The 144,179-nt window shown below is 40.7% G+C and overlaps 7 protein-coding genes across 9 annotated transcripts in view; 4 read left to right on the forward strand and 3 right to left on the reverse strand.

The window, feature by feature from the left end:
* Positions 1-11,850: 11,850 nt before the first annotated feature.
* On the reverse strand, positions 11,851-12,606 carry LOC124259438 (collagen alpha-3(IV) chain-like; the record flags this gene model as incomplete). The annotated part of the gene is made up of 1 exon (XM_046693579.1): positions 11,851-12,606. A coding segment is annotated over exon 1 (756 nt), but the record flags the coding sequence as incomplete, so codon positions are not given.
* A 1,974-nt stretch (positions 12,607-14,580) lies between these two features.
* Positions 14,581-15,473, reverse strand: LOC124259365 (collagen alpha-3(IV) chain-like). Its single transcript, XM_046693491.1, has 2 exons — positions 14,987-15,473; positions 14,581-14,750 (listed from the first exon to the last, which is right to left on the reverse strand). The coding sequence occupies exons 1-2, from the start codon at positions 15,471-15,473 to the stop codon at positions 14,581-14,583; spliced, it is 657 nt and encodes a 218-aa protein (XP_046549447.1).
* Positions 15,474-24,174: 8,701 nt separating this feature from the next.
* LOC124259423 (ras-related protein Rab-22A-like) lies at positions 24,175-46,668 on the forward strand. The gene is made up of 7 exons (XM_046693566.1): positions 24,175-24,338; positions 29,457-29,536; positions 32,513-32,594; positions 39,601-39,675; positions 41,680-41,803; positions 42,155-42,247; positions 46,255-46,668. Exons 1-7 carry the CDS (start codon positions 24,303-24,305, stop codon positions 46,413-46,415), a joined length of 651 nt encoding a protein of 216 aa, XP_046549522.1. The 5' UTR covers positions 24,175-24,302; the 3' UTR covers positions 46,416-46,668.
* Positions 46,669-51,181: 4,513 nt separating this feature from the next.
* LOC124259366 (protein RNA-directed DNA methylation 3-like) lies at positions 51,182-54,589 on the forward strand. The gene is made up of 3 exons (XM_046693492.1): positions 51,182-51,357; positions 51,423-51,632; positions 51,698-54,589. The coding sequence occupies exons 1-3, from the start codon at positions 51,182-51,184 to the stop codon at positions 51,870-51,872; spliced, it is 561 nt and encodes a 186-aa protein (XP_046549448.1). The 3' UTR covers positions 51,873-54,589.
* A 5,429-nt stretch (positions 54,590-60,018) lies between these two features.
* On the reverse strand, positions 60,019-73,375 carry LOC124259346. The gene is made up of 4 exons (XM_046693468.1): positions 73,181-73,375; positions 63,828-64,134; positions 62,752-62,965; positions 60,019-62,417 (listed from the first exon to the last, which is right to left on the reverse strand). Exons 1-4 carry the CDS (start codon positions 73,265-73,267, stop codon positions 60,824-60,826), a joined length of 2,202 nt encoding a protein of 733 aa, XP_046549424.1. The 5' UTR covers positions 73,268-73,375; the 3' UTR covers positions 60,019-60,823.
* Positions 73,376-82,412: 9,037 nt separating this feature from the next.
* LOC124259406 lies at positions 82,413-92,226 on the forward strand. The gene is made up of 5 exons (XM_046693545.1): positions 82,413-82,576; positions 88,119-88,262; positions 89,242-89,421; positions 91,045-91,137; positions 91,597-92,226. The coding sequence occupies exons 1-5, from the start codon at positions 82,544-82,546 to the stop codon at positions 91,756-91,758; spliced, it is 612 nt and encodes a 203-aa protein (XP_046549501.1). The 5' UTR covers positions 82,413-82,543; the 3' UTR covers positions 91,759-92,226.
* Positions 92,227-130,996: 38,770 nt separating this feature from the next.
* LOC124259416 (CKLF-like MARVEL transmembrane domain-containing protein 4) overlaps positions 130,997-144,179 on the forward strand; it is a 16,160-nt gene continuing 2,977 nt past the window's right edge. The window contains exons 1-5 of one of the 3 annotated variants that reach the window (XM_046693558.1): positions 130,999-131,305; positions 137,338-137,453; positions 139,228-139,368; positions 140,724-140,921; positions 141,972-142,070. In XM_046693558.1, coding sequence (XP_046549514.1) covers positions 139,237-139,368; positions 140,724-140,921; positions 141,972-142,070 — 429 coding nt within the window. In that variant the 5' untranslated portion in view covers positions 130,999-131,305; positions 137,338-137,453; positions 139,228-139,236. Of the gene's footprint in view, positions 131,306-137,337; positions 137,454-139,227; positions 139,369-139,933; positions 139,982-140,723; positions 140,922-141,971; positions 142,071-144,179 lie in introns of those variants that run through there. The other 2 variants (XM_046693559.1, XM_046693560.1) reach the window with 2 other exon arrangements.

Here is a 144,179-nt window from a genome sequence, read left to right on the forward strand (position 1 = left end):
GCATACAAGATGGAACTTTATAAAAGGCTAACTGGTCCGAATTTCAAAATATGTGTAAATCGAAACTACGACCTGAATGCTTCAGTGACGTAACTGATCCCATTCAGATATTTGCTGACGTTTTAAAGGAAATAGCTGATGAGTGTATACCAAAGTCCTCTACAACTCCTCATGTACATGAAACCATGGTTTAATACAGATTGTAGACAAGCCAGAAAAGCGAGGAAAAAGGCAGAACATTATTTCCGTCATCATCCAACTGTCCATAACTTCAATAAATTTAAAATACTCAATGCGAAGGCCCGTCGTACCTTCAAACAAAACAAACGACAATCTTGGAGGAACTATGTCTCCAATATAAATTCACGCACGCTTATGTCTAAGGTGTGGAACATGGTTCAGAGAATAAAAGGCATCTGCTGTTCACCATCTTAAAGATGGTGATAATTTAATAACTGACAAATCTAAACTTGCAAATAAAATTGGCGAAACTCTTGCCAAACATTCATCATCGGCAAATTATGTCCCTGAGTTTCAGAGACAACAAGAAAAGACAAAACCTATTTTCGAATCAAATAACGGTGAAGATTATAATGAAGTGTTTTCATTACATGAGCTACATACTGCTCTTGAGCAAGCTCATGACACTGCAGCGGGTGATGATAATATAAATTACCAGCTACTGAAACACTTACCTGAACCATGTCTGATGACACTTTTAGATATATTTGACCAAATATGGACGTCTGGAGAATTTCCTCCTTCATGGCGTAATGCCATTGTAGTCCCAATACCAAAACCTGGCAGGGAACATACAGATCCGTCGAATTACAGACCGATATCTCTAACTAGCTGTGTCTGTAAAACCATGGAACGTATGGTGAATAATAGATTAACTTGGTATGTTGAAACCAATAATCCTATAACAAATATTCAATGTGGTTTCAGGAAAATTCGTAGTACCATTGATCATTTGGTACGTTTAGAATCCTTTGTTAAAAATGCTATAGTAAATAAACAACATGCTGTATCAATTTTCTTTGATCTTGAGAAAGCTTATGATACGACCTGGAAGAGAAGCATGGCATTTTGAAGGATTTACATGATTTTGGTTTGAGAGGCCGTTTGCCTCTTTTTATATCACAGTTCTTAAAAGACAGGCAATTTCAAGTCCGAGTGGGTTCAACCCTGTCTGATCATTACAATCAGGATCAGGATGTCCCACAAGGCAGTATTTTGTCTGTCACTTTATTTAGTATCAAGATCAACAGTTTATCCAAGGTTTTAAATGATTCAATTGATGGATCACTTTTTGTGGATGATTTTAATATTTCTTGTCGTGGTAAAAATATGCATACTATTGAACGGCAATTGCAGTTGTGTTTAAATAAAATAAATAAATGGTGTCTTGAAAACGGCTTTAAATTTTCCAAGTCCAAAACTAATTGTCTACACTTTTGTAGAAAATATAAGCCGCATAAAGACCCAGAACTATCTTTAAATGGCACTCGGATCAAAGTTGTCAAGGAGGCCAAGTTCTTGGGTCTAATTTTCGACTCCCATTTAACTTTGTTGTCACATATTAAATCACTTAAAGCAAAATGCCTGAAGGCCCTTGATTTGTTGAAAGTTGTATCCAACTCAAAGTAGGGAGGGGATCAAGCTACCCTCCTCCTCCTATATCGATCATTGGTCCGCTCAAAACTTGATTATGGCTCCATCGTATATGGTGGAACCTGCAAAGGCAACCTAAAACTACTTGATTCTGTCCACCACCAAGGCCTAAGAGTTTGTCTTGGGTCCTTTAGAACGTCTCCTATTGATAGTCTCTATGTTGAGGCTGATGAGCCATCCCTTAACCAATGTCGTATAAAAGTATCCTTGCAGTATATAACAAAATTATATTCTAATGAGTCAATTCCTGCATTTAACTGTGTTTTCAATCCTCTAAATGAGTATTTATACAACAAAACATCTTCTCTTATTCCGCCTCTGGGACTAAACCTTGCCTTTCTGCTGCTGGTATTGAGCTAGAAAATATATCTCCTTCCCGTTTGCTTTCTTCTGCTCCTTGGCAATTGGTTAGGCCACACGTTGACCTAACATTAACCACATTTAAAAGGCCAGAAACTAATGAATTACAGTATAAACAAGAATTTAGTCAATTAAGAAATAAATATAATACATACAAATCCTTATTTACAGATGGGTCCAAGGATGGTGGTGCAGTGGCATGTGCCACTGTCATTGGATCCAGATCAATATCTTCTCGACTACCAAATAACAGCTCTATTTTCACAGCAGAAGCTAACTCCATATTAACAGCTCTTAAATATATTAATAAACACCGTAAATATAAACAATATATCATCTTTTCCGATTCTTTTTCGTGTCTTCAGGCTATTAAAAATCTTTCTTGTAAACATCCACTTTTATCAGAAATTATTGATGATTGTATACCAAAGTCCTCTACAACTCCTCATGTACATGAAAACCATGGTTTAATACAGATTGTAGACAAGCTCAGAAAAGCGAGGAAAACAGAACATTATTTCCGTCATCATCCAACTGTCTATAACTTCAATAAATTTAAAATATTTAATGGAAGGCACGTCGTACCTTCAAACAAAACAAACGACAATCTTGGGGGAAGTATGTCTCCAATATAAATTCACGCACGCTTACGTCTAAGGTGTGGAACATGATTCAGAGAATAAAGGCAAAGGTTCAAATTCCGCTGTTCACCATCTTAAAGATGGTGATGTCACTCTTTTTAGAAGGACCAAAACCTGGCAGGGATCATACAGATCCGTCAAATTACAGACCGATATCTCTAACTAGCTGTGTCTGTAAAACCATGGAACGTATGGTGAATAATAGATTAACTTGGTATCTTGAAACCAATAACCTCATAATAGATATTCAATGTGGTTTCACGAAAAATCGTAGTACCATTGATCATTTGGTACGTTTAGAATCCTTTGTTTAAAATGCTATAGTAAATAAACAACATGCTGTATCAATTTTCTTTGATCTTGAGAAACCTTATGACACGACCATGGAAGCATGGCATTTTGAAGGATTTACATGATTTTGGTTTGAGAGGCCGTTTGCCTCTTTTAATATCACAGTTTTTAAAAGACAGGCAATTTCAAGTCCGTGTGGGTTCAACCCTGTCTGGTCATTACAATCAGGATCAGGGTGTCCCTCAAGGCAGTATTTTGTCTGTCACTTTATTTAGTATCAAGATCAACAGTTTATCCAAGGTTTTAAACGATTCAATTGATGGATCACTTTTGTGGATGATTTTAATATTTCTTGTCGTGGTAAAAAGTATGCATACTATTGAACGGCAATTGCAGTTGTGTTTGAACAAAATAAATAAATGGTGTCTTGAAAACGGCTTTACATTTTCCAAGTTTCACAACTAATTGTCTACACTTTTGTAGAAAATATAAGCCGCATAAAGACCCAGAACTATCTTTAAATGGCACTCCGATCAAAGTTGTCAAGGAGGCCAAGTTCTTGGGTCTAATTTTCGACTCCCATTTAACTCTTTTGCCGCATATTAAATCCCTTAAAGCTAAATGCCTGAAGGCCCTTGATTTGTTGAAAGTTGTATCCAACTCAAAGTGGGAAGGGGATCAAGCTACCCTCCTACGCCTATATCGATCATTGGTACGCTCATAACCTGATTATGGCTCCATCGTATATGGTGGAGCCTGCAAAAGCAACCTAAAACTACTTGATTCTGTCCACCACCAAGGCCTAAGACTTTGCCTTGGGTCCTTTAGAACCTCTCCTATTGATAGTCTCTATGTTGAGGCTGATGAGCCATCCCTTAACCAACGTCGTATCAAATTATCATTACAGTATATAACAAAACTCTATTCTAACGAGTCTAATCCTGCATTTAACTGTGTTTTCAATCCTCTAAATGAGGATTTATCCGCCACTTGGGCTAAGAATTAAACCATTCATTTCTGCTGCCAGCATTGAGCTGGAAAATATATCTCCTTCCCGTCTTCTTTCTTCTCCTCCTTGGCAATTGGTGAGGCCTGAAGTTGACCTAACTCTGACAAAGTATAAGAAGTCTGAAACTAATGAATTACAATATAAACAAGAATATAATCAATTAAAAATAAATATAATACATACAAATCCTTATTTACAGATGGGTCCAAGGATGGTGGCGCGGTGGCATGTGCCACTGTCATTGGATCCCGAACAATATCTTCTCGACTACCAAATAACAGCTCTATTTTCACAGCAGAAGCTAACGCCATATTAACAGCTCTTAAATATATTAATAAACACCGTAAATATAAACAATACATAATCTTTTCCGATTCTCTTTCGTGTCTTCAGGCTATTAAAAATCTTTCTTGTAAACATCCACTTTTATTAGAAATTATTGAATTGTATAATGAGCTTGCTACTGGCCAATGCGACATCGTCTTTTGTTGGTTACCCAGCCACGTTGGCATTTCTGGGAACACAATGGCCGATCTTGCTGCCAAGGCAGCACTCAACAAATCTGTGACACCACTTCTGATCCCATACTCTGATTACAAAGCTGCTATTAGATCTTATATCCGTGATCTGATGCAAAAGAAGTGGGACACCCAAGTGGGTAATAATAAATTACATGAAATAAAACCCTATATTGGTTACACCTACTTGGGTTGTCAGTCCAGATTTGAAGAGGTCATCATGCGACGATGTCGTATTAGCCACACCAGATATACACATGAATACCTATTGAAAGGTGAGGATCCTCCGTTCTGCATCCCTTGTGATGAGAGAATCACGGTCAAGCATGTCTTGCTTGACTGCATTGAATATTCCATCACAAGGGATAACTATTTTAAATCACGAACTATGAAGGATCTTTTAATAATATCAGTTCTCATTTAGTTATTGCATTTTTAAAATAATTAGATTTGTTAAATGATTTGTAAATAGGTAAGTATTTTATGATTGGAAGTTTGAATTAATAACTCAGATTGTTAGTGGCTGTATCCTTGAGGGGAGTTAAAGTACTGTAAAATTATTGTCCTCCTGAGAGGGTACGTAAGTCCCAAAACATTCCCAGTAAATTAAAACTCCACTTTTTTAATCGTAGAATTTTTGTAATTTTAATATATGGCTAGATGTGTCTCAATTGCTAACAGCTGAAGGGATGATGTAAATCCAGCTAGGGCCCATGCAGGTAGCAAAAGTAATGTAAGTCCCCATGGGCCCTAGTATGGTGATCTACCTTCAGTTGTTGGCGATCAATAGCCCATTTTTATTGTATTGTCCAAATATAATTTTCTACTTTTAAAGATATATGCTAGCTAGTTTTACCTCATTTGTGATAACCTAGTAATTTTACTGTCCTTCGTTGACAGGGTTGTGACATTTGATTTGCAGCTGCAGGCAATACTAGGCATAACCAACTCCTTACGCTATAATATCCATTATGCAATCATACTTATGACATTGTGTATAAGTGTAAAGTTCCTCAGTATTCCTTTACTTTCTAGTTATTGCGTTTTTCATTTAATTATGCTATGTCTCCAGCTTATGCAAAGTATGTATACTGGAGCGGCGTTAATATGAGCCTTAATGGGCTTGTTCGCAAATCCAGATGTCTATTTCTGGGAAATGAAAATTTGTTTAAACCATGTGTGAATATGTGTGATATTTATTTTTCATAGAAGACTCATAGTGTTTCTTTTCAGAGTGAGAGCTAACTTTGAACTGACTTTCAGGTTCATAACTTTGAAAAGTGAATGTTTATTGCATTATGATGATTACTAGTATTATAGAAATTGGAGTTATCATAATGGGGATAGATAGATAATTGAAAGTTTAATAGGTGTTCGGGCAACAGGGCCCACTTATACCTTGTCCATCACAAAGGTTTGCTAAGATTCTCATAATGGAGAGAATGGACAGGCGGTTCGAACAACCCAAAAACATTTGAAAACATTCGTACGAACGCATCACTTGAAAACGGTGGATAGCCCTGCGTGAATCACGTGCAGCATGCAAAAAGCTTGCGTCAGTGTACTTGGTCACTGGACTGGTCAGATTTAGGTATGTTTCGATAGAGAGTAGCCACACTGTCGGTGGCGGCCTCTGATAGAGCCGATTGGGCACAATTGTAACAAGTCAAATGGACTGAAATGAGACTTCATGATGGTTTCGATGGTCTGATAAGGGCCGGGATATGGCATGCTATGGGGCCATGGCGTTGTAGATATTATTTCTGGTTCATGTTTCTATCAGTAGAAATACATGAACTTTCATCTTTGTTGAGTTATTTTTAATCTTCCACTGCTGTTTAACAATTATTTTGTACCAAGCTTTATCAAACGCTTTGCTAACATCGCAAAATGCCGCTCTTCCTTCTTTTCCATCGTCTAGAGCATTAGCTATGAAATCATACAGATAGGTTAGCTGATTAGTTGTCGAGTCACCAAGAGTAAATCTGGATTTGTAGTAGGTTACTATGTCTCAGAAATTTATATACATATTAGAGATACATTTTTCAATTACTTTAACAACTTGTTAATGCATCTGCTCTATAATTAGGATAATCTGATATATTACCTGATTTATGAATAGGGATTACGTACGCTTCCTTCCAGAAGGTGATGATTATCGCCGGTGGTTTGGGGGGCGGTGGGGTAGCCTAGTGGTTAAAGCGTTGGCTCGTCACGCCGAAGACCCGGGTTCGTTTCCCACATGGGCACAATGTGTGAAACCAATTTCTTGTGTCCCCCGCCTTGATACTGCTTGAATATTGCTAAAAGCGGCGTAAAACTAAAGTCAGTCAGTCAGTTTGGGGGCCAGTTGGCGGGATGGGGATGAGTTGTTTTGTTTTGGTTGTTTTTAGATTGATTGTTAGTATAAGGGTTGGCAGAGGTGGTTGTGGTGTGTGTTTTGTTTGGTTTAGTGGGGGTGGGGAGAGAGAATTGGTGGGAGGTGTCACAGGTGCTGAAGAGGAGCTTTGGGAGACGAGTGTGTGATAGTTCAGGTGGTGATTGAGTGCTGATTTAGGGAGGTCGGACTGTTTTAGATTTTTATTTAATTTGAGAATATGGGGCTGTTTAGTGGGGTAGATGTTCTTATTAGCAACGTGGCCGTGTGAACCACTACATTGAAGAATGCTCCTTCCCCTCCTACTGCATAAACTCTATATTAAATCTTAAACAGAGTAGGCCTACTACTCAGATTATAAGTAGAACTACTTAGCGGATTTAGAATCACTTTTAAACACAGGTCCCTTAATCTGAAGTTGATTACTGCTCGGAACATGTTGACAATGGAGGTCACCCATATCGATTTACACACATTAAAGATATAAAATTTATCAGCAAAGTGTTTTGCTAATCAGCAACCGCATAACGTCATTAACCGCATAACGTCATCAACCGCATAACGTCATAACGTCATCAACCGCAATGCGTTATCAACACATTACAAGGTCTATAAAGAATCCAACTGACGCACTTTTACTGTCCTTTGTCGACAGATATGTTAAAATAATTACCTTGTTTTCATCGCTATATGGCTGTAATATTGCCGATGCGATGTAAAATTGTATCTCACTCACCAAACTGACGCAGCAAGTGAAAACATAAAAAAAATGTGCTCTGTTTATTCATTTGTAAGTCGTGCCATAACTTAGCCATGTTCAAATAATGAAACATGTTGTCACCCACACACCAACGTTGAGGTGTGGCACGGCCGATTTCAGTGTGGGGAAGATATGTTGTTTTTGTCCTCGAAACACTTGATCAGTCTATCACGGAGATGTATTGGTTAATTTTTCCATCCATATGGGTGGGTTTCCACTGACAACCCATAGTCGTTGTACAGCACGCATCTCTTTGTGTAGACCATCCTGTATCGTTTGGTAGTGCTGACAGACAGTTGGTGCCCTCATGGAAACCCCGGTGTACGATATGATTAGGGTAAAGAATGATGATGCTTTTTATGGATATACAACTTCTTTATTGTGAGAGGCGACGTTTCGACATAAATTCTAATGTCGTTATCAACCAAATGATGACTTGCTTGGCAACATTAGAATCTGTCGAAACGTCGCCTTTCACAATAAAGTAGCTGTATATCCATAAAAAGCATCATCACTCGTCATCACCCCAACTTCTAAAATGTCCAAGGAAATACTGAAAGGGCTGGCTTGGAGACGTCGCCGAATAGTAGGTCACTGACTGGTCGCTGGTAGTTTCCTATATGGTCACCAAAGCTGTTTCTCTGGCCCTTGCGAATAGGTCTTTGCACGTGTTGATGGACGATATGACGGTCCTGGCGACGTGTTGTTACGGGTTGACCACTACGTGGACGGTCATCAGTGCTGCTGGTGCCGTTGTATCGCACTCTAAGACGTTCTATCGTTCGTACGCTGCAACTGAAGTCGTTAGCAATGACTCGAGCATGTTGACCAGCGTGCAGGGCGATCAATAGCTTGTTGTGATTGATCTCTCGTTAACCTAGTCATAGCTGCTGTGTTCAGAAAACAAGTGAACGATTGCCATTCAAGCCGGCAATTTATGCCTGAATGCATTTACGATGCGTGCATCTCGATTTCAATGTTGTGTTTATAGGAACTTTCCTCTCCAAAAACAAAACATTTCTTCAATCTCAAACAATACTTTATTGGGCAATGCAGGCTGTACATAGTTAAGTAGTCCACACTTATTGATTCGCCCTGTCTGCCGTATATGAGTGTTTTCACACTGTTAAATTTGGCTTGCACGGTAGTTGAGCGTGAACCCCCTAACCTTACACACTGTCCTTGTTCCGTCTTTCGCAGATCGGAATAATTTGTAGGCATAGTTGTTTTGGACCACCTGACACGAAATTCATCTGTCGGTTTTCCCAAAGTGTCTCCTAAAGACGGATTGCAAACATCAGGCTTGTGGACGTAAATGATGCTGTCCATGCCATGCCAAAGGTACAGCACACACACACACACACACCTTTTCAAGCGACGTGAAGTATAAAGATAAAGATAGCATGTAAATACACTTATGACTCATATAATGTTTCAAATATTCCAGATTGAAGTTGAATTACAGTTTAGTTTACTTTGTATTTTTAATGCAATTTCTTACTTTTATAATAAGAGGCATGCTTGTGCTGTAACCCAGACGGTGATGACGTTATTAGTGGCAGGATGCGAAGAGTGGAAATCCTTCCGTGGTTCAGTGGAGACGAACAGCATGTTTCTGCGATGAGGACATCTTTGTCTTCATGCCCCTCGTCTCTCAACATGGCGAAGAATACGGAAGGTTCTGTGAACATGGCGAAGAATACGGAAGGTTCTGTACATAATTGGCGTGTTACAACACCTACTTTGCTTTATCAGACTAATGCCCACTTTATGGCATTGTTCAAAGGCATCCTTTCGGCTTCGTCGGCAATCCCTTATTTGTTTTCTGTGAACTTTCCCATATCAAGGAGACTTGGCCCCATCTTTGTGATTTTTTTGCCCCCCTTTGTACAGATCAGAACAGCCCATTTACTGAGATGTTGGTCTTGATGCATTAACTATCGGAGAAATAGCGTATACATGGCAATGGTTTCAAGGAGACTGGCCCTCTCTTTCTGACCGTGCTACACATAATTTTAGACCTCTTCATTTGCACAAGGAGAAATATATACATGGCGGGTATCACCGTACATCAACCTCTTCTATTGTTTAAACACAATACCCGTCATGTATATATTTCTCCTTGTGCAAATGTTGAGTATCATTTCCTTGATAACGGTGTAAGGATCTACACCGAAACGTTACTCCTGGGAATAGATCCACATTGTTTGGGCTCATAAATATCGCCATTCCTTAGCTGTATTACAGTATGTCCTCAGACATGGCGAATATGGCATTTGCAGAAACTTTCTCTTCGTACCATTTGATGAAAGTGAGGACATACTGTGAGGACTATAGATGTCCATGGGAGGCTAGTGTCTTACGTACTTCTTGTTGACTTTTGTGTTGAAGAAATGAGGGAAGCATCCTTTCAGACAGACCAAATGTCTTTGGAAATGATTTCAGCGGCATCCACGAAAATTGTGAGCTATGACCAACACTTCTTTGTCATCCTCACCATCTTCAAAGACATTTTCGTCTTCCTCCACAGCCGAGCCAGGAGCATCCCCCTTTCTCTTCTTGTTTGTTTTACCCTATATTGGTTACACCTACTTGGGTTGTCAGTCCAGATTTGAAGAGGTCATTATGCGACGATGTCGTTTTGGCCATGCTATATATACTCATGAATACCTGTTACGTAAAACCCAATTTCACCTCACCTCATGAATACCTGTTAAAGGACGAGGATCCTCCGTTTTGCATCCCTTGTGATGAGAGAATCACGGTCACGCCTGTCCTGACTCTATTGATTTCTCCATCACAAGGGATAATATTTCAATGTGAAAACAATTAAGGATCTTCTTGTGATGTTAATTTTCATTTAATAGAATAGGAAATAGAATTACTAGGTAAATTTTGAATAATATGTTTTGTAAATAGATAAGTGGTATTTTATTAATAGTGGTTTAGATTATCAACTGAGATTGTTAGTGGCTGTATCCTCAAAGTATCGTAAGATTATTGTCCTCCTGAGAGGATACGTAAGTTCCAAAGCTTTCACTTTTCACTCACTAACTCTTGTTTGTTTTCTTGCCAACAAGGGATACATGCCACACACCCATTTCCTCCAAAGTGCTATCTCCTCGAAAGACCACTGATCTAGAAGGTCCTACATCTTCCTTTCTCCAAGGACACCCTCGGTTGATGTGTCCCCGATAAGCCTGCCACATCCAAGGTGTACTGCACACCTCTATGTTGACATTCTTTTTAGTTTGTCATATGTTGAGACGAGACCTGTAGTGTTCGGTATAGTGCCTTGGTCCTCCATGGGCGTAACCTAATACAGTTGTTTGGGTGGAAGGGATTCCTTACAGGTCCTGCAAACATGTTGTTCTGAACAGGTATGTTTGTTGGCATTGTCCTCCTGATTGCAGTTTGAACAACGATGTAAAGATTGGCATGTGCTAGTAGTGATACCAGCTTTGTTGGGCTACGTCTCTTTGTGCCGTTGGAAACAATAAGAAGCGGGAATCCACCACATGCAGTCCAGGCATGGATTGCCTTCATTCTCAACTTTGAAACAATAGTCAGGACGCCAACATTTATTCCCTGGTACAGCGATGGTCTTCATTTTTGTTACTTCACGGCACAATCTTCATTGTACACGCTAAATCTGCCATGGATGTAATCACGTCATAGTGATTGTTGTGGTGGTAAAGATGAATGACTTTGGAGGGGTTTGCTACTTAGCTCTTGTACAAAAGCTTGTTGTGAGTATACCTTCAGCTGATATTCCGGTGCTTTGTTGGTATACGTCTCTTTTTGCCGTTGGAAACAACAAGAAGTGGGAAACCTTCCCCCTGCAGTCCAGTGATAGGTGTCATGAGGATCCAAAGTGACGTAGGTGTCATGAGGATCCAAAGTGACGTAGGTGTCACAGGTTAACGATTACGATGAAACCAACGAGGACGACTTTGGGGCAGACAAATCCAGAAAGACAATCGGGAGGAAACGGGATTCGAACCCATGATCATAGGCCTCTGATGTGACCAAGGGACGCGACTCTGCACTGGAAATGTCGGCGCTTCTGAGTGCGACGCTACTTGTGTTTCGGACAACAGTAAAGATGTATAATGTACTGTTTCAATATATTGATGACAAAAGCAAATTCCAGTCTATTGCAGAAATCTTTCATAATGTGAAAATTTAATCACCAACAGATGATGAATATAAAATCTCACTAAAGTCCTCAAATAACTGTGGCTGAGGGTGCGGTCGACATTGGGGTGGCAAATGGTGTCGATGACGACGAAGCCCGGTCCATGCCATGTGATGTTGATGTAGCCTGGGATCCCTGGGTTTGCTGGGGTCCCTGGGCAGGCTGAAGTTCCTGGATCGCCTAAGCTCCCTGGGTTGGATGAGGTCCCTGGATCGCCTAAGCTCCCTGGGTTGGCTGAGGTCCCTAGATCGCCTGAGGTCCCTGGATCGCCTAAGCTCCCTGGGTTGGCTGAGGTCCCTGGATCGCCTAAGCTCCCTGGGTTGGCTGAGGTCCCTGGATCGCCTAAGCTCCCTGGGTTGGCTGAGGTCCCTGGATCGCCTAAGCTCCCTGGGTTGGCTGAGGTCCCTGGATCGCCTAAGCTCCCTGGGTTGGCTGAGGTCCCTAGATCGCCTAAGCTCCCTGGGTTGGCTGAGGTCCCTGGATCGCCTCGCCTAAGCTCCCTGCTCCCTGGATCGCCTAAGCTCCCTGGGTTGGATGAGGTCCCTGATCGCCTAAGCTCCCTGGGTTGGCTGAGGTCCCTGAATCGCCTAAGCTCCCTGGGTTGGCTGAGGTCCCTGGATCGCCTAAGCTCCCTGGGTAGGCTGAGGTCCCTGAGCAAGCTGGGCTCCCTGGGTAGGCTGAGGTGCCTGAGCAGGCTGGGCTCCTTGGGCAGGCTGAGAGGTCCCTGAGCAGGCGGAGCCTGCTGCATCAGACCTAAAGATCGTGAAAAAGGAAACATGGCTGATAGTACTAGTAAAGCGAATAGTGAATAGCGAATAATAATTGCGATGCGATAAACGACATGCGAGACAGATCTGTGAAAGTATCTGTGTTATATAGTGCCCCATAAGGGAGCAACCATTTCAAGGAAAGGGGAGCTTGATTGTGGTTTGAGATCAGCATTTTCTAAGAGCCTAAGCTCCCTGGGTTGGCTGAGGTCCCTGGATCGCCTGAGCTCCCTGGGTTGGCTGAGGTCCCTGGATCGCCTAAGGTCCCTGGATCGCCTGAGGGTCCCTAGCTTCCTGGCTGAGGTCCCTGGATCGCCTAAGCTCCCTGGGTTGGATGAGGTCCCTGGATCGCCTAAGCTCCCTGGGTTGGCTGAGGTCCCTGGATCGCCTAAGCTCCCTGGGTTGGCTGAGGTCCCTGGATCGCCTAAGCTCCCTGGGTTGGCTGAGGTCCCTAGATCGCCTAAGCTCCCTGGGTTGGCTGAGGTCCCTAGATCGCCTAAGCTCCCTGGATCGCCTAAGCTCCCTGGGTTGGATGAGGTCCCTGGATCGCCTAAGCTCCCTGGGTAGGCTGAGGTCCCTGTGCAAGCTGAGGTCCCTGAGCAAGCTGAGGTCCCTGAGCAGGCTGGGCTCCCTGGGTAGGCTGAGGTGCCTGAGCAGGCTGGGCTCCTTGGGCAGGCTGAGAGGTCCCTGAGCAGGCGGAGCCTGCTGCATCAGACCTAAAGATCGTGAAAAGGAAACATGGCTGATAGTACTAGTAAAGCGAATAGTGAATAGCGAATAATAATTGCGATGCGATAAACGACATGCGAGACAGATCTGTGAAAGTATCTGTGTTATATAGTGCCCCATAAGGGAGCAACCATTTCAAGGAAAGGGGAGCTTGATTGTGGTTTGAGATCAGCATTTTCTAAGAGCCTAAGCTCCCTGGGTTGGCTGAGGTCCCTGGATCGCCTAAGCTCCCTGGGTTGGCTGAGGTCCCTGGATCGCCTAAGCTCCCTGGGTTGGCTGAGGTCCCTGGATCGCCTAAGCTCCCTGGGTTGGGTGAGGGTCCCTGGATCACCTAAGCTCCCTGGGTTGGATGGGTTGGTCCCTGGACACCCTAAGCTCCCTGGGTTGGCTGAGGTCCCTAGATCGCCTAAGCTCCCTGGGTTGGCTGAGGTCCCTGGATCGCCTAAGCTCCCTGGGTTGGATGAGGTCCCTAGATCGCCCTATAAGCTCTAAGCTCCCTGGGTTGGATGAGGTCCCTGGATCGCCTAAGCTCCCTGGGTTGGATGAGGTCCCTGGATCGCCTAAGCTCCCTGGGTAGGCTGAGGTCCCTGGAGCAAGCTGGGCTCCCCTAGTGGGCTGGCTGCCTGAGTGGCTGAAGCAGAGCTGGGCTCCTTGGGCAGGCTGAGGAGGAGGTCCCTGAGCAGGGGAAGCCTGCCACTGCATCAGACCTAAAGATCGTGATAAAGGAAACATGGCTGATAGTACTAGTAAAGCGAATAGTGAATAGCGAATAATAGTGCGATGCGATAAACGACATGCGAGACAGATCTGTGAAAGTATCTGTGTTATATAGTGCCCCCCATAAGGGAACAACCATTTCAAGGAAAGGGGAGCTTGATTGTGGTTTGAGATCAGCATTTTCTAAAGAGCCTATAGCTCCCTGGGTTGGCTGAGGTCCTGGATCGCCTGGAGCTCCCTGGGTTGGCTGAGGGTCCCTAAGATCGCCTGAGCTCCCTGGGTTGCTGAGGGTCCCTGGATCGCCCTAAGCTCCCTGGGTTGGCTGAGGTCCCTGGATCGCCTAGCTCCCTAGGTTGGCTGAGGTCCCTGGATCGCCTAAGCTCCCCTGGGTTGGCTGAGGGTCCCTGGATCGCCTAAGCTCCCTGGGTTGGCTGAGGTCCCTGGATCGCCTAAGCTCCCTGGGTTGGCTGAGGTCCCTGGATCGCCTAAGCTCCCTGGGTTGGCTGAGGTCCCTGGATCGCCTAAGCTCCCTGGATCGCCTAAGCTCCCTGGGTTGGCTGAGGTCCCTGAGCAAGCTCCCTGAGGGTCCCTGAGCAGGCTGGGCCCCTGGGCAGGCTGGGCTCCCTGGGTAGGCTGAGGTGCCTGAGCAGGCTGGGCTCCTTGGGCAGGCTGAGAGGTCCCTGAGCAGGCGGAGCCTGCTGCATCAGACCTAAAGATCGTGAAAAAGGAAACATGGCTGATAGTACTAGTAAAGCGAATAGTGAATAGCGAATAATAATTGCGATGCGATAAACGACATGCGAGACAGATCTGTGAAAGTATCTGTGTTATATAGTGCCCCATAAGGGAGCAACCATTTCAAGGAAAGGGGAGCTTGATTGTGGTTTGAGATCAGCATTTTCTAAGAGCCTAAGCTCCCTGGGTTGGCTGAGGTCCCTGGATCGCCTAAGCTCCCTGGGTTGGCTGAGGTCCCTAGATCGCCTGAGGTCCCTGGATCGCCTAAGCTCCCTGGGTTGGCTGAGGTCCCTGGATCGCCTAAGCTCCCTGGGTTGGATGAGGTCCCTGGATCGCCTAAGCTCCCTGGGTTGGCTGAGGTCCCTGGATCGCCTAAGCTCCCTGGGTTGGCTGAGGTCCCTGGATCGCCTAAGCTCCCTGGGTTGGATGAGGTGGTGAGGTCCCTGGATCGCCTAAGCTCCCTGGGTTGGCTGAGGTCCCTGGATCGCCTAAGCTCCCTGGGTTGGCTGAGGTCCCTGGATCGCCTAAGCTCCCTGGGTAGGCTGAGGTCCCTGAGCAAGCTGAGGTCCCTGAGTAGGCTGGGCTCCCTGGGTAGGCTGAGGTGCCTGAGCAGGCTGGGCTCCTTGGGCAGGCTGAGAGGTCCCTGAGCAGGCGGAGCCTGCTGCATCAGACCTAAAGATCGTGAAAAAGGAAACATGGCTGATAGTACTAGTAAAGCGAATAGTGAATAGCGAATAATAATTGCGATGCGATAAACGACATGCGAGACAGATCTGTGAAAGTATCTGTGTTATATAGTGCCCCATTAGGGAGCAACCATTTCAAGGAAAGGGGAGCTTGATTGTGGTTTGAGATCAGCATTTTCTACATGTTCAGAAGCTTAATTATTTTCTCCAACATAATACAAAAATGGAAAGCTTGATGATTCGATGCCCATCGCCAGAAAGAAAAAGGGGCACTAATATTTCAGTAAAACAGAGACTTTACTTTTTAAGAAAGTACCACCTCCCCACCTCGAAAATCAAATTGTTGCATCCATAAAACCACGAAGCAGCACATGCAAAGCAGCAGAAAGTACGTGCTGTCATTCGGCCTCGTGAAGTTCAAGCCTTGTGTCAAATCACAGGATCATTGGCTTGCCAGTGTAAAACGTTTCACTGTAAAAGAATTATGAAGTCACAAAACTAACACTTATCTGTTTACTTTCTGCCTTTCCATACATCCAACATCTTTGAAGGCTGGGTATTGCAACTTGAGGGTGGATACTTTTATCCCTAATCCTTGAGATGCTATACCTGCCAAAATATATGGCCACGGTTCCAAATCGTGCCGTAATCAAGCAGCTTGTCATCGATGTGTGCAGGATCATGTGAGAATTCAAACGTTTGTGACAAACCTCCCGTATGTATGTGTTAATTGTTCTGGTTGTCATCCCTCCTCCTCCAAGGAATGCCCTACTTGGAAACTTCAGTCTAAGATATCACGCGTGAAGCACGAAAGCAACATTTCATTTGTAGAAGCAAAGAAGATTGTAATTGCACAGGCACCATCTGGCCCTACTTACTCTGCTACTGTTTCTTCATCTCTTCCGGTCACCAAACCTAAACGTGTTTCATGCAACTCAGTAGGATGTCAGACCGACTACACATGGGCGATGACATCCGCTCCTACATTGCTATCAGTTGAGATTCAGTTGAAGCCAACCCAAACGACCTCCAGTTCACAAACCACATGTCAATCACAAACAATCATACAATCAAAGATATCTTCTGAGAAGGATTCATCTAAATCTCAGAAACAATCATCTCAACCAGAAACACGTATCAAACCACCAGCAAGGAACAAATCCAGAAACAAACAGTGAAAACATTACAAAAAAGACTCAAAGTAACCAGAACCCTAAAGGGACGAATAATCAGGTCCAGCTTTTAATAAGTTTGGATCTCTCGAGGAGATGGATGTGTCAGACCATAGCCATGGTAGGGCACTTAGCTTGTCACCCTCAAGGAAGGTGAGAGGGTAGATCTCCGTTCATCCTCCGAAGAAATGATACCTTCACCTATAATACAATGGAATTGCAGAGGACTTCGGTCTAATATAACCGATTTACAGTTATTAGTCCAAGATTTTTTACCCGTCAGCGTTTTAGCATACAAGAGAAACTTATCTGAAACAAACAGATAATTTTGATCTACGTCAGTTTAATGGGTATCATTATTTTTCTCCTCCTGGTGATTAAGCTTCTGGTGGAGCATCAATTCTGGTGAGGAACAATGTTATCCATAGCCCTGTTCCACTTAAAACAAATTACAGGTTGCTTTTACCTTGTGTTCTTTGTACATCCCGCCTTCATCAACTGTTCACCTTACAGATCTGCAAGCTCTCTATGATCAACTACCTAAACCCTGTTTAATCATGGGTGATTTAAATGGCCACAACCCACTCTGGGGTGGATCTACTACAAACGCCAAGGGTAAATTACTGGAGGATTTCATTTCAAATAATGACTTATGCATTTATAATGACGGTGACAATACTTATTTACATCCTGGCACAGGAACATATTCAGCTCTTGATTTATCTATTACTGACTCCAACCTATTGAGTGAATTCGAATGGTCAGTCCACGACGACCTTTGTGGAAGTGACCATTTCCCAACAATACTAAAACCTGTGAATCCATCTGACGTTCCTCCATCATCAAGATGGAATTTTTTAAAAGGCTAACTGGCCTTTATATGAAATTCTCTGTGCTGATAGCTCTAAAGCCTGAACTTTTTATTGATATTCCTGATGCCATACAATGTTTTCAGATGAACTAAATACCATTGCTGACGAGTGTATCCCAAAAGTCCTCTGCATTTCCACACGTACGAAACCATGGTTTAACGACGAATGCAAACAGGTAAGGAAGGCAAGGAAGAAAGCTAAGCATTATTTCCGTCCACAATTTAGACAAATTTAGAATTTTAAACGCTAAAGCACGACGTACTTTCAAGCAAAATAAACGCCACTCTTGGCGAAACTATGTCTCAAAAATTAGGCACCCATGAAGGGCCACCTCCTCGTGGTGGGTGCTGGGTAACGCCAAGCGCCCTTCACCCCGTTGTGGACCCGGGGGGGATATATGGTCCACCAACCCGTTTGCCGTGGGTTTGCGCCCCTGTGTCGGTGGAGGACGGTAGCCTGGTGGTTGAGGGCAGTAGGATCCTGGAACCGTGTTCCTAACACACACTTCTGGCCCAACTTCACCTAGACTTAGAATCGGCCCTTCTATCAATCGGCTGGTCACGCTAGGACAACATACTTATTGCAATTATTGTGTTTGTACATTTGTGAGAATGAATGCTTGTATTTCAAATTATATACTATGCCCTGAGAGTCTTATGCCAGATCGGTGGCTCATGGGCCAATCTGGTGATGTTGACCGCTGAATTCTGTATGTTTCTGAGTTATTGTTTAGGGCAGAACCACCCTGACAGTAAATTTAGTAAACGAATATAGCCAAGGTGTGACTTCGGTGAAACGTTTTCACCAGAAGAAGGCTGATTCAACCATCGAGGCAAACTAACACGTACTTGGTCGCTTTGCACGTTCTACAATACCGCAATCGATCAAAGCTGGTTATGTCAACATCAGGGTGGAGGTGTATGTCCCCAATCCACTCCGATGTTTTGTATAGGACTGGACATGGCTCCCAAGGCTGTACTCGTTCTGTGGCTTGCCAGCGCTGTGATAGCCACGATAATCCTGATTGTGAAGAAGCATTGCAATGTGTAAATTGTCATACCATAGGCACCCTCAAAACTTTGTCCTGTTTGGCAACAGAATCTAAAATTACTTCTAAAATACGAGAAAAACATCACATTTGGAGGCTAGAAGACTCTACAATTCTCAGTCAGCCTGTGACTTATTCCAGCTGCTGTCTTAAGGCCAGCCAGACTTCATCGGTATCATCAGGCCAGTTTATGGATCAAATCTGTTCGACCCGTGTCGACTGTACTACCACGTTGAGCAGTCCCACTAATAATAGTCAAACGTCTACACAACCCTCGACATCTCAGGCAGAGAGCCAGACTCCACACAGCCAATCTCAGAGCAATCACAACCTACCAACCTTACAAAACGTAGAAGGAAAAAGTTACATAGAAACAATCACTTGGGACTTCCCTCTCAAGCAGAGTGCACTATCCGACCTGGAGCCTTCTGGACATGGACGTTACTCCGTCATCACAGAGTGCTGTGAGGGTATCCACCGTCCCCGTGAGAGATCACCCATTGAACCACCATGAGTAATTCATCTAATATAATCCAGTGGATTGCAGGATGGGGAATTTAAATGAGATACAGTTATTGGTACGGGTACAACCATCAGCACTGTGTCTCCAAGGACTTATCTTAACCGACTGATCAATTTGATTTTGAGACGAGGTTACAACTGTTATCATTCGTTTTCCACCTGGAGATAAAGACTCCAGGCGGATCTTCTATTTTCATACGACAAGGAGTTATTTCCAGCCCCGTTACCCTTAATACCAATCTGAAGTTGTTGCTGTCCGCATAACTTTACACATTGTATTTACTCTGCTGTGTTCATTGTACATGCATCCATCGCACCTCCAACAATCAGGCTTCCAGCAGCTATATGATCAGCATATATATTTTATTATTGGTAGTTTAAATTAGTAACTGAGATTGTTAGTGGCTGTACCCTCAAAGGGGTTGAAGTAGCAGTAAAAATTATTGTCCTCCTGAGAGGGTACGTAGGTCCGAAAAAACTTCTGATAAGAAAGTCAATTTAAACTTACCAGGATTTTTAAACGTAGCATATTTGTCATTTTAATTGTAGCTAACATTTCTTACAATCGCCAGCAGGCTGAAGGGATGGAACGTGTAAAATCCAACTAGGGGTCCCTTTATCATGCAGGTAGCCAAAGGTACTGTAAGTCCCATGGTCCCTAGTATGGTGATCGTGCTTCAGTTGTTGGCGATCTATAGCCTGTTTTTATCTTGTATTGTCCTAATAGTGCTATTAGTTTTAACCTTCCACACTAGTTTTAAAATCTAATTGTGATATTCTGAGTTGTTTTAAAACTTCGATGGTGTAAATCCAACTAGGGTCCATGCAGGTAGCCAAGGTACTGTAAGTCCCCATGGTCCCTAGTATGGTCATCATGCGACGATGGTATGGCACACTGATCGACCTTCAGTTGTTGGCGATCTATAGCCTGTTTTTATCTTGTATTGTCTGCCCTTCGTCGGCAGGTGTTTTATATTATACACATATTACATTTCAATGACAAATGTTCTCGTCACGATATGGCTGAAATATTGCCGATGTGACGTTAAATAATCACTCACTCACTCACTCTCAAAATTAATTCGCGCACACCTATCTCAAAGGTGTGGAATATGATCCAGAAAATCAAGGGTAAGGGCTCTAAATCTAGCATTCACCATCTCAAAGATGGGAATCAGTTATTGACTGATAAATCAGATATTGCAAATAAACTTGGTGAGACGTTGGCCAAACATTCTTCCTCATCTAATTATGTACCTGAATTCCAAAAATATCAAAAACAGCAGGAAAAGAAATCTCTTAATTTCAATTCAGATAATGGGGAAGACTACAATGAAACCTTTTCGATACATGAGCTTCATACTGCTATTGATCAGGCTCATGATACTGCTTCAGGGGCTGATAACATACATTATCAACTCCTGAAGCACTTACCTGAATCATGTTTAGAGACGCTCTTACATATTTTTGATGACATTTGGACATCTGGAAATTTTCCTTCGTGGTGGCGGGATGCTATTATTGTTCCCATACCTAAACCTGGACGTGATCATACTGATCCCTCTAATTATAGACCAATTTCACTGACTAGCTGCGTTTGCAAAACCATGGAACGTATGATCAACAATCGACTTGTTTGGTACTTGGAAACCAATAACCTATTAACTGATATACAATGTGGTTTCCGTAAAAACCGTAGTACCATCGATCATTTAGTACGTTTAGAGTCTTTTGTTAAAAATGCCATAATTAATAAACAACATGCAGTGTCGATCTTTTTCGATTTAGAAAAAGCATACGACACGACATGGAAACATGGGATTTTAAAAGATTTACATGATTTTGGATTACGAGGCCGTTTGCCTCACTTTATATCCAACTTTTTAACTGACACGCAATTTCAAGTCCGGAGTGGGTTCAACCCTGTCTGACCATTACAATCAGGATCAGGGTGTCCCGCAAGGCAGTATTTTGTCTGTCACATTGTTTAGTATCAAGATAAACAGTTTATCAAAGGTTTTAAACGATTCAATTGATGGATCACTTTTGTGGATGATTTTAATATTTCTTGTCGTGGTAAAATAATTATTGAACGGCGATTGCAGTTGTGTTTAAATAAAATAAATCTTTAAATTTTCCAAGTCCAAAACTAATCGTCTACACTTTTGTAGAAAATATAAGCCGCATAAAGATCCAGAACTATCTTTAAATGGCACACCCATCAAAGTTGTTAAGGAGGCCAAATTCTTGGGTCTAATTTTCGACTCCCATTTAACTTTTTGCCGCATATTAAATCACTTAAAGCCAAATGCCTGAAGGCCCTTGATTTGTTGAAAGTTGTTTCCAACTCAAAGTGGGGAGGGGATCAAGCTACCCTCCTCCACCTATATCGATCATTGGTCCGCTCGAAACTTGATTATGGCTCCATCGTATATGGTGGAGCCTGTAAAAGCAACCTAAAACTCTTAGATTCAGTCCACCATCAAGGTCTGAGACTTTGTCTTGGGTCATTCAGAACTTCTCCTGTTGACAGTCTTTACGTCGAGGCAGATGAACCTTCTCTTAACCAACGCCGTATAAAATTATCATTACAATATATTACAAAATTATATTCTAACGAGTCTAATCCTGCATTTCACTGTGTCTTTAATCCTCTTTATGAGGATTTGTATAACAAAAAATCTTCTCTTGTTCCGCCTCTTGGGCTCAGAATTAAGCCATTTATTGCTGCTGCCGGCATTGAGCTGGAAAATATAGCTCCTTCCCGTCTTCTTTCTTCTCCTCCTTGGCAATTGGTTAGGCCACAAGTCGACCTAACACTCACTAAATTTAAAAAATCAGAAACTAATGACTTATTATATAAACAAGAACATAATCAATTAAAAAGTAAATATAATACATATAAATCCTTATTTACAGATGGGTCCAAGGATGGTGGCGCGGTTGCTTGTGCCACTGTCATTGGGTCCAAAACAATATCTTCCAGATTACCCAATGACAGTTCAATTTTCACAGCAGAAGCAAACGCAATACTAACAGCTCTTAAATATATTAATAAACACCGTAAATATAAACAATATATCATCTTTTCAGATTCTCTTTCGTGTCTTCAGGCTATTAAAAATCTTTCTTGCAAACATCCACTTTTATTAGAAATAATTGAATTGTACAATGAACTTGCTACTGGCCAATGCGACATCTTCTTCTGTTGGTTACCCAGCCACTTTGGCATTTATGGGAACACAATGGCTGATATTGCTGCTAAGGCAGCACTCAACAAATCTGTGACACCACTTCTGATCCCATACTCTGATTACAAAGCTGCTATACGATCTTATATCCGTGATCTGATGCAAAAGAAGTGGGACACCCAAGTAGGTATCAATAAATTACATGAAATAAAACCCTATATCGGTTACACTTACTTGGGTTGTCAGTCCAGATTTGAAGAGGTCATCATACGACGATGTCGTATTGGCCACACGAGATATACGCATGAGTACCTATTAAAAGGTGACGATCCTCCGTTTTGTATCCCTTGTGATGAACGAATCACGGTCAAGCATGTCTTGCTTGACTGTGTTGAGTACTCCATCACAAGGGATATCTATTTCAAATCCCGATCTATGAAGGATCTTTTTACTAATATAAGTCCTCATTTAATTATTGCTTTTTTAAAAGAATTAAATTTGTTAACAGATTTGTAAATAGCTAAATATTTTATGATTGGAAGTTTGAATTAGTAACACAGATTGTTAGTGGCTGTATCCTCGAGGGGGTTAAAGTACTGTAAAATTATTGTCCTCCTGAGAGGGTACGTAAGTCCCAAAACATTCAAAGTAAATTTCAACTTTCCGTGTTTTAATCGTAGAATATGTGTAATTTTAATGTATGGCTAGATATATCTCAATTGCTAACAGCTGAGGGGATGATGTAAATCCAGCTAGGGCCCATGCAGGAAGCAAATGTACTGTAAGTCCCCATGGTCCCTAGTATGGTGATCTACCTTCAGTTGTTAGCGATCTATAGCCCATTTTTATATTGTGTTGTCCCCTATGGTTAAAATGTTTTAGATTCAATTACTAGTTTTACATATATATCTGTGATACTCTAGTTGCTTTACTGTCCTTTGTCGGCAGGTTTTATAATCTCTATATATATTCTATTTCAATGTCAAGTGTTCTCGTCACGATATGGCTGAAATATTGCCGATGTGACGTTAAATAATAACTCACTCACTCACTTAGACAGAATATTTTTTATGTTGCAATGTTAAAATAAGTACGAACGGCACCTACCACTCCCTTCACAGACGAGTACATTTCGCCTCTCGTCCCATGCCAGATTAGGCAGTGTCTTCCGCAGGACGAGGAAGTTCGATGTTAAATCGGTTATGGTAGAATGGAGATAAACATACTGTGTTGGGAAATTAGATGAATGTTAGACCGAATTGATAGTCTCTAAATTAATCAAATAAACAAAACCACATTTGATACGTAAGGCTTGCAAAGTGAAACAGTTTATCCCATGATTATACATGGTGAGTACATTCTGTACATGCACTGTTTCACAAACAGTTGAGTCTCAGAACCAACAAGAACTCAAATAAAAAATATTAATATTCGACCCAGTATATGACTGCGGTATACCACACACACGCACGCACGCACGCACGCACGGACGGACACACACACACACACTGTATTATTGATCCATCGATTGTACTATTATCTGTGAAACGTGATTTAAGGATCGTTGCAATTATTTGCGCCCAACAGACCCGTGCTGTTGGCAAAGTTTAAGCTCGCCACATTAAATACATTACAGTTTAATTTTCCGTTACTAAGCCTATCCCCACACCCGTCCGCACAGAAGCTACCTTCTGTCCAGCTTCCATCACCACCAACAAGTGTCAATAGCCGCGAACCTAAAAACTATTATCGATTGTCTAATTTAAGAAACGCAAGGCGATGCATGAATTTGTCATGATGAAATGACTGATATGACAGTACAGAAACTCCGTGCACGGCGTAATCAGTCTTCGCAGTTAGGAATATGAAAAGCGGAAGTACAAATAATGTCATGTGACACACTTACGTCCAAAATGGCGATAGAAGTTGTCATTATATTGGGACGATGATCTCATTTCGGTTTTAGCATTTCGTGAAACCACACATAGAGATTACTTGATAACTTCACAGTCACCACAACTGGAATCCATATAAAATGTCCTTGAGAGATGTCAAACTTTGCCTCCTTGGCGTGAGTAAACGATTTTGTTTGGTCATTGATGAAGTTCGAATCATCAGAATATTTCTCAAGTTCACTACTGCCAGGCAACTCCCAAAGCTAGAAATCGCAACATGTTTCTCATTTTATAAAAATCTTTTAACTATTAATCATAAGGTTTGTAGACCAACGCCCTGTCTATGAAATTCACACATTATTAATACATGACAGAAACCACATCTTAATGATTATACCCGCCTGTGATATATAAGTATGATCAGGGAAGTACGATATGATTCGAAGAGATAATCGTGATAACTGTACTGATGTTTATCATCTTTATCGTGGTTATCTAGACTAGTATTTTAGTAAGAATGAATGTTGTTGAATACATATTTTGTTATTCTTGATGAAAACTGTTCATTATGACAGACTTATTGAGACAACTTATCTCAAACACAAGCTGTCATCTGAGTATTTATTTAGGTGTCTGTATGACCCAACTTGCCTCGTCATAGTGTGGATTAAACACTGCAGCCTGCATGAAACGTATGACATCTGAAAACATGTAATCCGACGATAAGTGAAAAGTAATATTAATCGCTAGTGTACAGCACAGTATTTATTATAGTTACTATGACAGTATTTGCTCAGCATTTGTTTTGAAACCATCATGATGGTGGTCCTAGTAAATACTTCTAAAGCAGGAATGTACCACAAAACATGTTTTAACTATTTTGCCCATGTATTATCATTCACCTCTATGATTTAATCTGTATCTTCTAAATTGCAATTTGTATATGTTTAGATCAGCTGTTATTCCCGATGTCAATGTTTAACTTGATGTAAGTGCTGATTCATCATCTAGAATTGTTACTGCTCTGATTTATACTGCATCTTATATCTAATTATGTAACTCACTGAGAGGTGTAATAAAAAGAATGAAAAAGTACATCAGAAATACATCTCAGAAATATTGGGATTATTTTTCAGGTTACATATTTCCTACAGGTGGTGTGTTTATGGGAGTCTCATTTGTGTCAGTTACACGTTAATATTAACAACTGCCCAAAACTCTGAAGTTATGGACAGTTCAAAACAATTTTTTCAACTGAATTCTATTTATCTATTTTGGACATAAAGAAATACAAGTCTGTAGTCACACAATTTATATGTAGTGTGTTACCACTAGCAACTGAAAAGGGCAGAGATGAAAATAAACTCATTGAAGAAGGAGCCTTCAAACTTTATAAATTAGTCCAGGTAAATAATGAAAACAAGTTTTTGTTAATATGTCAAGAAAAATAGTGTTACGCAAATCATGCGCACCTCATACGCACTCAAATGGATGCACTAAATTTGTTATTTATACGCTAGATGAGCATCACACATAAGTCATATTAATCGAAAAAATTCACAATGTTGAGTGTATGGACGTCGTATTGACTTTTTTTTATAAGGAACTCATGACTACTTGATAGATATACTCAAAGGTGTGACAGGAACTTTACTCTGTTCCAGTGGGTAGTATGGAGGATCTTCACACTTTGCAAGCTTTGACATTGAGTTTCAACTCACTTGGAGAATTCAACTAATGTTATCATAAAAAGTTCTTTCTATCAAAAATATTTTGAGAATATTCCGTTTTTCATCTGTAATGCGGATGGAGATTTGACCTAAAGATATAGAGAATCTCACCCAAGTGTCTGCTGAGATACACTTGCATAACCTTGATTCGTGGATATATGGCAACTTCGGCGAAATTCATATTATAAAATGCATGATTTCATATTGTATATGCACTGATTATTTTATTCACTGATTCAGCAAATTGAAAATGCCTAATATTCCACACATAAATGAAACGTTTGTTTACAGAAGCCATTTCAATCATCACCTGTTCGTGTGCACACAAAATATGATGTTACCTTGTTTCGTGGATTACGTACTCGTTTACAATATATCACTATGTACGACAGCCCATTGCAGTAAGTATTAACACCAAGGAAAGCAGACAACGAGAAGTGAAAAGGTTGGAGCTAACGGTATCTTTTTTACTGGACATTTTGTAAAAGTAAAATTTGGTAATGGTGGTATTAGTGATCTGGGGCTATTTATCTCAATGCTGGACAATTATATTTAGTGTACTTGCATGAAATGCAGAGATTCGGAACTTTTTTGTCAGCGAGGCGTGGCATTGTATGTACATCAAAAGTACCGCTGTCGAGACTTAATTTACGAGCTAGCATGATAATTTCCGCGATCCACGAATCAAGGTTATCCAAGAAGTTAGGTTACAATTCTGTAAATCACATCAACATGAGTTGATAAAGTTACAAATATCCGAGTAGACACGAGGGTGAGATTCTATTTATCATCAAAAATCATTCTTCATTAGTTTTCAATGAAAAATGTAAATCTCTCAACACTCTCCATAGACCTGCAGATATGTCATAACATGATGTCATCTCACATAACATTGTCAGGGCATTGTACAAAATAATATCAAATCGATCTCGGTGGAAAACCGTTTTGGATGATAAATATCCTAAACTGTAGTATATTTTCTTAAATTACAAGTCTGTTAAGACAGTTTTTAAAAGGCTACCAGATCCCTTCATATACTAATCGGTGATGTTTGTCTGTGACAGCAATCATGGCGAAATGCTTTGCTTTGCTTTGCGCCCCATCCTGTTGCCAAAATAGAAGAAATAAAGGACCTATAAAATCTTAAGGGTAATAAATTTGTTATACTGTCATTTGCCAGGTTTTATGGGATGGATGTCTGAATCTGTATTTCTTGAGGCCAGCTTTGGCATCAGGTTGGTTGGTTCTTTAATGCCACACCCAGCAAATTTCAGCTATATATGGTGGCGGTCTGTAAACAATCGAGTCGGGACCAGACAATCCATTGATTAACATCATGAGCATCAATCTGCGCAATTGGAAACCAATGACATGTGTCAACCAAGTTAGCGAGCCTGACCACCCGATCCAGTTACTGAGTTAGTCGCCTCTTACAACCAACATGGGTTACTGAAGATCAATTCTAACCCGGATCTTCAAGGGCTTCAGCACCAGGAATCATGGATTCAAAAGGGTCATCCCATACTACCTTGCAAATAACCATATTACCAGTGTAGGAAAGATAGCCCGTCCCAACGTCCGAGACGGGTGAATTTTGTGGAGGACGGGTTAAAAAAATATCTAGTCCGTCCTCATGTCGGGTCAATTTTAGCAAACCAGTGACATATATATAATGATTATAACCTTTTTGAATATTTACTGCCGAAGGTGTTTTATTTATATTTGGAGGACAGGCTAGATTTTGGCAGGACTGGTAAAAAATTTGACCTGCCAGTCCTGTGGACAGGTTAGATTTTCTACATCTTTCCTACACTGATATAACAAATAATGTTAGCTTTGTCATAGACAGAAAGGGATGTTTGTTCCTACATGCATTATCCTCCTGAGAGGGTACGTAAGTCCCGAAACATTCAGAGGAAATTTAAATTTACCAGCTGTTTTAAACGTAGTATTCTTGTCCTTTTAATTTTGGCTCAGTTTGACTTCAATCGCCAGCGGCTGAAGGGATGATATAAATCCAGCTAGGGTCCATGCAGGTAGCAAAAGTAATGTAAGTCCCCATGGTCCCTAATTTGGTGATCTACCTTCAGTTGTTGGCGATCTATAGCCCGTATTTTAAATTGTATTGTCTTCTTTAATTGGAATATTTTAACTTTGCGCTAGTTTTATATTTATAACTGTGATTCTCTAGTCTTTTTACTGTCCATCGTCAACAGGTTTTAATCTTCAAAAAGTTTCTACTTTTTATTACATGGCTTGTTTTCGTCACGATATGGCTGCAATATTGCCGATGTGACGTTAAATATTAACTCACTCACTCACTCACTCACTCAGTTGCTGGCGATCTATAGCCAGTTTTTATATTGTATTGTCCCAATAGTGCTATTAGTTTTAACTTTCCACACTAGTTTTAGTTGTAATTGTGATATTCTAGTTATTTTACTGTCCTTCGTAGACAGGTTTTTATCATATACATATATTCCATTTCAATGTCAAATATGTTCTCGTCACGATATGGCTGAGATATTGCCGATGTGACGTTAAATATTAACTTACTCACTCACTCCTACATGCATTAGAGCTACACGTTTCATTCAAGTAATTGTATTGGGCCTGTGGCTTTGATAGCAAATTTAAGATTGATTGAGAGTAAGGTTACAATGCATGATAGGATATATGATCAGTATATCCAAATACTCCAGTATGAAAGGGAATTAATTGAAACCAACCCCCCAAATATTTGGCATATGAAGCATGTGAAGTAAATCGGAATAAATTCATGCAACAGATATTTGACTTTTAGGCCCTTTGTAATTACATACCATGCATATCAGACATGCAGAAATTAGTAATTTTTATTAATATTATTGATACATCACTCTTTTATATACTTTGTGGGTGGCCCTAGTGGTCAAAGTGTTCAGCTCGTCACGCCGAAGACCCGGGTTCGATTCCCCACATGGGTACAATGTGTGAAGCCCATTTCTGGTGTACCCCGCCGTGATATTGCTGGAATATTGCTAAAAGCGGCATAAAACTAAACTCACTCACTTACTCGCTCACTCACTATTAATATTATTATTTTAGATGTGATACATCACTCTTTTATATACTTTGTATTTCTGTTTCTCTTAATGGTGTCACCATAGCATATACAGTAAACTAAGTTTATCATAAACACCAAATATTTATCATGTGGCTGGGAAAAAACATTTTTTGATATATATCCTACTGTTCATTATATATGTGTTCAGTATAACCATAGTTTACTGTACATGGTGTAGCAGTGTAGTGAATGTTCAGGTTGTCCCCTCGTCAGGCCAACGGTTCGATTCCCCACGTGTGTACAATGTGAGAAGCCCATTTCTGGTGGTGGGGTAGCCCAGTGGTTAAAGCGTTCGCTCATCACACCGAAGACCCGGGTTCGATTCCCCACATGGATACAATGTGTGAAACCCATTTCTGGTGTCCCCTGCCATGGTGTTGCTAGAATATTGCTAAAAGCAGCGTAAAACTTAAGTCACTCACTCACTCACTCACTCACTCATGTTGCTATGGTTTCAGGACTCTGGTGTGGGCAAGTCGAGTATTGTCATGAGGTTTGTCAACAACCAATTCAAGAACGCCTTGGAAAGCACAATAGGGTAAGTCAGTTCACCCTTTAGTTATAAGGGGCATTGGGGTAGCCTCATCATGCCAAAGGCCCAGGTTCGATTCTCCACATGGGTACAATAGTGAAGCCCATTTTTGGTGTCGGCTTGGTATTCTTGTTTCTAAAAACAAACAAAGCAGTTGAGAAAAATTAAGACTGGATATGATTGATAGAGGAACTGTGGCTGTCTGCAAGGAGACAATTAGAACTGAGCTGCATGCAGTGGGTTGGCAGAAAGGTCGAGGAATTCCATCACCGATCATGAAAGCTGAACAAAAGGAGCGAAGGTTGAACTGGTGCTTACAGCACAGAAATTTTAACTGGGACAATGTGATTTCTCAGATGAAAGTTCAGTGTGGCTGTTTCCTAATACACTGAAATTCTGGACCAAACAAACTGAAAAACCTTTGTATCAGCGCCCAAAGTACAGTCCGAAATTTAACGTGTGGGGTGGCATATCTGTGTTAGGGGCAACGTCCCTCTGTGTATTTGAAAGGAATATGAACAGTGAGCGGTACACAGATATTCTCGAAGGACATTTACTTCCATCTGCTCACGTGTTCCATGGACATTTTTGGATTTTCCAGCAGGTCAACGACCCAAAACATCATTCAAAGCATTCACAGGCCTGGTTTCAGACCCAAAATATGACATTATTAGATTGGCCAAGCTATAGCCCTGACCTAAATCCAAAAGAAAATGTTTGGGGACTTATGAAGGAAAGTGTCAGTAAGAAAAATCTGACAAATATTGCTGAAATGAAAGAAGAGGGGGTCCGATATTGGGACAGCATGGACCACGACTTTCTAACTTCTTTGATCAGTAGTATGCCCCGCCGCATTGAAGCCTGCATTGCTGCCCATGGTGCTTGACAAAATACTAACTGTTCACCTGTCTTTGAATCTGGAGTTATGTTCTGCTAATATTCACATTTAATACGTGAGTAATGAGTGAATATTTTTTTTAAAATTACAATCTTTAAATGCTCAATAATTTCTGGTTGTACTGTACATGATGATGATAATGATGATGATGATGATGATGATGATGCTTATGGCTGATTTCAACAACAACAACCAAAGCACGACCAATAAAAAGGTCCTCGGTAAGATGAAGGACGAATGAGCGGGCACACCCATCGGCGAATACATCGGATTGAGACCCAAGATGTATTCCATCCTGAAAGCCGACAATGGTGAGATCCGAAAGGCGAAAGGGGTAAAAAAATATGTGGTGAAACAACACATCAAACACACCTTCTTCAAACAAGCTCTTTTCAAGAATGAAACGTTCAAACACCGAATGAATGCGTTGAGAAGCGACAAACACAACATCTATGGAATCGCCCTGAATAACACGGCATCACGACTTACGCATACGGACACACGCGCATAAGCCACTGACTAGACCTCGACGCGTTGGGAGTTTCTAAGACACCCTATAAAGGAATCTCCACTCGGCATGTCGAGGTCTAGTCAGTTGTTGCGTAAAAAATGGGTAGCCCTAGCGAAAATGGGTCTAGGCTGGCGAGCTCGGCTGTACATCGAATGATGTTTCTGCTCGAAAATCACTATTTAATAGTAGGCGCTGGGAGTGGAATTACGTAGAAATAAGCCTATAAGGTACCCTGTAATAGAACCCCAATTATATAACTACTACCAACAACTTGTAGACCTAAATTATCTGTCTGGTGCCTAGTGGTAGCCTTCACATGGACTGTACAGTTGTCATGGCTGACAAAATTTCAAGGAGAAAAAACTATTGCAATAACAGACTATCGCTATTGCAAAAGTCACCCCTAGTAATTATGCAGAACATGCTGTCCAGAATGCTGTTAGATGCCAGATGCCAGAAATATGCAATGAATATTATTGTCTATCCATCGGGACATGATACATATTTTTTCGGCATCCATTGTATAGGTTTGTGCTTCCTGGATGCACATTTCTGCTTTACAGAACACATTGTGCATGTTTGTTTGCTAAGTCACACATGTGAAATGTAAATTAGCATGTGCCAGTAGTTTAGGTTTTCATTGCCTGAATGTCCCAGTGCCGTTCACTATAAGTCAAATATTTGATATTAAGAATGAATTAAGAAGAAGAAGAATATTAACAATATTTAAGTTTCTAAGATGCTTCAGTGAAAGATCAAAGGCGCCGACCTTACTTTATTAGACGATGATGTGCACTTTTTGCATTACGTCACAATGTACTGGCATCATTGCGCCATTCTAGTCTGCCCCCTCACATATTCCATTTCAATGTAAAATGTTCTCGTCACGATATGGCTGAAATATTGCCGCTGTGACGTTAAATGTTAACTCACTCACTAGTCTGCCCCCTTGTAATCGAACACTTTTGCATTACGTCACAATGTAAGCGACGTCACAATGCATGTCAGTTGTCATCGCCTCATACAGTCTCCTACAGTAAACTACTCCGTTGCATCCCGTTTCTTGGTTTACAGTTGCTTCACACAGATAACGCACTGGTGGATTCATTACATTTATATTTTCCGAAGGTTATGAGCAAGCGTCCTCGTGCTTAGCTGTAATAGTTCAGGGCGAAAGTGTGCTTTATTACACTATACATGGTGGCAGAGCGAACTGTATTTCTTAAATATACATAGCCACACTGTGTGTTAAGTCTGTTCTCATGTACTAACAACTACAAATCGCCCCCACATCTGACTCAACCCTGTAAATCTATTAGTACACAATGCCATTTAGAAAGTAGTAAACTGACAGTTAGGGTTCGAATCCCAGATGTGACTCCACTCACCAATAGGACTAGAATCTATACTTAACTGAGATATAGTAATCCCAAATATAATGTGTTACCTGAAAATCTAGATGGCATTGGTCAGTGATGGCAGCAAAAGTATATGAATTTGACTTTATTCAGCTCTAATATATAAAGAGAAAAATATCAACTGCTTTAGTAAATAATCTTGTGAATATTTCCAGCGCCTCCTTCATGACCAAAACCCTGTTGGTGGACGGCAATACGTACAAGTACCAGATATGGGACACTGCAGGCCAGGAAAAGGTAAGATTGAATGAGTGAGGGAGGGATTTGGGTTTGATTCTATCCTGGCATTTTGCTGCCTTCTAATGGTATTGACCCCATGAGATGGTAATCTTGCAAACAAATCAAGGATTTTGGAGTGTGTTTGAAAACAATGGACTATCCTTTAACTGTTAAATATTTAAAATATCTCACACTTGAGGGTGATATCTTTTCTGTATTATATAGGACCCTAAAATATGAATGATCCATCTCCATTCCAGTATTAGGGAGGTTTTTGTGGCTTATTATTAGGGCTTAGCAGTATTATCCCTTTACCGAAAACAAAGTGCTTGTGAAGATGTGATATGATTGCAGTGAACTGGTTTTCAGTCAGATGATATAGTGTCCTTTTAACATGTTGATTGCATTGAGAATAGATGAATTATATATTTTTCCTTATCCTGACTCATGCTCTTTTGCTTGTCTTCTTCTTCTTGCGAACTTAGTGGAAACACTTGTATCTCCCTAATTGAAGCTCCCTTCAATGTAAAATCACTAATTAGTACTCACCACGAGTTACCCCCTTTCCACAAGCGCGGGAAACGAGGGCGCCACCTTCACCCATGTGCCTCACTCTCTCCTTCTTCGCCCAGTGAGCTCGACGTGAGAGCGCCTGTGTCTCCCGACACTATATCCTTTGATTTATATTTAGTTAGTTACCTCGTATAGACATCTATAGAGGTTTAGCTAGTATCCTTCAACGATTATATATTATATTTACTCGTTTTTTCTACAGTTTATTCACGGGACGCCGTGTTTGTTTCAGTGGATTACGTTGATGAAAATTCTGTACTATTGCAGATTACGTTTTTTATTCTGCTGCTGATCCGCTTTTAATATGCCTTAGTTGTACTGCGCCATGTTCATTTTATTCACGTTGCAGTTGCGGTACTAATTTATCCAATTCTTCTTTTTATTAATATTTACTTTGCGTTTGAGACGCGCAGCAGATAGGTCGCGTATGCAGAGTCTAGTATGACTGATACACCTGAACCCCTCGCCAGTCTACTGCTGTTGGCCGACCCCCCTCCCGTGTGATGTTCCGCTAGAGTGGTGGAGAGGCGTGGGACGTAGTCCGCCGTCTCCAAGAAGCGTCCTGCTTCCCCAGACATCCCATCGTCGCAGCCGTAGACTAGAGGGTTTTTCTACTACATCTCAACAGCCGAGATTGTTCCCTTCGCAGATTTGGGCCTGTATGATGATCAGCCGATCATCATACCTGATGTACATCAAAAGAATGACCGATGTCAGCAACAGTGATGTCAGCGCAGATCAGCATGCAGCCTGATGTACCAACGCTGATATTCGATGATCTTCCTGAGGGTCCCATCGCTACCAACACTGAACGCAGACGTCGAACACCCAGGGCAGCGTCGACCTCTGAGGGGAAATCAACGAAGTCTACTAGGACTTTCTCAACCGAGATTGTTCCAGCCGCTGACCTGGACCTCAACGATGATCAGTCGATCATCATCCACGATGTACGCCACAAGAAGCGACCGGTGACACCTACAATGACATCAGCAGAGATCACCATGCAGCCTGATGCCTCTACACTGATGTCGGACGATATTCCTGTGGACCCCTCCATTAACACCGCAGATAAGGCACCGACGACCTCGTCACAGACCATCCCTGAGGACCTGATGCGGCAAATTATGACCATGATGGAGGACCGCTACAGACTGCAGAAGCAGGGACCGAGCCTTCGCGAAGGCTCCAACGTAGACAGCACCCCAGAGGCACCCCCCGTCAACGTAGCAACCAGGACGATGTCACCTTCGCGAAGGAAGTCACGGACCACCTTGACGAAGGACCTAGATGTACAGCCTTCGCGAAGGCCTTCATGAAGGCGGGATAGATCATCACCTTCTTCGATTTCATCCCTAGATGTGGACTCAGACCATCAGACATCACGGAAGCCTTCGCGAAGGTCATATCGCCGTTCCCCCGGACCGGACGCAGAGGAAGCTTCGCGAAGGCCTTCGCGAAGGACACCTGACCACAGATCGTCATCGTACAGAAGGACTTCCAGGGACTACACAAGAGCTTCGCGAAGCTATCAACATTCTCCTTACAGGTCTCCGAGAAGGTCAACCCATAGACGCAGATCACCAAGACGATCGCCTCGCCGTTCACCGCGCCGATCTCCTCGTACATCACCACGTCGATCGCCTCACAGGTCACCACACAAGTCTGCACACAGCCTACCATAAAGCCATGAAAGTTCAAACGCCAGAGGCGTATGTTCTTTGGCCTTAATAGATCTAGAACGATCAATAAGATTCTTATCACCAGATTTCGTGACACGACTTCTGAAGATGATAGGATGATCTACTTGGCTATACTTATGCAGAACCAGCAAGAACCACACCCTGTATGAAGCTAACGCTCATATATTGTTCGGACTATAAACACTTCGCTAAGGAAGTCCCAGGCCACCTCCGCGAAGGAGCTAGAGCCTCACCAGTTACAAGGGACGTCGCGGAGGAGTAGCGCTTCACCGACCCCACATCCTGTTAAACACAGAGGCCGTTCACGAAGCAAGCACTCATATATATATATATATACTAATCGGGCTTTGACTCGATACCTTCGCGAAGGTCGCGAAGGCTAAGTGGCTCCAAGTCTACTTCACCCAGAAGATCTAGAAGGGATACTTCGAGAGCTTCGCGAAGTCTCCAGCGTTCACCGAGGAAGTCTCCTCCAAGGTCTCCATATACTAGCCATTCGTCATATATAGCTACTCGTCAGTCCGTTCAAGACATCGCATAAGTTGTTTATCAACTGTATGCCAGATGCCGTCTATAAGTCTACGCGACGACAATTGCACAGGCTATTTACAACACAGAACGTCACTGTATTAATTAGTCAACGACGTTTCATAGATCTTCACAGAAATCAACTGTTCCGTATAGATTGCTAGAATATGCAATCCCGGACGACGATACGTTTATCTACATGCGTGACCATTACGCATATCTGCAGACAATTCAATATCGAAATTGAACAGCAGCCTTGTTACAGCGAGTATAACTCATAATCGTCAACTTTTCTGAGAAGAAATATGTACAAGTTCAGCTTTAATTCTACAATTATGACGATACATTCATGTATACAGTCTACAAGCTGACAACTTGCAAGTTTATTGTACCTTTATATAAGGAAGTCGGAATTATATTCAAAACTGAAGTTACTTTCACGACAGCCAGGAAAATAACCTACCCAGCATTAATATTACAGAGCGAGGTATTTCGCGCCGAAGGTTTCACGCGCGTTTACCATTAACCCTCGAAACACGTGGTCACTTGGGTAACTTCGGGAAGCTACGGTGAAGACCGGCGATTATGCTAATATCAACGACGGCAAGATTTTATACAAGGTTTTTCCTGCTACACCGTGACATCACAGCGGGTATTCTACAGAATCAAAATGCCTTGTTCTGATTGGACCGCTGATGGACAACGACCTACGTAGAGGTCGAATCTTAGTTCACAGTTCAAGACTTACGTCACAAGTGACAACTATATATCAGTGAACGAGCAAGCCTCTTTACAGTCCAGTTAACCTGAACTTTCATGATTAGACTGCTTTCTTCAGGTTAGAGACCTCCCCTGTCAAGTTAGAACGAGGGCACGGCAGTCAGGCATAATATACATAAAGTTCAACGAGGACAGACACAACTGGTTGTGCACCTACATCGTCAAGAACTTCGCAGCGAATTACCTAGACGACGGGATACAAGTAGATCTAAATCCACAGAGTCTCAGACTACAGTTGAATTTAATCATCAAGCTACTAACACAACTAGATGGTTAGTAAACCTACTTAAGCTTTCTGATTGGAGAATTAAAACGGAAGTTCACGCTCCAACTTGGGGATCTGAATATAGTGCTCCAACACCTCACAAGTGAGGTTTATGAACACGCCTGGATAACATACTTGGGCTCCATGATACGATGATTCTATCACGATGGCCAGCAAGAGCACTGTAAATTTATCTCCACCGAACCAAACAGGAAGGGAAAATGCAACAGATTATTTCCTCTATCTTCAACTTAGGCAGAATGAAGTCTCACGTACTATATCTCCGTTTGGATCAGAACTGTCATACTATGTGCATACAAGACGGATGGACCCAATCCGACCCTCCATGAGCTTTAATACTCTTGATATTAGAGCGTTAACTTCTACAATTGATTTACACAAATGTTTTTTGGAATAATGGAGGGTTTATTTCTGGAGATCCGATATGGTGGTTGCCAACCATTATCTGAGAGATATCACCACCGAGGACGTCTCAGGTATCCACCAATTCGATCCCATGGTCCTCGCACAACAATTGACAGTTCCTCGGAGAAGATAAGTTATCTTATAACAGTACTAAATAGCTACATGCTATATATAATTTGCTTAAGTTCTTTTTATCATCACAGTACTATGATTATTACATCATACAATATATAAGTTAACAACTCTACAGAGTTTGTTATTATATATTTACCTTAAGTTAATCATATCTTAAGAGTAGTACTATGGTAACATGATAAATGCATTAGCTAACAAACTCTACAGAGTTTTGGGTATTATATACGTAGCTTAAGTTATTTATATCTTAAGCATAGTACTATACTCATATTATAAAAATATATTAGCTAACAAACTCTACGGAGTTTTGCTATTATATAGGTAGCTTAAGCTTATTCATATCTTAAGCTTAGTACTATGTTTATATCATATAAGTATATTAGCTAACAAACTCTAAAGAGTTTTTTGCTATTTGGCTTAAGTGTCATCATATTCTAAGCAATATGGTTATATTATAACATGTATTAGCTAACAAACTCTACAGAGTTTTTGCTATTATATATGTAACTTAAGCTTATTCATATCTTAAGCGCAGTACTATGTTTATATCATATAGGTATATTAGCTATCAAAACTCTAAAAGAGGTTTTTGCTATTATATATTTGGCTTAAGTTTCATCATATTTTAAGCTTTATGGTTACATTATAACATGTATTAGCTAAAAAACTCTACGGAGTTTTTGCTATTATATATGTAGCTTAAGTTTTCCTTCATAAGCTCAATACTAGGTTTATATCATATAAGTATTTTAGCTAACAAACTCTAAAGAGTTTTTTTTTTTGCTATTATACAATTAGCTTAAGTTTCATCATATCTTAAGCAGTATGGTTACATTATAAAATGTATTACCTAACAAAACTCGAATTGAGTTTTGCTATTATATATATAGCTTAAGTTTAATCATATCTTAAGCTCAGTACTATGTTTATAACATAAAAGTATATTAGTTAATAAACTCTAAGGAGTTTTTTACTATATACATTTAGCTTAAGTCTAAATTTATCTTAAGCTTAGTACTATAGTTACATTATAAATCTATTAGCTAATAAACTCTACAGAGTTTTTGGCTATTGTATATGTAGCTTAAGTTAATTATATCTTAAGCACAGTACTATACTCATGTTGTAAAATATATTAGCTAACAAACTCTACAGAGTTTTGCTATTATATATGTATTTTAAGTTAATTATATTTTAAGCACAGTACTATACTCAAATTGTAAAAATATATTAGCTAACAAACTCTACAGAGTTTTGCTATTATATATGTAGCTTAAGTTAATTATATCTTAAGTACAGTACTATACTCATATTGTAAAAATATATTAGCTAACAAACTCTACAGAGTTTTACTATTATATATGTAGCTTAAGTTAATTATATCTTAAGCACAGTATTATACTCATATTATAAAAATATATTAGCTAACAAACTCTACAGAGTTCTGCTATTATATATGTAGCCAAAGCTTATTCATATCTTAAGCTCAGCATTATATCTATATCATATAAGTATATTAACTAACAAACTCTAAAGAGTTTTGCTATTATATAATTAGCTTAAGTTTAATCATATCTTAAGCTTAGTACTATGTTTATATCTTAAAGTATCTTAGCTAACAAACTCTAAGGAGTTTATATTAGCATATTAACAAACTTAAGTCTATCAGTCTTAAGCATTGTATTAATGTTATATATACTTTATCATAATAAGTACATTGTAATAACCTTTATATGGCAGCTGATAAGTTAGCAGCAGGAATTCATCAGTTCAGTGCCTTTATGAAGTTCCCATAGGGTTATTACAATCATCACAGTTCAAATCACTAATTATTAAAATCCAAAGTATTCTATTACTCCCACCTCCGTTCCGTAAGATTCTACAAGCAAAAGAGCATGAGTCAGGATAAGGAAAAATATGTAATTTTTAGAGTAAAATTGATATTTTATACTTATCCTGACTCATGAGGTCAGCCCTCCCATCCTCCCCACATAACACTTTGGATTTCCCTGTAAATTCAAATGTTGGGCTCAGTATATGAGGAGAGAGTGAGGCACATGGGTGAAGGTGGCGCCCTCGTTTCCCGCGCTTGTGGAAAGGGGGTAACTCGTGGTGAGTACTAATTAGTGATTTTACATTGAAGGGAGCTTCAATTAGGGAGATACAAGTGTTTCCACTAAGTTCGCAAGAAGAAGAAGACAAGCAAAAGAGCATGAGTCAGGATAAGTATAAAATATCAATTTTACTCTAAAAATTACATATATATATATATATACTATAATGTATATATTGTTTTAACATGGCCACCTCCCAATTTCGAGGCTGTTGTGAATGACACAGATACCTATTACCAGACTTTTTGACAACAATAAGCTTGTAAAGGATGTGATATTCAAAGTTCCGGTCATTTTGGGGGTGACGGGGTAGCCTAGTGGTTGAAGCATCCACTCATCACACCAAAGACCCGGGTTCGATTCCCCACATGGGTTCAATGTGTGAAGCCCATATCTGGTGTCCCCTGCTGTGATATTGCTGGAATATTGCTAAAAGTGGCTTAAACTGAACTCACTCACTCACTGCTGTCATTCTGGTACACAAATATTGACTTGTGTTTCAGTATCGAGCCTTGGCACCTATGTACTATCGGGGAGCTGCCGCCGCCGCCATTATAGTCTATGATGTGACACGAGAGGTAAGTGAGTGAACAGTATTTTTGTGCTGCATCACAGAAGGCTGTCTATAATCAGATGTGGCCCAGGCGCCCATTGGTTGATGGTATGCACAAGAATCCATGAGGTTACAATGTAGGCTTTCAAACATGTCATACATAGGAAGCGTCAGATCCAAAGTAGAAGGCTCTTCTAGAAGAGAGAAATAGTTCAAATGATACTTATCTACTGGCTCTTCACTGATTGACTGCATCAAACAGAGGTGTCTTTTTGAGCTAGCATACATTAAAGGTCACATGCAACCGAAACAACAAACATAAATAAAACATAATTATCATTCATTCATGACAGATAATATACATTGATAATTATGAAAATTTATAAGCGTACAATCGCAAATCAAAAGTGCAATATTTTGTCGAAGAAACGAAGCACCCAGGATACCGAACCCAGTCAGAGAGGGGTACTTAAGTGCACTTAAGTGTAACGAAAACTTTCATTGGCTGGTTCATTTGCCGATACACTCTTTGTGTGTGTATAGAGATCATGGGTTTTGTAGATACATGCTCATGTTTTGTATAACATTTTGCAATCAACAGACACAAGTATCACACCTGCCTGTCTGTGTAATTACATAATGTGACAGAGACAGAACTCGGATACATGAGCCATAAATCAATGCGTTTTGTTTATGGTGTATAGCCTGATTGGTGTTAAGTTCAAAATGCATGTGGTCAGTGATCGAAGTTGTGTATTGCATATTGTCATTAGCAGACAGGCAGGCAGACACATAGGTGTCAATAAAACAGACATTGAGTTTTGTCTGTGACATGGGCATATCTATATCACAGTTAGAAATTCTGACAATGCTAAATAATGATGTTGATGTTAAGTATCGAACTGAGAAAGTGACTTGGTAAGAAGAACGTGTGGTGAAATAGTCAAATGAAATTATATAAATCGGTAATCTCCAGTCTTAACATTTAAAAAGCTCACAACTGTCAAATATCAACAAAACATTAGAAAAATAGCTCACATCAAAGCCTACTACGAGTGCTCACCGCCAGCGAAGGTTTTCCGTCTTTAAATGTCAGACGCCTCACTGGTTGACACATAGCTGAGTAGATCTAGATCCTTAACAAGGTTGTTTTATGATAGGAGTAGTTGTTTGTGTACACAAACAAGATTAGACTTCTCCTGCTCACAACCTTATAATCCGGGCATCCCGCTTCTTCCAAGCTGCACGAACCTATTCACTACGCATGCGCCATGAGCGCAGTGCAGCACAGCTGTTGAAACCACTTTTCACCCAGCTGGGGTTGATTTAGTGAATCGTTTGAACTTCTGATTTTCATCGCGTTATTTTTCAACTTTATAAGTTGAATTTGCATTTTTGATAATTTGTTACTGTAAGTCCATACCGAAAGGTATCAGAATCTGCAAAGTTGTGTTTTACGTTGCATATGACCTTTAACGTTTGTATTTCTGGGATTTCCATGGTCACCAGTTGGTCCCAGTTTCAACAGAAGGCTGACAAACATGATTTTTCTAGGAATCCAAACGGAGTGGCCTTGGCAGGCAAAATAGGAAAAAAAGACTGTTCTAATGTTTATATTTAATGCTCTTTTCATTAATTCTGAAAATTATAGACATTTTCTTTCAAAGAGGGAATGATCATTATCAATAGCTGCAGATTTTTGATCTGAATGTTTGCCTGTGATCAAGTCTTGATAATTGCATTGTGCTGCTGAATTTTGAAGCATACAACTTTATGGATAACAACTTCTTGTTTATTGCATAGAGCAAGGTTTTTCGGTGTAGATTCATACACCGTTATCCATAAAGTTGTATGCTTGTTATCAAGTCACCCATTTCTGGAATTCTAATCCAACAACTGCTCAATATTGCAAGGTTGTAGCTCCTTGTATTTGTTGTTGAAGTCAGATGTTTTAGTCACGTTAACTAATGTTCTTTAAATCAGTGATGTGATTGGTGTAGAGGTGTACCACGTTTGCTCTGTATTTCAGTCCACGTTCAGATCAGTAAAAAGTTGGGTCCAAGAGTTGAGAAGGCAAGGGTCACCGAATATCGTCATAGCGATAGCTGGAAACAAGTGTGACTTGGAGGATCTCAGGGAAGTCAGGAAAAAGGGTGAGTGCTTTATGTCAATATATGGAGATCCATTTTAGAATTGGTCTTCAGCAACCCATGCTTGTTTTTAGAGGCACTATTGGGATCAGGTGGTCAGGCTCGCTGACTTGGTTTAACACATGTCACCGTATCCCAATTGAGTAGAACGATGCTCATGCTGTTGATAATTGGATTGTCTGGTCCAGACACGATTAATTACAGACCACCGCCAGAGAGAGATTTAAAAAAAACATTCATGTTTTGTGTTAATCATATTTATCATCCAGATATTACTTGTGTGAGATCAAATGTTATCTCCTTAGAGATTGTATTGTTACTCATTTTGTACATTATAAACTATATGTTTTGCAGATGCCCAAGACTATGCCAAAGACATTAACGCCATATTCTGTGAAACAAGCGCCCTGACAGCAGTCAATGTACCTCAACTGTTTGATGCCATATGTAAGTCGGACCAAGATCCTATCTTGATGAGGGGGCATTGGGGTAGACGAGTGGTTCACTAAGCATTCAGTCATCACGCTGAATACTTGGGTTCAAACCCGTTAAGGTCCAGGTTAGAATGACCCTTCAGTAACCCATGCTTGTCATAAGAGGCGACTAACGGGATCGGGTGGTCAGGCTCGCTGACTTGGTTGACACATGTCATCGATTCCCAATTGCGTAGATCGATGCTCATGCTGTTGATCACTTGATTGTCAGGTCCAGACTCGAAGATTTACAGACCGCCACCATATGGCTGGAATATTGCTGAGTGTGGCGTAAAACTAAACTCACTCACTCACTTTGATTCAATTATCCACATGATTACAATGTGTGAAGCCCATTTCTGGTGTCCCCACCATAATATTGCTGGAATATTGCTAAAAGCAGCATAAAACCCAACCTACTCACTATCCAGCTTTATTGTAATCTCAAGACCGCCTCCGTGGTGTAGTGGTTATAGCGTCCGACGGGAGAGCGGAAGGTCGCGGGTCGCGGGATCCCCGACTGCATCATACCAAAAGACGTTAAAATATGGTACTTGTTGGTCCCTGCCTGGTGCTCGGCATTAATGGGTACAACAAGGACTGGTCAGCTCGGAGTCAGTATAATGTGTCTGAGTGGGGTATTCATGCTTCACTGCGGCATGGTATCTCAGTGGGCTAGCACTATAAAACCAGCTTCAGTCTGGGCTAGTTCAAGCAGCCGCACATACACACACACGCATGCACGTCGTCATATGAGCGAAATATTCTCAAGCACAAGGTTAAACCCAATTTCACCTCACCTATTGTAATCTCATGGTTATTGTACCTAACACAGGCCAGTTGGTAGTTGTCACAATCAATGACTTTGGGAGACTAGTTGATCATTATTTCGTGTTTGATATATCTGGACATAAACAACTAATGCACTTTCCACATGTGTGTGTCTCAACAGGAAGTATATACGATCATCTGGATCATAGTATTAATCAGAAAGGGAGCCTTAATCTCTGAATATATGTCAGTATATAATTGTGATCAACCCATGTAAATTGAAAGGGAGCCTTAGTCTCTGGACATATATCATTTTGATAGTAACAAATAAACCCATTGAGTGTACTTTCTTGCCCAAGTTGTCCACCAGAAAGGTTTTACATGTTACATGTAGCTTCAAGCTTCTCATTCCCATGCCATCCGTGAAGGTCCAGGGTAGAATTGGCCTTTAGCAACCAATGCTTGTCGTAAGAGGCAACCAGCGGGATCGGGGTCAGGCTCGCTGTCTTGGTTGACCAACTGCGTAGATTGATCACCGGATTATCTGATCCAGACTCGATTATTTACAGACTGCTGCCATATAGCTGGAATACTGCTGAGTGCAGCGTTAAACAACAAACCAACCAACCAATCATTCCCCTGTATTGCCATACATGTAAAGCATGTTACCTGCCCTTATCTGTACTTGGCATGTGACAGGTTTTCATCCCAAATGTGTCAAGATATATTTCAAAGTTGTTAATGATTTAGAAGAATATCCTTTCAAGAATTAAGATCCTCAGATGTCCCAATTTGATTTGTCTGTCTGAAGCACCATAAAATCATCTGATGTTTTAGATCAATGCTTTTGCTGGATTGTCTGGTTCAGACTCGATTATTTTACAGACCACCGCCATATAGCTGGAATATTGTTGAGTGTGGCGTAAAACTAAACACACTCACTCACTCACTCACTCACTCACTCACTCACTCACTCTCACTCACTCACTCACTCACTCACTCACTCACTCACTCACTCACTCACTCACTCACTCACTCACTCACTCACTCACTCACTCACTCACTCAGCTGTAAATTGTGTTACGGTTAATAAATCGCCGTGACAAAAGGTTTAAGAATCCCCTTTGAACCAGCAAAATATAACACAGACAAGTCTAACATATTCTATTATATATTGAGCAAACAATGAGCAAGCTACAATAAATCACAATACAGATTTCTAGTACAATGCAATTGACAAATATAACACATCAACTCACCACGAGCCTTGAAATTTAGTTAGAGCAGATACACTGAATGAAGGTAGTTCACAATGAGAAGTCAGGCCGTCACTCTTGAATGTAGGTCAGCTAGACGAAGGCAGACAGATGTAACGGTAGGCACAACTCCAGTGATATGAAAAGTCCCGTGTAATTCCGTGTGTCAGTCTGTGTATGATTCCGTGTGTTAGTCCCGTGTGATTCCGTGTGTTAGTCCGTGTAATTCCGTGTGTTAGTCCGTGTGTGATTCCGTGTGTTAGTCCCGTGTGATTCCGTGTGTTAGTCCCGTGTGATTCCGTGTGTTAGTCCCGTGTAATTCCGTGTGTTAGTCCGTGTGTGATTCCGTGTGTTAGTCCCGTGTAATTCCGTGTGTTAGTCCCGTCCGTGTGTGTGATTCCGTGTGTCAGTCCGTGTGTGATTCCGTGTGTTAGTCCCGTAATTCCGCTGTTAGTCCCATGTAATTCCGTGTGTTAGTCTGTGTGTGATTCCGTGTGTTAGTCCCGTGTAATTCCGTGTGTTAGTCCCGTGTAATTCCGTGTGTCAGTCCGTGTGTGATTCCGTGTGTTAGTCCCGTGTAATTCCGTGTGTTAGTCCCGTGTAATTCCGTGTGTCAGTCCCGTGTGTTAGTCCGTGTATTCCGTGTGTTAGTCCCGTGTAATTCCGTGTGTTAGTCCGTGTAATTCCGTGTCCCGTGTCAGTCCGTGTGTGATTCGTGTGTGATAGTGTTAGTCCGTGTAATTCCGTGTGTTAGTCCCATGTAATTCCGTGTGTCAGTCCGTGTGTGATTCCGTGTTAGTCCGTGTGTAATTCAATGTGTAATTCCGTGTTTAGTCCCGTGTAATTCCGTGTGTCAGTCCATGTGTGATTCCGTGGAAGTGTTAGTCCGTGTGTGATTCCCATGTGTTAGTCCGTGTGTGATTCCGTGAGGTGTGTTAACACAACAACAGTCCGATGTGTGATTCCGTGTGTTAGTCCCGTGTAATTCCGTTGTGTTAGTCCGTGTAATTCCGTGTGTCAGTCTGTGTGTGATTCCGTGTGTTAGTCCCGTGTAATTCCGTGTGTTAGTCCCGTGTAATTCCGTGTGTCAGTCTGTGTGTGATTCCGTGTGTTAGTCCCGTGTAATTCCGTGTGTTAGTCCCGTGTAATTCCGTGTTAGTCCCGTCCGTGTGTGTCAGTCCGTGTGTGATTCCGTGTGTGTAATTCAATGTGTAATTCCGTGTGTTAGTCCCGTGTAATTCCGTGTGTCAGTCTGTGTGTGATTCCGTGTGTTAGTCCCGTGTAATTCCGTGTGTTAGTCGTGTGTGATTCTGTGTGTTAGTCCGTGTGTGATTCCGTGTAGCACAACACAATGACCAGCCTTTATATATACTGACACAGATTCTAGAACTTTCGAGCAAACCGTGGCTGTATCATTATTCTCCCAGAACTTTCCCGATCGGCCTCACGTTTACCACCGGTCAAAGCAGATAGTTATACAAAAGATTGCCTCAAAGGAGGCAACTCTGAAGCGCTACCAAAAAAGGCGTACCGCTAAAATAGTATTGCCATTGAACATACATGATGCGAAATGTGAGCCGCAACCCACACTCAAAACTTTAAACATTCTGACCCAATAATAACTATCACTTTATCAATGTTAATACAAATTACAAAAACACACTCTCGTAACAATTAGTACAGTAAGCTCCTCACAGGCTGCTTAGGTTGTATGCTTGTTGGGGAGTTTAAATATTTCATTTATAAACATTGATTCATTGACTGGAGTAATGAGATATGTCATGGTCTAGGCACATTTAAGTTAGTTACAAATTATAAAGTGTGCCATAGATATTCATGATATAGTGTTATATTTACAGCAATTTCTATGGCCTTTAGATTCAATTATTTTTCAAGAAACTACATTATACAAGTTTAAACTTAAATCATTGTCTAATATGTCTGTTGTTCTCAGCAAAAGAGCTGCCTCCAGAAGAATTCAGCAATCAACGTTACGGCAGTACGGTCAACCTCCGCCGCAAAGACGAACCAAGGAAGAAGGGGAAGTGTTGCGGAGGAGGAGGGCGAAGTGGAGAGCCAGACAGAGCAAGTTCAAGGTCAAGCAAGGGGACTTGACACTAACACCGACACATATTGCTCCTTATAGGAAACCATTGTCTTTCCCATGATATCATTTCATTTACGAATACACAAATTGTTTATTATTTTTGATTATTTGTTAACCGAGAAGGATAGTGTACCCAGGCATGTTGTATCATGAGGCATGCAATATTTACATCGGCCTTGACCTTTTGTTCAGGAATAAGGAATACGGCCTTGACCTCTTGTTCTGGAATAAGGGATACAGGCCTTGACCTTTGTTCGGGAATAAGGAATACGGCCTTGACCTTTGTCCTGGAATAAGGAATACGGCCTTGACCTTTGTTCTGGAATAAGGAATACGGCCTTGACCTTTGTTCTGGATAAGGAATACAGCCTTGACCTTTTGTTCTGGAATAAGGAATATGGCCTTGACCTTTTGTTCTGGAATAAGGAATACGGCCTTAACCTTTTGTTCTGGAATAAGGAATATGGCCTTGACCTTTTGTTCTGGAATAAGGAATAAGGCCTTGACCTTTGTTCTGGAATAAGGAATACGGCCTTGACCTTTGTTCTGGAATAAGGAATACAGGCTGATAATGACAAAAACGTGTGTAACATTTTTGCACAGATATCAAAACGTCAGGCTGATTCTTTTTTATTGATATATGTACATTTTGATCATTTATCAGTGAATTTGTTGATAAGCAAGAAATTAGAAGTAGTCTCGATCGTTTAATCAGAATGTTTGAAACATTTTCAGAAGAGCACAAGTTTGAGTGAATGGATAGTTTCTTTTGTTGTTTGGACGTGTTTAACATTTTCAAGTTACATACCCATCTGTGTTGTGTTGCAGGTTCAACATGACTTCAAAGATTGTATATCTATGAGTATATGAACATTCCTTTAGATCACATTAAATAGAAAAACAGAGTTTAGTGTAATTAGACATTATTTGTTCAAACAACCAAAAAATATTACAGAAAATTATTTGTTATTAAACTTGTTAAAGAAAACTAATGCAGGAAACACTTTATGTTTATGAACCTTCTTTCTGCATCTAACATGACTAAGCCGAGTTGTCTCTCAAGAAGCGACATCCTCTATATCTCCAGGGTGCCGCTGGACAAAGTGATCTTAGCGCTAGGGTTGGGCGATAATACCAGTTTACCGGTATATTGCAATTCGAACTTCACAATATGATATATTGCAGTACACTTTTCGCGAACAGGTTCACCCGATATCGGTAATTGTAGATGTAGTCAAAACTACTAATAACATTTGTATTTCCTTTATATTATTATACATTAATAGTTTTGAGAATGTTATTGTTCATATATTTGCATATGCGTGACTTTTAAACCATATAGATAAAAATAAATAGATTGGTACCGGCAAACCAAAATGGCAGACGCCACTGCAGAAGCTTTTTCTCGAGCGAAGTCTTCAATTTGGAAACATTTTCAATTGATCTCTTGTACAATTACACCTCTTGTACAATTCCTGACAGTGGCCAGTGGCATTGTTTCATAAGAAAGGAAACAATAATTTCATTACCTTAACCCATGTGTTACACTTTAACAATATGTTGCAATACATATTGCAATACGCCAAACCATATCACAACATATCGCAATCCGAAAATTTTGGCAATACCCAACCCAACTTAGCGCTAAGGTGATCGTAACTCCCATACCATAACATAGACTTACGACTGGGGAAACGCTAAGGTTGCATCTAAGTGCCATTCGAAGACATGAAGGTTACTTTGTACAACGGCACCCAGGGCTCACATTTCGGTAAGCCTACACTAACCGCTGGATCCATTCCCTTGGTCCTGTGATCGCAGACAATATGAAAAGTTCATCACTGAGGGAAGGGTCTGATGATGAAGCGTTAGAGCTGTGTGGACACAGTAGATGCTCACTTCAGTCGGACACTCTGTGTACCATCAGTGCTGACTGCATGGCACCATATTCATTCTTTCAGTCACTTTCATGTCTGACCCATGCCCTATATATTTATTGCCTGTTGTAATATTCCATTGTCTATTTGTAAACAAATACCTTCAGTCCATAAATGAATTACCTCCCTTAGGTATGCCAGGAACCTATGTGGTATTGAATTGTTTATTCATCCTGATCATATTGAGTGTTTGTCAGCGCCATACCCATGATTGTGGGTTTCACCAAAGTTATGAATATTTACGACCTGACTAGCTATTCTCGAAACGTTTGTAGCCCTAAGAACTTCTTAAGCCCATTCTTAACACCTTGGCTATGATCAAAGTTAAGAATTCTTGGGGCTACGAACGTTTCAAGAATAAGGGCCCTGCATCAAAACTACCTTCTGATCATCAACACAGTCCATATATGAATTACCTCCCTTAGGTATGTCGGGAACCTGTGTGGTTTTGAATCCTAGATTCATCCTGATTATATTGCTATGTTTGTCAGTTATAAATATCTACGACCTGCATCACTTGTCTCTCCTCCCACATCAAGCTTACATGCCATGATATAATTTGAATACTGTGTCCAAACAGACCTATCACAAAGGAATTCATATTCAATACATCATTTACTGTTTCCCAAGGGGGGCGGTGGGGTAGCCTAGTGGTTAAAGCGTTGGCTCGTCACGCCATAGACCCGGGTTCGAATCCCACATGGGTACAATGTGTGAAGCCCATTTCTGGTGTCCCCCGCCGTGATGTTGCTGGAATATTGCTAAAAGCGGCGTAAAACCAAACTCAGTCAGTCAGTCAGTCAGTTTCCCAAGGGGCGCTGGGGTAGTGTAGTGGTTAAAGCGTTCACTCGTCACGCCGAAGACCCGTGTTTCGATTCCCCACATGGGTACAATATGTGAAGCCCATTTGTGGTGTCCCCTGCCGTGATATAGCTGGAATATTGCTAAAAGCGGCGTAAAACCAAACTCACTCGCTCACTGTTTCCCAAATGAAGATTCTGTTTAAGTCTTTTGATGTTTTGTAAATATTGATAACACATACTATACATAGCCTGCTATATTGATGTAGTTGAACTTTATAAGGTGAACAATGTAGATCACTCCATGTATGCATGTCATATATTTATTAAACTGCATGATTAACATTAATTTGTTAAACAGGAAAATATTCAGTCACAGATTTCATGATGTAACTACCCTTCTTCAACAGTGCTTTTGACTGAAAACTTGCCTTAGGCTACTTAAATAAAATACAGGTGTCACAAAAAGGTAGAGGTATTTTTGGATGTGATTTTTAACTTTGATTATCAGTAGTAATAGTGTCACTTTGTAAAATAACATGTCAAATATTTGTTGATATTGATGTTTTAAATATATGTATAATATAGTTTTTTCTTCAAGTCCAGTCTTTCAAATGGTAATTACAAATAAAATTAAGAAGTGTATTGAAAATATATAGTTGGGAAGCTTTGAAGTTGACTATTGTCTTAGGTATTAATTTAAGGTTTTAAAAACTGTCATTAAATAGTTTTGATCATTATTGTTATAAAAACACCAATGAAAGCATGTGAAAATAGGTGTCTTCTCGGTGGATAGTTTTTGCTGATGCACTGTGTATTAGTGTCTAAGTAGAAGGAAAAAACACAGTTTTACCAAGGTATTCACACATATAGTAACTTTTTCTGTGCATGTTTTTTTAATATTTTGAACACAGAACTGTAGCCTATCTTGACCATGCACTTTGAAATGTGTGTGCATAACCTGTAGATATGTTATTTTATTTATTGTGCATGCTTTTTTGTTTTTAATGATAATCAAAGAGACTTTATTTTCTGTTAAGCCATGTTTGTACAGTATATGAAACACTTGTGCTATTTGGTGCATGTTATATCTACATCGGTGTCCTGTCTGAAGCAATGTAGACAAGGAAATGTATTGGTGAAGTTTAATATGGAAGTAGAAGCTAATATCGTCGATACATCTTGAACAATATCACTTCCTGAAAATTATATTTTTATCACAGGAAGAGATATCCTTTCATATGGTAATGAATGTCTTTCAATTTCCTGTTCACAATTATGACATATTCACTAAATATAATACTCAAACCAGGATGAAAAACACCCTCATTTGGAAGGCTAAAGGTTGAAGTGCCCATTAGCTATGACAAATCAACTGTAGTCATGTAAAAAAAGTCTGATGTTTTTAAGTTCTTTTGTACCTGTTCTGTGTGTTTGTACAGAAATAGATGACTGTGGTAAGGCGGTTTGTATTAGTTGGTTTACAAATTCTGTGTGCATTCCCAATATCATAAATAAAATATTTCAACTTCCTCTGATACTCAGAAATGAAAACCAAACTATGGTCTGTTTGCAGTGAAAACGTACCGATGAATTTCACTTTAAACAGAAAAGTAAATCAAATAAAGTGAAATTAAGATTGCGAATGGAAGAATGATTGTGAAATGTTAACAATAGATAACTGATTGTATTTGAATCTTTTAGAATGAAGATATTTCATACTCAGCCTTTCTTATCAACAGCAAAGATAGAATCACATATTTTTTTTTCTACTTGTGTAACAGAATTATCTAAAATGTTTTTGTCAGACGTCTTATTTATTTCTTGTAATTTCAGAGTAACTTGTTTATCAGTTTCAAATACCAACTGGAAAAATATGATGAGGCCTAAGAAGTTTTAGTTAATTAATATATATTTTACTGACTTCGATAAAAGGTTTGTCATCTCTGCCCAAGTGGAATTCTAGGTGGAAAAGGTGACCAGCCTCTTTTGTTTGTGGTACGACTTTATGTAGCAGGTGGTCAGACTCAGTGGTCGATGAGAGTCAGTGGTCAGACTCAGTGGTCGATGAGACTCAGTGGTCAGACTCAGTGGTCGATGAGACTCAGTGGTCAGACTCAGTGGTCGATGAGACTCAGTGGTCAGACTCAGTGGTCGATGAGACTCAGTGGTCAGACTCAGTGGTCAGACTCAGTGGTCGATGAGACTCAGTGGTCGATGAGACTCAGTGGTCAGACGAGACTCAGTGGTCAGACTCAGTGGTTGATGAGACTCGGTGGTCGATGAGACTCAGTGGTCAGACTCAGTGGTCGATGAGACTCAGTGGTCAGACTCAGTGGTCGATGAGACTCAGTGGTCAGACTCAGTGGTCGATGAGACTCAGTGGTCAGACTCAGTGGTCGATGAGACTCAGTGGTCAGACTCAGTGGTCGATGAGACTCAGTGGTCAGACTCAGTGGTCAGACTCAGTGGTCGATGAGACTCAGTGGTCGATGAGACTCAGTGGTCAGACGAGACTCAGTGGTCAGACTCAGTGGTTGATGAGACTCGGTGGTCGATGAGACTCAGTGGTCAGACTCAGTGGTCGATGAGACTCAGTGGTCAGACTCAGTGGTCGATGAGACTCAGTGGTCAGACTCAGTGGTCGATGAGACTCAGTGGTCAGACTCAGTGGTCGATGAGACTCAGTGGTCAGACTCAGTGGTCGATGAGACTCAGTGGTCGATGAGACTCAGTGGTCAGACTCAGTGGTCGATGAGAGTCAGTGGTCGATGAAACTCAGTGGTCAGACTCGGTGGTCAGACTCAGTGGTCGATGAGACTCATTGCACCCTGATGGAAGATACAAACCCAAACACTAGATGTCACTGTCGTATAGCAGGAATATCACTGAGAGTGGCATCACACAGCTAAATGGTGTCACAATAGGAACTGAAATGTGTGAATGTAAACAAGTAGATATGTCTTGTCACTGATTACAAGTGTTAATCTTGCTCATCACACAAACAGTGCATATATTTCCACTATTGAGATCCAAGGCCCTTTGTTCTACCGTTTTGACCATGTCAGGGACAGGTTTAGTCAAAGACCTTGCCCTTGTTCTCTCCGTATCTGTGATGGGGACAGTTTAGTTGAGAATCTTTATGATGCTCAAATGTACTGGTTACTAACCATCACCTGAAACTGTGCGTTTATTTCAAACTTTCAGATTTCACCCAGTCCTTATAGAGCAGGCTGTTTTAAGAGAGATTAGGAGACACGTTATGCATGAACAAGTTCTTTAATCAGATGGTGCTCATCCATAAAGTTTGTCGTTATCTGATTCACCAACTTCTGAACAGGCCAATAAAAGAATTTGTTTAAAGAGAAGTTATGGTCTGGAAAATATTGGATCATATATCAATCTTACCTCCTTCATCCATGCGGGCGGTGGGGTTGCCTAATGGTTAAAGTGTCCGCTCGACATGCCGAAGACCCGGGGTTCGATTCCCCACATGGGTGCAATGTGTGAAGCCCATTTCTGGTGTCCCCCGCCGTGATATTGCTGGAATATTGCTAACAGCGGCGTAAAACCATACTCACTCACTCCTTCATCCATGCCTTATGAAGTGAGCTCTTATTAGAGGAAATATCATCTGGAACATGTGGGTAGGCCTGTTATTGCTGTCTGTCTTTGTTAAACACTCATTGAGCAAAGTCAAACACCTTGCATATTCATCAAAATATATGTTACCAGGTATGTTTAGTATTTTTTGTTTATGTTCAAAGTTTATTTTTAGTTATTTATATTAAAAGAATCCAAACAAATTCATCATACAGATACTGTGTCATTGGCTGTGGACAGTTGACAAGCCTTATTTGTGTATTAGATCATAGTACAAGATATAATATTTATTTGTTTGCTAATGTTTTTGTATGAACTACTTACTGACAGCACTTACAATACTTAACAAATTAAATGTTAGTATTAGTAATGATGCAAAAGCTAATGCTGAACCTGATGCACATTCAACTATTTGTTGAGATTTGGTAAATGTTCTCACGAAATAGTGTGCAAAGGGAGACAACTTAGGAGAGCCTTCATAACACAAGGAGCTATCAACTACTCTCTAGAGATATCTGTGTCCATGGTATTGCCTTGTTTCAGAGATCATGTGATAAGATCTTATTGTATGGTCTGTGCTTGTATTAATCAATTTTCATATACAATTCAGCATATTGCTGTCTATATGTCAGTGTTAAATTCAGCAAAATATGTCTGGAAATGTGTTTCTGTTTTGTTAAAAGTCATTCCTATGATTGTATTGCTTTAATAATAATCACATTCCATAATCCATCATAAAATGTTAAAATTGTTTACAAGATAATCAAATTTTCAAAGATGCTTTAACTGAAGACAGTGTACAGAGCCGTCTCACTGAGAGGATCAACTCATTGTTTATAATAATCAAAAGGGCAATAATAATCATAAGTCCAATTATATGCATGAATATTTTGTCTGAATCAAGGTGAAGCTTAGGCAATGGCTTTCATATTTTCATACAGTCACAGATTCTACCAAAACCTACAAGCAGGAAATATAAAAATACCTGGACAATTTGTTTTTTCCAGATGGACAGGAGTAACCACAAGAATAAGTAGAATGAGGACCTTGCTTTTATGGATATACCACTTCTTTGTTCTGTATAGGCGACATTTCGACATAGATTCTAATGTCATTGTCAAGCAAGTTAGAATCTATGTCGAAACAATGCCTTTACAGAATAAAGAAGTCGTATATCCATAAAAAAAATATTGTCTTCATTCTTCATTTCCTCAACTTCTAGAATGCCAACCAAAGAAGACAAGAATAAGTATTTATTTTGGCTGGTTAACAAGGCCCCCCAAAAAAGAAATTGCTTTTGACGAAAAAACATTTGGATAAATAAACCTTAAACCATAACTATCACAGTGACAACATGTTTAAAATAGTTTATGTACTTTCATAATCTCTATAGCAACCACAAATGCATCCTGACTGATGACCATTCAAACATATCACCAGTACCCACCGCTTGTATTTGTAGACTAGCTCAGTCAGTGTTAAGTGACATAATTCAAGTGATTTTAAGCATCTTCAAAATTAGATATTATCTTATTATGCAAAATATACAAACTGGTATATTTTTAGCAGATGACTGATTAGTATAGATACTGTTAATGGAAGGTAAACATTTGATGTAGTAATATGAAATGATCTGGTGTTTCTAAATTCTTTTGAGTAGTATATTCTACGATTTCTTTCAATGAAACTGTGTTAATCAAGAATGATGTTTCTCACCCAGGTTACCAAATCAGGTTGCAGAGTTACTTGTTTCTGTGTGTTGTCATTCCAAGCAGTAATCATGTAATAGGTTGGCTCTTATTCCGATTACTGAGATCCAGAATAAAGAGGTTTCACACTGTATATGTCTAGTTTTGATGCTACTTCCAACAGGGGGTAGTGATAAGGATGTACAGTAGTGATTTACTTCCAACAGGGGGTAGCCTTGTTGACTTGTCACGCCAAAGACCCAGGTTTGATTCCCCACATGGGTACAATGTGAAGCCCATTTCTGGTGTCCCCGGCTGTGATATCGCTGTAAAACTGCTAAAAGCGGCGTGAAAAGACCTCACTCACTACTTCCTTCAGGCAGTTACTTTATATTGTATTAGAAATATAAGTATGGTCAAGTTCGAAATCAGCCCCTGCCCTCAGGCCCCAGACAGATTTTAAGTCTGCAGGTAATTTCACAGTTGCATGTGTCGTTATGCCCAGTAGTAAACTTATGTGTCTGTTTATTTGTCCCAATAAGCTGGGGTTTTTATGTATGGCCTGAAGAATATAATCAAGACCTGCTTTTAAGATCTGTTTGTCCTGATACCATCCTCGCATTACTTTCTTTTACAAACACTGGTTGAAAAGTAGTACTTCCTGCTTGTCATCTTAGGTCACCTCGGCCAACAACACGAGGCAGAACACTGTACGCATTGTGTTGCATTGTGTGAGCAAAAAAAGATAATGCAGTGTCAACTTGGCCCCCACAGAGCTGATCTTCAAATCTCATTTCACTGCAGCTCTGCCAACTGCATATTTTTAGTGATAATTACAAACATTATTGATTTCATGGCCTTATTCACCAAAGACCGCCTCCGTGGTGTAGTGGTTAGAGCATCCGCCCGGAGAGCGGAAGGTCGCGCGTTCGATCCCCGACCGCGTCATACCAAAAGACGTTACAATATGGTACTTGTTGGTCCCTGCCTGGCGCTCGGCATTAATGGGTACAACATGCAAGGACTGGTCTGCTCGGAGTCAGTATAATGTGTCTGAGTAGGGTATTTATGCATGGTATCTCAGTGGCCTAGAAGTATGAAACCAGCTTAAGTCTAGGCTAGTACAAGCAGCCGCACATACACATACACGCGCATGCACGTCGTCATATGAGCGAAATATTCTCAAGCACGATGTAAAACCCAATTTCACCTCACCTCACCTATTGACCAAAGCATGCTGCAGAAGATGTATCCTTGTTGTGTGAATGTTTTATCTGTTTCATTCCACCTATTATACTGTAATGTTTTGTGTTCCCACCAATTATACTGTGATGTTATTGTTGATGCAGAAGCTACTCGAACCTTACTCTGACATGACTTGCTAAGACATGCTTATCTGTGTGTTTTTGATTATGCTGAATTGGTATATTTTGGAAAAGGGTTGATTTGCAGGGGTGGATACAGCTTTTTGAGAAAAGGGGGTTACACAGTTCATTTTCACCCGTTTTCACGAGCGTTTCAATGGTCATTTAATAAACTTTCAGGACAAAAGGTGAGGGAACCTCTGGATCCGCCTATGATTTGATCCCTGTGGGATGTATTTTACGACTCGGTCAGTGGTGATCAAAGCTGTTGTACTCAGTTGAACTGACTATACAATTTAACTGTTGTACTTCCAAGTGTAACTATAGTATGGAAACATTTCCATTGCACCTGAATGTTGTATGTCTTTAGGAAAGACAGTTTGCAGGTACATTTCTGGAAAATAAAAGCCAATTGAAACAGAGACTGATTTGCGTTTGTTCTGCCTTACGTGAGTTATGGTTTAACAACACACACAGACACCCACCTGTGCACACACTCACAAACACAAACACACACACGTAAAGACATGCTGACACAGAGAGGCACACAGACAAAGAGACACCTAATGTAGAGAGACGAAATGAATTGGCGATTGAGTGGCCAGGCACTCGGACTTAGCAGATGCATGGTGTTGTACCATGGTTGCTGCCTCTTTTTGTGAGTTAATTGTTTGTCTGGTCTAAATCTAACAGCAGTGTGTAACAGATTCCAGGACAGCGGAGGTCACCAGTAATAACAGTTGTCTTACTTTGGGGATTCCAGGACAGAAGAGGTCACCAGTATTCAAGAGTTATGGATACACAACGCCATATGGAAGTGATCGAATGTAGCAGATGTTGGGATTACACTTTCTCAGTAAAGTTCCGATTCTGGTGCTTTTTGTTGGGTTGAGTCCAGTATTTTTCCATGTAATGTTTCGAAAATGAACCGTAAGTGTGTGTCTAATCAGTATGTCTATGGTGAACGTGGCTCCAACCATTACCGAGTTTGAATCCATTGCCATTGAAAAACCTGATTCATGCGCTTTCCCATGCATGCACAATCTATGCAAACTTTGCAATAAAGACAAGTGGGTCTGATTGTTTTGACGGCATTTGGCAAACGTAATTCTTGAAGTGAAGTGATGCCTCGACTTACCAAGGCTTGGCGCAACAATGTGATCGGTCATTTGGAAGCTGGTGAGTCACATACAGCGTTTGCAAGGTAATTGAATGTGTCCCAGAGTACCACAGGAAAGCTTTGGCATCGGCACCAACTCCAACGTAGACAGTGGTGTCGAAACCATCTCCAGTGGCCATTACAGAGGTGGAGAACTATCGTGTTCAGTGATGAGTCGCGGTTTATGCTCAGGCTTCCTGACGGAGGAGCACGACTGTACATGCGGCGTCATGAACGGTATGCTCCCGATTGCGAACAGAAAGTGTTATTGTTTGGGCAGGCATCCCATACAGTGGAAGAACCGGTCTTATTCACGTCAAAGACTATCTTACAACCCTACATTCATGTGATGAAATCATCAGGCCTCATGTCATTCCATTCATGAACCACCAACACGTCAAGTTCCAACATGACAATGCTCGACTGCATACAGCAAGATTAACCAGAGATTTTCTTGCTCAGAACATCGTTCAGGTTCTTGAATGGCCCTCCCGATCACAAGATCTGTTATCAATTGAATATTTGTGTGACGAACTGGATGGACGTGTGAGATAGTGTGATCCCCAGCCGCAGACCTTAGCTGCCTTGTTTCTGGCTTTGCGGGAAGAATATCAGTACATTCCTAGACAGTTCATCCGGAATCTTATCCAGTCTATGCGACGCCGATGGCAGGCAACCATTGATGCTGATGGTGGTCACACAAGATACTGACTTCTCTGTGACCTTGACCTTTCTGCACTTGTCATTTGTTACGTCCCATGTCTACTTCCATTGGACAATACATGTTCAATAGTGTTTTCTTTATCACTGTCCAGTGTCACTCAAACTTACTTTCATAAATGGGGTCTAGTGGTTAAAGCGTTGGCTCGTCACGCCGAAGACCCGGGTTCGAATCCCCACATGGGTACAACGTGTGAAGCCCATTTCTGGTGTCCCCCGCCGTGATGTTGCTGCAATATTGCTAAAAGCGGCGTAAAGCCAAACTCAGTCAGTTAGTCAGTACTTTCATAAATATATGACCATTGTCAGCTATACGTTTCTTTATTGAATACATGTTATATACGTGTCAATGTTGTCGCACTCTATTTACCCATTACCACTTATTTACGCGTGTATTAAAATATGACAACCCGAACCCTGGTCAGACGAGATTTCAAGGGTATTGAATCCATGTCGCACATCCACAGCATTTGCGTTTGTTGCACATGCTAGAAAACACATGAAAACAAAGACCAGACTTACACACCTGTGAAACACGTCTATCTTCAACAAGTGGGCATGCTTTAGTTACGATGGACAGTGTCCCGTGAAGTGGTATTTGCTTGGATATAGATGAAGAAGCTTTTCAGGGCCGACAGAAATGTGTATCAGGATAGACTGAAGTATTTATACGTTATGAATCCTCTTTCGTTAACGATTCCTCTTTTACATGTAACCTTGCCCAGTTTTAAGCCGTTTACCCGCAATAAGATTATTATGGTATACGTGTGTGGCTACTGATTGTTCATTATTGACAAGGGTGCATGTTACATTAATTAATTGCAGGCATGGTTATCGAAAATGGTGTAATTGGCCAATAATATCGTTGGCCCGCCCCGGCCCGGGTTTTAGGCAATCCCGTCGTTTTTGTCGTTGGAATCAATACGAAGGAGGTGTACTAGTTCACTTAATCGGTGGACAAAATCAAACATGAATATTTTGAACAGCCACATAACGATCAAGACTGCTGGTTGTTTTTATCACGTGCAATAAACTACTTCCAGTAATGATTCCTGCCGGTGTTGGTCGAAACCCTGTGTGTTGGGCACGATCCGAGGGGAGCTAAATGATGACAATACACAGCTGTAGGATAATAGCACTTTATTGATGAGCATGGTGATACACAAATACATATTACAAATTTGACGTTTGATACATTGATTGATAATTGACCTATCCTTAGAACAACCCTGACACACGTGGAACAACATGTATATGGTTGTATATCAATTAATCTCATCTGGTAAAGTATTTTTAAACTGGTCAAAAGGTGCATTATCTTAAAATAGTTATGTACAACTCGCGATCAACTGGCTTGTTCATAAACAAATAGTGTGTATAAGTATAATAGTAATAAGCTCCAAACCCAGCCAGACATCAGGACTGGTAACTTTAAAAAGTTACCATCCCAAATGGGTTTAACGAGACCAGACAATCGAGAAAAAATACTCAGATGTATGGAACATGTTATCTAAAATATTTACCAGACCATCGGGCTGACTAACTGTAAATTTAGACCGTCCGTGAGAAATCTAGCCCGTCCCGGGCGGTCGGACGGGCCTTATTTCATACACTGTAAATCCTGTTTCGTTGCTTTGGTCTTAAAATCGGGTAACGTATTCAAGAATCAGCATTTACAGAAAAAAGTATTCTCCAGCAAACACAAAATATCACAGAAAAGCTTTGAAAAAATGCCCTTTATTTGAAGAGGGTATTATCGTAATTACTCAAAGAATCGATTGTGTTGACCTGTTGCAATCTGGACAATCTATAGTATTCGTATTTAATTTTAATCATCTAAAGGTAAGTATTTATTTCCAGATTTTCATCTACAGACTCAGTCAGTAGGCGAAGCTTTCAAATATCGCCTCGACGCAGTTATATCACACATTTGTACCGTATGGTTCATATGACCACTCATATATGTTTCGTTTTAATGTAACCGGTTTAATGGCATATTGCTCAGCACTGTGGTTTGGTTTAGTGAGTTGTTTTACGCCGCGCTCTGCAATATTTCAGCTATATGGTGGCGGCCCGTAAATATTCGAATGTGGATCAGACAATCCAGTGATCAGCAGCATGAGCATCAATCTACGCTATTGGGATACGATGACATGCGTCAACCAAGTGACCACCCTATCCCGTTAGTCGCCTCTTACGGATATGTCTGGGTTAAAATTGATCTTCAGTAACCCATGCTTGTCGTAAGAGGCGACTAACGGGATCGGGTGGTCAGGCTCGTTGACTTAGTTGACACATGTCATCGGTTCCCTATTGTGTAGATGGATGATCATGCTGTTGCTCACTGGATTGTCTGATCCAGACTCGATTATTTACAGACCGCCGTCATATAGCTGGAATATTGCTGAGTGCAGCGTAAAAATAAACTCACTCACTCACTCACTCATAAACGTTATATGTTTGCATGTTCTACTGGATGCCTGTCGGACACACGACAAATAATGTTCTGGAACTGGCGTGAATATAAAGCGGGTAAATAGTACATCGATATGCTGAGAAGCATTACATATCCTCCAGTGATGCAAATCAAAGCAGCTGCAATGTACCTTTTATATCATTTCGTGATCTGCCAGGGTTAACTCCACATTTGGGCATGTTTATGTTTATTAATTTCGTTGATATCATATTTTTACGAACTTGTACCTTGATGACACCAACATGATTCTCGGACAAATTCTCCTTATTAAATATTCTTGTGAGGCAAAGCTACTTTCTTCAGGAAGGAGTCACAGTATTGCACTTTTTTTCTTAGATTGCACATCTTCATCTATAACACCACTCTATGTACATATAGGTGTATTGCAGAAACGTGTAATTAATGACAAATCTGGATACATTATACTGAGTGTTGATTATATCTACAGTTAGTCTTGTCTTAAATGTCAGAACAACAATACCTGTGAACTATGGCCGTGCAGAGTTATGTCCCATTGTTGTGCCAGGTTCTGCTGGTCACGGGTTCGAATTCAGGATTCAACCTTTGTCATCCTTGGTGTCTCAACGTGTACAGCCAGCCTCAATGCCGGTTGTCCTCTCCCATAAAAGAAACTGACATACGCCTTAGCGGAGTAATATGTTCATGTGTTCATTCCTTTGAAGGCGCCATATAAATGAGTTCTGTTTCCGATTCTGTTTCGTCCTTATTGTTCCCACTCATGTCGAAATAAGGGTTTTCCTGGCCTGTATCGGCCGAAGTGTCGGTTACTGCACACGGCCAATCACCTTGGATTAATAAGTCATTGCTCATCGAGTTACTATCAAAAGGATCAAAATCTTTCAACAAATCAGCTGGTTTGGTCACAGTCATGTCCTCGGTTTCTGTAATATCAATAAGAGGAACATGCAGTTGGTCTGTGTTTGTCAGGGGAGAGTCAAGGCCCAAAAGGTCTTCCACTGGAGGTTGGGTTGAAGGTTTTGTTTCTGGAGGAGTAGGTGGCAATGATCTGGAAATAACTTTAAGTGGAGATGTTCCTGTTGAAATCCTCCAGTCCCCAACAGAGGGGGCAAAGATGTTTAGACAGACCTCATTGACGTCTCCTAAAGGAGACGCCTGTGTTTGACCATCGTGTATAGGAATGGCATCAGAAACCATGCTGTCTCGTGAACCTAAGTCTGGAATTGATGCGTACAAGTCTTTACTGCTTGATCTTGAGAGGTCATTATTTCCACCGGCCTGATTCGCAACGTCAGCTGAAGAACTTCTTCGTCCTTGATCAAAGTTAGGAAGTTTGGCCATACAGCTGTGTCTGAAAGCTTTAGATCCCGATCCAGTTCTTTGTAATGGAGACTCTTCTTTGGACGATTGTCGTAGAAGAATGACACGAGGCCGTTCTGGTAACGCTGGAGGGATGTCTTCTATCTTCTTTTCAGGTGCTCCTTCACTCTCCTTATCTTTGTTCCTGAACTTATCTAAATCCTCATACTCGTTCTCCTTTTTACACGTACCAGTAGAATGCCTCCTTTGTTTCCCATCCGTTGATTTGTTCTTAGAATCGTTGATGACGAGTTTCTCGTCAATGTCATTGTATATAGGTATTGGATGGCTTTCTTCTTCTATGGACTGTTCAACGTCACTGATTTTCCTCTTGGCCTCTTCGAAAGAACCGTTGGACACAGCACTATCGAAAGAGTTGCTGAAGCATCTTTTCTCTACAGAAACCTTCCTCACTCTTTCCGCGGGCCCCTTTCCATCAGCTTCAGGGAACACTACTCCCGAATCTCGTGAGGACACGGAAGTGCGAGATGTGAGGGACATGGTTCTAAGTTTGCCCTGAATATGGCTGTACCCTGTATCCTCACCATGTCCGACTATATTGGGAACACTTGCATTTTTTGGGATCCCCTTCGGGTCCCCTACTCTACGAGCTGGTAAGTCAGGTGGACTGGCGGAAACGGACGCTGATGGGGAGCATGCTGGGGAAGACATTGTTGACCCCTTCGAGGACGATGACAATATCGACCCTGATCGATCCCCTTTGCTGCTGTCAAGTAACACAGAGAAGTTCTTCTCGCTGGCGGTGAAGGACACCGCCCTATCTCTGTTGGGATCCGGAGGCATCAACTCTCGTTGCTTTTGTTTAAGACCAATCGCTTCCTTGATGCACATTCTTATGGCACTGAGGATAGTCTCTGCACGACTGGACAAAAAGCGGAATGTGCCTTCTCCGGTGTAGGAATTTCTGGAATACAAGGGGTTTAATCAGCCATAGTGTTATAGCCACAATGCTGACAAGGGAATCCGGGTTCGATTCCTCACATGGGTGAAATAGCCCATCTCTAGAGTCATCTCCCGTGATACTGTTGAAATATTGCTAATATCGATGTAAAACCATATAAACTCACTATGCTGAAGACATATTAGCCTATTCCCAAATGGCATGTTTTATGCAATCATGCTTAAAATCACATCTGACATGTCTTATGGTCAAACGTAAATAGATTAACGTCAAATACCTAACACGTTTTACAGATTGAACAAAACATAACAATATCGAATGGTGGTAAGGAACTTACGGTCCACTTTGTATGACCAACACTTTTCTCTGATTGGCGTTTGGCTCGGTGTCCAGGTGGAATCTCTTCAGGGAACCAAGGCCCCATTTAATGACGTCACCACCATCTGATGTCTGAATTGACACGTCACTGGTCGTCACTGACAGCGTGTACTTCCCATCCAAGTTTAATCGTGCAGAGTGAGTGTTGGGCTGGATACTAATCTCGTACTTGCCTGTTGACAGACGTAATTTGAAATAATATTTTGGAAATCAAAAATATGACTGAGGCATTTTAAAGAAAACGATTATGACTATTATAATTTATAATTTCACTGCGCTAACATTTTTAAATACTCAGTGTTGCCTTCTAGAGTTGCGCCTATCATCCGTCCTAAGATCCGCTGCTCCTGGGTTCGAATCTCACATTGTTCCTTAATGTGATTATTTGTTGCTGCCATCATCACTCCGGTGCTCGTTGGCTACCGTTTATGGCTTGCATAATATTAGTATAAGACAAACTATTTTGGATGTCAACTTCTTTTTATTTGTACACGCAACGTTTCTGGGCTATTCCTTGCCCCTTCGTCAGGTGAATGAAGTGCGAAGAGGCAAGGAATAGCCCAGAAATGTTATGTATGCAACACAGAAGAAGTTGTCATCCATAATATTTTGTCTTATCCTTAAATACCAACTTCTATATGCCTCTCAAGAACCTTGCATAATATTGCCCTTTTCTCACACATTAAGTCGACAAACTGTCAGATGACTAGAAAAACTACTGCTGACCTAAGCCAATCCCACTCTGACAAGACTACTACTTTCCTAGCTTAATAGTTTATATATTTTCCTCTCGGTTCCACTGAGCATTGAATAACAGATTACCGTATTATATGGAACAAGTTTTTATGGATAACAACTTCTTTATTTCGTGAGTGCGACGTTTCGATACAGATACTTGTACCGTTGTCAAGCAAGACAACGGTACAAGAATCTGTATCGAAACGTCGCACTCACGAAATCAAGAAGTTGTTATCCATAAAAACTTGTTCCATATTGTACGTCTCAACTTCTAAAATGCCACTCAAACAAGATTACCGTATTCTCCTCCTGGTTTTTCTGGATAGAAGATTTTCTTAAAGGCGTTCATCCACTCCAACGTTTCATCGTTGGACGACCCTGAGAAGACTAGAACTGGTTCTGTCTCTACAATTTCAAACGCATAGGGGCGTGTCTTTGACGTCGCGAGCTGAACATCGGTCACGTGATCCAGAATATACGTCTGTCTGTCTCCTGGCGTTCGACTGGCTGTTTCGGCATCAGTGTACACCTCAACTTTGGCAGCGTAGGTACCGCTGGTGAGGTCGCTCATCTGATGTACCACAATCCAGCGGCGTTTCCATGACTACGGAAAAAGACAAATAATTATTGTTAGGTATTTCATATTCTACTTAGCTGCATGAAACACCTTGTTATTAAACAATCTTGGAGCAATGTTGAAAGTTAATGGCCCCAGTGCAATGGTGCATGTTGCACGAGAAAACTTATAATTTGTACGGTGTAATCTGAAGATTCATTGGTCTGAGAACCCTCTGGTCTCCCTCTCGCTGCAACTAGACCAGGATCCGGTTCCACAAAAAGATACCAGCGCTAAGGTGATCTTAATTCCCATACTTTCGAAAATGCTTACGGTCAACGTAAAGCTAACACTACTTGGTAGAACGAGGCTCAGGTGTCTGAAGGACATAATGGCACTGAAAGCAGTGCAAAGCAAAAGTTGATTAAAACGGAAACTATTTAAATGATTTTAATTTTTTTTTAAAGGGAGTGCCAAACATTTAATTGGGCTTATCCGTGTTTGTTTCCTCGTTTGTTTGCTTGTTAGTTCGTTTGTTGTTTAACGCCGTTGGTTTGTAGTTTAACGTGGCAACATGAATGTGTATGCATATTGTGACGCAGTTTCTCATTTAACTGGGTATTGAATTGTATTAAATGTATGAAATGTGTTAAATGTGTGAAATGTATGAAATGTATGAAATGTATGAAATGTGTTCAATGTACGAAATGTGTTCAATGTATGAAATGGATGAAATGAACTGTATATTTGTGCAGCATTGAACACACAAATAAATTGATTTTCTACATGTATGTCACACCTTATGAGAATCACAATGATGGAGGGGACCTTATTTCACGGGGAGTAATAATGGAGGGGGTCTTATTTCACGGGGAGCAAAACCTAAGAGACATCTATTGTGTAGCAGCTTATTCTGCTTCAGTGATTTGCCCACCTAGAACAATAGGTGGTGGGTAAACGAGAAGACCCCGTGAGCCCCGTTTAACGTCAGGTGAAACATTACGGCATAACTGAGTCTGGACCAGACAACCCAGTGACTAGCATCATGAGCTTTGATCTACGCAATAGGAATACTACGACGTGCATCAACCACGCCGTAGGAGCCTGACCACCCAATACCATTTCTTGCCTCTAAGAACAAGCATGGATTGTCAATGATCAGTTGCACCCCGAATCCTCTCAGATAACTAGCGAACTGCGTGCACTGGTATACGTCCATGTTCAAGGCCATGTGGTTACAACATATACCTTTACATAATGGCACGCGTCAATCAGCGTGCGGAGAGTGAACCTTCTCCGCTGCTATTGGGCAGACTCTGATAAGGGAAATCGGTTTGTGTGATAGTTCGAGCTTTATCACATCTTTATCAATATCTCGATACGATCTGCACGCACTCATGTACACGACTGTTCAGTCATGAGTGAATACATCGCTGTTCATGCAGGATTTTTTAAATGACAACAATTTGCAAACCTTTTCATGGACAATTGCTGCAGTTATTTTAAAAGAATACCATTAATGATTTACCAACAAAGCATTGAATTGCTTTACGGAATTACAATTAGTAACGTTTCCAAAGGGATAATTTCAAAAGAGCAATCGTAGATTTAATTGGCTGTCCTAAATGTTTTTTAAAAACCGAATATTTTTAATCTGCAACATTAATTCTTTGTCTAGACGCTTTAAAAACCCAGCAAATCCCTGTCCGTAATCATATTTGGTATTTGCGAATTGGTGGGCGTCAACTAAAGCTTATATAATATATAATTTTGGCATACACAAATAACTCCATTTCAAATTTAAAGGTCCAGTGTGATTGACCTGAGGGAAACATAGACATGCTTTATTTATGGCTTGTGTATCACATAAACGGCTGGAAAGATAATATGGTTCAGGATCTATGATGCTGTCTATGGTGAACGTGTCCTGTATCAACAATGAGCCTAGACACAAACACATGCAAAGGCAAGTTCTGTGTTTACCTGAGCAACCACTCGAAAATAGGTCTTGCACAGTTTAGTTTATCATAGCGTGAATGTTTCGTAGTATGTTCTTATGATATGAAAAAGTGTGAGATATGAATCCAATATGGCATCAACATCATCATCGTCACCATCAACGTTACCATCACCAGTATTATTATCCCATCAATATTTTGTTGTTATCATTAGTATTATTAGTTAAGTACCATTATCATGAAGTTATTTGGTTTAAAACGATTATATATCCATAAACAAACTATCTGAAGGAAAAACGTCAGAAGTATTGTTATCTATGCATAAATCATATGCAGTGTTCGGGAACATAGAAACGTTTCAAACTGACGCAGCACTACGGGTAGACACTGAAGGCACCAGACACAACAGCTATTCGTGGAAACAATACAGCCAGCAGACCTATAGATTCATGCTGACAAGACACAGCTAGGTATGGACATACAGCAGAGGCCAGAGGCATATAGGTTCAAGCTGACATGGCACAGCTAGGTATGGGCATACAGCAAACGCCAGATGTATAGAGGTTCAAGCTGACATGACACAGCTAGGTATGGGCATACAGCAGAGGCCAGAGGCATATAGGTTGAAGCTGACATGACACAGCTGGGTATGGGCATACAGCAGAGGCCAGAGGTATATAGGTTCAAGCTGACATGACACAGCTAGGTATGGGCATACAGCAGAGGCAAGAGGTATATAGGTTCAAGCTGACATGACACAGCTAGGTATGGGCATACAGCAGAGGCCAGAGGTATACGGGTTCAAGCTGACATGACACAGCTGGGTATGGGCATACAGCAGAGGCCAGATGTATAGAGGTTCAAGCTGACATGACACAGCTAGGTATGGGCATACAGCAGAGGCCAGAGGCATATAGGTTCAAGCTGACATGACACAGCTGGGTATGGAGCATACAGCAGAGGCCAGATGCCAGAGGTTCAAGCTGACATGACACAGCTAGGTATGGGCATACAGCAGAGGCCAGAGGCATATAGGTTCAAGCTGACATGACACAGCTAGGTATGGGCATACAGCAGAGGCCAGAGGTATATAGGTTCAAGCTGACATGACACAGCTAGGTATGGGCATACAGCAGAGGCCAGAGGCATATAGGTTCAAGCTGACATGACACAGCTGGGTATGGGCATACAGCAGAGGCCAGATGTATAGAGGTTCAAGCTGACATGACACAGCTAGGTATGGGCATACAGCAGAGGCCAGAGGCATATAGGTTCAAGCTGACATGACACAGCTAGGTATGGGCATACAGCAGAGGCCAGATGTATATAGGTTCAAGCTGACATGACACAGCTAGGTATGGGCATACAGCAGAGGCCAGATGGCATAGAGGTTCAAGCTGACATGACACAGCTAGGTATGGGCATACAGCAGAGGCCAGAGGTATATAGGTTCAAGCTGACATGACACAGCTAGGTATGGGCATACAGCAGAGGCCAGAGGTATATAGGTTCAAGCTGACATGGCACATCTAGGTATGGGCATACAGCAGAGGCCAGAGGCATATAGGTTCAAGTTGGCAGAACACAGCTAGGTATGGGCATACAACAAAGGCCAGTGGTATATAAGTTCAAGCTGACATAACATAGTCAGCTCTGGACACGCAGCCATGTTAATCACCTTAGCCAATTAAAGTATCGATTACAGCTAGCACAGTCGACCTTGGCATACATACGCTGAACCAGCTATCATCCTCTGAACACCTGATTACCGTCGGTCTGCTCAGTTAATATCAACAATGCTGGAGATAGAACCACCCTACTTGACGAACAAATCTTTGATACAGGCAATGTTAATGTTCTTTCCCATTAATTGAGAATACTGAGAAATAATTTTGCACTGTGGCAGAAATAGTACTAGATTTATTTCACAATGGTTTACAAATGGAAAACACTGAAACTGTTACATTTTTCAATGAATTGAACGATAATGGAAATTCTAAGATGCCTAGCGGTTAGAACAATCGAAGAAAACAAACATTATCAGACAATAAAGGTATAGTTTTTTTATGACTTAACAATTGAATGACGTTATCCCGTCACTGCGCCATTCTAGTGTGCCCCCTCGTAATCGAACCATTTTACATTACGTCACAATGTAAGCGACGTCACGATGCATGTCAGTTGTCATCGCCTCGTACGGCCTCCTACAGTAAACTACTCCGTTGCATCCCGTTTCTTGGTTTGCAGTTGCTTCACGCAGCTAACATCACTGGTGGAAACATTACGTTTATGTTTTACGACGGTTAAAATGTGTCAATTCGACTCACAAGTTTTCAGCGACACGGTAACGTTCGCAATGTTTACATTCCCACAATGCAATCGTGGAATGTCGCTTGACTACTCAGCTTCATCTAGATGTACTGATCTAAACTTACGTTGGTAGTAGAAATGCGACGTTCATATTGCCCCATATGGTTTACGTTAATGACAGATGTATTTAAAATAATTTAGAGAAGATATTTAATCCGAACATAAACCGTCATCAAACTGTTATCATTTGTTTTTTTTTCTGGTAACGTTCGTCTTAACGTAGGGGGGCGGACACATCAATAGAACAGCGCGCCAGTTAGCCCTGTGCGAGGATTCTTAATTTAGGTCACCGACACCGTCGTTTGTTTTCTGCCTTAAATTAATCGTAATTATCCTTAGAAAGTATTAAATTTGGCATCTTAGAAAAAAGATATACAGTTCGCTCTACCACCATGTATAGTGTAATAAAGCACACTTTCGCCCTGAACTATTATAACGTTGAAGCACTCGGACGCAAGCGTCCTCGTACTTTAACTATAATAGTTCAGGGCGAAAGTGTGTTTTATTTAGGAGATAAACATCATGTGTTGGCGAATGTCCGGGTGTTATTGAGTATTTGAAGCACGGGAATTCATTTGGAACCGACGGCGTCAGTCGGAGGTTTCAAATGAAATATTCCAGTGCTTCAAATACTCAATAACACCCGGAAATTCGCCAACACATGATGTTTATCGACATTGTAAACACAAAAGTAAACCAAAAGGTCCACACACGTTTTTTTGTGTTTGCACTCATTTATATCGAGTACGGGTACAGCAGTGAAATGCCATCAGCCGGCCGTTTCGGCTGTCTCCTATGGTAGCATATGGAACTGCTCATTTGTGACGTCATTCGGACTATGATTTTAATGACGTCATCAAAGCTGACGACGTAACAATACAATGGTGTGAGCGATGTTTGTATGTATTAATACGCAGAGAATTTCCGGGAATCAAATATCATTTGTTCACGTTTTTCAACCAATCAGATTAAAGAACACAGTGACTTTCGGTTTACAATACACTATACATGGTGGTAGAGCGAACTGTATTTCTTAAATAACAAATCCATTTCAGTCATGTATGGTTTTTACTAAATAAGTTCGTGAGTGACCTAATTCCCATTCATGGACATGATATCTAGGTCACTAAGTCAGTGATCGCTGGACAGTCACGATCAGTCAGTCTATATACAGATACTTATCTGCTATCGTCATATTGGGACAGAAACCGATATTTCAGGTTGAGCTCTCTTTTGGAAGAGACACATCTTAAGTGCCATTTCAAATATGTTGCATCTATACAGATACAATTGTCTTAAAGATTTCAACTTCTTTATTCTTGCTTGATGAATATATAAAATGATATCCTTCAGCGAAAATCTGAGAAAACTTGAAGAAAAATAGGTATGCTTCATAATTATGAAAAATGAATTTGTCGGCTCACTGCATTAAATGGTCAGTTCATCAGTTGAGTGTGTCCAGATGCAAATAAGAGAACATATATCAGCTTCACCTATTAACTATTTATTAATACGGGGTTTCTTTTCTCTTTTTATATTTTCTTGCTAAAATCAGAATCAAAGCCAGTGTGTAATTATATAAGCCGGTGATTGAAGACATAAATGACCTATTTTGCATCTAACATGTTTACATGGTAAATTTCCATCAATGAATGTCCATCCCTAATTGATATAGTGGTATAGATAGACAGCAAACTTTGTCCTTAAGATTCAGTGTCGGAGAACGTAAACTCGGGGCTGTTTATCTGGATTGCAGTTAACCTGTCTTCTTGCCACTGATTACAGGTACACGTACTTACTGACTCGCACAGAAGACGATAACGGCTGTACCTGGGTTTTATCTTGCTGGTCATTTAACGTCTATGATGATATGTATATATAATGTACCTAATATACCTATGGAAATATAAAATGTAAACATCAGAAAATATCCAGTTTCGGCTATCTGTAGAACTGTTCCATTTAGGGTAAAAGGCATAGATAGGCTTTCAAAAAATTGTGTGAGTTTTGCAACACAGTAATGCTAGTTGGTTTTTAGTTTAACGTCGCACTCAGCAATATTCCAGCTATTTGGCGTTGGTCTCTAAATAATCGAGTCTAGACAGACAATCCAGTGATCAACAACATGAGCATCGGTCTACGCAATTGGGATACGATGCTATGCGGCAACTAAGTCAGCTATCCTTACCACCCGATCCCGTTAGCCGCCCCTTACGACAAGCATGGGTTGCAGAAGATCAATTCTAATCCGGATCTTCACGGACAGCAACAAACAAACAAACAAACAAACTTCAAGGGATTATGCGTGCACACAGTGTATAATTGGGCATTGTTAGTTATTGGCCATTTAGGTAGTATTATATACTGCTTACGTCACGAACAACATTTGGGGTTAATGCTGTAGATATGATATATCGCTTATAGCTCTTTTGTTTGTGTCTATCAAGTATCGGTATGATATCTAGTTAGGATGACCGCTGATCTATATGAACCTGTTGTATGAAGATACGTATGTTAATATATTTAAAACGTCAAAACCTTTGCGCACTACAACACAATTCTTTGCCTTCCAGATGTGACAAAAATGTGTCGTGGAAGTGTGAAATAGCTTGGATCATCCTTTCAGATAAAAGACCCGTGACGTAAAAAGTGCCTGGTGCCTACCAAACATCCCAAGTTCTATATAAAATAGCCGATTCCAAATGAAGGGGTGAGAAGTTGGCTCTGTGCTGCTTTCAGCAATAATTTAACAACATTATGACTGACTGTCCAAATGAACAGAAAACAGAAAGCGAGCAATTTATTTCTACATGCCTGAGAAATGCAATCTACTGTAGAGGCATATAGGAATATAATTCGTTTTCATCGTCTCATTAAATTACGAATGATAGTATTAAACTATTAAACATATTTTAACCACACACAGTGAAATCATTCGTCTATAAGCAGGACAAATATTTAAGCCCACAAATCCATAAGATTGCACAATTTCGTATTCTCTTTGGGCAACGACATATAACTGATTGCGTCATGCATTGATAGTGAAGTGATGTCAGAGAATGATATGGTAGTACTCCTACTCGCCTTTGACGTAAGCAATCCATGATACACAGTATCTTTGACACGACAGTTCAAGTTGCCTAGTGATTGCGGAGCCACAGCAGCAAAAAAGTGATGACGACATTGACAAATGATGGTCACACACGCGTGGTACTGCTTTCGCAATTTACAAAGAATGAACACATGTAACGTGCGATGTGTTTATCTCAGTTGCAAAACAGGTGCGCGGAACAAATTTATACAGCAGTACATTGTTATGTGACCTTGTTAAACTGGGTTCTTGAAACAAGATATTAATGTCCTCGTGGTGTAAGAACTGAGCCTTAAGGAAACTGTTTATCAACATACATGGACAGTTGTTGATATTGACAACATGCATGGACATTTGTTGTTGAAGAGGAACGAAGCCCAGCCCAAATGACAGTAACAACAATTGTGCTGCGACTTCATAATGTTTCAATCCTTAAACTCATCGTTTAGGATTTATGTCAATCTTGCAGTCAATAATTCCACAAATTTTTGACTGTCGATGTCAGTTTCAAACATGGCACTAATTACAATATCTAGACAAAGACTGAACATAGGTACTATATCAAGGGGAAGAGCCTCTTTTTAACTTCAGATTGGCACCTATGTTTTCTTTGGTTCAATAACAATGGCTTGCAACTGCCTCTTAAGGTATGAAGCTATTCTCTCTGTCTGGAAATGTGTTCCGTATATCATTGCTTATGAAAAGAAATGAAAAGCATATTGTCCTTTATATGTATTTCATTCCTTGTATTGATCACTATAAGGTGTAAACAGATCAATTACATGTTTCTGATACTAGTAACATGCGTATAGTATGCTCATGCACCATTAGCCACCGTTCATTTATTATTGTTTGTTTGTTTGTTTGCTTGTTAGTTTGTTTCAGATTAGGAATCAAAATTTTCTAATACACAGATATGAATTCCTCAAAACACTGTTATATTCGTGACATCAACTTAACACTAAGGAAGCAAAATAAACGTGTTCGTAAACATGTACTATAGACATTTGACAGTGCTATATTTGTTACTTTCATGAAAAAGAACCTTTGATAATAATCGATACGCACAGGATGGCATTAAGTGTCAAATCAAGTAAATGCTTAAAGAAAACAAAGTGGCGGTAAATAATTCAAATAGTTACCAATCGTTAATTTTCACAGTAAATATGCGCACAAGAAACATGCAACGATTCTCTAAGAACATAGTCAAGCTACTGACACATATATTAACATAAAACGCGAACACCTACGGCTACTCTCGCATAGTCTTTCACATCGCATAGTTTGCATTTAATCAAATAAATGAACAGTACCAAGCCCTTTCTACATTCACAAGAAGTCTTTGTTAAAATATTAGTCGACTGTGCGATTACGAGTATATCTTAAGCCTGTTTTTAAGAATCACTATCAAATAGTGACGGTACCAGGTAAACGTATTCTGCGCCATCGTTGGCACATGTCACAAACACACGCAAAGGCACCTCATTTTATACCTGAAAAGAAACCACGTCCAGAAAGGTAAAAAGGTCATTTCACTAGACACCAGTATTGTCACTGATGTATCAAAGTTTGGAAACAAAATAATGTGTAATTCAGATGATTTTAATACTGAATTTTGTAAAATCTTTGAGAAGAATTCCAATCCAGTCACTACTAAATGTGCAATTTGTCTCACCTTCAGTTTCCTATTCTTCACTTTAGAAGACTGTTTGATCTCTAGGTAACCCGACTTCTTGATTCCTTTCTCTGGCTGATTCAACATTGTGTTGTCAACAAATGTCAACAAGCAATAAAACAGCAATAAAGACAGGCTTAATCACCACACCAGCAACTATCCCCGTTAAGCTGAGCCTATTGTGCAGATAAGAACAAACTACAGGCAGCCTGATGCCGAGGACGTCTCCGATATGAACTAGTGAGCAACATGATAGGGTGAGTATTTAGGCCCGCAGCGATCCTGATACTGATACGTATCATAGGTCGAGAACTGGGAGATGACACGAGATGATGTTACCTACCGGATTCTACCTAATGTATGGTCGTTGTGTTGGTGCAAATACAGTCGAACCCCAAAGTCTCGAACTCGGTTGAGACGAATTCTCGGTTGTGTCGAACTCACGGTCATTATATCTATGTTGACGGATGTGTCGAACACTCGGATTAGTCGAAATGTTCCCTTGGTCCCGACGAGTTCAACACTACGGGGTTTGACTGCATGTCAAATTTTTGTATATTTTTAATCGATATCATATATTGTAATTAATACATTCACATTGGAAATGTACATAGAATATTTTTCAATTAAGGTATACTATTAAATATGGTATGACATACGAGGAAATATCAAACTATATCAATCAACAATTTTATCAATACATATATTTATTACAACTTCAAATCAAAGAACTATTTTTAAATGAATTATTTTAGGATTGTAAATATCGGTAACAACAACAAAGAGAAAACCTAACATCACACGGTTGTACTTCCATAACACTCATTTGGTGGGGGGCAGTGGGGCTGTCTAATGGTTCAAGCGTTCGCACGTCACGCCAAAGACCCGGGATTGATCCCAAAATGGGTACAATGTGTGAAGCCCATTTCTGGTGTCCCCCGCCGTGCTATTGCTGGAATATTGCTAAAAGAGTCGTAAAACCGAACTCACTCACTCATTTAGTGGGCGGCTACCAGTCTATATCTTCATTTAAGGATGATATTACAACAAAGGCATTGCGTGTTTATTGCTCATGTCATTCAAACCCACAAAGCTAACATGTGCAGCAAATGTACATAAACTGTCCCACCAGTTATTACCGTGGCTACGGTACAAAGACTAGGCCATATGTAGGTATTGTCTTTATGTTAATGGGCATGTACATGTTGTGTATGCGGTGTTGATAATGATTTGTGTGAAATTTGCATAAATAGTCATTGTTAACATATTTAGGGAGTGCTGGGAGGGTTTTATTTTCCACAATATTCTCAAAACCAAGTGGAAAAACAGTCATGCAGTCATACAGACAATAGTTGGTTCATTTCTAAGCCATCGCGCCGAAACATTTGTTTACAGTGAATTTAGTTTTACGCCGTTTTTAGCAATATTCTAGCAACACACTGCAGGTGACACCAGAAACTGGCTTCACACATTGTCCCCATGTGGGGAATCGAACCCGGGTTTTCGGCGTGACGAGCAAACGCTTCGACCACTAGGTTACCCCACCGCCCCATTTGTTTACAACCGATTAGAAGAAGACTGAATAGTTTCTATCTTTACTTCGCTCGTGATAACCTTAATATAGCAAATGTGTTTGTTGTTTTAAATCCCACCCTCAACAATGAATAGAAGGCCGTGAATACATGACACATTTTATGGATAACAGCTTCTTTTTTATTCATCATTTCACCTGATGAAGGAGCAAGAATTAGCTCTGAAACGTCGTGTAAAGAAGAAAAAAACAAGTTGTTATCCATAAAACGTGTCATGTATTCATGTTCATCCAACTTCTAAATGCCTTTCAAAAACTTGAATAGATGATCGATTGGAAAATCTAGTGATTGCCATCATGAACATCTATTAAAGTGGGTTACGATGACCTGCATCAACCAAGTCAGTGAATCTGCATGCCCTACCCAATTAATCAACTATAATGACCTATATTCTTACCTGGAATTCCTACAGGTGAATCTAAAGGAGTAATATGACCCTAATACACTGTAACATTTTACATAGAGTTTAACTCTAGTCACAAGTTGTGATGAAGTGGTGACGATCTATAGTAAAGTATGCTTATATCGTTAAAATGTATAAAACGTGACTTAAGCTAAAGCTATTCTATACAGATGTCAAATTAATATTCATAAATACTTGTTTTTGCAAGTTAATATTCATACCAAGGTGAGATCTCATATTAATATTCATACCAAGTTGAGATGTCAATTTAACTTTCAAACATTGTTGATATTTCAAATTAACTTTTAAACACAGTTGTATTTATCGGCAATACAAATATTGTTTCATCCGAGTTTTTAAGTACAGTATATTCACAGTTTCTTGATCTACATAACTGCTTGTATGTTTGTGTCCGAGTTCAAGATGTTACACGTGCAGGGGATGGTCAACTGAAGGTACTGGCCTTCCTCGTGCATAACGGTGACATGTACATGAAACTTGTCAATATATCAGGTTTATTTTTGATGAAATGTGTCCATGAAGATAAGAACATGCGACTATACTGCATATGCATAATAAGCAAAATGTATGAAAAACAAGTATATTTTTCTATAAATAACGAAAAACCTTTTTCATGAAAGTGATTGCACGAGGTCAGCCGTGTTACAATGCTGGGATTCAATACAGTGGGTCAGTCTGAACACATTCCGATGACACGCACCTTGGTGTCGGTGTTATGTATCCACAGCGGGTTGAGGTTACAACCAGCAAACTTAGGGATGACTTAAGCTATGAAATATATTCGCCTCTGAACAGCGGACTGAGGTGTGTATTTACAATAATTTGTCAAAATACTACACAATGTCATGTGTTAACAGTGGCGACCCATGAAGGTCTGGGTTAGAATTGGTCTTCAGTAACCCATGCTTATCGTAACAGGCCACTAACGGGATCGGGTAATGAGGCTCTCTGACTTGGTTGACACATGTCATCGGTTCCCAATTGCGCAGACCGATGCTCATGCCGTTGATCACTGGATTGTCTGGTCCAGACACCATTATTTACAGACCGCCGCCATATAGCTGGAATATTGCTGAGTGCGGCGTAAAACTAAACTCACTCACTCACTCACTAATAACATTGACTTGCATCAAACACCGTGTGAGGTCGACTACTAGTTTTATCTACATGGATATTTTTTCAACAGTCTCATCGAATGGAATTCATAATAAGATATCTTCTTTTAATATCAAACTAGTTTTTTCTGAATTCACATACCCCAATATATACTGAGGGGAAAAAATAAGGGATCACATGAAAGCACGAGTGTTCCTTTATTTGTTGCCAGATGACTGGACAAAAATAAAGGAACACTTGTGCTTTCATGTGATCCCTCATTTTTCCCCTCAGTATATTCTCGTCTAAGTGTATGCATCACAGACCACAGAAACAGTTTCTTCTGAATGAATATACCACAATAGCCTCGCCAAATAGGAAGGCACTTTACAAGCCCCTTGCCGATATTCAAGTTCGAGAGGAGGCAAATATTTCACCGGCCTGGTACCCGTCGTCTGCTGCGTCTGCGCTAACGCTCCGACACTGACCCCGGCAACCACTGCCAAATGGCGGCCATCACTGCTTGGCGACACGCCATGTCTTTGCTATAGAAAATCCGAGAACGGGTGGTTACGATGGGCGTTGCTCTAGTGACGTATACTTTGCCATAGTATCGATGAGCATGCTATGAAAAACTTCTAACCACCCGTTATCGGATTTTTCTGTAGTAAAGGTATGGCGTGTCGCCATGTGATGGCCGCCATTCGGCAGTGGTTGCCAGGGTCGGTGTGTCGGAGCGTTAGCGCAGGCGCAGCAGACGACGGGAACCAGGCTGACCCCGGTTTCGGTTTTGATCCTTCACCCAAACCCTGCACCTATCGCGCTTGGTTTGGAAACAACGGTGGAAATCTCTTGAACGGTAGGAATAGCTCTTACGTTTATTTCTCAACGGGTCCAGAAAGAAGCCTTAAACATGACAGTATTCGTATTCTGGCCGAAGCAAAGCCAAATAGCATCGAGGACCACGTCTCGGCAGCACTGGGTGATAGTAAGATATCCGTGGAAGAGTTTCGTTTAGTGTTGTGAGAATTCGCCAAGTATAACGTCAATGAAACAAGAGATTCGGACAGATAAAGTGTAAGGATCTGGTTTGGTTTATTATTTCAAGTGATATCATTTGGGCGTAGAACATTTGAAACTAAGAGGCAGATAAGTACAGGTGACTAAAGGGCAGATAATTACAGGTGCCTTGTCACATGTTTCGAAGGTCTCGTGGCGACAGGCATGGTCGTGAGGGAAGTTCGTATGTTCGTCTTCACGAGAGCGCATATAAAACGGTAAGAGAATCATGAATTGATATGTTAGCAATGATTTGGTAATCATATAAGTTATTGTAAGTAAAACTATGCAGTCCGTAATACGTTATGACTGTTATGTACTGTTGTAAACATTTAAGTTAGTTTTGTTTATTGTTACAGTCAATCACATCTCAAGTCAACTCAATACAACCAATCTTCTAAGAATAAAGATATGACGTCGCTCTCTCATAATCATCGTTCGTTCGTTCGTTAGTTATAATATTAAGACTAGTAGCATTATATAGTGAAGAAGAGGTGGTTGTGTTTATCTGCGTTCGACAGGTGGACAGATGTGGTTGAGATAGCGTCATGGTGTGGGGAGACATGTCCTACACGGGTCGTTCAGAGCTAGTGATGGTTCAAGGCAATCTTACAGGAAATCGCTAGAGCGACCAAAACCTGCGATCTCACCTCCTCCCACTTTTAAACCGTCAGACGGAGCTGTTTCAACACGACAACGCTCAACCCTACAATGCTCGGGTAACAGGTGCCTATCTCGCCAAAGCAAAGTGTCCTTCGCTGTCCTTCGCTGGCCTTCCAAATCGCCTCATCTGAACCCGATCGACCATCTATGGAGACGAACTTGAACGACGCGTCCGTAAACGTCACCATCGTCCTCAGACACTTGCAGAACAACGCGTTGCAGGAGGAATGGAATGTATAATGTAATCGAGTGGGTTACTCTAAAGACTTACGATAAACTTAATCGCTTAAGGGCAAGCAGGCGACGTATGTATTTATGACACAAGCATTAAGAAAAACAACTGGCAGGCCAATTTGAATGTCAACGAGGATGTCAATTTCCTCAATCAATTTCTGATTGTCAAAGACACATGATGTGAAAGCACCCACCAATATACAGAGTATATGACACCATGTGTGTATGTGTGCGTGTGTGGATAAAAGAAGAGAAACCGAGTTTCCGATATAATCACATCTCCATGAAGCTGTATAGAAAAGGGACGTTCTCTGTAGGATCTCGCGGGAAAGTTAATGTTGTTCTTGAGCTTGGGCAACATCTGGCACTGTGACAAAACATTGTTTACATTGCATTTGTGTCGAGTAGAATCAGTTGTTGCATCTAACAGCAGTCTTTTTTTGTGAAAAACTGCACAACTCATTATATGGTAAGGACATCCTTTTAATAAAATTGTCCATGCAGGTAGCAAAAGCAATGTAAGTCCCCATGGTTCCTAGTATGGTGATCTACCTTCAGTTGTTGGCGATCTATAGCCCGTTTTTATATTGTATTGTCTTCGTAAATAAAATAGTTTTACATGTTCATGCTAGTTTTAGACTCCATCTGTGATACTGTAGTTATTTTACAGTCCTTCGATGACTGATTATTTAGCAACTTTAATTTATTGTTTATGTAAAACATTTCTCGTCACTATATGGCTGAAATATTGCCGAGGTGACGTTAAATTCTAACTCACTCACTCACTCACTTTTAACATAATTGAAAACGGAAGAAATATGTGACACCTCCAAACTACCTCCTGTCAAGACTGAACAAAGAAAAGGCAGTATTGTCACAAAGTAGGAAAACTTATCGGCGACTGAATATTGACACATCTGAAACGATTACGCAACTCATTATCCTGACACCACATGGTGTGGTCGAGGCATGACCATGCTATAGCGAATATTTTTTCAGATTCAATATTCTATGGCAATATTGGCAATGGTTGCTGCATGCATCTTGGGCAACGACGCCATGTTATTGTACTAAAATTAACCGTTTTGCCTGGTTGTGTTCTAACGTAGTGGCGAAATGGCCAGGCAGTACGCCTGACAGCCATGTGTTCAAGAAGAGCAATGTGCAGCAACACCTTGAAACTCATACCGCTCTACAGGACGATGTTATTCTCGGTGACAGTAGATACGCATGTCGTCCATATTTCATGACACCGGGTGATTCATTAAAATTTAATAATGTAATGCATTTTTAGGGTTTAATGTTGCTATTAGTAATGAAGCTATGCTATAACCGGATCCTGGCCATTTAATTTGAACTCACAGTTATGAATTACCGAATGATACACTGCCTGGAACCCGAGCGTCAATGGCTGCAGTAGGCAAATTTTCATTTTTTGGTGATTAAGACAAGACTTAATACCGTCTTGCTTTGAATTATATTTTCGGAACATTAATTCGTGAAATGCATGACGAAGTTACTCAATGAATGCTCCCAGTGTCTACAGTTGAAATTTTACACTCAATAAAAAGGATCATCGTTATTTCTTCAGAAGCTATGCATGAAAATCATTTTCTGTGATAAATAAAACAAGAATCAACGAGAAACTCATTCTACATGTAACATCAGGCGACATAAAAGCTCATTTCTTGACGTAACCATAAGATTCCGGTTTTATACCGATACCGTTTAATTATTGATAGAAATAGAAACCAAGAGATGTATACGAATATATAGTAAACAAGCACAGGATATATGGGTTATGGAAGAACAAGACATTACTATCAAGACATGGATCACTAAGGACGGCAAAACCACAAATCCCTACGGCTACTTCGGGAAGTAATAGTGTACCGTTGGGAACTATGAGCAACTCCTCTCTTACAAATCCTCTGTCTGGTCCAGGTGATACAAAAACAAGTTTCTTAAATCTCTTCTTTCATAACGACTTGGCTAATGTTATATATCTTCGTAGACCAAACTTGATCCGTTGCATGGTGTTGAACACAGAAACATTGTTATCATACTGAGTATCGATTTATTCAGATTATCGAGATAAACAATCCACCATTATATCTATATAACAGTAAACTACTGTCACAGGTTCTACTTATGTTGCCCTAACACTGGTCCAGTTTATATATGAAAACAGGTGAGATCATTGATAACAGTTCAATTAATGAACGTTGAGTGCAATTAGTTGCGATAGGTGAACATTTAATCGTCTTTGTATGATTGCTCTCAGTCTTAGGTATTGATCATAAATCACTTTGTGAACACAAAATCAGAAACAACCAGAATATATATGATGTCAAAAGATCTAAATGTCACTTAACCATGGCGAATCATCAGATTGCAAACAGAACTCGTTTCATTCCAAATGGACGAGGAGGGCAATATTTGATTCACATGGCATGCAAGTTTAGTTTCAAAACCAGAGAACCGACGTCTATTCACTGGAGGTGCTGCCAGAAGAAACAAGATGTCGGCCTGATGAACTTCATTAGGTATATAACGCAGAGCTGGTAAGTATATTTGTTTCTTTAACCAATCCTTAGCAACAGCTTCAGATACCATAGCCGCTGTAGCTTGCTTTTGTGTTGCTGCTTTCCAATGTATTCGTGGGCTGTAGTAAATTGTATCCATTAGCAATAACTATTGGTGTCCCATTAATACAACCCAATTCAAAATATGAGTGGACGACCTGAAATAATGTTCCACCCCATATACCCTGTTTTTAGGTGCGTGTGTGTTTGTTTTGTTTTGTTTTGTGTGGGGTGGGGGGTGGGGTGGCGGGTTAGGAGCCGAATTGAATACTTAAAGGTCACATGCAACGTAAAACACAACTTTGCAGATTCTGATACCTTTCGGTATGGACTTACCAAAACAAATCATCAAAAATGCAAATTCAACTTATAAAGTTGAAAAATAACGCGATGAAAAAAACCGCGCGAAATCGGAGTTCAAACGATTCACTAATTTTCCCCCGACTTTTCGGGGGAAAACTGGTTTCAACAGCTGGGCTGCGCTCATAGCACGTGCGCAGTGAAATAGGTTCGTGCAACTTGGAAGCGGGTTGTCCGGTGAATTCTTGGTGAAGGCTTTGGTGTGAGCTATTTTCCTAATGTTTTGTTGATATCTCACAGGCGCGAGCTTTTTATATGTTATGACAGTAAATAAACTGTTTATATAATTTCATTTGTCTATTTCACCACACGTTCTTCTTACCGAGTCACTTTCTCAGTTCGATGCTTAAAAGCAATGTCATTATTTAGCGTTGACAGAATTTCTAACTGTGATATAGATAATAGTATGTCGTTGTCACAGACAAAACTCAATGTCTTGTTTTATTGACACCTGTGTGTCTGCCTGCCTGTCTGCTAATGACAATATTCAATACACAACTGCGATCACTGACCACATGCAATTTGAACTTAACACCAATCAGGCTATACACCATAAACAAAACGCATTGATTTATGGCCCGAGTTCGGTCTCTGTCACATTATGTAATTACACAGACAGGCAGGTGTGATACTTGAACACATGACATGTTATGATGTCTTTTGATTGCAAAATGTTATACACAAAAAATGAGCATGTATTTACAAAATCCAACATCTCTATATATACACACACAATGAGCCGTGAGGGCATCTGCAAATGAACCAGCCGTTACACTTGAGTGCACACCCACCGGCTCTGACTGGGTTCGGTATCCCGGCTGCTTCGTTTCTTGGGAAGTAAACCCAAGTACACAATATTGCACTTTTGATTTGCGATTGTACGCTTATAATTTTGTTTATATGTTTTTTCATAACCAGCAATGTATATTATATGTCATGAATGTGATAATTATGTTTTAATTATGTTTGATTTTTCGGTTGCATGTGACCTTTAATGATGGCGGAGTGCGACCGTACCCCGATTGCCTATACTACTTTCTATGAGGAGGTGCAGTCTCTAGCTGTATAGACCAGTGACGCACTGTAGTTGTATCGCCTCCCCCACTCCCACCCCCCTTGAAGGTATTTACAGCATAAGCTACAGTCGATAGACTCCATATGTCCGCTCGCTGAATCAATTGAAAAAGGCTGAAGCAGATGTTGTCGTGATTGCACACAGGTCACGCTACTCGATTACCAAGCTCCATTTCTATCTATCACTGGCAGGGTATACTAGTTTTCATAACGGAATACTTTCGCAAATCTTGAACATTGCTGGTACGATGTCAGATGATAAACTGAATCTTTCACAATGGCTACTTTGTTGGACAAAATGCCCCAAAGCGTAAGTATATACATGTATCTTGAAAGACCACAGTCCTCATTGCACAAACCAAATGATCATTGGCTGCGATTGGAGTGTCGCAAATGTTTGGTAGATGTATGTTCGTGCGATATATGATATGTCTCTGAATCTGTGAATCCCCCACGATCACTGCCTGTTGTTTGGGCAATTCATTCCCAACTTAGAACTATCTGATAGCTTGGTGACGAGCAAGTTAACAGTCTCGGGATATTAGCCCTTTCGTGCCTTCTGGTACTGAATACAAAGCTGTCAATACATACGCTTTTCACTGAAGAGGATTCTGAAAAGTCAGACATCCAATTGACTTTTGAACAGGCTTCCTTCGCAGATAAAAATGAAAGTTAGATTCATACGCCAGACATGCTAGTCACCTTACGTGGGTGATCTGCAGAAGTCTCTTTGAACCGTTATGCATACTGGGTAAAGAGAACTGAAAAAGAACGAAAGTGTTAGCGTACACTGAAGCTCCCCAATCCCACGTGAACTGTTGGACGTCCGCTTTCTACTACTATCCCGCGTAAACTATTGGACGTCCGCTTTCTACTACTATCCCGCGTGAAGTATTGGACGTCCGCTTTCTACTACTATCCCGCGTGAACTATTGGACGTCCGCTTTCTACTACTATCCCGCGTGAACTATTGGAAGTCCGCTTTCTACTACTATCCCGCGTAAACTATTGGAAGTCCGCATTCTACGACTATGCCACGTGAACTGTTGGACGTCCGCTTTCTACTACTATCCCGCGTGAACTATTGGAAGTCCGCTTTCTACTACTATCCCGCGTGAACTATTGGACGTCCGCTTTCTACTACTATCCCGCGTGAACTATTGGAAGTCCGCTTTCTACTACTATCCCGCGTGAACTATTGGACGTCCACTTTCTACTACTATCCCACGTGAACTATTGGACGTCCGCTTTCTACTACTACTACTATCCCGCGTGAACTATTGGAAGTCCGCTTTCTACTACTATCCCACGTAAACTATTGAACGTCCATATTTTATTACTATCCCACGTAAACTCTTGAACGTCCATATTCTACTACGATCCCACGTAAACTACTGAACGTCCATATTCTACTACTATCCCACGTGAACTATTGAACGTCCATATTCTACTACTTTCCCACGTAAACTATTGAACGTCAGCATAATACTACTATCGCACGTGAACTATTGAACACCCATATTCTACTACTATCCCACGTAAAATATTGAACGTCCATATTCTACTACTATCCCACGTGAACTATTGAACGTCCATATTCTACTACTATCCCACGTAAATTATTGAACGTCCATATTTTACTACTATCCCACGTAAACTTTTGAACGTCTGCATAATACTACTATCCCACGTAAACTATTGAACGTCCATATTCTACTATTATCGCACGTGAACTATTGAACACCCATATTCTACTACTATCCCACGTAACCTATTGAACGTCCATATTCTACTACTATCCCACGTGATCTATTGAACGTCCATATTCTACTACTATCCCACGTAAACTATTGAACGTCCATATTTTACTACTATCCCACGTAAACTATTGAACGTCTGCATAATACTACTATCCCACGTGAGCTATTGAACATCCATATTTTACTACTATCCCACGTAAACTATTGAACATCCATATTCTACTACTATCGCACGTAAACTATTGAACGTCCATATTCTACTACTATCCCACGTTAACTATTGAACGTCCATATTCTACTACTATCCCACGTAAACTATTGAACGTCCATATGTCCAGTGTTTATATTATCAAGTAGTGATGTTTTGAGAGTAAATGATATACTCTAGTGAGTAAGTTGGTTACTGAGTAAAAGCAATTAGTATCGTTGGTGAATATAAGTCAGTTGCAGAATGAATTCATCACCACGTGCGAAATCGGCTACGCTGGTAGTGCTTGTTAAATCTCCAAAGAACGAACGAACGAAAGAAAGAACGAATTCATCCTATCATTATGGCAAATGCTTTGGTACGTGTGACGCCGATAGACAACCTTCGTGGTGGTAGACATCTCTATCATCAGGGATACAATTTCAGAGATAACAGAAGGAGGGCAGAGAAGACATACTGGAAATGTCCACAGTCCGGGTGCAGTGCCCATCTTATGACAGTGGACGACATGGTCAACGTTGTTGGCAACGGTCACAACCACCGTGCCCCAGACTACGTTACGAAGTTGATGCATTCAAAGCCAAGCTCCACGATCGAGCCAGATCTGACGCTACAACCCCCATTCCTCAGATCTACCAAGATGAAATTGCAAAGTTGCGGAGAAACCCAGCTGTAGCACCTGACGCCCTTCTGAGACTGATCCCACGTACGATGCCATGAGGACGAGTATGTACCGCCAGAGACACAAGGCAGTACCAAGACTGCCCCAGACCTTACAGGACATCGACCTACAGGACAAGTGGGCCAGGACAGAGGCAGGGGAAAGATTCTTACATCGACTGAAGGGACAGTCTCCTGTCTTGATATTCCCAACTGACAAGAATCTAGAACTGCTAAGTGATGCTGACGTCCTATTTGCTGACGGGACCTTCTCAACATGCCCTAGGCTCTTCGACCAGATATATTCCATCCATGCTGAATTTCAAGGACATATGTTGCCACTCGTGTATGGGCTCATGTCAGGCAGAACCGCGGACTCATACACACGGATGTTTACCTATCTGAAGCAGACCTCGGCGAACCTAGGACATCAGCTGGTACCAACAACTTTCCAGATGGGAGCGTGCGTCCCACAATGCTGTTGCTGCTGTCTTACCTGGAACCCAGAGACGTGGTTGTTTTTTCCTCTACACACAGTATATATGGCGTCGTGTCCAAACGATCGGACTAACAACTGAATACAAACACGATGAGGAAGTAACCAAGCTTGTGAGACGAGCGGCTGCACTTCCCCTTGTGTCCGATGACAAAGTTGAAGACGTTTGGGTAGACGCCATCAGTAATGCTCCTCAAGGTGAAAAGTCAACACAGCTGATGGACTACGTCACGTCAACCTGGATCGAAGGCTCTTGGCCACTGTCTATGTGGAACCACTTTGGTAATGATGGACATCGTACCAACAACAATCTTGAAGGCTGGCACCATAAAATAAACAAATTTGCAAAGAAAACCCATCCGAACATCTATGAACTCGTACTTCTCATTCAGAAAGAACAGTCAGTGGCTGGGGTTAAGATCCAGCAGATCCAAGGACATGGCAGAGGATCTGTTAGGAGGAGGAAGTATCGGCAAACTGACATGAGAATCAGATCTCTGAAGGATGACTTGATCACCCAGACACTGTGTGAGATGAACTACACAGATCACGTCTCGAAACTCCTTCACCTGGGATAGACATTATGCTTGTTCAACTGTATCAGTGCTAGTTTTCAATGAAAGACTGATTTATACATTTTACACGTGTTGATCATGCTCGTTGTATGCTTTATATTTGTTTGAAACATTTCGCATATTCCATTGATTCCATTGAATGTTTAAACCAGTGCTAATCTCTGTTGTGTTCACTGTTTGCCTGTGAGATTAAGTCAGTGGGGGGTGAAACCAGCCAAGCGCAACAATAGTCCGCGATGCCCGCAGAGTCGACACTTATTGTTGGTGGTAAATCTTCATTTGTCGACTTTCCGGGCTTGAACTCATGTGGATGTGGTGAACATGATCTAAACCTGACTGGAGTGTGTAAGTTGGATTTACCGCCCTATCGAACCTTATATTTTCAGTTACACCAGATAAAGTTTATCATGAAATGATACCATTTAAACGTAGGTGCCCTTGAAATAATTCATTAAGAAAATACACGTTCTTGATCGATACATTTTATATCAGTGAAGAGTTTAACTGAGCATTTGTCAAGAATAAATCGTAAGCTATGTGTAACAGATGTTTTCAGGTAATGTCACACTCGCACATTTATTGATATGTTTAATCCGAAATATCGATTGCACCATACGTCCTTGGATGGGTGACAGCCGTGACAGCTTAACTGCTGAGAGTTTCTAGGACTTCATTCCTGTCCCACAACGAAGCACATGTGATACATGTGGTCTCGCCTTAGGCAAGTGAGTTTGTTCAAAACTGCCTTTGTTCCACCAGCAGAAAATGGGTACCCGTGAGACTATTAACCTTCAAACAGGCAGCTTGTGACAACTTAATGACATGTATATGCAGAGATATGTGAGTGATTGAGTGAGTGAGCCACATCACGACATGATATTGGATGAAAGCTTAAAAGGGTCCGTAAGGGTACTATAATAATCTAGGATTTGAATCAAGGATATCTCTTCATATATTTGTGATGCCTTAGGCAATTGTGTCCTATATACAACACTGCCTATGGAAAATGATTTACTAACTTGAGACACACACAAACTGATCAACTCTCTTCTCATCAAGATAGGTCCGAATGTCTCCTCAGACACATTGCTTACAATCTTGAAGCAAAACTGCCTCAAACTGTCAAAATCACCATTGGCATCTTTTAAAGTACACCACCTTCTGTAGTAGTACCATTCCTTATCTTACCAGAATTCAAACTTTGCCTGTAACCTTTAATAACCAATTTGTAAGCCGATAAACATGCAGCCTTAACACTCTGATAATAAGAAGTCCTATCAATAGGTAAGGGAGAATAAACGTCTTTAACATTTCCCCTAAATACACTTGGAAACAACATGGTCAACTGACTTTTCGACCATTTCAAATTGTTAGCCACGTTTTCGCGCAACCTTTCAACATCACGGTCAGAGAAAGGCGGAACAAGTCTAATCTGCATTGAAAGATAGAACGGTCTGTCAGGAGGTAGCAAGCGAGATACGATATTGTAAATATGATTTTAAAAATGATGAATGGAACTCACTTGAAGTGTACAGTGACTTAGTCTTAAAGTGGGGACACTGTATAGTGAATTCGCCCGTTCAAATGGGGCCACTGTCTACACACCAAACACATGTTATTTTGGGGATCATATTATCCCAGTAAAGTACAGGATCTAGTATTTGTTGGGATGAGTCCCATCGGGCATTTTCTCTCTCTCTCTCTCTCTCTCTCTCTCTCTCTCTCTCTCTCTCTCTCTCTCTCTCTCTCTCTCTCTCTCTCTCTCTCTCTCTCTCTCTCTCTCTCTCTCTCTCTCTCTCTCTCTCTCTCTCTCTCTCTCTCTCATTGCTCGTGCGTTCACTAAACTTCGCTAAATTGAGAACGAGTTTTTACGGCGCATATCACCCGAATAATCTCATCTCCATGTATCATTTTCATTCTGTCGCCTCAAAAGAATTTGGGTAGGGGGGATAACTGACATGAGTTTCCAAACTCCAAGAGAACTTGTTGACAGAGGTCATATAGACATGTTCCGATTGTATAGGTTGCTTTTATAATTCTAACTCCAATATGAGACATCCTGTACGTATTTACCGATTCAAAGACTTTTATACATTTGTATCTTCATTTTTTCACCATTGTGCATTCACAACTGTAAAACTTCCTTATTGCAGACAAGCCACTTCTTAATCTGCGACCAGAAAACGAGCACAAGTATCGACATCCCGGAAAGACAGATTTACGGCGTGAAGTGGGACATATATATTGACATCACTTACTGCAAGAGCATACATGGCATCCTCAATGCTGCGATAACGGTACACCTTACTCTCGGTCCTGTCCACTATGCGAAGGCCAAAACCAAAACCCAGCTGCCTTTAGCTGCCTTTTCCACTCCTTCAGCCCTAAACACACCTGCCATTATTCCCAACTCTGATGAATCAACCCTGACCCATGCCATTATACCCGACTCCAGTGAATCAACCCTGATCCATGTCTCTATTGAAGTCTCCAATGACCCTACCACGATCCACGTCTATTCCTCACTCCATTGGCTCAACTCTGATCAAGCCTCCATTCCCCACTACAATGGCCCGACCCTGATCCGAGGTCGCAGCCGAACATGATCACAATGAAGGGGTTTCAGTAATGATTTAGGATTGGATCAATTGAGCTGGAAGACTGAATCTACATGTCTCACGGCTGGGGACGATAACAGGTGTGCGCTATAAGAATGATATTTTGGATGTGTTGCTGGGACCGTTTCTAGTACGATCATTCTGGATTTCATTCTCATGGACGATAATGCACTTGGTCGTTGATTCCGAGTTAAAGCAACAGAACACTGCAACCCCGGTCACCAAACCTTAACCCAATTGAGCTAGTGGAACGTGCTTCAGGTCACCCTCTCACGACGCCCTGCTCTGTTAAGTAACTCGGCAATGTTCTTAACGAAGAGCGGGTCTATTTTCGAGTTTCTGTGTGGTTTGGTTTTGGTCAGGTACACTCATTTTGACAGGCAAACTGACTGCTTAATGATCCTATGTTGTTTGTTGGCATTATGTCACACATGACAACGGACTATTTGTCATGCAACGTGTCTTCCCGCTGTTTCAACAGATGCACACAATCTGGCGTATCACATGCCATTACAGTGATAATTAGCAAAGTTTTAGTAATAGATAAAAGATAAATGCATAAGTCGATGATCTACCCAACATTATTTCATTGCTTCTAAAATTCCCTTGCCGTCTTCTGGTTCCAAATGTAATTCTAAAGTTACATATGTTATTGCAGGTTGTTTCTCTGATTGGCTGGGTGTCTTCGCTCAATGGCGTCATCTCCAGAGACAGTGGTTCTGGACATGGATTCTATGAATTTGTGTCAGGCTCCGTCTTCTTCTCAGGGATCGTCAGCTACTTCATCTACTCCATCGTCATTCACAAAAATATAAGATTCAACTTTGATCCCTGTAAGGTAGGTGCATATAGTGCGTGTTTCCTGGTACAAAACGCTGAATCGGCGATCCCTTTCAATTCGTATTCCCTGAAATAACGCACTGTGTGCGCTGACCCAGCTGGTCCAGCCTTATAATGAAAAATATTGTTCTGGAGGGATGTTTTTAATGTTTGGCATCAGAACCAAAGAATATGTGTCTGTTTCCACTTTTTCGCTTTAGGATGTTTATTTCGTTTTAGATATACACATGAGCATTAATCATGCACCACCCGATTTAAGTACGAAAACGTTACTTCTTGCAGTAAACTACCCGGCGAAAGAAAGTTATCACTTTTAAAGTAATTGTATATGAGACAAAAACGCTGGAACAGTATTGAACTCAAGCAGAAAACATTCGCCAAACCGCAACATAGTCCCGATAACAACACATGTTTCTGTGCATAAAACGACCACGAATATGCCAACGAGACAGGGCGATCGGTATAGCCAATATGGGGGCTTCACAACGTCAGCTGGCAAGAACCTTCAACTGCAGTCAGGCCACCATCAGCAAATTGATAAACCGCTACCAGCAGACAGGCCAGGCCCAAGACCGTCGAAGATGGGAAAGACAAAAAGTTACCACACCGGCAGAAGACTGCTACATCAGGGAGATCCACCTACGGAACAGATTCGTGACAAATATGGTCACCATGACTGAGCCACCAATTTGATTGGCACACAGTTCTAAAAAGCATATTGTGATTGTATGAACCACTACTGGTGAACAAATCAGTATCTGGTGAAGTCTGCAAGTCTCATCCTCATACTGGAAATCAAGCGTTGAGTTCTCAGCATCGGACGCCTCTGCTATTCCTCGTGGAGATGCTGTGTCTAATCCTGCAGATTTGAACAAGAGGATCTCTAGCTCGAACTCAGCGTCCAAGATCGTCCCAACGATGTTCGTTGAGGTTCATATCGAGGCTCCTAGCGGGCATTAGTGTTGTTCTGCAAATGGGCGATGATGGCTATAAGCGGTGAGGTCAGGCCTTGTCATTCATGAATATTGAACGACTGGCAAAGGGTTTGGTAATCCTAATGCGGCACGACGGCGGTGTCCTGTTGATAACGGGGCCCTGGGAACTATGATGACTTTCGACTCACAGTCATACAAAGTGCATCCCACATCATCACTAAGCCACAAGCAAAGGGTTCATCTGCAGGACGAGAACGGGAATCTGGCCTTTACCGGGAAAGTCTAATCCCAAACCTAACCTAACATTTGCCCACTTTCCAGATGGCGTAGTAGAACTCATATCAAATAGTATATGATACCAGTTGTTTGACAAAAACTGATTGTATCCTTCTCCACTGCAACACACACACACACACACACACACAGAGAGACGTGTGGGCACACCATTTAATTTAATATAATTATCCCAAATTACTAATGATGAATGTGATATGATATGTTATGGCAAAGGCAGCCCCGTCAGCCAAGAAAATAATCCAAATATGTCTAAATATTACCTGGACAGCGAATTTTCATGAATTTTTCTGTACTCCAAAGTGTGTCAGTTCACACTGATAAGGGTGTATTAGCTTTTCAAACTTGTAACTTCTTACTATGTATAGTACAGTAGTGCTTGTTTGTTTCAGGACATGATGTGGTATTCTGTGTGGTCCGTTTTATACTTCATTGCGTCAAACATGGTGGAAAACGACAAGTGTGATGCGTGTGAGTCTGTTGCGGTATGTTCATATTTTACCATATTATGGCTCGATTCGCGATCTGACCACAATTTCCAATTAGAAAAATAAGCATCAACTTATCTTAAACTGTCTGAAGCCACTGTCCGTAAATGTGAATTTAAGGTCGTTCGACGCATCAACTCTCAATCTTTACAACGATGCCAATAACCTGGCAACCTATTAGAGCGATTTTCAACTACAAGTCTTAGAGATGACAAAACATTATGGATGATCAGCTTCTTTATATTCACAATAGCGACGTTTCGGTGTAGCTTGAAAACGGTATAAGAAGCTATACCGAAACGTCGCTATTGTGATGATAAAGAAGTTGAACATCCATAAAGTTTTGTCATCTCTATGCCACCAACTTCTAGATTGTCACTGACTCAAACAAATCACACAATTCTTAGGTTATCATTTATGTACTACTGATGCTATATTTTGGTGGTTGTTTTTCAGGTATTTGGTTACACGGCCGGTGTACTTTGCATAGCTAAGGTCATGTGGTCTTACAAGGCTTGGCACCATGACCGTTTTGGTGGGTGTCCAGACCCGGCTGGCAGAGCTGCCCAGCTCCACGTTCTGCAGCAGCACATATACGAAAACTCAGTATTACTATGATGTTGAAATGTTCGAAGATCACAACAGCCCCTTTATTATAACCTTAATGGATGGAGTAATAGAATGGCGAAGAGACATAAAGTGTACAGGAACGCCTTGAAGATTTTGAATATCTTAATTCCTATAGAAGCTCTTTTTCAGCTACGGTGGGTTTTGTGGATTCAAATTAAGAGCAAAAATATTTTTTTATGAAACAATAACAATTTTTATTATTTTCTTATTATTGGATATTTATATAGCGCACATATCCACGCACTAGCGCATGCTCAAGGCGCTGGTATTTTCAATAATCCAACAATGCACGCTGTGTGGCACACAATTTCCTTCTGACAAAAGGCTAATTACTATTTTCAAGACACATCAAGCATACTGCAGCAGTCCAATCTGTTTGATTGGCATTTTAGAAGTTGGTGAGTAATAAGATTCTAAGATTCTTTATGGATAACAACTTCTTCTTTTTATATGATGCGACGTGTCGGTATGGATTCTTATACCGTTGTCAAGCAAGACAACAGTATAAGAATCCATACCGCATTATATATAATAAAGAAGCTGTTATCCATTAAGAATCTTACTTTCTCAGCAGTACAATGTTTGACTCGTTTCGGTTTCCATTTCATAACCAAACATTTTCAGTGGAAGTATTGTGGTGTATTCAGAAATAAATAAACAAATATCAATGATGTTCTTCAATGTCTGCTGTTTTACTCATCGGCCTGTAAGGGGCCGTCATTCAGTCGTACCTATGTGTCTTAGTGCAAACATTTGCTTGATAATCTATGTGAAATTATAATAAATATAATATTCAAAATGACATCCACAAATGCATCCTTACAGTCATTCTTCAGATATCTCATATAAATGAGAGTTACTCACTCAGGATGTAAAACATTCGATAATGTAAACAATACAAGCCTGGTTGCAGTACATACACCGGATGTGTGTCATTTCCACACTGATCCGCTGACCAATTACGATAACCCTATAAACAAAAGCTCCAGGGTTTGTTATTAATGCTCTCATCTGGATGAAATGTCGTTCATTTCCCAACACCACCAAACCAGGTGTCGTACGGTCATTTCCCAACACTACCAAAGCAGGTGTTGTTCATTTCTCAACATTTCCAAGCCAGGTGTCGTATATTTCTCAACATACCCAAGCAAGGTGTCGTTCAGTTCCCAACACTACCATGCCAGGCGTCGTATATTTCTCAACACCCAAGCCAGGTGTTGTTCTTTCTCAACACTACCATGCCAGGTGTCGTATATTTCTCAACACCCAAGCCAGGTGTTGTTCTGTTCCCAACACTACCATGCCAGGTGTCGTATATTTCTCAACACCCAAGCCAAGTGTTATTCTGTTCCCAACACTACTGTGGCAGGGACATACTTTGTATGTCTGAGTGTTAGGATTAGTTTGTGCCAGTTAGCTTTAAAGTATTGTAAATAATCATTAATTCTCTGTCTTTATTTCAGCATCCAGTAGGCGCTGATATATGCAATGTAAATATGTATTTTAATATATTGCTTTGTTTCAACTCACTACAGTGACTGAAATGAAATAGTTAACAATTCATGTATTTTAAATAAGTTTCTTGATTTCAGCTCATATCAGCGCTGAAACAATTCATATAGTTAATCGCTTAGTTTTAGTAACACAACCAATAGTGTCTACCCAACCGTGACAACACGTTACGATTGGTCCATTCAAACCTGCATGCTTTTTCTATGCCTGAACACCTCGCACCCTGACACAACTGACAAAACTTGTGTGAGAGACAGACAAGCATAGGCGTCAACTTAATTTTCATCAGGTTAGTAAACTAACTATCTTAAATAATGTTTATGCATATCTAATGTAGCAGTCATTCAATAAGTAATCTTAAACACATAGCGTATATTAATAGGGGTAATTAATGCCGTCAGGGTAGTTAACATGTCTTGTAATCGGCACGGCAGGTAAACGCAAAGCTCCCATTTTAATGTGTATCATATATTCCCTTTTAAACATAAACAGCATTAAATAACTTCAAAGCGAGGCATTGTGAGTATGCTTTGTGTATGAATGTTGTCTAATTATTATCATTGCATTTTGCACAAATAATGGCAAAGTGTCTCAATCTAAGATTTTACAGTGTATAAAATATATCTTTCCATGCTTATTGTTATGTCTGCATGGACAGTTTACACTGAATCTGTTTGGTTTTTTGATCGCAATCTATCTTATTTCCAGCACACATTATTCAATCGTCTGCTATGGCGGCCAGGCATAAACACGGGCCCCTGTGCCATACATAGGGTATGTAATGTGCCGTACAATTATATCATGTGTATATATCATTCTAGCATACAGAATCATCGTTCCTTTATATTAACCTTCTAAGGTAAATAGTGTATGCTGTGCGGTGATTGCCGCCGATTTCATTTATGGCTTTGTTTAAGTCATGTCATGAGTTATCGCCCCTGATCTTTGTAAAGTTCAATCCCTCGGCGATCATTATATTTCCGTAATGTTTTAATGTACAGATTATATTGTCGGCGCTCATGCATTCAAGCTCTATTAACATTTATAATGTTAATATACTGAATATATATAAATAGATGTCAATGTATGTTCTGCAAGCATGCCGAACATTGTTATTATATTGTTATTATATTGTTGCTACAATTGTTTCAGGGTTTATCGTGTATGTTGAAATCTACATCCACTTGGAATAAACAGAACTTACAACCCTGCATTCACTTTGCGTGTCGTCATTGTGACCCTGCTACAAAATGGAGCCCCCAGTGATTTGTGGACTTGAAATAGTTTCAGCGATGGACACTGCCTCTGCCTAGCGACATACAACACCCCGGGTCTACGATCGTCACGTGATGTCTTCACACACACCCCAGGATTCGTCACTTATGTTCGTCTTATTGGACATTCCTAGAATACCGCGGTATTGTGACTTTACTTGTTGCTAGCTAGCATATTGACTTTAATGGCGCCTTGTAGTATTATGTTATGAGCTCATAGATAGTGCATTTTTTCATTTGTTTACATTTTGATTAATTTCAAGTAACCTTTGTAAAGTGTTTGTTTACATTTATATTTATATATTTTTTTGGTCGACCATATTGTTTGTTTACATTTGATTTTGTTTACATTTAAATTAGTATTAATAAGTTATTAATTCAGCTGATTTTTTTTCCTAGCTGAAAAGTAATTCAGTGGTGTAATTTGCATTTCTCATATAGTTTTTCACACGGCATTACTGCTTAGTGTTTAAATTATCTTTTCTTAAAAGTTTAGTTAGCAAATCATTTCTTAGTATTCTTAATTCATAGTTAAGTTAGTATACGTTAGTACTTTGCTTCATTATTATTTGCCTTACTTGTGCATTTATGATGAATGGTTGACATGTGTGTTTGTGTTTCCTCTTATTAAGCCTCAACAACATTTTCTCAAATTATTTTTAAATAAAGCTCAGTTAATAAATAACTTAGCTTGGTGACGAGTGACTTGACAAGTAACTTGACGGTACGTTGACAGTTCACCATATTGCACTGCACACATACGCAACAGCACTGTTTGTTGTTTATTTCTTGAATTTGTTGATATACATATTTGTTTTCTTTCAGGTAAACAAACAAGCATACGCTTTATTTCACATTATTTTTTCTTTCAGGTTCCGTAAGTGATTGGTTTAAAGTTGTTATCTTTTAGGTTACAACTTGGCTTCATTATTCGTTTGATTACTTTGCATCCACACTTGTAACCACACTTGTTACACAAACGCTTGCGTACAGAAACATCTTAGCTTAGTTTCTTACACCCTCTTATCAGCAATTAAGTTGCTGGTGGTCACAAATAATTTCGTGGTTTGTGTTTCTCTATACTTGGTATTATCTTCGTTTTACACTTGTGTGTCAACGATGGATTTTACGGATAAGGAGATCCAAAACATGTTAGAAGTGTTTCGTAGGAAGAATGTGAAGCCTACTGCTGATACACCTGAGGAGTTTGAGTCCTGGTTCGATTCCTATGCAGCTCTCAAACAAGAGGATTTGGAGGAAGAGGAATACCATGCAATAGATGGTACTTTGCCCGCTGCTTCTCAGTTGTCTGGACGGTTACACTCAGGGCTGGATTCAAACTATGTTCCTCCTATGCCTGGCACATCTGCTTCAACTACACCGGATCCTCGATTGTTCTACCATCAGTTACCAAAACTTTCGTTCTTCAGTGGAGACTCTGGTAAGGATGCGGACTATGAACACTGGCGATATGAAGTGGCATGCCTTATAAACAAGAGGACTAAGCTCTCTGAAGATGATCTCTATGAGGTAATCCGACGGTCACTGAAGGGAGAAGCTGCCATGATAGCCAGGAATCTTGGACCACAGGCAAGCACAGCTACTTTGCTATCCAAATTCCAGAGTATGTTTGGGGAGGTTGACAGGACAGAGAGCCGGATGTCTAACTTTTATAGTGCAAGGCAGAAGGACAAGGAGTCTGTCTCATCCTGGTGTTGTCGTCTAGAGCTTCTTCTATCCAAGGCATTGGAGAGCAATCCGGAGTACATCAGTGTGTCTAGGAAAGATGATATGCTCAGAAACATGCTGTGGAGTGGGTTGAGACCTGATCTGAAGAACCAATCAGGATACAAGTTCGATCAGACGTCAAACTTGAACGATCTCCTCAAGGCTCTACGTGAGATAGAAGTGGATCAGGCCAAGGTGGATGACAGCAACACTTCTAAGCGGCAAGCATCTGTCAAGATGGCTTCCACATCTGAGCCGGAATGGAAGAAGGAGATTGGGAACCTACAGGCCATGATCAAGACATTGACTACTCAGGTTTCGGAGTTGAAGAGTCAACAGGCCAATCCTACTTTTCATCAGCCAAATCAAGTACACGGATACACCCGGAATAAAAGCAGGGGACCTCACTTTTCTGGAAGAGAGGGAAGAGGACACGTTAGCATGGATTTCCAGCCTTCAGGATTTGGTTATCTTGAGCCACAAGGATCTGTTCCTGAGCCTCAATCCTGTACAGTATCATATGATAACTCATTATACACAGCGACATCTCAGGATCCGTCTAACTTTGAACCTCAACTACCTTATGGACCAAGTGAAAGTGCTCCATACACGGCGTTCAACCAGAATCAACCTCATTATCGACAGAGAAGACAGGATGCTGTGTGTTGGAACTGTGGATATACAGGACATCTTCACTACTCATGTACTGTCAGGACGGATCATAGGAGGAGACCTTTAAACTTTCGCAGGCCTATGGGAAGGGTCGCCCATAGGTTTTCAGGATTGCCCCACTTCACAGATACCAGATGGACTCGTTGGACATTCAACAGAAGTGGACATTGTTGTGGAGGACATATCAGTTCCGGCACTTTTGGACACAGGTGCCACAGTTTCGGTAATGTCTCAATCATTTCATAGGAGTCATCTTAGTCACATCCCCATTCATCCTCTAGGAGACCTTCTTGATATTGAATGTGCTGGAGGGGAGAACCTGCCCTACCTTGGATATGTGGATGTTGTAATACAGACCATCGGTTCTTCCATTTCTTCCAGATCGTGCCTCCTTCTTGTAGTTCCGGAGACCCAGTACAACTCCCAAGTACCAGTGCTCCTTGGAACCAATGTGCTCAAACCTCTACTGGAAGAGTGTAAGACTTTGTATGGCACCAAGTTCCTACAGAAAGCAGAATTGTTTACACCATACTATTTGGCATTTAGGACCATAGCACTACAGGAGAAGGACATCCGTCGGAACAACTGGAGACTTGCCTATGTCAGGAGTTGTGAACCTACAGGTGTTTTGATTGGACCAAATAGCAGAGTAGTGATCAAGGGTCAGCTAACGAAAGCACTGCAGTTTCCCAAGGTTTGTGCTCTACTGCAACCCACTGTTGATAGTAGGATCTCTCAGGACCTCGACATAGCTCCTATTGTTGTGGATTATGATGCCAATTTTCCAGGGATTGTTGATGTGCACATCTCTAATGTGACTACCAGGACAGTTGTTGTGCCACCTAAAGCCCTCCTCTGCGAGTTACAACCAGTCTCTCTTGAGGAACCTGTCGCAGGTTTGCCAGTGGATAAAGACACTCTCTTAAAGGACATTGATGTTGAGTTGAAGGATCTCACTGACAGCCAGATCGATCAAGGACTTGGACTCATCCTCAAGTTTCAAGACATTTTCTCCAAGAGTGATAACGATTTGGGACATTCCTCTGCTGTGAAGCACAAGATCAACCTAACAGATGCTGCACCATTCAAACAGAGGCACCGACGAATACCGCCGTCCATGTATGATGAAGTTCGAAGTCACTTGACTCAGCTACTTAGTGCTGGAGTCATACGCAAGTCTCATAGTCCCTGGGCCTCGAACGTGGTACTCGCGCACGCAAGAAAGACGGCAAGCTGCGCATGTGTATTGATTTTCGCCAGCTCAACAAACAAAGTATCAAGGATTTCTATGCCCTGCCAAGAATAGAAGAACTTTTGGACCACTTAGGTGGAATGAAGTACTTTTCCGTGCTGGACATGAAAAGCGGTTACCACCAGGTAGAGTTGTACGAGGAGCACAAGGAGAGAACAGCCTTCACAGTTGGTCCTCTAGGCTTCTACGAGTTTAACCGAATGCCCTTTGGTCTCTGTAATGCCCCAGCTACATACCAGCGTCTCATGGAGGAGTGCCTTGCCGGTCTGAACCTAAATATCTGCCTGATATATTTGGACGACCTTATTATTTTTTCTCGGACATATGAAGAGCACATGGAGAGGTTGGAACTTGTACTTCGTCGTCTTCAGGAGACAGGATTGAAACTAGCCCCCAAGAAGTGTAAGTTCTTCAAGAGGCGAGTAAAGTATGTGGGATACATCATCTCAGAGGACGGCATTGAGACAGATCCAGACAAGGTAAATAAGATCCAAGATTGGCCAACTCCAGCAAACCCAGATCAGGTCAGGAAGTTCCTCGGTTTCGCAGGATATTACCGGAAATTTGTCAAGGATTTCTCTTCGATTGCAAGACCCCTTTCCATGCTAATCCCTCAAGGAACAGTCAAGAAATCCAAGTCGTGGAAACCTCTTGAGCGAATCAACTGGATTTGGGGACCAGATCAAGAATGTGCATTTCAGGAGCTAAAGAAACGTCTGACCTCACCACCCATCCTGGGATATGCAGACTACAGGAAGCCATTTGAACTGCACATTGACGCCAGCGGTCGTGGTTTAGGATCTGTACTCTACCAGGAGCAGGATGGTCATCTAAAGGTCATCGCCTATGCGAGCAGGTCATTAAACAAGTCAGAAAGGAATTATTCTGCACACAAGCTGGAATTTCTTGGACTGAAATGGGCAGTAACTGAAAAGTTCCATGACTATCTATATGGAAGCTACTTCGAGGTTGTAACAGACAACAATCCATTGACATATGTTCTAACTACAGCAAAACTTGACGCCACTGGACATCGATGGCTGGCTGCATTATCTGGATACAACTTCACGATCAGATACAGACTAGGGAAAACTAACATTGATGCGGATACGCTGTCAAGACTCCCAGAATTGAGCAAGACGAAGGAGGACCAAATTCCCACAGATTCTGTACAAGCCATCTGCAACCTCGCAAATACTACCAACTTTGTGGAGAGTCTCTGTTTTGCAACCAGTATCACCAAGGAGGATGAAACACCACTGACAGAGGATATATGTGAAACCAATGCGCGAGACTGGAGGAGAACTCAGGGCAAGGATCCAGTCTTATCCATCATCATGGAACATGTACGATCCGGCCAACGATTGGATAGAAGCCAGCACCTTGGTGATCCTGAAGTTCTCAGCTACTCAAAGGTGTTTCAGAGCCTTAGGATTAGAAGAGGAGTGCTTTTTCGTATCATCACAGTGGATGGTGAGGAACAGGAACAACTTGTTCTCCCTAAGAGATGTCGGCCATCAGCCCTGCAAAGCCTTCATGATGATGTCGGGCATCCTGGACGAGATAGAACATTATCACTGATACGGGAGAGATTCTTTTGGCCAGGGATGACAAAGGACATAGACAGCCACATTCAGAGGTGTGATAGATGTCTCAGGCGCAAATCAACCATGATGAGAGCACCTTTAGTAAGCATTCAGACGTCACAGCCACTGGAGCTTGTGTGCATGGATTTCCTCACACTGGAACCTTCTAAAGGTGGACAACAACACATTCTCGTCGTGACAGATCACTTTACAAAGTATGCCCAAGCCTATCCTACCAAGAATATGACTGCCAAAACCACTGCGGATGTGTTCTTCAACAACTTCATTGTACACTACGGCTTACCCAAAAGGATACATTCTGATCAAGGCCAGAACTTTGTTGGAAAACTCATGACGGAACTGTGTTCTCTAACTGGAATGGACAAGTCCAGGACAACACCCTACCATCCAATGGGCAATGGGATAACAGAGCGCTTCAACAGGACGCTCCTAAGCATGTTGGGTACTCTTGATCCAGACAAGAAGAAAGACTGGAAGAGCTACGTGGGACCATTGGTGCATTCTTATAATTGTACCAGACACGAGACCACTGGACAGTCACCGTTTTTCCTGATGTTTGGACGCCATCCCCGTCTGCCTATTGACCTTGCTTTTGGATTGGACATCACCAATGCCAAGTCATCATCTGTATCCAAGTACACAAAGGCACTACAAGACCGACTCAAGACTGCATATGACCTGGCAGTGAAGAACACCAGTACTGCTCAGTCACGACAGAAGACTAACTATGATCTCAGGACAAGAGCTGCAACCTTAGAGATCGGAGACAGAGTACTGGTGAAGAGAGTTGCTTTCGAGGGCAAGCACAAACTAGCAGACAAGTGGGAGGAGGAAGTATATACTGTGTTGCATCAGCCCAACCTCTCCATACCAGTCTTCACTGTGGCTAAGGAGAACGGAGATGGACCTAGAAGAACACTTCACCGGAATCTTCTTCTTCCAATAGGTTCATTATCACCCCAGCAGCAAGTGAAGACACCACCTATCCCAAAGCCAAGGAAACGTAAGCCAGAGAGCATTCCAAATGTCACTGAGGATGTCACCATCGAGGCAAATGATGAAAGTGAGGAAGAAGATTCAGTAGAGATCCTCGTCTTCTCATCCAAACCTGCGGTAGCAACTGATAACCCAGCTGCAAGGCCAACCGAGGAGAATACAGAAGACACTGAAGATGCCACCAGTTCACAAGTAGTGCCACTACCATCGGAACAGGAAGAAACTTCAGTGAGTACTGAACCAGCATTGGAGCTTGATGTTCATATGGATGAGGACCAACACGTGGATGAATCTGGAGATGTTCACGACTCTGGGCATCAGGAACCTCAAGAACTGGACATTGACGCAATAAAGGAAGAGCCTCAGGATCCAGAGGAGGAGACACTCACAGGGACTACAGTGTCTACTGCAGTACCATCACAGGAGACTGATGGTTTGGAGGAGCAGTCCACGGAGGAAGAGACAGTCCCAAAGACATGTGACGTGGTCCCTGTAAATCCATCACCGGAACCTGATGGAACAGCCGAAGAGGTACCTTCTACATTGCAATCACCACCGAGAAGAAGACGACGGTTACTACCGCAAGTACCAGTTACAGCTTTGAGGAGATCGACACGGCAAAGAAGAGCACCTCAGCGCTATGGTGACATTGTGATGTCAACGTCCGCATCTCAGGCAGCCTGGAGGGCGAGAGCTGAGTATCTGAGGTCACTGTATGATGACGGAGCTTTCGACAGGATGCCAACTCACATCTCAAGATCCATCATGGACCTGGTACATTGCAAGCCCTAATGATGAGGACATCATTCCCCTGGGGAGGGAAGTGTGTGGCAGGGACATACTTTGTATGTCTGAGTGTTAGGATTAGTTTGTGCCAGTTAGCTTTAAAGTATTGTAAATAATCATTAATTCTCTGTCTTTATTTCAGCATCCAATAGGCGCTGATATATGCAATGTAAATATGTATTTTAATATATTGCTTTGTTTCAACTCACTACAGTGACTGAAATGAAATAGTTAACAATTCATGTATTTTAAATAAGTTTCTTGATTTCAGCTCATATCAGCGCTGAAACAATTCATATAGTTAATCGCTTAGTTTTAGTAACACAACCAATAGTGTCTACCCAACCGTGACAACACGTTACGATTGGTCCATTCAAACCTGCATGCTTTTTCTATGCCTGAACACCTCGCACCCTGACACAACTGACAAAACTTGTGTGAGAGACAGACAAGCATAGGCGTCAACTTAATTTTCATCAGGTTAGTAAACTAACTATCTTAAATAATGTTTATGCATATCTAATGTAGCAGTCATTCAATAAGTAATCTTAAACACATAGCGTATATTAATAAGGGTAATTAATGCCGTCAGGGTAGTTAACATGTCTTGTAATCGGCACGGCAGGTAAACGCAAAGCTCCCATTTTAATGTGTATCATATATTCCCTTTTAAACATAAACAGCATTAAATAACTTCAAAGCGAGGCACTGTGAGTATGCTTTGTGTATGAATGTTGTCTAATTATTATTATTGCATTTTGCACAAATAATGGCAAAGTGTCTCAATCTAAGATTTTACAGTGTATAAAATATATCTTTCCATGCTTATTGTTATGTCTGCATGGACAGTTTACACTGAATCTGTTTGGTTTTTTGATCGCAATCTATCTTATTTCCAGCACACATTATTCAATCGTCTGCTATGGCGGCCAGGCATAAACACGGGCCCCTGTGCCATACATAGGGTATGTAATGTGCCGTACAATTATATCATGTGTATATATCATTCTAGCATACAGAATCATCGTTCCTTTATATTAACCTTCTAAGGTAAATAGTGTATGCTGTGCGGTGATTGCCGCCGATATCATTTATGGCTTTGTTTAAGTCATGTCATGAGTTATCGCCCCTGATCTTTGTAAAGTTCAATCCCTCGGCGATCATTATATTTCCGTAATGTTTTAATGTACAGATTATATTGTCGGCGCTCATGCATTCAAGCTCTATTAACATTTATAATGTTAATATACTGAATATATATAAATAGATGTCAATGTATGTTCTGCAAGCATGCCGAACATTGTTATTATATTGTTATTATATTGTTGCTACAATTGTTTCAGGGTTTATCGTGTATGTTGAAATCTACATCCACTTGGAATAAACAGAACTTACAACCCTGCATTCACTTTGCGTGTCGTCATTGTGACCCTGCTACGGTATCTTAATACGATTGACGTTTGTAACACCAAGGGTCGTAATTTCGAATGAATTTTTGCGACGGATGATGTTGCGATGAAAGCAGCTCTCCGCGCTAATATAGCTCGCCGTAATTATTTACGTTATCAGTTATTTTATTATGTACGTGAAATGCTTTGTCATGATTCACGTGACTGCCAATACGTTGTGTTTTGTGTCAAGAAGCTGTGCTCCTGAACACAGGGTATCAGTAAATTAATTCCAGCTAAACGTGGTAGAAGTTCACAGTTATTTCATCAGCAGCTGATTATTTAAAGACTCGCTATCTAAGATAGCAAAGCCACAATCAAAACTCAAGGAGTATTAATTCCTTGCACTTCTTTCTGGTTCCGTTTGCCTGTTAAACGTGGAAGAAGTTCACAGTTATTTCATCAGCAGTTGATTATTTAAAGACTCGCTATCTAAGATAGCAAAGCCAGACTCAAAACTCATCGAGTATTGATTCCTTACGCTTCCATCTGGTCCCGTTTGTAAACAAGTGTATAAGGCTTCAGCAAATGCACAGAAATCAAAATGTTCGGTGAGATTAACCCGTAACTCATGTACTCAGCTAAAGCTGAAAATACGACACAAAGCATACACAATATTCTGACATTTCATTCTTATGTTGCATCCTATCCTGCTAAATGAGCTTTGTATTGGAGCTGACCGAAATCTTAAATCCACGTACTCATTGTACAACTATAATATATTATACGCTTTACTGAGGCGATGAAGTCTTCAAGCGCTGCTCAGTCCTGAACAGAGGGTGAGAGCTGTCACTGGGTCATTGTGTACCATAGAACACATAGAACCTCAGACACAGTGAACACTCACATAGAACCTCAGACATAGTGAACACTCATATTGACCCTCATACAGCGAACACTCACATAGAACCTCAGACATAGTGAACACTCATATTGACCCTCATACAGCGAACACTCACATAGAACCTCAGACACAGTGAACACTCGCATAGAATCTCAGACACACTGAACACTCATCCAGAATCTCAGACACAGTGAACACTCATTCAGCGCCTTACACAGTGAACACTCACATAGAAACTCAGACACAGTGAAAACACTTATATAGAACTTCATACGGTGAACACCCATATAGAACCTCAGATACAGTCAAAACTCACATAGAACCTCAGACACAGTCAAAACTCACATAGAACCTCAGAAACAATAAAGACTCATATAGTATCTCAGACACAGTCAAAACTCATATAGAACCTCAGACACAGTGAACACCCATATAGAACCTCAGACACAGTCAAAACTCACATAGAACCTCAGAAACAGTGAACACCCATATAGAACCTCAGACACAGTCAAAACTCACATAGAACCTCAGAAACAGTGAACACCCATATAGAACCTCAGACACAGTCAAAACTCACATAGAACCTCAGAAACAATAAAGACTCATATAGTATCTCAGGGACAGTGAACACTCACATTATACATAGGCACAGTTTACGTTCATGTTACATCTACGAACTCGGTGAAAATCAATAGACAATCTCCAAGCCCGTTAACTCTAATACAGTGGGTACAAATTTAGAGAACAGACAGCTTGCATTTAAAAACAGCACAAACTCCCCCAATTCATTAATAATAAATTCATACCCACACATATCTGCCCATCTTATCTACTTAAAATATCACACGACTGGGTTTCATTATCGTTTATATGCCTTTGTTACCTTTTACATGGTAGCTAAACTTTCACAAACACAAATATCATAGTCAATGTGGGTCCGCTACAAATAGGTGATGACAGACGTGTTGTCCTGACAGTGTTCAGCTTCAAGTGACGGTCTGTTTCCAGCAAGTCATGAGTTCTGTTTTTCTTGCAAACCGCACAAGGAAAGTGGGTGGTTAAGTCGCCCTGTGAACATTCTAAAGTTCGAAAACTTAAATGGTCCAGTGTAACCTTCAGACAGTGCCATGTGCTTACTGCATATCTATCTGACGTAGACCCGTTAAGATCCGGGTTAGAATTGGCATTCATTAACCCATGCTTGTCGTAAGAGGCGACTAACGGGATCGGGTGGTCAGGCTCACGGACTTGGTGGACACATGTCATCGGTTCCCAGTTGCGTAGATCGATGTTTATGATATTGAGCACTGTATTGTCTGGTCCAGACTCTATTATTTACATACCGTCGCCAGATAGCTGAAATATTGCTGAGTGCAGCGTTAAAACGTCCTCTCTTGTATACGTGTTTTTTTCAATTTACTTTATTTCAAAATCCGCGCATTGATTGAAAATGTGGCGGGGAAGTAATGTGTGTGTCATAAACGTTTATCCTAACGACCTGATTTTAATTTGTTATGTGGACCCCATTGTAACATGTCCTTTGTTCTCGCGACCACGTTTGGTACTAAGATTCAGGATTACTTGTTACTCTGTATGGTTATACACCGAACCTTCCTGTGGAAAACACATGAAGATCCGGGTTAGAATTGATCTTCAGCAGTTCATACCTAGCCGGAAATAGGAATGGAAAATGAAAAATAAAGCAGTGTTGATTATAATAAGGAAAGAGATACAACTGATTGATGGTAGTTAAGGGGCGGGTGGGGGTGGGCGCTTGACCTTGGATAAGGGAGCGAACTTGGCAGAGGGTAGGTTGTGGCAAGAGAGTTGGCAGAGGTGGCAGAGTTGGGCGCGCGGACCTCGGCGGAGGAGACAGTAGAGCTTTGAGTTCAGAGTTGAGATATACAGGAGAAGTAATAATGTTGCGAGCGGACCTCGGACACCACAGTAGAGTGCCGGTAAGAGAGTTTGCACAGACGGGGGAGGTAGTGGGGGGATACTATTTTTAGGCGCGTGGACGTCGGAGAAGACAGGGTAACGTTTAACCAGAAGAAGAATTGTGAAGTTTTATTATATTTGTTTTTGCAGTGTGTAAACATGTGATTTTTGTCTTCATATTTGTTACAGTGAGTGCAGAGTCCGTTTAGGTGTCTATTTTGTTTGTAAAGGTGATGTTTTGTGTCGTGATGTAGCTGTCTATATTTTTGGTGTTGGAGAATGTATGGATTTTTTAATGGGACATTTGATGATTGTGACCCATGCTGATTTATTTTTATGTTTTCATGGAAGCAAGTGTTGTGGATGTGAGATTTAATGAGTTGTTTAAGTACTGTTTTTGTGGTGTTGACGTTAATGGCAGGTGGTGAGTGTTGCGCTTTGTCGTGGATGTAGCTTGTAATGGGAGGTGTGTGAGGTGTTTTGGTAGTTGTTGTGTGTGTAGCAGACTGTTAAGATGAGTGAGTAAAGGTGCTTTGTTGGGGTTTAATTAGGAGATAAACCTACTGTGTGGGAAAATCAGAGGTACATAACGAAATTATAATAGCTCTAAATTTCATTTAAAACCGAACGCGTAGCGTGAGGTTTTAAAATGAACAATTTTAGAACTATTATAATTTCGTTATATACCTCTGATTTTCAAACACAATAGGTTTATCTCCATTCATGACAATTTTATGAACAATTTCAGGTGGAGCTCTTTCTTTGGTTACGAGTCAATACGTGAAGCGGCCTCGCATTCCAATCTCAAGTGGTATCGCCCGAAACGGGGTGTTTGGTGGCAAACCGTCAATGACTAACAAACTCCAGATTCAGTAATAACAAATCACGTTTTGTTTTTTCAATGCATCAATCACCAATCATTAACTGATAAGTTGGAAAACATATATCAAATAAGTTTCAAAAGCTTGGTTCACATTTGAAAATTCCACCGTAGACCCTTTCCCCACCAGAATAGTGGCAGCAACCTCATGGCCTTGACCTTTTCTCGAAGTCATTGTTTACATTTGGAAAGATGCGACAGAGACACAGTCAAAACTCATATAGAACCTCAGACACAGTGAACACCCATATAGAACCTCAGACACAGTCAAAACTCACATAGAACCTCAGAAACAGTGAACACCCATATATAGAACCTCAGACACAGTCAAAACTCACATAGAACCTCAGAAACAATAAAGACTCATATAGAACCTCAGACACAGTCAAAACTCACATAGAACCTCAGGAAACAATAAAGAGACTCATATAGTATCTCAGGGACAGTGAACACTCACATTATACATAGGCACAGTTTACGTTCATGTTACATCTACGAACTCGGTGAAAATCAATAGACAATCTCCAAGCCCGCTAACTCTAATTCAGGGGTACAAATTTAGAGAACAGACAGCTTGCATTTAGAAACAGCACAAACTCCCCAATTCATTAATAAATTCATACCCACACATGTCTGCCCATCTTATCTGCTTAAAATATCACACGACTGGGTTTCATTATCGTTTATATGCCTTTATTACCTTTTACATGGTAGCTAAACTTTCACAAACACAAATATCATAGTCAATGTGGGTCCGCTACAAATGGGTGATGACAGACGTGTTGTCCTGACAGTGTTCAGCTTCAAGTGATGGTCTGTTTCCAGCAAGTGAGTTCTGTTTTTCTTACCAAACCGCACAAGGAAAGTGGGTGGTTAAGTCGCCCTGTGAACATTCTAAAGTTCGAAAACTTAAATGGTCCAGTGTAACCTTCAGACAGTGCCATGTGCTTACTGCATATCTATCTGACGTAGACCCGTTAAGATCCGGGTTAGAATTGGCATTCATTAACCCATGCTTGTCGTAGAGGCGACTAACGGGATCAGGTGGTCAGGCTCACTGACTTGGTGGACACATGTCATCGGTTCCCAATTGCGTAGATCGATGTTTATGATATTGAGCACTGTATTGTCTGGTCCAGACTCTATTATTTACATACCGTCGCCAGATGGCTGAAATATTGCTGAGTGCAGCGTTAAAACGTCCTCTCTTGTATACGTGTTTTTCAATTTTACTTTATTTCAAAATCCGCGCATTGATTGAAAATGTGGCGGGGAAGTAATGTGTGTGTCATAAACGTTTATCCTAACGACCTGATTTTAATTTGTTATGTGGACCCCATTGTAACATGTCCTTTGTTCTCGCGACCACGTTTGGTACTAAGATTCAGGATTACTTGTTACTCTGTATGGTTATACACCGAACCTTCCTGTGGAAAACACATGAAGATCCGGGTTAGAATTGATCTTCAGCAGTTCATACCTAGCCGGAAATAGGAATGGAAAATGAAAAATAAAAAGCAGTGTTGATTATAATAAGGAAAGAGATACAACTGATTGATGGTAGTTAAGGGGCGGGTGGGGGTGGGCGCTTGACCTTGGATAAGGGAGCGAACTTGGCAGAGGGTAGGTTGTGGCAAGAGAGTTGGCAGAGGTGGCAGAGTTGGGCGCGCGGACCTCGGCGGAGGAGACAGTAGAGCTTTGAGTTCAGAGTTGAGATATACAGGAGAAGTAATAATGTTGCGAGCGGACCTCGGACACCACAGTAGAGTGCCGGTAAGAGAGTTTGCACAGACGGGGGAGGTAGTGGGGGGATACTATATTTTAGGCGCGTGGACGTCGGAGAAGACAGGGTAACGTTTAAACCAGAAGAAGAATTGTGAAGTTTTATTATATTTGTTTTGCAGTGTGTAAACATGATTTTTGTCTTCATATTTGTTACAGTGAGTGCAGAGTCCGTTTAGGTGTCTACATGTATTTTGTTTGTAAAGGTGATGTTTTGTGTCGTGATGTAGCTGTCTATATTTTTTGGTGTTGGAGAATGTATGGATTTTTTTAATGGGACATTTGATGATTGTGACCCATGCTGATTTATTTTTATGTTTTCATGGGAAGCAAAGTGTTGTGGATGTGAGATTTAATGAGTTGTTTAAGTACTGTTTTTGTGGGTGTTGACGTTAATGGCAGGTGGTGGGTGTTGCGCTTTGTAATTAGGAGATAAACCTACTGTGTGGGAAAATCAGAGGTATATAACGAAAATTATAATAGCTCTAAATTTCATTTAAAACCGAACGCGTAGCGTGAGGTTTTAAATGAACAATTTAGAGCTATTATAATTTCTGTTATATTACCTCTGATTTTCCAACACAGTAGGTTTATCTCCATTCTACCATGACAATTTTATGAACAATTTCAGGTGGAGCTCTTCTTTGGTTACGAGTCAATACGTGAAGCGGCCTCGCATTCCAATCTCAAGTGGTATCGCCCGAAACGGGGTGTTTGGTGGCAAACCGTCAATGACTAACAAACTCCAGATTCAGTAATAACAAATCACGTTTTGTTTTTTCAATGCATCAATCACCAATCATTAACTGATAAGTTGGAAAACATATATCAAATAAGTTTCAAAAGCTTGGTTCACATTTGAAAATTCCACCGTAGACCCTTTCCCCACCAGAATAGTGGCAGCAACCTCATGGCCTTGACCTTTTCTCGAAGTCATTGTTTACATTTGGAAAGATGCGACAGGAGAGCCACTGACAGTTTGCGCAAGGTTAACCTGATTGTATGACTGAGATAGTCTTTGATATCTAATTACTGGTACTGGTACAAAATTTAAGAGTAGGGGCGCTTTTGCTGTAACGAGAAGTCCGTGTTGTACCGAATTTAGATACTGTTGAATTTTGCGCCCCGTCAACTTGACGATTTCACGCACCTCTACGTCTGCGTGCGACAGCTGTGGTGACTCTTACACACTCATGTGTGTACTTTGTGCTCAAATTCGATTCTACGGATATTATTTTCTACATTTTGGAAAGTGTTTTGTGACCTAGTGGCTTCAAAGTGTAGTGAATTCAAATTGAATCGGATTGGCTGGCATGTTCGCGAGTCTGTTGACAAAGAGCCAGATTTGTGGTGATATTTCCGAAAGGATGGATCAGGACACGAGGGTGTACCTCTGGCATAAACACGGTAAGGTAATTAATTATACTTTAATAGACTACTTTAGATCAAGCAGTGTAATGGATAAGAGGGATCATGACTAAGCTAAATAACTTTTTCAACGATATTATACATTTAGAAAAAAATATGTTGGGCTAAACAGAACGGTTTGCAGATTCTGTAGATCTAATTGTGTTTTACTACCGCTAAATTTGAAACAGTACAAATTTCAAAATATCATTTTGTTTGAATTGATAACCCAACTGTTTATTTATGTGGACGGAAGGCATTAGAATCTAAAATTTCTTCGGCGTTCGATGTTAATGCATCCTCCGTTACCGGATCAAGATCAGTGGCGATATCGTTGACGAAAGCTGATAATAAATTTAACACGGAAATTTTGTAGCAGTCTATTGCTGGATCTATTCTGACATAACATAGAATCAACGTAAACATATTTGTTTTTGCTGAATTTTTATTCGGAAAGCAGACGATGTTTGGGATCTTGTTCGACTGAATATTTGTTTCCATGCTTTCGAAGTACTTTTGTATGTATAAACACCTATTGCTGTGATTTACGCAAGTAGTGAGTCGTGCCCGTCATCGCTAAATCCATCTTTAAAGACATATGTGTAATTTCCGACAGTAAAATCGCCGTAATTTATCGATGCATCGGTAGGTTGTTCGGTGTCCGCCATGTTAGTGGGCAGACAAAAATAGTGCATTACCGTAAACCATGTATGATTGCGCACGGAAAACAGAGACCTGTATAACGTGATTATATACCTCTGAATGAGTTTAATTAACCAATCACAATCCAGTGTTTACTGAAGTCATGGTAGAATTTGAATTATTTGATAGCTGATTATTTTTTGTTGTTGGTATTATTGTATTTTTTGGTGATACTTGTATATGGGGTTGTGTTGGGCTCGATTCCCCACATGGGTACAATGTGTGAAGCAAATTTCTGGTGTCGGCACCCGTGATATTTCTGGAATATAACAAACAGCCGTGTCAAAAGAAACTCACTTTCTACGTGTACATTGTTTCAGATTATTATGACCAGTTGTTCTGAGAAAGACCTTTGAAGGATTTGTTTGTGTTTGTTATTTTCCAAATATATGACGGCGATCTGTAAATCTGACGTACTTAAACATACACACCCACATACCTGTGAAACACTGCATAACATTATAAAAGGATAAAAGGTAGCTAACAGTTGATATAAAGTTTGCGGCGCCTACAGGTACAGTCTGTAGACAAGTTCGTCTTGGGATTTACTTACACGGGGAGTGTTCATCAGGGGCCTGTTCGATTTTTGCGAGACTGGTTTTGGTTTCTGAAACTGGTTTCTCCTGTTATAAACGAGTGCCTAGTTTCGGATACATGGTTTCAATTTGAAACTAGTTTCTAGTTTTATAAACGAGTGGATGGTTTCACCATCCGGTTTCAAAATGGATACAGAAAAATGTCTCAGCTACTATATATGTGGAAGGAATTGGATGACAGCATTGCCGAAGGTAATTTTTTTTTGTCATTCTATCAGGGAATGAACAAATAATAAAGAGATGAGATGCTTTAGGAGGTAATTATTTGCGTATATGTAATTATACTGTAACAAGCAATTATATGTATACAAGTTACATAAAATAGTCATGTTCAATAGACTGGGGTTTTAAATAATATTTTCCTAGTTCTCAGTTGATTTTTATCATTGTTTTGGTTACAGAAACGGCTGATCTATTTTGCCACCAAGATCAGCTGAACTTCGTTTCCGCCATGTGTGTTGTGAGGGAACGCGAAACCGAAACTGCGAAACCTGCCTCGGAGATGGTTTCGAAGTTTCAGAACTCAGATTTAGGTTTCGATATAATCGAGTGCATGGTTTTCCAGAAACCAAAACCGGTTTAGCATAATCGAATAGGCCCTAAATAGCAGGTTTGTTGCAGTGGAGAAAATCTCGGGAAGTAGGACTCCATGGAGGTAACGTATTTCCATAGATCGTATCTTATATCAGAATAAAAGTTAGAAAGTGGATTTCATCTTCTCTTACTTTAGAGTCACACATTTTACATATCCTTTCTTCCAAAGGGAGTGTCGGTCGTGAAAATCTCCTAGTCTCTTTTTCAAAGGGATAAAGTACCTGTACGTAATTTGGCGAGTGAACTTCGATAATATCGGTCCATTATAAGTTAAGCATATGGTTCAGTAGTAAGTGAGTTATTAAAGAGTCTGTATCTCATATAAGTCTGTTACCTTTGATAAGCCCTCCATCGTTCCACAGCTGACATAACCAGTCATACTTTCAATCGGCATTACGATCACTGATCTACGCAATCACTTGATAGAAATCTAAATCAGCGAGCCTGGCCATCCGATCCAATTAGTCTCCTTTACTGAAAAAACGATAATTCCGGTTTGAACCTGAGTTTAAGTTTCTTCACAAAATGTTCTGATGAAGAAGATTGTCAAAGGAGGTTGCAAAGTTAAAAATATACATTTTCTACCTTCTGCTAGTCATACCAAAAGACGTTAAAATATGGTACTTGTTGGTCCCTGCCTGGCGCTCGGCATTAATGGGTACAACAAGGACTGGTCGGCTCGGAGTCAGTATAATGTGTCAGAGTGGGGTATTCATGCTTCACTGCGGCATGGTATCACAGTGGGATAGCACTATAAAACCAGCTTCAGTCTGGGCTAGTACAAGCAGCCGCACATACACATACACACGCATGCACGTCGTCATATGAGCGAAATATTCTCCAGCGCGACGTTAAACCCAATTTCACCTCACCTCACCTCACCTCACCTCACATCTCACATCACCGCACCTCACCGCACCGCACCGCACCTCACCTCACCGCACATCACCGCACATCACCTCACCTCACCTTGCCTTGCCTCACCTCACCGCACCTCACCTCACAGTTATTCCGTAATCAAAGAACAGGTATTACAATTACAACAATACATTCTCATGAGTATTGCTAAGAAAAATAGATAGTACTAGACCTTTGGTTCCAGATATTTTGATTAAGCCATTTATTTTACCAAAACAGGCCTGGGACCCATTCATCGTTTAGTCAGTTGGGTTGGCCATGGTCCCGTATTCCTGTGCAGTTGCCCTGAATGCATTACTTTTGATCAAGAAGCCAGACCCACAAAATGGTGAAAACGTGGTGCAGTTCTGGCGACCGAATGAGATGTGATTTTTCACAATCAGGAATTATTTAGTTTTTACTTAAAGCCGGTTGCCATCAGCTGCCGTGCGTTACTACGGTGCAGGGGCCCCTTTAAGGTGCAACATGTCGTTATGATAATATTTTAACCGATCACTTGGATGGGATGATGTAATAACTCTGGTTTGGATTAGCCAATATTCATCAAGTAGTAGTTTTGGAATGCTCAGATCATGATTTAAAATTGTGGACAATAATACATTTATTATATTATGCTCATAAAATATTTGGCAAGGTAAAGGGTTAATTTTAATTTTTAAAAAGTGCATTGATGGACACACAGACACAGACAGCTAAAATGAGACATGTTACGGACTTACCGTATGACGTGACATATTATAATTATATGATTTGAACATACGAGAGTATGAAAACACATCCATGGCAATGGCACTGGTTTGTTCAGCTCAGGATCAGAAGTTTCTTTTCACTGTGAGAGCGTTGTCACGAAAAGGTTACTCGGCGGAGATGCCGTTTCCGGCTGTGGTAAACTTCTACTGTTTCAGATAATCCTGTTTTCCTGAACACTCATACAAACAGAACAAGTTTGCATTCAATCAATACTTACTTTATTAATGTACCAAAGGCCAAGTCTCCGGTTTGATACAGAACCTTCATTTATCGTTTATTTTCTTTCAATACAAATGTGTATTTAATTTGATACCTACACTGTTTTCGTACAAATGGTTACACCCATAAGGCATCAATAATCATTCTGTGTTGTGTTGTTTCGGCTGTCACCCGTTTCCTGTACTTCACAGGTTTGTCCTTCTACTGACACGAACATCTATAGGCACATTACGTCAAACCTTAGGTCACACATTTCTTACGTATATGTCTGTTTGATAAGAAAAGCAATCTAAACATGAATTATTCTGTCCAAGATGACAATGCCATATACAACCAATTGCTCCTTTTGCACAGTGTAATCAACCGTTGGCAACTCCCACTAGACCAACGACTACTACCACGACGAGAGTGCTTGTATTGACTTACGCACAAGCCTGTGAAGAAAAACCTGTGGGCGTCACAGTCTCAGTGAATATCACTTCTGAGGTATATATATGATACTGGTTTAAAATCTTATACAATATACTGAACGTCATAACATTACTCGTCCTTGTTTCTGTACCCATCTAAACATTACTATCTACTGCAAGTCGACTTTCCACCCCTTGTACAGGCAGCAGGATATTCCCCAGAATATGATGATTGACAAGGAGTTCTATAAGCAATAGCAAATCCCTCACACTCTCCTGCCTTTCCTCAACAATGGTGTTGTTAATTCAAAAACCGTGTTTCTTATATTTCCACAGGAGAAAAAGACAGCCCCATCCCCATCCGATACAGATGACAGGCTGAAGCTATTCATGACATGATTTACATATATCAGAATATATTAAATATCAGAAGATATTATACCTAATTATATGGCATGAAAGATTTTTCGAGTGGTTCAGAATACAGGATATGCTCCGTCTTCTTTCCAGTCCCAACTGACAGCCGCTTCATCTGCCGCCAGTAAGCAGTCGGTGAAGTTAAGATACTTGCAACACATACAGTAGCAACATTCATTAAACACATTTCAAGATACACGTGTGAGGTTTAAGTTGTTTTCGACAGCCCGGACCAAGTCGGGCCGAACAGACTTAGCACTTTTCATTGAGGCTAAGTTGAGAATGGAGAGAGACAAGGGCTTCACTTTATCGGACCAGTTATGTTTATATGAGGCATTTTGTAACATTACAAAGTGATATTTAGGTACATAGAATACAGATCTATGGATTTAAACACAATTCAAGATACATGTGTGAGGTTTAAGGTGCTTTTGACGGCCCGAGCCAAGCCTGACCGAGCACTTGTGGCCGAGATAATGTTGAGAGCGTCCAAAATTTGGGACTCGAGTACTCGAGGGGTCAGACCCGACTCAGACCAAAGTACCCGACAATTTGGATGCTTATCTGAAACCAACATTCAAGCAGACACGTGGCTGTTCCAACTTCCCAGCTACGAATAATGCAACATGTATATGTGAATCCAAACGTTCTTGAATAAACCAATTGATATTCAATGTCAGTGGATGTATCTATTACCATTTTATTATATGTCATCTAAAATAATAGAATTGTACACTCAGGGGCGGATACAGCTTTTTGAGAAGGGGGGGTGCACACTCTTGAGAAAAGGAGGGGTGCACACTTCATTTTCACCCGTCTACACGGGTACACAAAAGGGGAGTGCGCACCCCTGCACACCCACACCCAACCCCCACACTCCTCCCCTCTGGTTCCGCCTATGACACTTAAGAGCTTTCTGTAATGTTGTGTGATTTCAGTGATAGTCCAACAGTATCTTCGACATATTTGTTGACTATGTAAAGCATGGAGTTGCCACTGTTGAACAGATATTATATAACATTTTGCCGATCTGAATACGAAGTACCAACTTTTGTTACCTTGTAATGGTTTTTCATGCCTACAGTGCCAACCAAACGTATATATGATCTTCAAATGATATAGCTGAATTCGAAAAACATAATTTTAGTAAAATTACATTTAATTTGCAAAGTTTAACTCATATTCAAATTAACCCAAAACGCACTTTCTATTACAATTGACCTTTCACCTTACCAAAATGTTTTTACGATGAGCATCCAAATAATAGTATTGTCCGCAATTTTAAATCATGATCTGAGCATTCCAAAACTACTATTTTGATAAAAATCGGTCAATCCAAACCAGAGTTATTAAATTAACCCATCCAGTTATCGGTTAAAATATTACGAAAAATAACATTTTGCACCTTAAAAGGGCCCCTAGTCACGCACGGTAGCTGATGACAGCCGTCTTTAAATCAAAGCTAAATCATTCCTGATTGTGAAAAATCACATCCCATTCGGTCGCCAGAACTGCACCACATTTTCACCCTTTTTTGGGTCTGGTTTCCAGACCAGTTTGTAAGTTTGATATTCCCATCATCATGTATTCCCAAACATGCACCTTCGGCTATAGGTCACGGGCGCACCGTTTCGATAGTTAACGGAACTAAAATCATGCGATGTCATCCAATGTTTCCTAATAATAATAATGGAAAGAGAATATGAAAACCATATCTGAAATATTTAAAGAACCAGTATTACTTAACCAACAACAATTTGTGCCTGAGCCTCCCAGTTTGTGTTTGTATTTATGATTAATTTGCCATGGTTCTTGTTTTATTCGTATTAAATATTTAACAACGTTACACTTATCAGAGGGGTACACAAAGTCCGCAGTCTAGACTACCAGTTATCCGACTTGTGCTGGCGATTAGGTGCCTGACTATGAGGGTGTGGGTTCGAATCCCGGATGGGACTCAAACCCAACAAAAGTACTAGAATCTGTACTTTACTAAGAAAGAGTAATCCCTAATATAACATGTGTAACGTTTGACAATTAAGAGCAGCATGAAACAATGACCCCACTCTAATATGAACCCTGTGTGTAAGAAATAGAAGTTCGTCATTTTGAGATGACACAGAACTGAGAGCTTACCACTGCCAACAACCACCTCACCCCGTGATTTGTAAAATAACTTGGACTTTCCATGTAACCATTTCCGCGTAACGATATGGCTGATTTAGTGCCGATGTGACGATAAATATTAACTAACTCACCCATGTAACCATGTGGACGGAATCGAACCCGGACTGTCTGCGTGACGGGCGAAGCTTTTACCACTAGGTCACCCTACACAATCCCTATGAAGTAAGTATTTTGTCATACGTTGAAATGTACAGAAGATTTTGTATGGTTATTGTGACAAAGTGACTTCATTACATGAATGGCCGTTGTCACCAACAACGGGGCATCACGATCTGAATGAGATTTTAAGTCCGCTTTTTTCAAATCGCGGCACACACGCCAGGGTTGATATGGAGCGCTTTGGTCTTTATAAAGTATATTTTTGTTCTGCTTTTTGTTTAACGCTGCCCTCAGCAATATTCTGGCTTCACGAGTGCGTCATGTACATAAATGTTTCTTGACCAGACAATCTAGTGATCTTCTTTGATTGGCATTCTAGCAGTTGAGGAGATGAAGAATGAGTACACTTTTATGGATATAAAACATGTTATTCTGTATAGGCGATGTTTCGACATAGATTCTAATGTTAACTTGACAACGACATTAGAATTTATGTCAAAACTTCGCCTATACAGAATAAAGAAGTTGTATATCCATAATGTATATATAATGTATATCCTCATTCTTAATCTAGTGACCCGTCGATATTTGCCATAAAAGGCGACTATCTTGTCGTAAGCAACGACTAACGGGATCGGGTGGTCAGTTTCGCTGACTTGGTTGACAGTCATCGGTTCCCAATTGCGCAGATCGATGATGCTGTTGATCACTGGATTGTCTGGTCCAGGACCGCCGCCATATATGGAATATTGCTGTCCGTAAAACTAAACTCACTCACTCACTTAATCTAGTGATCGATATTAAGAGCAACCGTCCACCCAGTCACGGTTACGATAGATCCGGGAGGCCCCTTATGAAGGTCCTATGAAGTTATTCAGATTTCGATACCAATATGAGTATTCGAAAGCTGTCGTGTCATTAAAGATTTTACTGACGAATCTCTCAGTTACATCCTCAGTCGCACACTGAACAGCAATATAACGCAAGTAAGCACACTGAACAGCAATATAACGCCAGTAAGCACAATGAACACCAAAACAACGCTAGTAAGGACACTTAACACCAATACAACGCAGTAAGCACACTGAACACCAATACAACGCAGTAAGCACAATGAACACCAATACAACGCAGTAAGCACAATGAACACCAAAATATCAATATGACGCCACGAGCACAACGAACAGCAATATAACGCCAGTAAGCACAACGAACAGCAATATGACGCCAGTAAGCACAACGAACAGCACTATAACGCCAGTTACATGAGTCCAATATTCTCAAAATCACTAATGCGTTTCGTTTTTATGAATGTATTATATTGCCTTGTACTGCCACGCTATGTTTGTTGTGCAGTACAAAGGTACGAAGGTACTGGTTATTACTCCATAGGAGACCTTTGGGAAAGAAGAAAAGGTGTAGCTCACAGACCCTGCGCTTGGAAGTTCATCCCCATGGTGATCATAAATAGTTTATTATGCAGTAAACATGTCATTTATGTTATTCGGTATCTTATTTAGTTCCAGTGTATCTAATTTTCGTCATCAATTCCTTTATTTACGGTACCCGTGAAGGTCCGGGTTAGAATATTGATCTTCAGTAACCCATGCTTGTCGTAAGAGCCGACTAACGGGATCGGGTGGTCACTTGGTTCCCAATTGCGCACATCGATGCTCATGCTGTTGATCCCTGGATTGTCTGGTCCAGACTCGATTATTTACAGACCGCCACCATATAGCTGGAATATTGCTGTGTGCGGCATAAAACTAAACTCACTCACTCACTCACTTACTTTATTATAATAACACGTCCATGACACTCACCTGCCGTAAGGACGTATTTGACTCATTTAAACATAAAATAAGCCACAGTTGATATCATTGGACTGTGGATGATTCCATCAGGTTGTTATACGTAGACTTGAACAGTCTCCTTGTTTCGACATAACAAGTAAACCATGTCTCAAATACCTTGAGGAACAAATAAACTAAACACAACGAAACAGCGTGATTAGAATCATAGTCCCTTAACACTGTTTAAATACATAATCTGATAAACTATGTTGATGATTATTTGATATAGGTATATTGAAGACGGGGACTGGTTCCAGTCTAGGTGTTTCCCCTTCTCGTGTTTACTGATTGGTCCATGCCAGACTAGTTAGACAGTTCACAGGTCATGAAATAATTATATCTGAATAATTGATGAGTTCAAAGCCTGGGTAACAGTAAATGTGTAATATTAAGTGAACAGTTGCTTTTGGTCATAAACTCTTTGACCTGCCCAGGCTTCATTATAAGCATTCCTTTTATCAGTTTTTAATTGATCTGTCACAGCAAAGTAGTTTGCGGCCATACCTCCATCACGTAACTTCCACAACAAGACATCCCTATGTTACGCAGTTCTACCTCAAGACTTATCAATCAATTGCTTGCAGACGTAAGCAGGTAGTCTTTTATCCTGCTTGGGCTAAGGGAGGCAACTACATAGCTTAGTTGGTATCATATGCCACTGGTGAAGCCATACTGTATGATGTCATGTGTCTTCGCGCAACATCAGGACGGGAGATGCAAGAAATAGGCTTCACACGGTCACCTATGTTAGGAAATCGAACCAGGGTTTTCGTGTGACAAGCAAACGGTTTAACCACTATGCCACCTTCCTGTGTGCTTATGAGTCGCGCTGTGCATTAACAGAAACATTAAAATCTCACCTTCAGTTTCCTATTTCTCACTTTAGCAGACTGTTTGACCTCCAAATAGCCACATTTCTGGTTACAAGTCCCCGACTGGCCCTCCATATCTCCAAACACACCACAACCAGTTACTCAAGTCTGTAATGTGATTAAACACAGACTCAACCACAAACTGAAACAATGCAAGATGATTGTTCACCACAATAGATAACTCTGTCTCTTAACCCAGTATGTCAACCTAATCAGTCCAGATACTACTCTACATTGGGGGCGTCACCGGCATATGAACGAGTAAGCTTTAAGAGTGAGTGAGTAAGTCAGCTCGCCACCACGATGATAACGGTAAGATCAGAGGTCGAACGTGACGAGATCAGAAGAGCTCGGGTTACCTACCGTATTGCATCTGTTATAAGTTAGTTTTGTTGCTTTCTTTTTCATATTTTACCTATTTGAGGGTCAGAAAGTATGAGTATTGTACATAGTGGTCAATTCATATAAAGCCGGAATTATGTGTACATATCAGTGCCCCGTGGGCATGTGGTAGGTGCGACATTCATAAGCCAGTGTCATAGCTATTGTTACGACAGGTCGTAACGTTACGGACGCTTTGTGGATCGGGACCCTGTAATCGATGGTTTCTTTATCCAAATTAGCCTCGATCACTCACTCACTCACTCACCACGATCAGGCAGGGCCATCTAGAACAGGGCAAGCAATTATTCAAACATTCTCGATGCACCTCAGATTTTTTTTTATCAAACGTAAACAGGATGTTCCAAAGATTAAATGCAGCTCTATATTGATAGTTTGCTTGCACCAAGTATCTTTCCTTTGCACGATGGCACCTGTACACAAAATGGTGCCAAAGTGCGACATTTACATTTTGTGTTTCTTCTTTCTTTTGGAAACGTCAAATGAATACAATTTGAAAAGAACGGAACCCAGGAGATACCAAGACCGCAAACGTACTATACGTAAGTAGTGATATATGATCCATGAATGGTTTAGAAACCCCCGGATTCTTTACTTTGGTTTGGCTTGAATGTTCGCTCAAGGCTCGGGGCGATATTGCAAACTCTCATTCAGGGAACTTAACATGCAGTGTTGTACTGCAACAAATAGCAGCACGAAATGCAACGTAGTTTATATATAATATTATCGAGGGGTTAGTGCCAGAACACCTTAAGTAAATAATTCTGTCAAATTTAGGTAAGGGTATTAATGCACTCACATACTGATATGTTACTCAGAAAAAAAGCCCATAGCAATCAGGGGCTTAATTAGGTGGTTAGAGTTCAAACAACTTATCAATTATCTCTCCTTTTGGTATAGACCAGGTTATGCTATGTTAATATACACCGTTCAGTCCTACTCAACTGCTGTAGCCACGCTTGATATCTCATGCCATAAACCCTTAACTGGCAGCAGTCGCCTCTGGCAGACTGTGTGGTGTCCATCAAGAATTTCCCTTACCGGTTAAAACAACTGATATGCTGAAGGAATGTTCTCTTTAGACTTACAGCTGATAAGGACCTCTCTCCGGGATCAGATGGTCTTAATTACTGTTATTCTGTTGTGGCCATATATAAGCGTGCCTCTCCCAGCTGTTTACAGGGTTTGTTTCACACTAGCCAAGGTTAGTTTATTTTGAACCTTGGGAGAGGAGCTATTTTCTAAAGTGTGCGTTTATATTAGGAACATTTACAGTACGAAAATCCCACTAAGACATTACAGGTAAGTCATATCTGTAAATAGAAAATAAGTACTTGTTAAATATAACACACATGAGTGTGGTAATATACTTGTATTTCACTTACGAGATTTGCTGTCTGTATAAAAGTTATTTGCCAGCACTAATTAAAATTGAAACTAAATGGCATTGATTATTGAGTGTTAGTGTTATCAAATTCAGTGTGTGATATTAGCCAGTCCCTTAGTTTAGTACTCTGGTTTTAGGTCTATGCAAGATGTCTGAATTATGGTCCGACGCAGATGAAGATGAATTATTACAATCTGACTTTGCCACAGCCACAAGTTGGTCACTTGCCACTAATATGTCAGTCAATTCTGATTATATTCAACATGAACCAAACCCATGTGGGGAGTGGCTGGATACCCCAGCACAATCTGATAAACTATCGGATATGCCAATACAGTATGACGCAAATGATGAAGAGGATGAGTCAGTGGATATACCAGCACCAGATCATACCACTGAGGATAATCAAACCCAGTTTGTATCAATACAGCGTTATGTGCCTCTTGATTTACAAAGAAAGATGGATACTACGCCCAGATGTTTACCACAACAGTGTGCAATACCAGTACAGAGTGATGCGCCTGCAGACATACTTGTACAGAGTAATGCGCCTGCAGACATACTTGTACAGAGTAATGATACTACAGACACAATAGTAAAGAGTGATGCACATGTAGACATACAAGTGCAGTCTGATGCGCCTATAGACATACCAGAACAGAATGATGCACCTATAGACATACAAGTACAGGGTGATGCACCTATAGACATACCAGCACAGAATGATGCACCTATAGACATACAAGTACAGGGTGATGCACCTATAGACATACCAGAACAGAGTGATGCCCCTATAGACATACAAGTACAGTCTGATTCGCCTATAGACGTACCAGAACAGAGTGATGCGCCTATAGTCATACAAGTACAGGGTGATGCACATATAGATATACCAGAACAGAGTGATGCGCCTATAGACATACCAGAACAGAGTGATGCACCTATAGACATACCAGTACAGACTTATGCGCCTATAGACAAACCAGAACAGAGTGATGCGCCTATATATATATATATACCAGAACAGAGTGATGCCCCTATAGACATACAAGTACAGTCTGATTCGCCTATAGACAGTACCCTAGAACAGAGTGACAGATGATGCACCTATAGTCATACAAGAACAGGGTGATGCACCAGTATATATATATATATAGTCAGACTGATGCGCCTATAGACATACCAGAACAGAGTGCATATGCGCCTATATATATCAGCACAGAGTATACGCCCGTAGACATACCAGTACATACTGATGCGCCTATAGACATACCAGCACAGAGTGATGCGCCTACAGACTTATTAGTACAGTGTTATGGGCGCGGAGGAACTTCATCTCTGAGGGATAGTGACAGTGACTTTGACAGTTCAGATAATGAACTATTGTCAACACTAAGGAGTAGGAAAGGACTGGTCCCTGACAACGACCCAGCATTATCGTCAGGTGAAGAATATGATCCAGATAAAACCGCACTCGATTCATCAGACTCAGAGTTTTACTCCATGTATACACCATGCTCACTTGTCAGTGAACTTTTCTACATGAGGAAATTGAACTGTTACAATTTTACAGTGTCCGATTTAGCCACAAAAGGAGGCACATGCTTTGTATGGTCGGAAGTTGATGCCAAGAGGGGATCATGTGAAGTTGCATCATGCCTGCAAATTCAGCTGAAGGCTTTGCCACCAACCGTCAAGCATGTAGTTCTGTATTCAGATACCTTTTCAGGACAGAACAGAAACCAGTATGTCGCAGCCTCCCTATTACATGCTGTGACCACTATTGAACACATCAGTACAATTGACCACAAATTTCTAGAGCCAGGCCACACACAGATGGAGTGCGATGCAATTCATTCCACCATTGAATTTGCCAAAAAAAGACTAGCATCTATGTACCAAGCCAGTGGGACACTGTTATAAGAATGGCCAGAAGAAAGGACCCTTATATAGTCGTCCCAATACAGTTCACCGATGTGATGGACTTTAAGAAATATGCCCATGGTAGCCTGAAAAACACCAAAATTGATACAGATGGTGTTCGTGTGAACTGGTTGTCAATGTGCTGGATGCGCTACATTAAAGGCAACCCAGAAAGCATCTTCTTCAAGACTGAGCACAGCAATGAGCCATTCAGAGAACTGAAAGTGTCTACAGGCAGCCACCGGGGAAGACCTCAGAGTATCTGTGGACCTCTGACCCGAAGGTACTCGGGAAAACAAGCAATTTCCTCAGCCAAGAAAAAAGATCTCATGTCACTCTGTCGGTCGGGTATTATACCCAGAGAGTATCACAACTATTACAAAGAACTCCTGACAGATGCTGACAAAGTAGAATGCCTCCCCCTTCCTGACGCCTTGGAGCAGGATACAGACACCGATACACACTAAAGCTACGACACTGAAACAACAGTCGTTGCTTTGTGCTATTACATGGTGTATGTTATAATATGATTGTGGACATGGGTGAGGATAGTGTAATAATCATAGTGTCATAGTCTGGTTTTATATATTTCTTAGTCACTTTCATTCAAATGGCATGCCATGTTTCCAAGAACATGTTATGTTGTATTATTTCCTGACTCCTCATTTACTGTAAAGTGTTCTGCTATATATTTCCTCATTTTGCAAATTTAACTTGCACACATATTTCACACAAATCACTTTTTTCCACCAGACCACATAGTTATGTAAACCTTTTCCTATAAGTTATTTAACAAGTTTAAAGAGTATGAAATAGTGTTAAGAGGTGGATATCAATATTAATTCTCAATTCAAAAAATGACATTTACATTTTGAGACGTCATCAAATCATTAACGAAAGGAAATACGACTCATTATTATATCTAACATGTCACATATCTAACATGACATATCTATGTCATCAAATACCTAATGTGATTATTCAGTGTTCTATCTAATCTGTGTGATGTAATCTTGATTCACTTATAACAGACTTAATTTTTAGTATCAAAAGTCTTTAGCCTTCATCTATGTCATAGTCTAGTGTCATAGTTCTATTAAGTTTTATCATCCAAAACTGTGTTCCACAGGAGACATTGCTTGTGTGATTAGATCATAGACTCTTGACGATATCTCCTAGGACATATCGTTTTGAGAGGTAAATTTTGCACAATGCCTCTGAGTCTAATGATATGACGTCATGAACTTGATGACGTCACATTGATCTGATTGGCTGAAAAGTATGACATCGCTGCCTTGTCTATTTTAGCCCAAGTCAGTTCAATGGCAGAAAACTAAGTCAATATCGTGTTTTGTAGTCAATCATGGACGGTCTTTTGATGTAAATTTTATAATAACCTCCTAGAAAGCTAAGGAAATTTTGAGTGATTTTGATGATAACGTCATAGACATCGCTCACTGCGTTCTTCTGGCATATCAAGATATATCAACACTCATGATAATCAAAGTAAAATATAGGCAAAGCCTCGGACATTTGTTACTTTATCAACTCGTGGTGATATATTTGATATCAAAAGACACTCGGGTAAGATACTCTATATACCAAGCGGCTGAAATTATTTTACTCAGATCGTTACATTTATCCCTAATATGACTTAATATGCAATGGGCTTATCTGTGGTTGCATATTATGTGTATGTTTGTGACTGTGCTTGATTTTCTTCTATTCGGTAATTTGAAACTATACTGTTTATGAATTTCTGTTTACATGTAATATTATATTGAAATAGTTAAAAATACTGAAACACTTACAATGTCTTATAGTAATTGGTTTTATTCTTCAATAAAGAAGTACATGGTAATGATGCATTGTGGAACTATGTTGAAAGTATTGAGACGCTGTTGTCATCTAACAGAAAAGTCTAAAAGAAAGTCTTGAAGGTGGTTTAAGCAATTACTGATGTCTTCAGTGATAACAACATGTGAAGATAAAATCTCACAAGCACAATTTAAGGCGATCTATAAGTAAAATGCATTCAATAACAGAAAGGCAGTTACTGCTGGTTAATGGTTCCAGCCACCAGCTGAGAGTGTGGCCGGATACTGCCTCAAGCAGCTTTACCGCAAGATATGGTTACAGGGCTTAAAGGAAACAGTGGTTGGCGTAGTCTGTCTCACAGTCCCTGAACCACATTAATTTCCCTACTGCCAAGCCCTCTCTGCAGTGCTAAAGCCCTAAATAAAGCAAGTCTAGATTTCCTCAGGTTCAGGTCTCCCTAGGGCTCCTTTTCAATATAACTGGGCTTGTTTGTTACTATCAAAATTATATATATTCAGAGACTAAGCCTTAGTCTAGCTGTGATGATATGGGTGATCTTGAGATCAGGTGTCATTGCTTTTAGTTGGCTTCCGCATTGATACAATTGTTGGGGCAAAGATAATGCTCCCCGAGTTAGTGGAAACTGCGACACAGGGAAATCGTAGCCGCAAACTATGCCACAATCCCCTGTTTAAAGATAACCGGATTCTTGACTCGGGGACAGACATATTCTTAACTGCCATACACTGTGTTTCTAATTTAGAAGCGAAAAGGAAGTCCTCAGTTACACATTTAAGACCAGCCGACTTCATCCAGGCGAAGGAGTCGGTTAGATTGCTATTCTGTTCAACACACTGCATGTATACACGATGCAATGGTTTCTCAGAAAGATTATCCACAAATGACAGACTCTGGGCAGACTTGGTGAACGAGTTCACCTGGTTTACTCCCATCGCTGTACCGTCCAGCAGTACATCGCCATCAACAAAATCAACCTGAAATCTCAGATTCTGCCCAACAACCTTGGCACGCTTAAAATAGCAGTGGAATTCCTTGCTTTCATCATGAGTCTTGACATGCATCACTAGAGGATCATCCGATAAACAAATATGTGCAAAAGACCAAAACAACATTGTATCATGAAGAGCCTCCACATTAATCAAACCCCGACCTCCAGAATTGATTGGCATATAAATACGACTTAGAGAGGGACAAGGGTAGCGGGCTCTGTTATCAGACATGATCCTTCTGGTCAGATGGCCAAGACTCTGGATGTCTTCTTTGGTTCAATCAACCACTCAAAAGGAATAGGAAAGGAATGGCACAGCAAAAGTATTGATGGCTTTAACCATGTTTCGAGCATTTAGCTCTGAGCTCTTTAAGCGAGTTTTATACTCGGCACTATAGTACCTGCACAAGGCGCTAATATCATATACTGAAGGTGACAGGAATGGCTAAAGTCGGGAAAACCATATTGAATATGCGGACCTGACATCATTAGACTTACGCCACCAAACCTGTCCATTTCCTGTATGCAGTTTCGAGCATAGCGTAAACACGACGTCTCCCGTCTAAACAGAGAAGCAAAAAACATGATTAGTTTCTGTCGCTGTTGTGTCCTTGACACCATTGCCGTCGTAGCCGATGATGCTGGTCAGTCAGAACGTGCGAATACCTGCGGCGTGAAGTCGGTTCCTCACTGTCTGGTCTGAAACCCTACGCTATCCTGATGTTAATATAGTTGTAGAGGTGGCCGTGGTGTGTCTGTCACGTATGTGAAGAGCCCGTATGAACTTCTGCGCTGTAGTTGTGACACGTGGTCAACTGTGTTGGCCCCTGCGTCTCATCCATAGTCTTGGAATGGTGCTTGGCGACACTTTGGAAAAAACCTGGTTATGGCCGTGCGATTTGCCTGTCTGCAGTCGACTGACGGCGTTATTGCGTTGAGCTCCTGTCAGTCGTGTGTCGGTCGTGGCATGTTTGGTGATGACAGACAAATGAAAGCCCATCGCTTTAACAGACCAACAATTCATGTTGGCGTGTTTGGCCGCCACGCTCCCACGTGGTTGTGTTTTTGGTTTTGTTGTTTGGTTTTTTTCGTTTCACGCACTTTTCAGTATTTCTTTGCCTTACTTTATTCTAACCGCAAAAATCACACACGATGCATGCAGAAGTGAGAAGGAAGGGTATTTATTTTGAACGAATATCAGCAAAACGTTTAGCAGAGAATATTTGTAGCAATTTCAACGTGCGCGCACAAAAAGAGTGATTGAGTTTAGTTTTACGCCGCACTCAGCAATATTCCAGTTATATGACGGCGGTCTGTAGATAATCGAGTTTAAACCAGACAATCCAGTGATCAACAGCATGAGCATTGATCTACGCAACTGGGATACGACGACATGTATCAACCCAGTCAGCGAGCCTGACCACCCGATCCCGTTAGTCGCCTCTTACGACAAGCATGGGTTAATGCTGAAGATCAATTCTAACCCGGATCTTCACGGGTCCACAAAAAGAGAGACTGAAGAGGGTGTAACTAATTGGTTTACAAACGACAATACACACTTGGTCCTTTGGGGTCGTTTTCCAAAGGACAATGTAAATAGTTTGAAACGTGAGCGAGTGAGTTTAGTTCTACGCCACACTTAGCAATATTCAAGCTACATATGTATATGGCGGCGGTCTGTAAATAATACGACATGTGTCAACCCAGTCAGCGAGCCTGACCGCCCGATCCCGTTAGTCGCCTCGTACGACAAGCATGGGTTACTGAAGATCAATTCTAACCCGGACCTTCACGTATTTTGTTTGTGACTTACAAGTCGCAGACATTCCAACATTGTGTACGTTGCCAAAACAGCAGATATTGTACCCAGCTGCGACGTTTGCCAGAACCCCACGTTACAAACCCAACGTGGACGATTCAGTCGGTGTTGACGGGTTAATGATAAAATGTGGACAAGCCCGGATGCTCACAGAACACAGTGAGCGCATCTCTTCGGTAACCCAGCGCTGTTAATGCTGATGGCGACACCGAGCGTTCGGTTGTACGGAGTGGTCACTCTCGGTCCTCCTTGTCAATACAAGAGCATAGATTGTAGCAATGAAGATAGTGATGCTAATATTCCCCTCTCTGCAACAGGTATCTACCTTGGAACCTGGCAGGGGATAATGATGGGGTAACCTCGTGGTTAAAGCGTTCGCTCGTCACGTCGAACACCCGGGTTTAATTCCGCACTGGTACAATTTCTGCAGATGTAATGTGAGATGAGAGGCAAGAGATTACTCCCCTTAAATACCTGAGAAAACAACTCTAGAAGATTCCCCAGCTCCTTTGGACAGAATACAGAGTGGGTGAGTGAGTTTAGTTTTACGCCGCACTCAGCAATATTCCAGGTATATGGCGGTGGTCTGTAAATGATCGATTCTGGACCAGACAATCCAGTGATCAACAGCATGAGCATCGATCTGTGCAATTGGGAACCGATGCCATGTGTCAACCAAGTCAGCGAGCCTGACCACCCGATCCCATTAGTCGCCTCTTACGACAAGCATAGTCGCCTTTTGTAGCAAGCATGGGTTGCTGAAGACCTATTCTATCCCGGATCTTCACGGGTCTACAGAATACAGGGGAAAGTCCCACTGGGGAGTAATACCCTGTGGTGCATTTCAGAGCTCTGTCTAAATAAAGCACACAATAGACCATCACTGATTATGTACATATGAAATGTGTTAGACGTGGAACATTGTTACACTGTCACATAATAGGGGCATTTCAAACCCTTGTAAACTTAGAAAATTGTCAGACATTTTGAACCTATCACAATCGGCAGAAATTCGTTTGAAATGCTACTTAAAGAAGTATTAATAGAGTATCAATTCCGGAAGTCTTGGAAATGTCGTCAAAGCTAACTATAGCATTCACGACAATGGTGCGTGTGTAGACTTGCACAAGCCTCTAAGGTAATAATTAATAGTTTAAATGATAATTTTAAAAAAGAGACTGTATAAATAACAGACTGGGGTCCATAGTATTGTTCCTTATATAGACTTGTCTATTACTATACCTAGAATTATACATGCATGGGCTTAGCACTCAGTATAGTCTTGGAGCAAGGCTAGTGGTCCACTTATCTAGACTTGCCTCTTTAAGGGATAGAATTACTTATAGATGCATGGGGTTAGCACTCAGTATAGTCTTGGAGCAAGGCTAGTGGTCCACTTATCTAGACTTGCCTCTTTAAGGGATAGAATTACTTATAGATGCATGGGGTTAGCACTCAGTATAGTCTTGGAGCAAGGCTAGTGGTCCACTTATCTAGACTTGCCTCTTTAAAGGATAGAATTACTTATAGATGCATGGGGTTAGCACTCAGTATAGTCTTGGAGCAAGGCTAGTGGTCCACTTATCTAGACTTGCCTCTTTAAGGGATAGAATTACTTATAGATGCATGGGGTTAGCACTCAGTATAGTCTTGGAGCAAGGCTAGTGGTCCACTTATCTAGACTTGCCTCTTTAAGGGATAGAATTACTTATAGATGCATGGGGTTAGCACTCAGTATAGTCTTGGAGCAAGGCTAGTGGTCCACTTATCTAGACTTGCCTCTTTAAGGGATAGAATTACTTATAGATGCATGGGGTTAGCACTCAGTATAGTCTTGGAGCAAGGCCAGTGGTCCACTTATCTAGACTTGCCTCTTTAAGGGATAGAATTACTTATAGATGCATGGGGTTGGCACTCAGTACAGTCTTGGAGCAAGGCTAGTGGTCCACTTATCTAGACTTGCCTCTTTAAGGGATAGAATTACTTATAGATGCATGGGGTTAGCACTCAGTATAGTCTTGGAGCAAGGCTAGTGGTCCACTTATCTAGACTTGCCTCTTTAAGGGATAGAATTACTTATAGATGCATGGGGTTAGCACTCAGTATAGTCTTGGAGCAAGGCTAGTGGTCCACTTATCTAGACTTGCCTCTTTAAGGGATAGAATTACTTATAGATGCATGGGGTTAGCACTCAGTATAGTCTTGGAGCAAGGCCAGTGGTCCACTTATCTAGACTTGCCTCTTTAAGGGATAGAATTACTTATAGATGCATGGGGTTAGCACTCAGTATAGTCTTGGAGCAAGGCTAGTGGTCCACTTATCTAGACTTATCTCTTTAAGGGATAGAATTACTTATAGATGCATGGGGTTAGCACTCAGTACAGTCTTGGAGCAAGGCTAGTGGTCCACTTATCTAGACTTGCCTCTTTAAGGGATAGAATTACTTATAGATGCATGGGGTTAGCACTCAGTATAGTCTTGGAGCAAGGCTAGTGGTCCACTTATCTAGACTTGCCTCTTTAAGGGATAGAATTACTTATAGATGCATGGGGTTAGCACTCAGTATAGTCTTGGAGCAAGGCCAGTGGTCCACTTATCTAGACTTGCCTCTTTAAGGGATAGAATTACTTATAGATGCATGGGGTTAGCACTCAGTATAGCCTTGGAGCAAGGCTGGTGCGTGTGCTAACAGTGGACAGGACCGCCCAAAGTATGTTCATATCATGTATTGCCTTCTGTATTTGCGTGTTTTCCTATGTGGCTAACGTATTGCTGTGTTAAGCTTACTCATTCATTCTGTGCCTCCTCAAGGGGACACTAAACAATGATTTGCAACATAGTACAGAACCTCAAGGCTTGACAACAACCAGTCTCGATCATCCGTCGAGCAGATTCAGTTTGGCGTAAAAGGTAAAACGGGCGCGAAAAGAATTTGAATTGATCCCTGAAAACAAATGCAGATGTTTTCTAAGAAAAGACAGATTTTAATGGATGTAATACGGTAAGCGTTCGGCTGGCCCAGATGCGACGGCAATGCCTGAGTGTACATGACAGGCATATCGCAACTCTGCTGTATCGTATTACAGTTTTAACTTTCATAAGTAATCCTGGCCGTGCGAAGAATACGCTCACTGAGCAATACACACCAACACGGAAACAGAATATCGCAGCCATTTGCTTACTCATGGTGAAACCTCCCGGTACTCGACTGTATCTAGGGCACGATTGTCTCACACAGGGATTACTTATAACGGGATTAATCAAGCCACACGTGTAACTGAGGTATAGGCTCTGACATTGCCAATGTCATATGGCGATTGCTGGGTTGGATTTGCTTGTGTAATATAACCTACACACGACCCTGGGGTTTAGAGTAACAGCCAGGCTGGAGTGAGTCCTGATGTGTTCAAGAGTTCATCTTGGAGTAAATTAAGGTACAGTAGAGATTTGACATGTTCTTGGCGGTTTGACATGTTTGGTGTGTTGGGCATTAAGCTAACGGGACGTTTAATTGGCATACCTTCGTTTAAAAGAACTCGAATTACATGTATAAGCAGATTAGTCCACTAACAATACATGTTCCATCTTGATCTCAGACGTTGAGGAAAATATTATACACTAAAATATATACAGACAATGAGTGGTAATGTAATGAGGTATGTTTACAATTGCATTTTTTCTAGGAGACTGTATTTTGGTTATTTTTACAATGTTCTGATGTGACTGATATATTCAACGTAATATGAAAAGTTGATGGTTAAATGTCGCACTGCGGCCAAGGCCATTTGACTTCTCTCTATCTGTGTCGTCATGCTATTTTGATATACGCTACTCACACTTTGATAAGGATCACAAAAATTCACAACTTTACTCAAACGCAGATTTATAATATGAAATTGTATCTCTTTTAAAACTGGATAAATATTAATATGGCAACCCCTCTTTAGGAAGACAGCCACTTTATTCTAACATTATGCACTTGATACATGAGTGACCATAAAAATGGTTTTCATGGCACCAATCAACCATTTTGCAAATCATGGAACGAGTCATTTACAAATAAACAACACCTGTCAGTAGCAGGTATGCACAAGATGCAATAACATACTGAAACCTAGGAACCATGCTTACAATAAGCTTAGATATTTAAACCAAATTTGACCCCACATCATAGTTTTCTGCTGAATCCATCACCACACGAAATCACTGTATTACCCAAATTTTCTAACGTTAGTAAATAAACGTGTCATCCGGCGGCCATATGAACAACGTTTGAAATCTATGCATCATCTGGCCGTCAGATTTACACACGTTTAAAGGGGTGTTAAAATAAACGAACACTCAACTCTGTATTTATATGTTGTTCACAGGTGTGTAAATCTGGCCATTGTTTTCATGTGTTTTCTAGCATGTGTAACATATGTAAATGCTGTGATTGTAGGACATGCATTTTAATATCTTTGAAATCTCGTATGACCAGGGTTAGGTTTGTCATATATTTAGTACATGCGTAAATGGTTGGTAATGGGTAAATTGAGTGTTACAAGATTGACCCTACTGTAACATGTATTTCAATGGTTCTGTAATATAACTGTCACATAGGGTTCGTTAGCGCGTCCGACCAGGCCATAATGTACTGAGATAATTAGAAACACATGGGGAAGTGATACCCATGACTGAGCACCACTATTAACGTGCGTGTCTCTCTTGACATGCACATGATGTCTGTTTGAAAGGTTCAAATATCGGGTCTATGTATGTTAGGGAGTGTGTGTGCATGTGTGTGAGAGGGAGAGGGTGTGGGATGGGGTAGGCCTATGGTGGGGTGGTCGCGGTCGGTCGGGTTGGGGTACTGATAAGTCATTCTGATCAGTAGGTAACATCGTTTATACTTGTTGTAATGGAAATTACATCACAGTTTAAATAACACACCTTAGGTACACTTTTAGGTCCCTAATTTTAGTGCTCACTTGTATGAGTTATCCGACTGGACCCGGTTGTTCAAAACTCGGTTATCTTTTAACCAGCCGTTAAGTACATTTAACCGACTGTTACCTAATAACAGAGGGTTATCTTGTTCTTCAAAACTCAACTTTTAACAGTCTGTTAACGTGACAATAAGTTAACATACCTAAGGACCGCCGCTAACTTTTTAGCAGTGTGGTTTACTCGCAAATGGCGTTCATGGCTAACACTGCTTTCATGATGCCAGTTCAGCAAAGAAAGGATAGGGTGTATCGTGGACTGGACTTCTGACGAAGAGTTACATACGAAACTGTAACTATGCACATCATAGGAACTAAAATACATGTTGTACAAGTACATGATGCCTACGTTTCGTCTTTTAACACTTGTGGAAAGGTTTATATATGCTTTACTACACTAAATGTGTGAATTTCTTCGGGAAATATTATTCAAACAAACACTTTCACAGAATATAACACGTACACCCTATACCCACGTATGATATGATATTGAACAAGGCTAAATGTAGAGGTTATCTCCCAATTGACAGACACCCATTTGACAGACAGCCAGTTGACAGACACTGAACTAGAAGGTTAATTAGGGTTACACCTACGGGTATAATAGAACAGTCCACTGTCCAAGGAGTAGAGTAGGGTGAGCCTGAAAGAGGTTTTGTTACTGAGAAGTTTGATTGTGTGTAAATAGAACTTTGTTGTGATAAAATGATGATCTCTCTTCTATTCTCAAATTTTTTTTTACTATCAATTATTATCGAATATAAAAACATGTTTGTCACTGAGAGGTTTGATTGTGTTTATTGATTAAAACATTTTATGCATTCAAGAAAAGGTTTGGGCACAACTTATCCAACTTAGAAAAGCCCTCTCCCCAAAATAGGATATGTTAAGTTAACTGAGGCACTTTGTGTTTGAGAGATATAGATAAATGGCAGAGAGATATGTACATATTTGAGAACATTCTGTTTTTCAGTTAATGGGAGACCTGCATTGCCATGAAAGATAAGATTAAGACCAGTCAATGTTGTAATTTTAACAATACTTTCTAAAGATTTTAATAGTTTACTTTGATTAGTAAACAATGGACATTCAAGGAAGTAATGAAAAACATTCTCACATCCATGGCCACATTGACATGATGCGTCACTTTTTATATTTATTCTAAATAAATCATAATTAACTGTACTCGTCATATATATCTTAATCCTGTGTGCAAAACATTTAACTTCTTTATTCCATATTAATAATATTTAGGTGCACACTTTTCTTTCACGTGGATATGAGATTCAAATGATGCAACAGAGTTGCAATTCCTAATAGCTATCGGATTATTATTCTATATTTTAACTGCTGATGGAATAAAAGATGATGTTTAGTACCTCATTCTTGTACATGGTTGGCTAAACTTATTGGAGTTTCTTAATTCATAACTTATCTGGTTGCCTACTACAGGTGGGAGTAAATCCTGAGGAAAAACTGGTGTTGTCCTGTTCAGTCGGAAATTTAATTTCTGAAATGCTCCAATCATTTTAGATGTCATTTTGACAATGTTTTCAACATGATGATGCCAACTCCCGTTAGACGAGAAGGTTAAAGCAGAATGTTTGTAAAAAATCAAATTTGTTTTGTTTTTATTGGGGTTTTTTGCAGCAACATTCAAAATTCAAATGTCTTTTCGGACATCTTTCAAAGTAAATAATACAGCTTCAGTTTTCTTCTTGCGTATTTGGACTATTCCTTTATAATGTGTAGGTAACGGGTAGCAGCTAATCTGTTCATTGAACCGTAAATGTTGTTGTTTTAAGGTGTCTGCGAACTGCCTGTCTTCGTAATGGGAGGACACCAATGTAGATAATTAAATTAGTTTCATGAAAAAAATATCCGAACGCTTACATTATGATACTGAATGTGTAATCGGCGGGATATGGTGATTGTATATACTCTTATTCTACCGACCTTCACCTCAGAGAAATTGCCAAATACACTCCCATTTTAAGAAAGAGAAGAAGCCAGAAATGCCGATTATTACCGTTTTTGTTCTGCGTGATTTTGCGTCAGTCATGGCGTCACGCAGGACAGAAACTTGACAGTTTCGTGCAAACACATCACATTCATGCTACTATGCTCTTTCCATGCAAATGGGTGTCTGAAAATTTGAGAAAATGCTACACAGTGTAAAGTCTGAAATTGTCTTTGTTTACATTTCAAACAGGTGTTGTCTTTCGAGCACAGCATTTGTTTCCACCCCCAATATCTTTCGTTTCACTTTATCTAGACACTTGGTATTGGTAACAAAGACCAGTTGTAATTAGATTCAAAAATGTATGAGGAATTCAGTAGGGCTGGGACGAGTAGGAAAAAATGGAATCGAGTACCCGCATGTACGTACCCGAATCGGAATCGTGTACCCGGAAATGTAAGAAATACATTCGGGAGAACTTTCTGAATATTCAATCACGATTTGACAGAGATTACTGTAGAAAACTTGAACAGTTGGTAATAAGACATTAAAACTGGCCTCATGCTATTTAATTTACGTCTGTTTAACCAATATAGAGAGTAACACCATTACTTACATTCCTCGTTATAACAACGAACGTTTCGTTCCTGCTGCTACTGTAACTTAACTACTCACATAAACAAAACATTATTATGTATCTATTTCTGCTCATGCACAGATAAATTACAGTCATTAAAACTATGCTCCATAAATCGGACAATACCAATGATGTAAAAACCCGTGAATTTCCGGGTTAGAATATTGATATTCAGTAACCCATGCTTGTCGTAAGAGGCGACTAACGGGATCGGGTGGTCAGACTCGCTGACTTGATTGACATATGTCATCGGTTCCTAATTGCGCACATCGATGCTCATGTTCTTGATCACTGGGTTGTCTGGTCCAGCTATTGTTTGCCCTTGTCATTACAGAGCTCTCTCCCTTTCCGGATACTCGATTCCTAGAAATAGGACTCGATTCCAGCTGTACACGACCCGGATTCGAGTACCCGAGTACCCGTCCCAGCCTTAGAATTCAGTTTGATTTGTCGCCGCTGAATATGAAATACAAGTGATGTAATTGGCGTTTCAATACCGGCCTTCGCGAAACGTGATTTTGTTAACACTATCCAATAGGGCGCAAAGTGCACTTGGGCGTTCGTGTGAGTGTATTTATGAAAACATCTGAACACGATTCCAGGTTTATCGGCAACGTTTCAGAATTATTATTTTATGAAAAACTGATCATTGTTAATTAATATGCTAATTTTGAAAGTCTATACTCCAAGATTTTAATGATATTTTACTAATCATTTCAGCAATAGGCCTAATTTCTTTTTCATCTTCGAATGTTTTAATTGAAGCAAATCATCTTTGCTATATAAATTGACGAAAACTTCGTTAGCATAAACATTGCTCTCGCAACTGATGTGTAGGAAAATAAACAAAACATTATTATGTATCTATTTCTGTTGTGAGTGATATGCAGGCCTACTTCGTAGTCACTTTGATTAAATGTTATATTTGAATATCGAAACCTTTTTGTCACAGCGAACACAACACTATATCAGTTGTCATATTACACGATAATATTTGGACTCGTTAACTTATTTTATAACAATATCTGAATGCTAATGTTATACACAGATAGGTTCATATAAGGAATACTATGGCACAAAAGTATTTCTCTGCCGAATCGTTGATACATGTCATCGTATCCCAATTACGTAGACTGTTGCTGATGCTGTTGATCACTGGATTGTCTGGTCTAGACTCGATTATTGACAGACCGCCGTCATATAGCTGGAATATTGCTGAGTGCGGCGTAAAACAACAAACCACCACTATGCCTAGAACCCGTTTTCATACAGCTGGAATATATTGCCAAGTGCGGTGTTAAACACTCATTTTAATTTTAGAAGTTGGGAAGTACAATACTGACAAATTTATCGATAACAACTTCTGTTATGTTGTAAGTGCATCGTTCCGGTACAGAGTTTGTACCGTGATCCAGCAGGAAATGAAATGTTAGCGATAAAAATTGACAGGAACAAACACAATGCCAGGTTTGCTGTAGGCCCTCATGACCCAATGACTTTCATGTTTATTGACGATACTGTCATCCGGTTTTGTCATCCGAAATATCAACAGGAACCCTATTTTACTGTTTATTGAACAGCAGTCTATATTAGTGACCATTCCTTAAAACTATCTGCACTCGATCTCATTCTATTGAAACAGGCATGTGTTATACGATATCTGATAACATGCCACGACTGTTTAACAAATGTGAAACTGCGTAATTTGTAAAATTAGTTTTGAATAGCTTACACATCATTAAATCGATCTCCCTAGGGCTCCTTTTCAATATAAATGGGCTTGTTTGTTACTATCCAAATTATATATATTCAGAGACTAAGCCTTAGTCTAGTTCTGTTCTATCAATAGCAGCTCTGTCATGTCCCGTGTGTATGATACTCCAGGTCCACGCGAGGTCCCGTTTCACAGATAGTGATAGCCACACACACACCTCCCCCTACCGGCGTTCCTTCTAGTCACGTGTCATCAGAACCCACACAGGGGCGGATCTGAACACAAGGTAAGCAAGTCGTCCCCCAACTCAATCAGTCAGTACCGATATGTAGAGTTCAGTCCAACATTCAGTTGTTACCAAGTACTTACCGATAGTCTCAGCCGGAGAGTGTAATAGTCTATCAATGGTTTTGTTTACATGCAATCCTCGTTATAACAGTTACCTTTCCGAGTGTCGCACAACGAATATATACTGTAATCTAAACCTAGGCGTTTAGGTTTATCCGAGATGGTTTAGGCTGAGATTTGTGTCTATGTGACGAGTAGACACACATTCGACTTTCTGTGTAAATTTCTGGGGTTTTGTATTCAGGTCATCTGTACACATCACATGCAGATGCGATCATGCACGTTTTTCATAATAACCTGCGTTGTAACCGTCGTAGCGAAACATATTAATTTCAAACTTCCGGGAACGGCGTTGTTTGGTTGGCGGACAAGTATTTGTGTTTGTGTTGATTGAAAGGACGCTGAAACGGGTTAAAATAACCGAACTGATGATGATGTACAAGTCATCTATGATTGGGACACATCGTTCATATGTATAAGCACATGCGTGTATACTGTGATGGGGTGTTGGGTTTAGCAGATAGGCGTTAACATGCAGACATTGTGATGTTGTCTTTTATGTCGTATGCTGACGTAGACACGCAAAATAATGGTCACGCTTGGTCGACGAAATGAATAAACTTTATTTAGAATAAATTTATATTTCTAAATTTGGGGCAGTAGGGTGAACAGCAAATATTGTGTCATTTTGTATATTTGTGGCATATTTGTTTAAAATGTTATAGCGTTTATGGTGAATAAAGCCCAAACTGCTTGGTTTAACTGTAAATCCAAACTTGTCGATGTTTGTATGTGTATGGTTTTGCATTTTTAACAATGCCAACAATACAACACAATGTACAAGCAATTGGCTTCAGTTGGGAATCGAAACCGAAACTTTAGCGTGACGAGCGAAGGCTTCAACAACTGGTCTGTGCCACCTTTGAGTGCAGATTTCTCGGGTCTCTTTATTTACTTGTACAGATCATACAGAGACATATTTTAATTAAACTATTTTCGTGTAATTATAAGGTCCGGTGGTAATTAGAAAGTTTGAACATAAACAATTTCGTCACCACTTTCACTTTTTTAAAGTTCGTATTGGACAGGATGGGCCCAGAAACAAAACATCAAATACAAGTCAATAAAAAACGCTATTCAAAGATTTGAGGCATTTAGAGGCATTTCAGAACGAGATTACATATGACCAGTCACACACCCTAAGATAGTATATTTTTAGTATATATCTAAATAACGTGAAAGTTGTGAACGCCATATATGAAACACTGGATAAGTACTGGCTAGAGTTGTACCTTGTATTGTTAATCCATGTTTCTGGTATTCTGACAGGGGAAAGACCGTTTCTCATGCTTTCGGTGTGTGGGGCCGATGGGGTAGTCTAGTGGTTAAAGCGTTCGCTCGTCATGCCGAAGACACGGTTTCGATTCCCCACATGGGACACAATATGTGAAGCCCACTTCTGGTCTCCCCCGCCGTGATATTGCTGGAATATTGCTAAAAGCGGCGTAAAACCATATTCACTCACTTTCGGCGGCTGGTTTGCCTGGTCCTGACTCTGTTGTTTACAACACGCTGTTTTTTAACTGAAAACGTGCTGACAATGACGTCAAACACGATTCACTCACTAACTCGCAATGATTCTACAACAGTGTTAAGGCTTGTGTTTCTTTCAGCGTTGTTAGAAATATTTACAACAATGTCTCTATTTGCAGATATCCAATATGGCAAGCAACGAACCAGACAATACAAATACAGGCACTGACGGAAGGGAGACGTACGACTTGAAGTGGGGCATATACATTGATATCACCTACTGCAAGAGCAGGCATGGCATCCTTACTGCTGCTACAACGGTAGGCGATATAAAATAGGGCATACACATTGATATCACCCACTGAAAGAGCATGCATGGTATCCTCACTGCCGCTATATATAACGGGAGTCGATTTCATGCATGCTATAACGGAAATCGATTTCATACGGAAGTCGATTTCATTGATATCACCCATGCACGAGCATGCATGGCATCATGCATGGTATCCTGCTGCTACAACGGTAGGCGACATAAAATAGGGCATACACATTGATATCACCCACTGAAAGAGCATGCATGGTATCCTCACTGCCGCTATATATAACGGGAGTCGATTTCATGCATGCTATAACGGAAATCGATTTCAAATAGGGCATATACATTGATATCACTGATGCACGAGCATGCATGGCATCCTTACTGCTGCTACAACGGTAGGCGATATAAAATAGGGCATACACATTGATATCACCCACTGAAAGAGCATGCATGGTATCCTCACTGCCGCTATATATAACGGGAGTCGAATTCATGCATGCTATAACGGAAATCGATTTCATGCATGCTATAATGGAAGTCGATTTCAAATAGGGCATATACATTCATATCACTGATGCACGAGCATGCATGGCATCCTTACTGCTGCTACAACGGTAGGCGACATAAAATAGGGCATACACATTGATATCACCCATTGAAAGAGCAAGCATGAAGAGCATCTTCACTGCTTCTACAACTGTAGGTGACTTGAAGTGGAGTATATGCATTGATACCATCTAATGCAAGAGCATGTATGGCCTCCTTACAGCTAATAAGAAAGTAGGCGACTTGAAATGGGGTTTGTGAGGGATATGAGAAGAAAGGATTTAAGCGATTTCAGATTGGCGGATGTTGTTGAGTACTTTTATCCCCTATAAGGTCATTTTTCATTTGTTCATTTTTTTCAATTGTTTCATCAGTTCATGACCTCTTTCCAGAGGGAGGGAATTGAGAGATTCATCACACCAGTAGGCGCTCAGGTTATTTCACGTAGAACATGTATGTATTCACATGTTAAGTGAATGAAAATTGACTGTTTGGCTCGGAACTGAGTTGGTATTAAAGTGCGGCATGGTAACTCAGCGGTAGTGTGTAATTGCTGGTATTAAAGGTTAAACGGTGTAAGTCCGAACATGGAAACACACTCTGGGTAATGATACGCATGCAATCACCACTGTGTGGGTGGAGGGAGGGTTGGACGTAAAACCCTTAAAGTATTTACGGCGCAGGCTTTCGAACTAACGGTATTTCACTGGTGTATGTGATGTAGAACAGACCTGAAGGTTTCATTAGTAACTTGGAAAATATATATACCAGAAAATAGCAAAGCCGATTGACAGTGACTTGTGTTACCAGATCATTTCCCTGATCGGATTCATCTGTATGTCTGCCGGGCGTGCCGACATCTACTGCGATGCCGCGTACGGTTCCGGCTACAGCTTCTACGGCTTCGTCTCCATGTCTGACTTCCTCACTGGCCTCATCAACTACATCATTTTCATGCTGGTTCTGTACGAAAAAATCATATTCAAGTTTGTCCCCTGGAAGATATGGGTAAGTTACGTGTTCATACAATTACACTGGCGTTAAGAGATAGTAACGCGGTACACCCGAAACAGGCTTCACACATTGTACCTATATAGGGATTCAAACCCGGGTCATGAGCGTAACGAACAAACGCTTTAACCGCAAGGCCACCCAACCTCCCGTTGATGCATGAAACTGGATTCATAAAATCGAGTTTAGGCCGTCTACAGGGTCCGCTTTCACAAAGAGATATAAGATGAATGTATTCCCCATACTTTATCATAGGATAAGGACAGGCCTAGCACTCAGATCATTTTGTGCAACGGACCCCAGAACCGCGGATCTGAGTTACTATTTCATAAATGTTGTAACAAATTACCATGAAGCGTATCAGAATTTGGTTTCGGTAGACAAAATTCAGTTTTCGGACAATATGAACTGACAACAAAAAAATATTTCTGATATTTTATTATAGTTGTGGTTGTGATTCCTGAATATTTACTCGAATTTGTACCGCAAACGTTAAGTCTAGAGGAAGTTGGACATTAATTTGTTTTGTTTGGCGTTTAACGCCGCTCTCAGCAATATTAAAGCTAAATAGCGGCGGTCTGTAAATAATCGGACCCGTGAAGGTCCGGGTTAGAATACTGATCTTCAGTAACCCATGCTTGTCGTAAGAGGCGACTAACGGGATCGGGTGGTCAGGCTAGCTGACTTGGTTGACACATCATGTCATCGTATCCTAATTGCGTAGATTGATGTTCATGCTGTTGATCACTGGATTGTCTGGTCAAGACTCGATTATTTACAGTGAGTGAGTTTACTTTCACGCCGCATTCAGCAATATTCCAGGCGCCAGTCTGTAAATAATCGAGTCTTCACGAGACAATCCAGTGCTCAACAGCATGAGCATCAATCTACGCAATTAGTATACGATGACGTGTCAACCAAGTCAGCGAGCCTGACCACCCGATCTCGTTAGTCGCCTCTTAAAACAAGCATGGGTTACTGAAGATCAATTCTAACCTTGCCTTCACGGGTCCTGAACATTGATATATACGAATTGTCTGTTTTCAGGATCTCATATGGTCGGGTGTGTGGTCGTTTTTTTACCTCGTGGCATCCATCCTGGTGATAGCACAAGCCTGTCGTCAGGGAGGGAACTATGCAGCCGGGGTAACAGTTCACTCCCTTTGTACCGTATTTCCTCCATTAAACACCGGGATATTTCATGCAAGGAATTCTTCCCGTTATTATCTTTGCGATTAAACACTTGGATGTTTCATGACAAGAATTCTTCCCGTTATAACGTTTGATATTAAACGTCTGGGGTAAAGTGTGTCTGAAGGAAATACTAGTATACGCCTGGCCTTTAATCAAGGAAATACGGTAGTAGTTATCTTATGTATATTTCCTGTTGAGATGTGGCGTCTTTATTTACCTCATACTTATTACCTACTCCACTGTCGATAGGGATTTTGTTTTCTTTACATGATATACAAAAATGATTCTCCTTATATGGCAAGTGTCTGCGTAAATAGAATGACATTTGATTCTTGCTAGTAAAAGTGGAGTAGAAAATATACTGAACATCATTGAAAACGCACCACTTATAAAAGTTCAGATTATTAAAAGCACGTGTAAGGAATTGATATTTTTTTAGTTGATAATAACAGATGGACGACTGACAAAAACAACAACACAGAAAAGACGCTCATTCATTGAAATTTTCCACAGTCAGAAAGGATCAAACACACGTGGGGTCAAATCGAAAAGTCAATATCGCGTGTGACCGCCATTTGCATTGACACATGCAGTTCAACGTCTCCTCATTGAGTCAATAGGCGTCCGAATAGAGTTCTTGAGGATGGCATTCCAAATCTGCAGTAGTGCAGCCTCAAGTTCCCGGATGTTTCGCATCTGTTGTCGCCGCGAAAGACTTTGACCAATTTCGTCCCACAAGTGCTCCATGGGGGATACATCTGGCGACTGTGCTGGCCAATGAATAACCTGGATGTGTTGCTGGGCCAGATACTGCATGGAAAGTCTTGTTGTGTGTGCCCGTGCGTTGTCCTGTTGAAAAGTATGGGCATCTTGGTGGTGATTGAAGACAGATACGATGTGATTCTGAAGAATCTGCTCACGGTAATAAAGGGCATTAACTCTCCCTTGACAGACATGAAGGCAGTCCTGTGATTGTAATTTATTCCACCCCAGACCATGACACTCCCACCACCCAAAGGTCTGTCTGAACCACACACTCGTCAGCATAACGTTTACCACGTCTACGCCAAACACGTAATCGACCATCACCATTACGTAGATGAAAACGTGACTCGTCAGTGACTACCACACCATGCCATTGTTGTGACCTTTACTGAAAATGCCTGCTAGCCCATTGTATACGTTCATTACGGTGTCTGTCAATCAGAATTGGTCCAACGTAAGGACGTCGAGCATGGAGCCCTGTAACGTGTAGACGGCGTCGCATGGAGTCAGCGCTGATGACTCCCACGCAGTCCTGGCAGTCGGCAGTGTTCAATCACTGATATGGACATGGTCAATATGGCGATCCTGATGGAGGGTCGTAACACGTTGATGCCAAGGTCATTGAAGGTCACGGGTGCTGCTTGTCTACTGATGTCGTCTATGAAGCACGATGGTGGAGTGGCCAAGTCCAAGTTGTCGAGCAATGTCCCTGCTGCTGGTGCCAACCTGAATCATGCCTAGTGCACGTTCTCTTTCGTGAGGTGTTAACCTCGGCATCTCTGTCCTCGTTTCACAATCGTTAGTGAAGCAATGAGAATCGGTTCTCATACACCTGCTTTTAATGTCACAGTCAGTGTGATTTCAGAATGAAATTCGCGCTTTTTTCATGGCGTGGCTGCATGTTGATGCATTTTGGAATTAAGGGTCATACTGTGGACAGGAATTTGTTGTCTAAAGCATTTTTTCAACTGGACATGCCCTTCGACTTCATGTTAGTTATATTCATTGATCATTGTCATGCTGAAATCCATCTTGAAGAAAATATGGACAATTTTAGACTGGTGCGTTTTCAATGATGTTCAGTATATATTTATCTGAGGACGTATTCGTTACCTGGGATTCAGTAATAGAATAGCTTCCCAGCAACCACTGTGTAGTATGCCAAGCCGTTTTGATATCGTAAATTGTTTCAAAGATATCTTGAATGAAAATAGAGATCTTGAACTGAATTCGAGATATCTTGAATTGAATTGAAGATATCTCGAATAGAGAAAAATCACAGATATCTGCAATAAA

Source organism: Haliotis rubra, unplaced genomic scaffold (genome assembly GCF_003918875.1).
Source record: "Haliotis rubra isolate DU_JTF1 unplaced genomic scaffold, ASM391887v1 Scf72, whole genome shotgun sequence".
NCBI lineage: Eukaryota > Metazoa > Mollusca > Gastropoda > Lepetellida > Haliotidae > Haliotis > Haliotis rubra.

Bases quoted from the DNA above. Each gene is read 5' to 3' on its own strand.
- LOC124259366 (XM_046693492.1), top strand. From the start codon at position 51,182: ATGAGAGTCAGTGGTCAGACTCAGTGGTCGATGAGACTCAGTGGTCAG. The intron at 51,358-51,422 runs GTCGATGAGACT...TGAGACTCGGTG, and splicing joins GTGGTCGATGAGACTCAGTG to GTCGATGAGACTCAGTGGTC. The intron at 51,633-51,697 runs GTCGATGAGACT...TGAGACTCGGTG, and splicing joins GTGGTCGATGAGACTCAGTG to GTCGATGAGACTCAGTGGTC.
- LOC124259423 (XM_046693566.1), top strand. From the start codon at position 24,303: ATGTCCTTGAGAGATGTCAAACTTTGCCTCCTTGGC. The intron at 39,676-41,679 runs GTAAGTGAGTGA...TCTGTATTTCAG, and splicing joins TCTATGATGTGACACGAGAG to TCCACGTTCAGATCAGTAAA. The intron at 42,248-46,254 runs GTAAGTCGGACC...TGTTGTTCTCAG, and splicing joins TCAACTGTTTGATGCCATAT to CAAAAGAGCTGCCTCCAGAA.
- LOC124259346 (XM_046693468.1), bottom strand. From the start codon at position 73,267: ATGTTGAATCAGCCAGAGAAAGGAATCAAGAAGTCGGGTTACCTAGAG. The intron at 64,135-73,180 runs GTGAGACAAATT...CTTTTTCCGTAG, and splicing joins TGAAGAATAGGAAACTGAAG to TCATGGAAACGCCGCTGGAT. The intron at 62,966-63,827 runs GTAATCTTGTTT...GTCTGTCAACAG, and splicing joins AAAACCAGGAGGAGAATACG to GCAAGTACGAGATTAGTATC.
- LOC124259406 (XM_046693545.1), top strand. From the start codon at position 82,544: ATGGCTACTTTGTTGGACAAAATGCCCCAAAGC. The intron at 88,263-89,241 runs GTACACCTTACT...ATGTTATTGCAG, and splicing joins TCCTCAATGCTGCGATAACG to GTTGTTTCTCTGATTGGCTG. The intron at 89,422-91,044 runs GTAGGTGCATAT...TGTTTGTTTCAG, and splicing joins TCAACTTTGATCCCTGTAAG to GACATGATGTGGTATTCTGT.
- LOC124259365 (XM_046693491.1), bottom strand. From the start codon at position 15,473: ATGTTTCCTTTTTCACGATCTTTAGGTCTGATGCAGCAGGCTCCGCCT. The intron at 14,751-14,986 runs GCGATCCAGGGA...CACGATCTTTAG, and splicing joins AGCCAACCCAGGGAGCTTAG to GTCTGATGCAGCAGGCTCCG.